At 42.2% G+C, this 144,179-nt stretch overlaps 2 protein-coding genes across 3 annotated transcripts in view; both read left to right on the top strand.

The window, feature by feature from the left end:
* The first annotated feature begins 2,461 nt into the window (after positions 1–2,461).
* adgrg6 (adhesion G protein-coupled receptor G6) lies at positions 2,462–106,336 on the top strand. 2 transcript variants are annotated; one of them, XM_085770121.1, is made up of 31 exons: positions 2,462–2,610; positions 11,712–11,833; positions 30,937–31,284; positions 33,113–33,252; positions 33,368–33,647; positions 36,332–36,505; positions 39,413–39,460; positions 46,844–46,909; positions 54,474–54,551; positions 55,200–55,283; positions 62,657–62,745; positions 63,763–63,815; positions 63,974–64,012; positions 64,102–64,244; positions 64,425–64,542; positions 66,490–66,581; positions 66,683–66,762; positions 67,627–67,760; positions 69,216–69,381; positions 69,473–69,619; positions 69,716–69,832; positions 70,990–71,035; positions 71,640–71,749; positions 72,872–72,999; positions 74,728–74,996; positions 79,125–79,227; positions 80,791–80,941; positions 81,037–81,169; positions 82,248–82,349; positions 85,001–85,156; positions 101,099–106,336. In XM_085770121.1, coding segments are annotated over exons 1-31 (3,939 nt in total). In that variant the 5' UTR covers positions 2,462–2,608; the 3' UTR covers positions 101,320–106,336. The 2 variants fall into 2 exon arrangements, with proteins under 2 accessions (XP_085626247.1, XP_085626248.1); XM_085770122.1 differs by lacking the exons at positions 39,413–39,460; positions 54,474–54,551; positions 55,200–55,283.
* A 30,921-nt stretch (positions 106,337–137,257) lies between these two features.
* Positions 137,258–144,179, top strand: part of LOC146961220 (endothelin-2) — a 21,561-nt gene continuing 14,639 nt past the window's right edge. Inside the window, exon 1 of the mRNA XM_085770466.1 lies at positions 137,258–138,036. Within this exon, the coding sequence (XP_085626592.1) occupies positions 137,976–138,036 (61 nt within the window). The 5' untranslated portion in view covers positions 137,258–137,975. The remainder of the gene's footprint in view (positions 138,037–144,179) is intronic.

The following is a 144,179-nucleotide window of genomic DNA, read 5'->3' on the forward strand; positions in this document are numbered from 1 at the left end:
CTTTTTGTCCATCTCACTCTGTCTTTCCATCTGTCTCTTTTTCTGCCTGTTTCTCTGTCTCTCTTTCTCTCTCTGTCTCTTTCTTTCTTTCTGTCTGTTTCTCTCTCTCTTTCTGTCTCTCACTCTTACTCCCACTCTCTGTCTCTCACTCATTCCCTCTCTTTCTCTCCCTCTGTCCATCTGTCTCTCTCTCTGACCTTGCTCCATATTCCTTCATCATTTTCCATCATCTGTTTTTCACATCTCTCTCTCTCTCTCTCTCTGTCCCCTTGTTTCTATTTTTAGTAGAAGACTCAACAGAGTCCAGTTCAACATGTCGCAGCCAAGCGTTTTTAGTTTTGACCTTCAACACCTGTTTTCTCTGTTTCTACCTGTGACTCTCTCTCTCTCTCCACTCCTCCGTCATAAACCAGATTTTCTCTGAGCCATCCATCTTCCAGGGACATGTCGTTCTTTTTTTTCTTTTTTTCTTTTTTTTTACAAACATTACATCACCTTCTTCTTTATTCCCCCCTTTTTTTATTGTTTCTTTTTCTCTTTCTTTCCTTTTTTTCCTTTGTAGCAGTGAGGTTGGCTCTTTGGCCCGAGGCAGAAAGTGACACCTTGTGTTATGTTCACATATAAACACTGTAGGAGACAGGAAGTGATGCAGCCACAAAATAAAACTCCCAATAAAAAGCCCAATACATTAAAGCTCCATACAGTATAAAGGTAGATATTTGTGTTAAAGGTCCATACGGTATAAAGGTAGATGTTTGTATTAAAGCTCCATACAGTATAAAGGTAGATGTTTGTATTAAAGCTCCATACAGTATAAAGGTAGATGTTTGTGTTAAAGCTCCATACAGTACAAAGGTAGATGTTTGTGTTGAAGCTCCATACAGTATAAAGGTAGATGTTTGTGTTAAAGCTCCATACAGTACAAAGGTAGATGTTTGTGTTAAAGCTCCATACAGTACAAAGGTAGATGTTTGTGTTAAAGCTCCATACAGTATAAAGGTAGATGTTTGTGTTAAAGCTCCATACAGTATAAAGGTAGATGTTTGTGTTAAAGCTCCATACAGTATAAAGGTAGATGTTTGTATTAAAGCTCCATACAGTATAAAGGTAGATGTTTGTATTAAAGCTCCATACAGTATAAAGGTAGATGTCCATGTGTAGTGTGATTATAAAGCAGCTCTAGGTTCTATATTAATACTGTGAAAGTATCAAAGCCTCAGTCCACAGAGAAATGCACACAGCCTGTATTCAGAAACTGAGCCTTAAAACCAGCCGTCAGGACTTCCTGTCACTTTGTGATGTCACAACAAAGCCCCGCCCCCTCACCACCTGGACCCACCATCCAACAACTTGCAGGATTTGGTTTCTCTGAGTAATTTATTCTGAAATCTGCTCTATTTCTATTGGATCATTCACAGCAGAGGAAGCCAACACTTCAAAATAAAAGACAGGAAAAGCGCCTTTAATTGAGAGAAAAGTCACTGTCACTGTGTCATGTTTCTCGTTGTGCTGCTTCATCACAGGAACCCTCCTCTTCCTCTTCCTCTTCCTCTCAGTGCAGATCTCTGTGTCTTTATCACACAGGAAGTTTTTATCCTCCGTGACGTTTCCAAACAAATGAGTCTCTTTGTTCCTGCTCACCTCTGCCTCATTATCACTGCTCATCACTGCACGTTCATCACACACACACACACACACACACACACACACACACACACACACACACACACACACACAGTCACTGTGTGCGACTGACAACAGGTGAGCCCTGTCACATGACTTCACTGTCCACCAGCACGATACACAACATGTGATATTACTCAGTGATCATTTTCCATTCTGATTATAAATACTTTATTTATAATTTGGTAAGTTTCCGATCAGTTAACTCAGCACAGTGGCCTTTTATTAATTCATTAACTTGTAAAAGAGCTAATAAATATCATCCGTGTGTAAACTTTTATCTGAAATCTCAGGTTTATTTCTTGACTGAAAACTGTTTTTTATTGTTTTATTATTATTCATTAAGTTTCCTGTTTTGTTTTTTTTGTCTCATTTTATTGGTTATTCATCTATTTCTTCATTTTATCATCTTATTTACATGTTGAGTGATCCTAGATTTTTCCGACCAGTGTGATTTTCCTCACTGGTTTTATTATGAAGGTTTTTACCCGGTACATTTATTTTGAAGGCCTAAACGGAAGTGTACGCTGTAGTTTTACTCATTGAACGCGTTAAAACTCTCTCCCGGCTTTTCTCAGTTGTACCATCTTCATCCTCTCACCGCCTCCTCCTCCTCCTCCTCCGGGGAGTCCGGATCAGTAGAGCCCCCCTCCCCCTCCCCCTTCCCCTCCCTCCATCCATGATCCCTCCATCCCTCCCACCACTCCTCTGTCAGGAGAGCCGCCCTCCCTCTCTCGCTCTCTCTCTCTCTGCCTCTCACTCTCTCTCCAAACTTTGGAGACTTGTGCGCCAGAGCGCGGCGCAGCGTGGATATTTCCTGGAGGAACTGTGTCAGTCCAAGTTGAAGAAATAAAAACTTTTCCTCAGACTTGTTGGAGCGGGAGAATGACCGCGCGGAGGGAGCGACCGCCGCTGCACTGACAACATGTGAGTCCGCAAAACGCTCTCGGTCCTTGGCTGGAACAAGCCGCTGTGAGCCGCTTCATGGCTCCACAGAGCCGGAGCCTCTTCTCTGGACCTGTGTGTCTGCTGCTGTTGCTTATTTCTGTGGCTGCTGTCTTTTTTCTTTTTCTTTTTCTTCTCTGACCTGTGGCTGAAACATCAGTTGTGTGAAGTTTCAGAGTTTCTCTCCTCCTGAGGAGCAGCAGCTTTTGGCTCCAGTCTGACGCGCTCCAGCGACCTTTTAAAAGACCAAACGCTCCTCATCGATTCTCTTTACTCTCTCCGAGTTTTTGACATTTGATAGAAAACTCTTTCAAACTCTTTATCTAACTGTTTATTCACTTTAAACATCCTCTGGTCCTGCGTGGCCGCGCGTTTCTGCTGCGCGCTCGGTGCCAGGACGAGTCCACACTTTGTGTCTGAACTGAAGCTTCAGTTTGATCGATCGACGAGTCGATGGTGGGGAGAAGTCAGAAAATCTGAGCAAATCTGATCAGATCAGGATCGATCAGGTTCTGTTTGTGTCTTTAACCTGAGAACTGGAAAAAAAAAACGGGACAGAGAAAAGTGTTTTCCATGATGCTGCTGCTGCTGCTGCTGCTCGGCCTATAGCTGCATATGTTGATATCTGTGTGTGTGTCCGCCATAGTGAACAGTGTATAGTCTCTGTAGTGTAACAGCTGGACAGATGTCGACCTGCTCAAACCTTTAAGTCCGGGAAAATGAAAACTTTCTGACTGAAAATCATTTTTACAGTTTTAAAAAAAAGTTTTAAAGCGAAAATCAGATTTAAAGTTTTTTTTTCTTGCGATAGATCGAGTTTAATTTTCATTCACACCATGAAACATGAGGAAGGAGATGCTACTCAGGTCTCAGTACTATAGTAATAAAGAAAATAAACAATAAATAATATCTAACAAACAAAATTACTAGGCTAATAGAGAAAACGTTTATAAAGTGAATAAAGTGTATTCATTTTTCATTTAAAATTTTGTTGATTTAAAATGGGAAGATAAAGAAAAAACAAACAGAAAGAAACCAATAGTTAGTTAGTTAGTTAGTTAGTCTTTATTGTCTCCCATAGGAGAAATTGGTCTTGGACAGACCAGAGACCAGAGACTATGTTCACAATAATGAGACATTTAAAGATCAAACAGTTCATCAGAAGTTGACCAAAGATTCATTATTGATGAAAGAAATAACAGTTTGGTGAGTTTGATTGGAAATGTAAAGCGTCACGTTGTTGTTGTTGGGATGAAACAAGTCGTTAAGAACAAGATGAAGTCTGCTGAGGTGTTGTCATGGTGACGTAAAACCATCACAGTGATGTCAGAGCTGAAATCTCCGTGGTGAGGTCAAACCACTAAACCACTACACACTTTGACCATCCAAGTAGACGTGGGTCAACAGGTCGTTGTTGTTGAACTCTGAAGACGTTTTTAAAGTCGTTTTCTGTCAAACGCCTCGACTTTGACCCCGACAACTCTCAGAAAAAAACCTCCAAACTGTGTAAGAAGAAGAGGTTTGAGTGTGTGTGCGATGTGTGTGTGCGATGTGTTTCTGCTCTCGATCGAGCTCCGACTTTATCAAAGAGAGAGTTGTTGTTGTTGAGGTGGACTGGACGCTGCCAGCTGTTACACAACCTGAGGAGGCGAGTCGCCCAGAAAACATGTAGCGAGTCCCAGAAGGTGAAGGACTGAACAAGACAGAGAGAGAGAGCGGGTGTGTGTGTGTGTGTGTGTGTTACCTGCTCAGTGACACCTGAAGTGAAGCCCTGACTAGATAGAAGATACTGAAGCCGTTTGACATATTAAAAGGGATGAAAACAAGATGGAGGCCGGAGTCAGGTGGTGCTGGGAGGAATGTGTTTTAATTAACTTGGAGAGGAAGATCTGATATGATCTGATCTGCTCTGTGCACCTGCGGCGGCCGCTTCGATGCCGACGACACCGCTCACTCTCACTCGGGGGATTTCCTCTCCTGTTGTTTGTGGAAGCTGAAACACACTGAGTCTGATCCTATAACGAAGCCGCCCGACCCGTTAAAAACGTGTTGACTCGCTGCTCAGAAGTGATTTGTTGGAAACATGAGTGCTGCTTGTGCTGCGTTCGCTGCCAGTGTTTGTTTAAATGACCGCAGGGAGTTTCTAGGAGGCAGGACGGAGCTCCAGAGTCCTGCTTCAGTCCAAGTGAAGGATGTTGTTCAATTAATTCAGCGATAACGCTGAACAAGCTGAATTATACCGGTGTTGTCACGTCTCCCAGAGCTGAGGTTTATGTTTAATACACATGAACAGGAAAACAGACATGTTGTTGTTGACACTAGATCATAAAGAAGTTGTTCCAAGGATAAATGTGGTGATATTCAGGCCTTGATCAGTAGGATTTCAGATTCAACTCATTAATGTTTAGTTCCTCGAAGGAATTTTCAGATTTTGTCATGTTTTTTTGTTTTTTTAAAGCTCCATTATTCAGAATGTTTTCAACATATATTAATTTACTGACTGGATCTAATCCAGAGAGGTTTCCACAGAGACCAGACTGAAGCTGGTGGTTCAACAGCCCAGTCAGTTAGTGAAGGTTTTCTTCTAGAGACTTTACAGAGACGTCTCTGCTCTGACGACAGCTATAACTCGTCCTGCTATCAGGACAGACTGGACGTGGAGTGTTAAACATCTGGAGCAGCAACTGATGTTTGTTTTTAGGCGAATGAACTGATGATTATTGTGTAGACTTTACAAAATGTCCAAGGTGGCGTCCTCCTCAGGGTCAGAACAGAGGAATAAATCTAAATCTGTGGCCTTCGACAGGTAAATCTGTCTCAAACCTTAAACCAAGCGGACACGGTGGTTTCAGCTGGTTTGCTTTGTTGTTCCAAACTCAGTGAGTTTCTCCAGCTCAGATGAAACATAATTAAAAGTCACTGCTACTAATTCGTCGTTATTTTAACGTCTAGTTTCTGTCTGAGCTGCGTCGCTCACTGTGACTCTCCTCTGCCCTCTAGTGGCCGCTGACGAGTGGCAGCAGCTTTAAAGCGTCTCTCCTCCACAAGGCGTCTGGATTTATTGTATTGACTCAGATCAGAGACCAACACTTTTATACAAACACCCTCAGATTTATGGCCACATGTGCGACAGGAACTTGGCAGCGCCGAGACGTTCAGAGCTCCGATGACACTGAAATTTAAAAAGGCACATTAGTCCTCCTCCTCCAGATCCGATCAGAACAGAACAGAAAACAGCAAAGTGGAGCTGTTTGGAGGAACAAATGGACATACCACGGCTCCAACGCAGGCCGATGAATATGGATGTAGAGTTTAAAGACAGATTAAGATCAACAAAATCAGATAAAGAACCCCACAGAGACAAATAACTCACAACGACCACATCACTGACGGAGCGCCAGTGATTTATTTGATTGAGCTTAATGCAAGTTTCAACAATCTGTTAATTGTTTCCATGTTTTTAATAATCAGTTTATAGACATGTTGATTATTGACTTACACACTGATTGGACTGTTCAGGACAAAGGTACAAATCATCACTCATCACAAAATTTCATAATGAACATCAACAATTCTTTTTGGAATTGTTGTTTTGTTTGTTGAACATCTGCAGAGGTTTGGCTGATCTGAGAACAGAATAAAACACTTTCTGTTGATGTTTGATTGAAGGACGTTGTTTTTAAAACTCTGCAGCAGCTAAAGAAAGAGAGAAACCCGAGGAGGAGGAGGAGGAGGAGGAAGAGGCCGTAGACGTCTGCACAGCAAAGCTCCACGTCAGAGGTTTTTTTTTTTTGTCATGTAAAGCCTGATGTGTCGGCTGTTGTGGCGTGAGCGTAACTGTGTGAACCAGGACTTCTGGGCCACAAAATGTCTGACTCGAGGCGGAGGGTGTGCAGGCTGCCGTCCAGCCCCGAAAAACACATGAATCGCTCCCTTTATGCATCTGTGTCCACGGCCTCGCTCGCTGACCTCGCTCCACTTGTCATTCACTCCCCATTTCCATACTGGAGATGGAGGCGGGGGGAGGGGAGGGGGGGTGGAGGGGGGGAGGGAGAGGAGGGAGAGGAGGCAAGGAAGCAAGACGCATGACTTGACAAAGAGGCGAGTTTTCTTTAATGTCAGGAGCTGCATGAAATTTGCAGCAAAGCTGGACGACACAAAGCCCGACGAGGAAATGAAATCCAGTTCTGTTCCCTCGCTCTTAAATATTTATGATGCACAGACGACGACGACGACGAGTCCGAGCGTCGCAGGCCGAGGAGGAGAAAGTTTTAAAAAAAAAAACATAACCAAAACTTTAAATTAAATGTTCCTCCTCCGTCTCCACCCTGAGCTGCTCTGATGTCGCTGTTTAATAATGGATCGGGGTTGATCAGGTCAATTCACGGCTGCTGTTCACACTCACTGATGATGACGATGATGATGATGAAGTCGATGAGTTTGACTCGGGCCTCGTCTCCACTCCGTCCACACGTCTGTTAAAGCAGGGGTTCTACTACTACTCAACTTTTTTTAAAGCCTTTAAAAACTAATTTTGCTCTTTATTGAACGAAGTGCATTTCAGAGCACATGAATGAAACTGAGGAGTTACCATGACAACTGCATGTACGGAAGTGAATAAAGAAATATCAAACTGCACAAAATGGAGACCAACAAAATGATATATCTGACTTCTAATGCATCTCTGCATTCAGAGCATGTTCACAAAAGTGAATAAATATCAAATTGCACAAAATAAAGACCCACAAAACAAAACAAGATTCGCTGCATTCAGGCCACATTAATAAGAAACTGATATCTTTGCATTCAGAGTAAATAATAAGAAACTGAGGAGGACCATTACAACTGCATGTGTGCCTTTCAAAATAAGTTATTTTTCAAAATAAAAGACATGTCCAACATCAGATGTGCATTAAATATTATTTACTTTTTTGACCAGCTGTCCGTGACCCATCCAGAACGGGTCCGCGACCCACTTTTGGGTCCCGACCCACCGGTTGAGAACCACTGTGTTAAAGCATCAGTTCATCTCAGATCCAGGTTTACATGTCTTACTTTTCCATTGCTGTTTTTCATGCAGCACTTTTATAAAAACAGCTGCTTCACTATTAGTCGTGAAAATGCATTAAAGTGGTAAACAAGACAACAATCCTATAAAAGGCCTACACATGTGGGTCTTTAATAGTTTCATTGTTAGAGTCTCATCTGACCTGACGGTGTCATGGACGGATTTAAATGTGTGTACTGTATCATGTTCAGATACCTGCAGAGTCCTGAACCAACAGAAAACACACAAAGAGCAGCTGAGGTTGACGTGAGTGTCAGTGGTTTAGCTCCAGACCTGATGATGGTGCTGGATGTAAAGTGAGCAATATTAGAAGTTATTATAATTATTATGATAAGTCATGACTGTTTGACGCAACATTAGTAGAAATCCAAAAGCAGCTGAGATATATCATGTTTTAGTTGTCCAACGAAATGTGGGTGAAGCCAAAAATAACTCTAAAAGTCATATAACCGACCCACCGACTGAATGTATAATAGAAAAAGTAAATCATGAACCGTCAGCCCACAATAATTCTCAGTGCAATGTAAATATGAATTATGATAATTATAATAAAAATAACACATTAAAAAAAAGATTAAGGGCCATTTTTCCAGTGAGGGGGGAAAAAATCAACCTTTTTTGTTGAACTGATGTATTAATAGATCGTTTCAGCTGCACAGTGGTAAAAAAAAACACACACACAAAAAAACAGGATAAACTTCAGTATGTCAGTGAAAAATGTAGACAACCACAAACTGAACGAAAAGTCTGTGATGTGTTTCAAATACCTTCATTAGTTGCTCTTTAATCCCCATTAGAGTGTAATTTACAGTGCGGTTCTGCCTGATGCTGTGACTGTGAATCTGAAGGAGGAGCTGACTTTATGTTCTGATTCTGATTTTATGGCTTCAACATTAAACAGTTGTCAGTTCTGTGTGTTTTACCGTCTGTTGACAGCACTGACAGATGAATATGCTAAAGTCAATGAAGCCAAAGTCGCATTGAGCCAAATAAATGTTTAGATTTGGTTCAGTGTCGGCGGTTTTGGGTGGAAATCTGTCAGTGCCGAGGTGATGGTACACAGATGAGGTCATTTTCCCCGCTGAGAAATATCCTTGTTTTCACATTGTCTGGGTCAAGTGACCTCTGACCTCTGGTCTTCTAACTGCTGCTGTGGTTGAGTTGTAGAGCTGAAGCCACATCCAGTATTACATTCACTAAAATGTCAAAAATGGAGCTACTGCTCAGATTAAAGTAGGCCTAGCACATGTGCCTTTTCCCCCACAAGCTAGCAGCTAGCATGCTAATGAGATATCACAACAGCTATTGGATGGACTGACAACCTTTACCAATTATTATTTTATTTGTGAAAGCCCTTTTCACAACAGGAAGACTCCTTAACACGTTTTTAAAGAATCAAGATTTGTGCAATGAGGGCACATCGACCAGACCTTTGTTTTGTCTTGAATGTACCTGGTGTAGTTTTGGTTGAAGCTGAAGGATGTTCGCTGTGATTTATTGTTGATTGTTGTGTAGCTTCATCTCCAGAGGAAAGTTAATTATTGAGTGACGAAGCTGCTGCTGTCTCCGGATGTTTTGGGAACATACAGCTGAGTGTCATCGGCGTAACACGACGCCACAGCCGCACAAGCAGCTCTGTGAGGCTGCGCTGAAATCGAGCTAAATGCTAACATGGTAACCCAATAACAAGATTAGCACTGGAGCTAGTCGCCTTTGAATGATATGCTAACACTCCTCAGTCAGATCAAATACTTAGGTTTTCCCTGATGTTCACATGTTGCTGTTGAGACGTTGTCGTCGGTCGTTTCTCAGATTCCTCAAACACATGAAAATGATTTTGGCTTTTTCAGACGTTTCACATTAAATCACAGTAAATGGACGTAATTGTGGCAGAACAATGGTTTCAGGATGTTTGTGATCCAGGGGACAACGTGTCTCACAGCCACGTCCTCAGCTGTGTTTGCAGACAAATGTCTTTTTTTGTGCAGTCGTGTCACTCGACTCTTGGCGTTGTTTGTTTGTTGCGGTCGTCCTTGTTGTGATCTCGTCTTCTTGACTGATGTGGAGCTGCTGACCGCTGGACTGTGGGACAGAAACATGCCTGTTACCCTACGTTACATTCCTGCAGTTGAAACAGCTGCGTCAGACCAGTCAGGGTCCGTACCTCAAGCAGGAATCAGTGTCATCACGGCCGAGTTGCACCACAGTGGGCCACCTCACCTCCTGATCCTGGACCAGCTATCTGTGCCAGACCACCAAAGTGAGATAAAGCAAAGTTTGTTATTCTACACCAAACAAAAGCGAAGTGATAAGCCAAGAACAATAAACATGTTCGGGGGATTTTTACCGCTCAGAGTGGAGGACTCAGACCAATGCTGATATTTTAAAAAGTCTAATGCAGATGTTTCTGGGTCTGACCCTGTTGTCAGCTGATGTTTCAGTTAATATGTAGGAGCTATGATTAATGGATCAGATGTATATAAACACACCTGAACCACAGGAAGAGAACATTTCACCCTCAGTCAGTTTCTCCTATAAGAAAACAACCTAAACACACACAGCCTTCCTCTGTTTTCACCATCTGTGTGTTTTGGTGAAGAAACAAGCTGTTTTATCACCTCAGCGTTTCCCCGCAGACCCGTCCTCTCTTCTGTCAGACTTCTGAGCTCTCAGATCCTCTTGGCAATGAACCGTCCAGAACTACAGACGACGGACGGGCTTCCTCCACCTTTTGTTTGTATCTGTTGGCAGACAGAAAAAAAGAACGTCAAAGAAAAAAAACAATAAGAGAGGAGCGGTGGAGCTCTCAGGTGTCAGGCTTTTCATAATGTGTGCGTGAGAAAGAGAGATGGAGTGATAGATGGGAGGAATCCAAACGGAGCTGATGTCTAAATAAAATATGAAGCGGAGGTGAAGAGCAGCGTGACCTCGACTGAGCTGCAGTCAAACACCACAGAGGAAGAGTTTGATCTGTTTATTGAAGGAAGAGAAACCGTCCACACGTCCGTTTCTCATGGGCACGATGCCTCGGTAACAACACGACACTTCTTCAGAAACATGATTTTGGCCCCGTGGACGTGATGTTTCAAGATCTCCGACAGGAAATCCCCTCGGATTTTGCAGCAACATTCAGTTGGACTCAATAATGCATTGATTACATTTTGCAGGTCAAAGGTTGTGGATGCAAAATCTCTAAGTTCTAGTTGTGGATTGGTTTCACTTCCAGACTTTATCTGAACATATTTACAGTTAAATCTGAGTTTGATTCATTTGCAAAGAGACAAACAAACACATTATAAACAATATTAAAGATTAATTTGACTTTTCAAATCTTCTATAGACATGGTTATGATGGTTATGACATCGTTGTGAAATGAAACCTGGTGGGGTCACTCAGCTTATGTTACAATAATGCTGTAATGTTAATGTAGGTGGTTGGAAATCTGAATGTGGTTTGTTTGTAAAATGAATCTGTGCATTTTTTTAAAATTATTTTTATACAATTAAACTACAAATATTGTTTGGGAAAATCACTGTAAAGTGATATATGCCGCTGTGTTCACATGTTTCCCTGAACAAAAGCATTAAACACTTATACACTGATACATTTAGATTATAGATTCATGTTCCTCATATTGTTGATAGAAAACACAACAAACCATGTTTATTGCTGCAGCACTTAATATCATTTCCAGGGTTTTACTTTGATATGAAGGTCAGAAATTTTCCTTTTTGACACAAAATCACAGAAAAAGCAGTAAAAACACAAAGATTTCCTGACTAACAACAAGTCGTCTCATCGCCTGGTTGAGTGTTGTGTGTCCGTTAACCCAGTAGCAGCCACATAGTTGCTTGTCGGAGCGTTTTGATTGGCTCCCCTGGGGCGGTGTCCTCTGAGCATGACAATCCCTGGTCACCTGTTAAATCTACATGGACACACACACACACACACACACACACACACACACTGTTGCTGTTGTTGTCCAGAGATCAATACCTCCCTCTGTGTCCTCAGGGAGTCCAGTCCAGGTGGCGGTACAGGAGCAGGAGCAGGAGGAGGAGGAGGAGGAGGAGGAAGGTGGAGGCTCCGTCACGTCGTCCCAGTCCTGCTGCTGTGGATGAGTCTGCACCGACACGGTAGGACCACGCTGCCGCCGCCATGTTGGCGCTCAGTCAAACAGGAAGTGCGATTAGTCTTAACGAGGGGCTGAGTCGCTCTCACAGCTGTTGAATAGTAATGAGCTGAAGATCTGTGGATCATAAACTAAACTAAACTTTAACCAAAGTTTCAACATGTGTTTTAATTCTGCTACAGAAACGATGCAGAATGTTGTTTTTTCCATCTTAAAGACATTAGGACATTTCCCACACCCTTTTTTCTTTGGAAACATTAAACATTTTTTCTTTGGTAGGTGAAATCTCAGAAAGTTCTGGAAAGTAGGAACTCTTTTTGAAGTTACAGTAAATGTTTTCATTTTTGAGCTGGATTTTTTTTTTTTGGACGTTAATGTGTTTTGGAAACGATAAGAAACCGAGGACAATGTGAGGATGTAGTTTAGTGAGTAAAAGACATTTTTCTTTTAAAATACTTGGAAGAAAATCTTTTGTTTTTGTAAAGTGTGGACTCAACAGGGACGAGTGCGGAGGTTTTGGAACAGGGGGGAGTTTTTAGGAAATGTGGGGACGGGGACTGGGACTGGACTGATGTGGAGAGTGAGGACATTTAATCAAAGTTTGGACAGGTTTGAGGGGAAAAAAATAACATTTTTTTTTTTTTTTAAAACATCAATATTTTATAAAAGATTTTAAGATATGAACAGGAAATGAGGATGTTGACTCTTGTGGTGCTGAGTCTCAGCCACGGTCCTCACAACTACAGTATACAAACATGTGTTTAATTAACTCATCACAACTCGTGTTAATATAATATTCCCTACAAAGTGAAACAGCTGTGAGAGCAACGACCTGCCGTTCCCTCTGATTTTGGCGTCCGCAGTAAAACAAAAAGACTTTTAATTCTCACGTTGAAATGAGAATTTGTTTTTTATTTAAAGTGACAGTGAAACTTCACTCGTTACAACATTAAATCCAATGTTTTCATGTCATTTCATTTGCTGCTGTTTTTATTTCGTTGTTTCATTTTCCTTCGTCCTCATTGTCTGTTTCCATGTTGTGTCTTTCTGCTGTCGGGTAAAAATGCTGCGTTTCCTTCTGTTTTTTTTTTTGTGGTTTTACTGATTGGCGACGTGAAAACGACCCCATTAAAAAAAACTCATTTTTTTTTAAAGCCCCATTTTGAAAGTGAATCCTCCTCCGGCAGCACTTTTCATCTGACAGCAGAGATTTATATGATTTCCATCTTTCTCATTTGTGTCTTTTCTTCTTCCCATGTTTCCACCGTCCATTCACTTGTTTCCTCTTCGCTTCATCCCACTTTTGTTTTTTGCTCACATTTTCCATCGTTGCGCCCGAGAGCATGCCCCCCCCCTCCTTTCTCCTCCTCCTCCTCCTTTAACCAAACCACTTGTCATGTTGCAGAAAAAGTCACAACTCTCAACACTTCATGAAATCTGCAGTCAAAAATCATTCCCATCTGGTTTCTGCTTTAATCATGTTAAAGTGCTTTTATTTTGAAGGGACGCATGTGAAACGTTCGCTGTCGTTCAGAAAACGCAGGAACTGGTCGGTTGCAGGATGTCTGCAAACTTTTGACCACGTCGTGTTTTTGTGTTTTCGCTGAAAAACAAATGGAGAGAGAGAGAGAGAGAGAGAGAGAGAGAGAGAGAGAGAGAGAGAGAGAGAGAGAGAGAGATGTTGGCTGTTGGTGTTTTCCACATTCAAGCCAAAAACTAAAAAAAATTAAAACTCAAACAGAAAGTAAGTCTGTGTGTGTCTGTGTGTGTGTGTGTGTGTGTGTGTGTGTCTCTAATGTATTTTCCATACCCTACCAGCAGCCTCAGGCCAAACCGAGCGGTTCACACACACTCGTAAAGTTCCCAGCAGTACTAAACCGCAACACACACACACACACACACACACACATGCAGAGCTGTATTGGTGAGTATGCAGAGCTTCTGGTGACAAGAACACGACCCATATATGCGTGTGTGTGTGTATATGTGTGTGTGTTTGTTGCTGACCAGTAGATAAACTGAAGGTTTGAACGCTACAAGACGAGGAAACTGTAAATGTTTCAGTTTGTGTGAGAGCGAGAGAGGGAGAGAGACATTGGGTTCAGCTCTTTTCCACTCTGACATCTGATGGGATTTCATTTGTGCACGTTGACACGTTGATCTATAATCAGACCACAGAATTTGCACACTCACTCACAGACACACACACACACACTTCAAACTGTAGCTCTACTGTCGGTACAAAAAGTCCAAGTGGACTTCCATGTTCAGTTTTCAATCACCGACTGCTGTTGTTCATATTTACACTTTTTAATTATCTGGTTTCTTTATTATTCATTTCTTATTATTACATGCAGTCAGTAACTCTTTCATAACCAGAATATTAGCAACAACCCGGTTGTGTCGTTGCACGGCCATGTAAACACCAATAACCCTTTTGGAAAATCTGAATGCTCATATTCCGGTTTCTAAAAACCTGAAAATGACCCCTGGGTTTCTCCTTTTGCAACCCAAATATTTGCTAGGGGTGTACAGCCAGTGCTCTATTTGTATTCAGTTTCGGATTCGGGGTTTTAAAAAAAACTTTGGATTCGGGAAGAAGAAACCGGAAGCGGGCGCACTGACTCCAGCCGAGCTAGTGCTACACCGAGCTAGCTGGCTAACTTCTGCTTTAGCTCTCGGCTAACTAGAACAGGACTAAAATTATTTAATCGTGCGGCTCTTCTAGACTTTCCAAACGTATTCGGACTGAATGGATCAAATTCTGGTAGTGAAACGAGTCGTTTCGCGGGGGTTGTGACACTCAAATAAAAATTATCCACCGTTTTATAGCCGCTTCTTTTCCCATTAATGTCTATGAGAAAAATGCTAAGTTGTTGAACGGTGACCCTGGAAGTATCGGTGAGCACTTCCTGTCTGCTGTAATGCAATGCATGCAGGGAGTTGCTGTTTCTTAGCAATCCTAACGTGAACTAGACACAAATGAAACACGTGTTATGCTTCTTCTTCTTTTTCTTTTGCATCTATGGCGGGCGCACCAACGTTAAGGTGCATTAGCGCCACCTACTGTGTTGGAGTGTGAACCAGAATCAGAATGTGCTGTTGCTGATCCAAACGTTTCTTTTTATCTAGAAAAAAGCTCCCGAATAATGAAGAGAAACTTCAGACAGCAAAACTATTCCGGATCAAAGCATTATTTGTGTACTTCCAATACTGGTTTTGGGTACACCCCTATCATGTACGCCTGTTGGGATATCCCCATGGAAAGGAACGTTACTTTGTGTTCTGCCATGTTCTATTCGCGAGGAATCTTGGTCTTTTGAGTTCAGGAACTACTTTTAAACGACGTTGTTGCCTTCCATTAATGAAGAAAGTGACAAAGAATAGTGTCACGTACTGGTGGCGGGTCAGTACCAGCAGCAGCTCCGACCAGGGAGAAGGCGGCCATGTTGAATTGACTGCAGCGTCTTGAGTCTTTTCAAGTGTTCGATCAATGATGATACCAAGAAGCTGCTGGAATCCAGCACCACATGTGTGTGTGTAGTTATGTGTGTAGCTGTGTGTAGCTGTGTATAGTTGTGTGTCTCTTAATATTCCCACACAAACAATAATGGAATTCTTGTGGTGAGCAGCTGATGAGTTGTGATTTGTTGTCTTGTTTGGAGCCCGACTGTGTCATCACTCATAACAACGCATCGTTAATGAGATTAATCTTCATTACAGCTGATTACATTTGGATCGTGGGGGAATCGATCCAGTTTCCCATGTGTTGTGTTTTTTTTTTTTTTAAAGCCAACACGTGTGTGGCTGCGCAACATCCTGCTGAAAACTGTGTTTCAACGGCACGCACACAATATTAACGACACACAGACACACACATGTGTTTTCACTGTGGCTGCGTGAAGATCAGTGAGGGAGGAGGACTTTTTATATTTTTAGAAATTAAAAATCACCTCCTAAAGTCACAGAGAGAGAGGGAGTAGATACAGGGATGGGAGGACATGTCCATTTGTTTGTCCATCTGTCTGAATTGTTTGTCCTTCTCTACTGTATGTGCGCTGATCTTTATTTATCTATTTGTACATAGATGTGATTAGTACGTCCATCTACATGTTCGTCCATCTGTATGAATGTGGCCGTCATCACTTTATTTACCAGTTTCACCACTGTCTCTTCTCTCCTCTCCTCTTGTCTTTTCTTTTCTTCTCTTTTCTCCTCTCCTCGTCTCTTCTCTCCTCTCCTCTCCTCGTCTCTTCTCTTCTCTTCTCTTCTCTTCTCTTCTCTTCTCTTCTCTTCTCTTCTCTTCTCTTCTCTTCTCTTCTCTCCTCTCCTCTTCTTTTCTCTACAGTCCTCTTTTCTTCTCTTCTTTTCTCTCCTCTCCTCTCCTCTCCTTTTCTTTTCTTCTCTCCTCTCCTCGTCTCTTCTTTTCTCTCCTCTCCTCTCTTCTCTTCTCTCCTCTTCCTTTCTCTCCTCTCCTCTTCTTTTCTCTCCTCTCCTCTTTTCTTCTCTTCTCTCCTCTCCCCTTCTCCTCACTTCTCTCCTCTCCTCTTCTCTCCTCTTCTCTTCTCTTCTCTTCTCTTCTCTTCTCTTCTCTTCTCTTCTCTTCTCTTCTCTTCTCTTCTCTCTTTCCCTTCATCATTTTTTTCCTCCCCCCTTGGGTCATCTCTGCAGTTCACCTCCTCCTCCTCGTCCTCCTCCTCCACCTGGATGCCTCTCTCAATTATCTCCTAGTGACAGACGGACGGGAGGGCGAGGAGCGGGCGGAGCTCAGACACCTGGGGGAGTGAGTCAGCGTTCACCTGCAGAGAGTTCAGTTGGGTTCAGTTCCTCCTGTCGGCCGCTCGCCAACAGATCATACATGTTGTTGTTGCTGTTGTTGTTGTTGCCGCTGCGTCGACTCGTTACACATCTGTTCAGAGTCACGTTATAACTTCTTCCTCTTCCCGTCTTTGTGCGCGAGGGCACGGTCACATCGACACGGGAAACACAGTGAAGATACAAAGTGTCTAAAATATGAGTGTGTGTGTGTGTGTGTGTGTGTGAAGTTCCTCAACCAAAAGGTCAGTTATGATAAAAACATAACAATGTCACTCTCTCGTTTTCTCCAAACGCGTCGACAACACAATATCTCAGCCTCCGTATCACAGACGTTCATCATAGAGTCATAAAAACAAACAAGATAAGATTTTTATTGTCTCGGATTTCACATGCAACAATCACTCACCCACACAGAAAGGGGTCTGACGTTACAGTAAGAGTTGTATTGTCTATTAGTGTGTGTGTGTGTTGGATGAGTGTGATCAAAGACTCCCAGGGTCTTAAGGTGGAGGGCTTTATATCTGCAGGGGGATTAATCACCTCCCAGAGTCAGAGAGTGAGGAACAAAGGAGTATTTGTGTTAGTGCGTTCGATGCCAAGTGGTTGTTGCAGAGCTGCAGAACTGTCCCACCTCACAGTACCAACACCGAGTGTTTCCATATGTTGAGATGAAGCTGAAACTTTTTTATTGTGACTGGGCGATGAAGTCGTTTTGTTCCTTTAACTGATAAAGAGAAGAACCTCTGAGTTGTCTGAGTGTTTTTGTTGAGACGTCGTTGTTGTGATGATGAAGGATCAGTTTTACACTTCTCCATGATGATCCATAAGGAGAAACATTTGCTGTAACCAAAAAACCATCTCAGTGTAGTTTTCCATCTCCTCTCTCTTTCAGCTTCTCTCTGGAGCTCTACTAACAACAGGTTGGTGTCAGCCAATCAGAAGAGAGGAAGAGGAGGAGGCTCTCAGCCTCTCTTCTGATTGGCTGACTGTTTTCTGTGTGATCCAATAAAAAATAGAGCAGATTTCAGAATAAAACACTCAGAGAAACCGAATCCTGCAAGTTGTTGGATGGATGCTGGGTCCAGTTGGTAGTGAGGGGGTGGGGCTTTGTTGTGACATCACAAAGTGACAGGAAGTCCTGACGGCTGGTTTTAAGGCTTCTGAATACAGGCTGTGTGCATTTCTCTGTGGACTGAGGCTTTGATACTTTCACAGTATTGATATAGAACCTAGAGCTGCTTTATAATCACACTACACATGGACATCTACCTTTATACTATATGGAGCTTTAACACAAACATCTACCTTTATACTGTATGGAGCTTTAACACAAACATCTACCTTTATACTGTATGGAGCTTTAATACAAACATCTACCTTTATACTGTATGGAGCTTTAATACAAACATCTACCTTTATACTGTATGGAGCTTTAACACAAACATCTACCTTTATACTGTATGGAGCTTTAACACAAACGTCTACCTTTGGGATGTTTAATGCTCAATAAATCTTCATGTTATTGAGTATTTACAATGTTTCTGTGGAGTCGGTGTCTCTGGAGAGACGTTCCCTTAAAAGTTCAGTTTGTTGAGACGATCTTCAAAGAGCCCCTTGAGGTTTTTTCCTTGTTTGTAATTTGACGTCTCCAGCAGCTCTTTTAAAGTGGCTCTAATTTTTCACAAAGCCTGGAGTGGATGTCTTTGTGCTGCAGACACACACTGACCACAGAGACGCTCTTACATTTCATCACTACCTCTGTTTGGCAGAAACAAGTGAACACAGTATGAGGATTTATTCAGCTGCTGGAGAAGGAGGGCAGGGAAGCAAAGGAAAGGAAAGGGTCGAGGCCGAAAGAGAGAGAGAGAGAGAGCGGGGAGAGATAACAACAAAGAGCTGAAGGAGAAAGAGGAATGAATGAGGGAGGAGAGAGGAATGCAAGTAAAAGAATGTGAGAGAAACGCTAGAAAGGACGGAGAGGTGAAAACGGAGAAGGGCAGGTTGATGGAAGCCGAATAATCTACAGGATTAGTGTATGAAAAAGGCCCAGAGAGGCGGACGAGGTCGATTTAAGCATCTTTACCAAGTGTCACAAACCCACAAGAGTCAGATATGATGTGTAAAAAAGGACAAAGATGAAGTTTTTCTTTTTAAAAGCTCACTCTTGTTCTCCTGATCTTTGTACTCGTCTTCACTTTATACTGGACTAACTGTCAGTGTGAGACGACTCCAACTTCCCTAAAAGCTACAGGGTGAAGATTTAATGACTGTTTGAGAAGTTTCTTTTGGAGTTAAAGGAGAAAACGTGAACTTCAGAGTAACAGATCCCGAGATAATGATCAGAACAGAAACACTGATGTTGGATGATCCTTCAAAGTAAAAGGTTCAAACTGGTTCTCAAAGAGCGACCAGATTGGTTTTACTGGGCGTGTGTTGTACTCAGAACAACTTTATTAATCTTTTTTTTAAGACTTGAACAAGCTGAAGGACGCAGGCTTCAGTCAGGGTGGTCGATCTGCTGGAAACATCACATGAAAATCGTTTTTTTGTGTAGAATCGTAAATCTAGGATGTGGATCTTCCTTCACCTCAAAGCTCTCTGTGTCGTCTCTCTACTCTGGACAGGAAGTGGCTGTTTTTTTGTCTTTCTTTCTGTTTCCATCGTGACGGCTCTCGGTTTGGACTCAGTCTGAGTGAAGTGTGTGTTTGGACAGCGGTGTGAGTTATTGATGAGGAGGGTTTATGGGGTCGGTGCTGCAGGAGAGCTGGTTCTGTGAGCTCAGCAGGGTTCGGGTCAGAAGGTTCAGATCACATGGAGGGACGGAGGTGAGATGTTGGGAGGTATCTGACACTGTGTTGGTTACAATTGGATCTGATCAGTTTGAAGGATTGACTTGTTGTTTATCTTCTTTTCCAGATGCTGTCATTTTATTGAGCAGCATGTTTGATAGATTCAAATACTTCCATGAGTACACTGTCTGTCATGTAGTACACCCTTCGTCTTGTTTTCTAGCTTTCTGCTAGCTTTCTTCTAGCTTTCTGCTACCATCTATGGTGTTCGGGTCAGTTTTGACCCGTGTTTTAAATCAGCTGTAAAATACACTAAAAACTTTTTTTTTCATCCAATTTGCTTTTCTTCTCTTGGTTACATTGTTAGGCTTCCTTATCCATGAAAATATTGGTTTTAATATTTTTTGATGTGGTTCCCTGGGCTTTTTTTGTCAGTATACCCCTTGGCTTCAATTGAACCTTCCTCTTGTCAGCTTTCTGCTACCATCTATGGTGTTAGGGTCGGTTTTGACCCGAGTCTTAAATCAGCTGTTTGTTTCTGATCTCTTGGTTACGATGTTAGGCTTCCTCATCCATGAAAATGTTGGTTTTGCACTTATTTCAGTTTTAACTCTCATTATTGTTTTTGTCGTTATAACCGGGTCTAAATTGACCCTAACACCACAAATGTCATAATTTTAATCAGAGCATTTTAGAATTTTGTGAAAAAATATTTTTTGTTTTATTTTGTCTAAATAGAGGTTCCCGACAAAGTCAAAAAGCCTTGATGCTATAAACAAATTTATGTGGTACTTGTATGTATTAAAAACCTGAAAATGGGTGAGAAGGGATACTGTACTTACTTCTGTAGTATGCAAGTTTTGACAGTTAGTGTCTCAAATCGAATACGTTGTGCACCAGAACTAAGCATCACAACGGTTGTCAATGTCTTCTTTTTTGGACCGTTATTGTCGCCCATCAACACATCTACCGGCTTGTTTTGTTTTCTGAGTTTCAAAATCAGAAACCTTGCGTCTTTAGGCTGTGAAACAACATGGAGGCTGTTGATGAAATCAGATCTATACATGATGATTCCTCACCTCATGATTTACGACTTAGTCAGACGCTGATGGTTGACAGAAGGTCGGGTCTGGTCAGTGTGGTTGGGTTTGGAGCTGGTCTAATCTCTCTACAGGGAGTTAGAGCTGACCTGCCATCAATACTTTCTTTAATCAACCGTCCCAACGAGTCTGTCCGGTTCGAACACCCCAGACCTTCTCGCTGTGAAGCCTCAGGTCTAATTAAATTAAAAAACAAACTGTGTCAGCAGCCGCACCCCCTCATCTGAACTTTATTGCTGTAAATCTGCCTCCGAGGGGTAAAACATACACGTCTGTAGAGAGCAGCAGCGGAGCCAACCTCCCCGTCTCCCACGTCAGCCGGGAAACAAAAGGCCTTTATGTCCCGGCGTCGCTGTCAGAGGAGTAAACGAACAGAAGTGGCTCTGGGTCTGTGGTTGGAGCCGTTACCCACACACGGTGCTGGTGCTGCTGGTTCGCTGACAGACGGCTGCAGCTGCAGCATCAACATCTGGCTCGGCCCGGAGTTTCATCACCGGCTCATCTCTCCCTGAGGAGAGAGGCCGAGAGCGTCATCGGTGTTGGACTGGGTCACCGTCTCTGATCCATGTTTTTAAAAAATGAAAATCCTGCTGAAAGTTTCTCTGTGTCTGGTCCGTTCATCACGTGACCTTCAGCGACTGGAACAGGCTGAAAGATTCAGTGTGAAATTAAACTGGCACTAAACATCTGACCTCTGACCTCTCCTCATCGACGACCCCTCCCAGTGGCTGATGGGAACTGTACATGCTGATGCTGAAGCTGAAACATTGTCAGTGCAGGGAAAAAGTTTCTCTGCAGTTTTGGACCTCTTCAAATGCCAAACCCTAGGAATTCTGGGTCAAAAAATAAAAATAAAAAAAGGAAGTCAAAGAGAAAGAGATGACGGATTCAAGCCTCAGTTTAATTCACTGCTGACGAGACAGGAAGTGAAAGACACGAGTCATCAGTTAATTTTTTAATAATAGAAGTACTGCCGTCGTTTCTTCTTCTTACACTGCAAAAACTCAAAATCTTATTTCTTGTCAAAATGTCTAATTTCTTGTCAAAACTAATCTCTTTCCACTTAAAACAAGACTCATCACCTAAAAATGTACTTGTTTTTAGATCATTTTAACTTGTTTCAAAGAAATTGTCACTTGAAATAAGTAGAAAAATCTGCCAGTAAATGAAAGTTTGTTGTGCTTGTAATAAGAAAGAAAAACTTGCTCCACTATCAGATTTTTCTACTTATTTCAAGTGAAAATAGGCTTGAAAGTGTCTAAAAACAAGCTACTTTTTAATGTGATGAGTCTTATTTTAGGTATAATGAGACTTGTTTTGACTAGAAATAAGACAAATATTCTTGGTAAGATTTTGAGGTTTTGCAGTGTAGTTATTTCTGATTCATCTCTTCCATAAGAATTTGCTGATTTAAACTTTAATCTGTTGTTTTTCTCGCTGTTAATGAACTTTTTTTCAAAAACATTTTCACCTCTCAGACGTCACAGTAATAACTTCTGACCATTTTATATGTGAACAAATGATGCCGTTAAAACACAGATTTATTGTGAGCGGTGGAGGTTTGTGGTTAAACAGAGTGAAGCTGCTGGTTCCAGACACAGTCAGTCAGTCTCACGTCTGTCACGGCTGCTGTGGACTCAGATGACTGGGTGTTAAAGTAAAAAAAAAAAAAAAAAAGAGGAATATTTTATATTAATTGAGTTACATAAATGTTCCTCAGTGACGGTAATAAAAGTGTCGAAGTGGTGCGAAGGATGTGATTTAGTAAAGTCTGTGATTATAGAAGACGGCGAGACGAGGTCTTCGTTTGGGAACACACCTGCAGAGCCAGTAATTACTGTCACACACACACACACACACACACACACACACACACACACACACACACACAGTACTGGTCGTTAGCCTGAGTCTGAGCTTGTTGCTGACGTGTTTCACACATTGAATAAATGCTGATAATGAAGGGACATGTTGTTTGTATAAAGCTGGTTGTGTCACTGGGTTTTTGTAGGTGTCAGGAAACACACACACAAACACACACATATGCACACACACAGGAGCTCATAAAACAGCAGGCCATCCCAGTAGCCTGGGCCCAACTTGATCTCACCTCTCACTTTATACTCAACACACACACACATACACACACACACACACACACACACACACACACACACAGTGAGTCATCAGCAGTTCTGGTCACAGTTTTATTAAAGCACAAATTACTGACGATGTTGTTTTGAGGTAAAGGTACATTGTGTAGGAATTACTCCCATCTAGCGTTGCGGTTGTATATCGCAAGCAACTCAATCGTATTTTTCATGCTGCATTCACCTGAAATTGGGCAGACGGACGACAGCCGCTGCACGCAACGGCATAAACAAGCCTTTATGTAAACATGTGGTCCGTCAGCACGAGGCAAAACAATACACGTGACAGTACGTTGTCATGGCGATGTTGTATTGTTACCGACCGACGGCCGTCTGCCCGACTGCAGGTGAATGCAGCATCAGTGTAACGCTCCATTCCTCCTCACTGCGTTACCGCGGTGACTTTTCACAGACGCCACCTCGACCTGAGCCGACAGCTCCGGTGTCTCCGCTGAGTTTCCGTGGTTTCCTACCGTCACGCTGCCACTGAATGTAAAAACATGGCGACACCACATGGCAGCAGCACCGAGCTTACCCGCTCCATGGAGATATGAATGATATGAACGGCTAATTCAGAGCTGAAAGGAACACTTCAGTTTGTTGATGGGGGGGATTACTGATTAATGAAAAACAGACTTTTGAATGAAATAATCGATTTTCGTGAACAGATAACAGGAGAAGTTACACAATGTCCCTTTAAACTTGAACACGTCTTTTCAGCGTCAGTGTGTCCTGATAAACACAATGATAGAAGTACACGCACACACACGTGTTCTCACAACAGGACTTAATTGTCGCCGTGTCTGTTCTGCATTATCACAGTTAGCGCGACCTCTGGGACTCATCCTTCTGCCCTGATTGTCTCACACACACGCACACATGCACACACACACACACACACACTTCTCTCCTCCTTTCCCTCCTCTCTTCCTTCTCTCTGGTCGTTCGTCTCCTTCACTGCTGCTGATAATCGCGTGTGAACATAAAACTTAACGTCTTCCACTTCACTCACTGATGATGGTGATGAAGACGAAGATGATGATGCTCTGCAGCTGAACTGGTAGCCAATGAGGCAGGAGAGTGAGAGACATTAGTGCAGACAGAGAGAGAGAGAGAGAGAGAGAGAGAGGCAGGAACAGGTCTGGACGAGTGAACAGGAGGAGTAATGATGTTACTGTGTGTGTGTGTGTGTGTGTGTGTAATGACTGCAGGATTACTGTTGGCACTGACACACACTCTGACTGGTTGGTTTTGGCGTCTCCTCAGAGGAAGACGACGTTTGAGATGTTAATATTTTACGACCCTGACACTATTGTGTAAAGTGTTTCCTGTCGGTATAAATTTCAGTGTGTGTGTGTGTGTGTGTGTGTGTGTGTGTGTGTGTTAATTGGATTGCTGCGAAACTCAAAGCCAAGTCAAATTGAATGAAATTGAATTTATGAACACAATGTGTGATGAAAGCTCAAATTATCAGCAAAATAAAAGTCCAGGCCAGATAGATACTGTAGTTTATTAAAGGGATAGTTCAACATTTTTAGTCATAATCCCTATAGTCATAGCAGTAGGTTTGTTACCTTTATTTGTCGGTGCAAGCTATTTTTAGAACAGCGGAGCAGAGCCGTGAGCTGCTCAGAGCTACGCTATGGAGGCAAATTAGATTTCTTGGTTTCCCTCATCAAACTCATCAAATACACAATCCAACAACTCCACAACGCTCTGGTGGACAAGTTGTGACCTGCACATTCACCACGCTATGAGATAATAACACAACATTACCAGACAGAGTTGTTTTAGAGGTAAATACAGAGACTGCTTGATGAAAAACTGCCCCTGAAGGCAACGTGCATCAGCGGTTTTGCATGAATTTACCTCTAAAACAACTCTGTCCGGTAACGTTGTGTTATTATCTCATAGCGTGGTGAATGTGCAGGTCACAACTTGTCCACCAGAGCGTTGTGGAGTTGTTGGATTGTGTATTTGATGAGTTTGATGAGGGAAACCATGAAATCCCATTAGCCTCCGTAGCGTAGCTCTGAGCAGCTCACGGCTCTGCTCCACCATTCTAAAAATAGCTTGCACTGACAATTAAAGGTAACAAACCTACTGCTGTGACCATAGCGATTATGGCAATGAGCCAATTTGCCAAAATGTTGAACTATCCCTTTAACTGTTTTTTAGACACACACACACACACACACACTGTGCGACTGGTCTATTTAAACAAACACTTCAAGCTTCTCACTGTCAACAAAGAAAAGATTCACATGTCTTCTCTTTATGTTTGTCTGATCTATATGTTTCTGTTCCCCACTGATCCACTCGCTCTGATTTCAAACAACCAATTAACACGTTTGATGTTGAGTCATTAAACTCGACAGGATCATTAAATTTTAAAGAGCAGATTAAAGCTGAAGTTGTAGCTTCTTCTTCTTCTGCGGTGTTTGATTTAAGCATGTGTTGTTTTCTCTACATGTCAGAGTGTGTGTTACACAGGGGTGAAAGTAGTTTTAAATTCTTGCCGGTACTATTAACCAAAAGTTATTTTTCTCTGCATTATTACTTTGACACAAAAAAAATAGACTGCTTGTAGTGTTTCTCTCTGTTTTTATTTAAAATATCTGTAGATAACTGACAGATATTTAAATCATGTTCAAAGTGTTTCAGCCTACCATAAGAATGTGTGGAATTTCTTTGGTGTAATTTATTGTTGTCCTGTTCCGGCGCAAATGGTGTTTCTTAACGTCTGTGGACCAGTTGTGGAAAACGTCCCAGTGCATTAAATCAAACGCACCAACCCCCATAGCAACCGTTGTGTTTCAGAAGTAGACGCGCATGCGCACTCAACATAGGAGTGAACTCTCCGGTCGTTCGCTCATAAGCAGTTAGCTGTTCTGTATCGTTAAAATTTAACAAAATAACACGCAGTAGCCTACTGGTCTCATCTTATGGCCCAAATAAATATTTTATTAATTAATGTCCAACACTTTATTACACGTATGACTGAACAACTGCAGAAAAGCTAATTAGAATACTAACGCATTCAGATAAGACCTGTTGAATCTTAGCATGTTAGCATTGTTAGCATGTGAGGAAGATGCATTAGAAAAATCAAAAGTAAGAATATGTTTGTTATAGATTTACTTTTCAAAGTAAAATTATAAACTCAGTTACAACAGAAGCAGCTTCAGTAAAAGAACATGTTCTATCTACGCTAAAGCTGACAGTGCTAATTAGCATGCTAACACATTAAGATAAGACCTGTTGAATCTTAGCATGTTAGCATTGTTAGCATGTGAGGAAGATGCATTAGAAAAATCAACAGTAATAATATGTTTGTTATAGATTTACTTTTCAAAGTAAAATGATAAACTCAGTGACAACAGAAGCAGCTTCAGTAAAAGAACAGGTTCTATCTGGGCTGACCTGGTTCTGACAGGTGTGGCCCCGCCCACCGTGAGGTCAGCAGGTGGCTCCGGCTCTGATCTCAGGTAACAGTGAGGCCGATCTCTCCTGTTATTTCCCACATGTCTTTATCAGTGCCTTCATATTTGCATAGCTGGACTTCCTCTCCGCTGTTATTGCTGCCTCTGATTTGCCGATGCCGACGTGTCACAGGTGTTTGTCTATCAGGTTCTTTCCATCAGCCGCTGTGAAGCTATCACAGAAATGTCACGACCCTGTTGTGTGTATGTGTGTGTGTGTGTGTGTGTGTGTGTGTGTGACTGGCAGTAAAAAGTGAAAGTTAGAGTCAGACTTGAATTATATTATACATTTTATGATGGAGTTTCAGCTCATTAAGTATTTGATTTAGAAACTTTATTCATTGGAATGGTCCCGTATTTTACAGTTTCCTGTGTTAGATCCATGTCAGCCAATCAGAAGAGAGAAAGCTCTGAGCCTCTGTTCTGATTGGCTGACTTTTTTTCTGAGAGAACATTTCAGAATGAAACACTCAGAGAAACCAAATCCTGCAGGTTGTTGGATGTGGGTCCAGGTGGTGAGGGGGCGGGGCTTTGTTGTGACATCACAAAGTGACAGGAAGTCCTGACGGCTGGTTTTAAGGCTCAGTTTCTGAATACAGGCTGTGTGCATTTCTCTGTGGACTGAGGCTTTGATACTTTCACAGTATTAATATAGAACCTAGAGCTGCTTTATAATCACACTACACATAGACATCTACCTTTATACTGTATGGAGATTTAACACAAACATCTACCTTTATACTGTATGGAGCTTTAACACAAACATCTACCTTTATACTATATGGAGCTTTAATACAAACATCTACCTTTATACTGTATGGAGCTTTAATTTGGTTCAGAGAGTTTTGTATATTCACCCACTTTTATTTTATTTTGAAGGACCCCTCACTTCCTCTTTCGGCCTTGATGCTTTTAATGGCCTTCTCCTCTTTGGGAGTAAAAAGCCTCTGATTGAAAAATCTAATTTGCTCCCTCTTCAACTATCAGATTTATATTCAGAACAGAGCACTAACTGTCTGAACCAATGAGATCATTTGCAATGCAAAGCAGCTTTTCACTGTGTCATGTCATAAAAACAGAGTTGGTTAGTTAGAGGCTAATGGAGGAGGCATGAAGCCGGTGACACACAATGGAGCCTGGAGACGTTTGGTTTCAACAGGTGGAGCTCAGTGTTCTCTTCTTTATATTTAATGCTTTATTCAAGCAGCTTCGTTAAAGTCACTCTTATTGTGATTATCTGACTGGCACTTCAGGTCAGAGGTCAAAGGTCACATGCAGCTTCTAGAGCCGGACTGGACATGAGGGGGATAAAGAGAGACGCGAGGTTGTGTGTGCCAGAAACTTGAGAAGGAAGCTCAGACAAAGCTACCTGCTCCAGAAGCTGAATGAAATCAGTGGATCAGGAGAAATGGAGGAGTGGGCCGAGAGAAGTCAACACTCCCCAAGAGAGAGGTGGAACACCACTGTGTCTCGTTCTGTGTGTGTGTGTGTGTGTGTGTTTTATACAGTGGTGGGAAAGACAGAGAGAGAGAGAGAGAGAGAGAGAGAGAGAGGGCTCGGTATGTGAATCGTGCGGCTGCTTCTAGTTTTTCCATTAGTGGGAAAAAAAAGGAGTTTGTTGCTTTTTGATGTCGCGTCCAAATGTTCCTGAAATTTCATGCTGAGCAACTTTAATGGCAGCAGAGTCTCTCTCTCTCACAGGGAGTGGAAGCGGGTTTGTGTGTGTGTGGGGTGTGTGTGGGTGTGTGTGTGTGTGTGTGTGTGCATCACGTTTCATTCAAACCCTGCAGCTTCAGACAAGATGAGGCTCCAAATGACAGGAATAGTTCTTTGACAACTAGTAAATCTCATGCATCATTTTAATTTCTTAGAGTTACATTTATTCTAATTTATTTTGTATTTTACTTCTCATACTTGCTGTTAAAGGGATAGTTCAAGATTTTGGCAAATTGGCCCATTGCCATAATCACTACAGTCATAGCAGTAGGTTTGTTTCCTTTATCTGTCGGTGCAAGCTATTTTTAGATTGGCGGAGCAGAGCCGTGAGCTGCTCAGTGCTACGCTACGGAGGCTAATGGGGTTTTTTTGGTTTCCCTCATCAAACTCATCAAATACACAATCCAACAACTCCAAAACACTCTGGTGGACAAGTTGTGACCTGCACATTCACCACGCTATGAGATAATAACAGAACGATACCAGACAGAGTTGTTTTAGAGGTAAATTCATGCAAAACCACAGATGGTTTTTTAGCAAGCAGTCTCTGAATTTACCTCTAAAACAACTCTGTCTGGTAACGTTCTGTTATTATCTCATAGTGTGGTGAATGTGCAGGTCACAACTTGTCCACCAGAGCATTTTGGAGTTGTTGGATTGTGTATTTGATGAGTTTGATGAGGGAAACCAAGAAATCCCATGAGCCTCCGTAGCGTAGCTCTGAGCAGCTCGCCGTTCTGCTCCGCCGTTCTAAAAATAGCTTGCACCGACAATTAAAGGTAACAAACCTACTGCTATGACTATAGGGATTATGGCAATGGGCCAATTTGCAAAAATCTTGAACTATCCCTTAAAGAGTCTAACACCACTTATAAATCTAATTTATTATTATTTACATATTTTACTTGATGAGGATGATGCAGAGATTGGAGTGACAGTGGAGCTGTTGGGGTTTGAACGTGGTAGAAGTGGATGGTGGATGTTGCTGACAAATGTGACACCAGTCAGCTTTTCTTGGAATAAGTAAGGGTTAAAACACACACACACACACACACATATACACACATGCTGCTGGTGTTTCTAGCGTTTCCAGTGCGTTGGCTGTGGTTTTGGCGGCAGCGAGGGCCGGGGCCTGAAATCAACGGAGGGCATTGTTACCCCGACTGAGAGAGACGAACCATTCTTTCCACTTTTCCATTTCAGCTCTTGTCTGTTATTATGTTTCTTTGCGAGGGCCGGCTCGTCTTTCCAGCTGTTGGTGAAAGTGATGAGGGCTGATGTGTTTTATGTCTCGAGTCGTAAATGAATCCCACTCGATCAGCGGCGTTGGGTCGGAGTCTCTGACAAACCAACACATTATGTGTTTATGATGCTTTTTAGAGAAAGATTTATTCATTCTACAGAGTCGACAAAACTCCAACCCACTCATCATTTCTCACAGCGAGAAACACAACATCTTATTAACTGGTGTTATCAAGGTAGAGGAGAGAAAAACCATGAATTTAAAGCTCCACATGAAGGTAGATGTTTGTGTTAAAGCTCCATACAGTATAAAGGTAGTTTGTGTTAAAGCTCCATACAGTATAAAGGTAGTTTGTGTTAAAGCTCCATACAGTATAAAGGTAGTTTGTGTTAAAGCTCCATACAGTATAAAGGTAGATGTTTGTATTAAAGCTCCATACAGTATAAAGGTAGATGTTTGTATTAAAGCTCCATACAGTATAAAGGTAGATGTCCATGTGTAGTGTGATTATAAAGCAGCTCTACGTTCTATATTAATACTGTGGAAGTATCAAAGACTCAGTCCGTAGAGAAATGCACACAGCCTGTATTCAGAAACTGAGCCTTAAAACCAGCTGTCAGGACTTCCTGTCACTTTGTGATGTCACAACTAGACAAATACCCAAAGCCCCGCCCCCTCACTTGGACCCACCATCCAGCAACTTGCAGGATTTGGTTTCTCTGAGTGTTTTTTATTCTGAAATCTGCTCTGTTTTTAATCGGATCACTTAAAAAAAACAGTCAGCCAATCAGAAGAGAAGATCAGAGCCTCCTCCTCCTCTCTTCTGATTGGCTGACACCGACCTGTTGTTTCTAGAGCTTCAGAGAGAAGCTGAGAGGGGAGATGGTAAGCTACACTGAGATGGTTTTTGGTTCTTAAAACTACAAATTTCAGATTTTATCATGGATCAACACTTCAGAATAAAAGACAATACACACACACACACACACACACACACACACACACACACACACACACACACACACACACACACACACAGGATCTGACTGCTCACTGTTTCCTTAAAAAGAAAAAAAAAAGTGACTTTTTCCAAATCTAACCTGCAAGATTGTCCTGCATGTGTTTGGTTTCCTGTACTAAAGTTGGTTCTTTGTAACACCTAAACCTTGCTGACTGTGGGAATGTCTCTGGCAATTGTATTGTGGAATTTGATGCAACGCTGACTCAGCAGAAGTGACTTCTGTCTCATCAATCAATTACTACTCCTCTGACTCACTGACTGATTGATTGATTAATCGACTGATTCCTCCCTCTCTGGGCTGTTGAACCTTAAGCTTCCTGCACGATGTGTCTTGTCCCGTCTCGTCTTTGTTTCCTCTTGATCCCTGGAGTGCAACCTTTTTGAGTATGATCCCTAAACTCTTCTTCTTGTCCTCTTGTCACCTTAAAAAACGAAGTGTTGGTTTTTGTTTCCTGAATCCTTGTAACCTTCTTGAAAACTTCGATCTTCGTCCTCTTCATCGTCTTGACTCTTCTGGTGTGGAGTACCTGTCAGGAATATCCTTGAATCCCTGTTACCTTCCTCTTAGCTCCCTGATTCCTAATGGTAGTTGATGTTTACCCCCTTGTCTTGTCTCCTCCCCTTTTTTTAAGGTCTCTCTCTTGTCTTCTTTTGTCCTGTTGTTCCCTTGTGTCCTTGTCTTTTGGCATCTTGTCCTCTGAGTGATATTACCCTACTTTAACTGCTTCACTGGGCGTTGTAGCTTTCTGAAAGTTGACGATCATGTATCATCCCACCATCACCTCCAGTGCTGGGCTGCAGATCTACAAACTGTAACCAGGTGCTGACGGAGGACCAGGGGAGAATCACGTCACCCTGCTACCCCCAGAAATACCCCAACTCGCAGTCTTGCAAGTGGACTCTGCAGGCCCGGGCCGGCTACATCATCCAGCTCTCCTTCCTGGACTTTGACCTGGAGGAGGCGCCGGGCTGCATCTACGACAGGGTTGTGGTGAACACGGGGAACAACGAAGTGAAATTCTGTGGTCTGACGGCCAACGGGCTGACTCTAAACTCGACGGGGAACGTGATGGAGCTGTCCTTTACCTCCGACTTCAGCGTGCAGAAGAAGGGGTTCAGTGTTAGCTACCGACACGGTAGGTCCAAACTGGGATCTGATTGGTGGTCATAGTACCATTTATCAGCTGCTAGCAGGTCAATGTTGAATACACAGTAGTGCAGCGTGAAGAATGAAGCTGTTAAACATCAGACAGGTCCAATTTGACCGCTCAGATCTCATCTGCTCAGAAAACAAACAACAAACATTTTCAGTTGGAGCGGCATGTTTTCTGTTTTCTGTTTATCTCACTGGTTTCAACATGTTTCAACAGATCAAGGGGGTTTGCTTGAGACGTAGACCAGAATATAAATCTTTTAAAAGCACCGCTGATCGATATTTTTCAAAACAACAACAGATCAAATCCCAAATCCCCCGTCCACCACCTGCTGAGCATCAAACAGCAGACAGACTCGGTCAGAGAGCAGCTGTTGTGGAGCATTTAGCAGCTAAAAGAACCAGATGTTTCCCTCAGGATCCGGTGGAGACCAAACACAGAGCTAAAAGAAAAGTGAAAACTGGACTTAGATTCATCAAGTGGAAGTTAAGAGTCTCCGAACGATTGATCCTGCTGCTCTGGTTGTGTTGAGGTTTTTGTTTTTATGCTGAAACTGACTTTTGAGCTGACCCATGTGTTTGATATAGGGTTAAACAGCATATCCCAGCATGCTTTTCACATCCACCAGAGGCCATGGGTGTAGGATATGAACAAAATCTACAGAAAAAAGGTTTTAGTTTTCATTCTACAGCTGCAGTTGTGTCACCAAATTGAGTTTGGTTAGTTTTATACATGAGAAATGGAACTTATAGATTTTTTAGCATGTAGCTGGTTTAGCTAAATGTGGCTACATGAAGAGGATGTGAGCATCGGCGGTCTTGGCCAGTTAGAGCAGCAGTAAGAGCAACTTCAAACTTGATGAAGTTTCCTGAACCGATGAAGGTCACAAAGGTGTGTTACAGTTGTGTGTGTTTAGCTCATTGATAACAAGAGACACTGCAGCTCTGAGACCAGAGGATCCACAGCAGTATCTGGTTTGGTGTTTTTTTTCAGTGAATCTGAGTGTACGTGCCCTGCTTGTGTGTGTGAATGTGTGTTACACTGCAAAACCTCAAAATCTTTCCAAGAATATTTGTCTTATTTCTTGTCAAAATGTCTCATTTCTAGTCAAAACTAATCTCTTTCCACTTAAAACAAGACTCATCGCCTAAAAATGTATTTATTTTTAGATCATTTTCACTTGTTTCAAATAAATTTTCACTTGAAATAAGTAGAAAAATCTGCCAGTGGAAGGAATTTTTTGTGCTTGTAATAAGAAAGAAAAACTTGCTCCACTATCAGATTTTTCTACTTATTTCAAGTAAAAATAGGCTTGAAAGTGTCTAAAAACAAGCTACTTTTTAATGTGATGAGTCTTATTTTAGGTATAATGAGATTTGTTTTGACTAAAAATTACATTCTGACTAGAAATAAGACAAATATTCTTGGTAAAATTTTGAGTTTTTGCAGTGCAGCTGTGTTTTTCCATTAGTTTTTTTGTGCTCAGTCAGAGTTGCTCTGTTGAGAGACCAAGACCTCTGATTCGTCGATACCTGGGGATGGTTTGTGTGTTGGTGTTGTGCTCTTAAACTGTCAATCAATGTTCACATGTTTATTCATATGTCATTTAGCTGAAATAACAATGAATAAAAACATGTGTTAATTTTTTCACTTATGTTCTCCTTTTACGCTTTTTTGCACCTTTTTTTAATTTCAACTTTACTTCCTCCTTTCCTCCCACCCCTGTATATTTTCATCTTCATCTTTCCTCCACTCCTTGCCTCCTCCTCCTCTCCTCCTCTTTCCTTCTCCTCATCCCTCCTTTCTATAGTTGCCGTTGCTCTTAGGAACCAGAAGGTCAGAATAACCAGTGGTAATGGTCAGGTCACCAAGATCTCAGAGTCCGTCTCATTCCCGGCGCTCACTCAGCTCACCCTGTGCTTCGAGCTGGAGCGTACCGGCCAGAAACAGGTACCGGACACTTAGAAATAAGTCACTAAAACGTACAGCTGGCTCATTTAAGAAGAAAATGTGCGATTTGTGAAGGGAGTTGACTAATAATTCTGTTTTCTGGGCTCCTGAACAGAAAGAGTGGGTCTTCACCTACTTCGACACGAACAGCAACGTGAGGCTGAGCGTGGGCTCCGATCAGGGCGGCATGAAGCTGATCGTTGACGGGGTGATCTGTTCGCTCAGCGGCATCCTGACCTCCTCCGACTTCACTTCCACCATGAAACGTTTCTGCGTGGTGTGGAGTTCGTCCGACGGCCAGATTATCGTTTACTTCAACGGGAGCCACCAGACCAAGACCTGCTCCACGTCCACCGGGCGCACCGTCCCAGCTGGAGGACTGCTCCGGTTAGGAGGTGAGTCTGAGTTTGAATTTTACCGTTTGGTTTGATCTCTGGACTTCGTCAGGTTCTGTTCACAAAACATTGGATTTCTTAAAGGAATAGTTCCCCAAAAAATGAAATTCGTTCGTAGTCCAACGAAAACTTGAGAGTCAATAGCGCCCGACACAAAAACGTCCATAAAACTACACAAAAACCATTTAACATTCCTCCACACTGCTCGTCCACTGCAATCCAAGTGTCCTGAAGGGAGATAGTCCAGAGTTTACTGGAAACGACGAGGATGGTTTTTGTGTAGTTTTATGGACGTTTTTGTGTTGGGCACTATTGACTGCTCCATGACAGCAGCAGAGTGACAGACAGGCTCTTGTAGTAGTATTTGTAAATATTACAAATACTACAGGAGAGGAGATAGGCCTATCCTGTATAGTATTTGTATTTGTAAATACTACAGGAGGAGGCAGAGACCAGCGGTGGTCTAGTCACGGAGGTGTCTCCAGTCACGTTTAGTCACGCTAAACGTTAGCTCATATAACGTCTCTATGTAACTTATAAATGATTGTGTGTTTGTGTTTGTTTTGGGGGGGGCAGCCATAGATATGGGGGACAGCAATGAAGAACATGCATTGCTGATTGCTGTACGTTAGCAGCAGGGGTTGGACACGGAAGTGATTCGTGTGCCGATTCTGAAGTAGGCCTACCGCTTAAGTTTTCTTGTTTTCATTGTCATACTCCGGCATTGAGTCAAAGTTAATCGGCTTTATTGTTCACTTTTATGGCGCTGCAGAGTTTGGCAGCCTGTCTGTCACTCTGCTGCTGTCATGGAGCCGACGCCGACAGTCGCTTGTCGCTTTGTTGTGGTACGTGGTCATGCCTCTGCAGTTTTTTTTTAGTTTTTTTTTGCCTGACCTTTTTTTTTTTTTTCTTGTGCCGGATTTTTTTTTTTTTACCTGACTTTTTTTTTTCTTGTGCTGGATTTTTTTTTTTTTTTGCTTACTTTTTTCCCTTGCGCTGGATTTCTTTTTTTTTTTGGCTGTTTTTTTTTTTTCTTTGGGGATGGCCCTAATACTCCTTCGTACGGGTCCCCAGATGCACTTTGAGGAATAATTAAAAATGAATTTAATTTGTTGGTGAACTATTCCTTTAAGCAAAATTAAATCCTGGTCTCTAACCAGGGGTCAACAAGTTATGCTGAACCTCTGGAAACATCTGTCTGGTGGAGGTGCTTTGGTGTGTCACACAAATGAAGAGACAACCAGTCATATTTAAGAGCTTTGTAGGTAGAATGATGTTGGTCCGGAGCCATAAATGATAAAAAAAAATGAGTGGCAAGAAAGTGGCAACAAGCCTGGGGTGATATATTTGCAGCTCAGCAGGAAATAAAAACACTTAAATCAACATATTTCTCTGCTGACGTGACAAGTATTAAGTTCACTGCTCCTTCCAACTTCAATCACATTTTCTGTTACGACTGAAATTGTGGCTACAAATCAGTCTGGACAAATGGCTCCGCCCCCAAAGATGACTTAAACACGGTGTCAAGCTGAATAATGATTTTGACGTTTAGCCACAAGGACACCATCTTAGTTCCCAGAATGAGACTGAGTGATCGGTTGATGCACAGAACTCTGAACCTGAAGCTTCGGACACTATCGATTTATCATCACCATCAGGTTGTTAAGTGAAGATGGTGAAAACCCAACTGGGTGTTACTTGATGGTTTGACCTCAGATTGCAATAAGTATGTGGCGTGATTTTTGAGAAAACCAAACAGATGAAGGTCAGTTTGGACAAAGAGACAAGAACAGGAGGATTATGATGATTATGAAGCACTAAATGATGTACTCGACACTCTGTAGAAGTCTGTGTACTTGGACGATGATGATGACGATGGCACTAGAGGACTACAGTCAAAGGAATGAGATGTGAATATCTGAACTTATATTTATTGAGGACACACGTCTCTGGTTTTATTTTAAGATTTTACTTTTTGTTTTGAAATCTATAAATGAACTTGAACCATGCTATTGACCTTTTGAAAGTCGACGCCTCAGGTTTCTTGGTTTCCCTCATCAAACTCATCAAATACACAATCCAACAACTCCAAAACGCTCTGGTGGACAAGTTGTGACCTGCACATTCACCACGCTATGAGATAATACAGTAATGTAACATTACGAGACAGTCGTTTTCGAGGTAAACACAGAGACTGCTTGATGAAAAACTGTCCCTGAAGGCAACGCGCATCAGCGGTTTTGCATGAATTTACCTCTAAAACAACTCTGTCTGGTAACGTTGTGTTATTATCTCATAGCGTGGTGAATGTGCAGGTCACAATTTGTCCACCAGAGCGTTTTGGAGTTGTTGGATTGTGTATTTGATGAGTTTGATGAGGGAAACCAAGAAATCCCATTAGCCTCCGTAGCGTATACCTCTCAGCTCGGCGGTTCTAAAAATAGCTTGCACCGACAAATGAAGGTAACGAATCTACTGCAATGACTATAGGGATTATGGCAATGGGCCAATTTTCCAAAATGTTGAACTATCCCTTTAAGACAAGGCCGAAGTTCTGGATCAATCGACTGTAAATTAATCCAGTTTTGTAATAAGACGATCTGCTGATTAATTTAATCATGAAACAACTTCAGTGTAAAAGAGCAGCAGTGATGCTAAAAACCATCCAACCTCTTTGTTTCCAGGTCAACACGCCATGGACGGGAACGTCTACAACTTCCGGCTGTGGGACTACACCATGACGCCGCCGCAGCTCCAGGCGCTGACCTGCAGCGCCGTGGGAAACGTCATCGACTGGGACAACAGCCACTGGACCATCCCGTCCAGTCTGGCCCAGACGGACGCTGCACTCAGCTGCAGTGAGTACAGCAAACACCAATACTGATAATCAACCACATGTGGATCAGTCCGCCGCTGAAAGTAGTCCCCAACATATTCAATAGGTAACGTTTGATGGACACTAGAGTGAGCAGCTGTTTTAGGGAAATGAAAAGAAATTATGTTATGTATGTGTGAGGTATTTCAATAAGGAGCAACATCATCAGAAGGAACCAATGAGCTCTGAGCTAAAACGTTGTTTTCATTGGGTTTGAAGGAAGAACTATGTTACCAATGAAACCAAAGCAACAAAAGACCCATCGATATTTAAAGGCCCAGTGTGTAACTTATTTGGCTTTTTATTGCTTTCATAAATACGTATTTCACTGAAGTCGAATCACAGTCGCATACAAATGAAAGCTTTCTCGTACTTTAGAATGAGTTGTTACAAGTCGTTACAAATACATAAGTGGGCGACGCACCAAACCGAGGCGGCCATGTTGCATCGCCATTTTTTACGTTCAGTGGCAGCGTGACCGTAGGTAACCACGGAAACTCAGCGGAGCTGTCGGCTCGGGGAGAAAGTTTTCCCGGTAGCACCTGTTAAAACTGTCACCACTGTGTAGTGTGAGGAAGGACGGAGGCACTGGTGTTGCATTCAGGTGCAGTCAGGCAGACGGCCGTCAGCAAACCAACCGGATGTCATTTTACTCCACGAGAGAAAGGCGGTAAAACATGGGTCAGGTAAACAATACGACATCACCATGACAACATATTGTTACGTGTATTGTTTTGCCTCGTGCTGGCGGACCACTTGTTTACATAGACGCTTGTTTAACCTGTTACATGCAGCGTCTGTTGTCTGTCTGACGTCTGCCCGATCAGGTGAATGCAACATCAAGAATACGTTCTGATATGCAACCGCGCCGCTGGTTATTCCTACATATTATACCTGTAACTAATAAACACAAAAGAGACAGTGGACAGTTATTTCTTGCTGCCCTGAGACACATTAGACATTGATCCTACACCACACGTCATCAACACATCAACATCGTTACATTACACTGTAAAATCAAGTCAGTGCATGAATAAAAAACATGCAGAAAACAAAAGTTTGCTCAAAATGACTGGTTTTGTTTGACATACTGTATAGCACACGCACACACACACACTGTACTGTAGTGTGTTGTTGTGTTGCTATCAGGCTGGAAAATTACAACCAGACTTGAACCAAACTCTGACAGTGGCTGGTGAAGTTAACTGACTCCAGCACCGAGTCTGGCTGCTGGTCCCTGCTCCTCTCTGAACACACACACACACATAAAGGTGCTGTGTATAAAGTGATTCAAATCGCTTATTTATTGCAAGTTTTTGAGTGGATTTAATGGTGCACTAGTATCAAAAGTGCAAACTGAGCACATGCACACGCACATAGACATGCATGCACACGTACATAGACACACACACTTGCACAAATGACCACAGACACTCAAGACACACTTAAAACCTGAAACCAAGTTTACATAATGGACCATTTTCTCACCGTATTTAAGTATTATCCATGAAAGAGAGTGTAAGAGTATACACTCTGTGTGTGTGTGCGTGTATGTGCGTGTGTGTCTGTGTGTGTAAATGCGAGTGTGTGTGTCCACAGAGTAGTACTTCTCATTTAAAAGCGCTGTAAATGAGTGTGTAGCCACAGGAGGTTAGCCACAGTGGTTTCAGTGCAATTCATGCCAGCGCTGTGGAGACCGGGCCTCTGTGTGTGTCTGTGTGTGTCTGTGTGTGTGCGCATGCTTGTATCCCTCAGAGACCTGCAGTGGTTTTCAAGAAATGCATGATTCTGCACTTAGTTTCCTGATTCTCTGGTGCGTACACACACACACACACAGTAAAAAGGGGGAGTTCACATGAGCTCTCCTTCCTCTGCATGAAACGTTATCTGCTGTGATCCACACGGAGCCAGACGCATCAGAAACCAGAGGATGAATGAATGAATCGTGTGTGTTGTGTTGTTGTTGTTGTTTTTTTTTACAGTGAGGTCGGATTGAATCTAATAACAACACGACATCAGTAAAAACTGAAGTAGGAGAAAAAGAAAAGAAAAACAGGACATGACACAAAATCCATCCTTTCTTTCTTTCTTGAAATGAAAACTGTGAAAATATGAAATAAATCCAGTCTCAAGTGTCGTGTGATGTGAAGCTTCAACAAACAAGAAGTGGCTCTGCACACACACACACACACACAGCTTTATTTTGAAAAACATCAAACTTCCACTTTTTTATTTCTCTTTTTCCAGTCTGTGGTTTTATTAATCATGTGAGTTTAGCTGCAGTCGACTGTTAAAACATTCACTGTTCCTGAAACAATCACAATAACCAGCACCAATAAAGTACCCACGTTTAGAAGAAGTATTTTACACATGGTTATGTTTCACTAAAAATTCTTTTAACTTTATTTGTCTGTTTCTAAAATATTTTTTAGATTTACACCTTTTGGAAAGATTATGACCTTCGAAGGAGGAAGAAATATATATGGGAACTGTGTTGACCTTGATTTGCGGAAAAAGAAGAACTGAAAAAATAAATAAATAATTAAAAGTAAAAGTAAAAATAAGTTAATATCCACCACAGTTGTAAAGAGTGGACTATAAAGGGTTAAAACAAGTGTGATTTTCCTTCTTAGTTCACGTATTGATTGGAGGGAAACACACACACACATACACATTCGTCTGCTACTTGACCTTTGACCTCCATGACTGCCTGATTGCTGCTGATTATTAACGATCAATGTAACTGACCTCATTGTCTCGATGTTGTTGTTTTTTTTTGTTTTTTTTAACCGATCGCTTCGTCCACTAATCGATTGATCGATGTGATGAAAACTGTGATTGATGCTGATCTGTTCTGACTGATGTCACTAATCTGTGCTTCTCTTTACAGTCTGCTACCCTCATTGCACTCACTTAACTACTGCTGCGCCAACTAGTGGTGAGTGCTGCTAACACTCTGCTCATGTATGTTGTATGTCTGTCTGTGTGTGTTTGTGTGTGTGTGTCCTGGAGGTAGGTATGATCTGGCTGCGCTAACTGAGCTGTGATGCATGCAGGAGAATGTGCAATAATCTTTCAATTCAATTCAATCTTAAAATATGTGTCTGTATTAGTAAAATCGACTTTAAAGTGACTCAGGTGTCGGCCATGTTGGCGCTCACAGCTTTGGACGTCGAGTTGTTTTGTCTGACATGTCAATCACTGTGTCGTCATGGTGAACGGGCTCTGTCCACATTTATACGACCTCACCAACAAACTTTGAATCAGAGGAAGTTACTTCCTGTCAAAGGGTCATGTGACCTCAGAGTAGCTGCTGACTGCAGGTCTGGACCGTGACGTCATATAAACGTCAGCAGTCGTGAACTGTACCTTCATCCCGCAGCTGGCAGGTTCAGTGTTTGAGCCTTTTGTCACATCTGGATCTGAAACTTTTGGATTTTCATCTCATCTGTGTTTTTCCATTTAAAAAAAAAAAAAAAAAAATCAAAGAACGTAGGTTTGTCAAAATAAATGTAAATAAAAGTGACAGTCAGAATATTTTTTTAATAATAGACTTAAAGTCAGATTTAGAAGAGTCCAACTTTAATCAGTGTCAGAGCCAAGAAGAATCATTTATCAACGACCAACCAGTGAGTAATGGTGGATGGATTTGTGAAGGGAGGGATCGTTTCCTTAGTTACCGTGTGTTTTGGCAACGTTGTTTGAACATAGATTATATATAAAGATCTCGACGACAGTTTTCTGAAGTGTGGGCTTTTCCACCGCCGCCATCTTGACCGTCCTTAACTCCGTCCCATCTTCTTCAAAAATAGGCAGAGACCACTCTGATTGGTCACTCCAGCTGTCACTCAAAGTGGCCACGCCCTCAATTATACACGAGTTCAATTCAATACAGTTACAACTTCATGAATCCTGAAGGCAGTTGGTTCAGGACATTCACATTCATATCAACAGTAAAACATATGGACAGCTGAGCTAGAAAGTAATTGCTTTGGCTACTTTTAACAGGCAGTGATATGATATTTATATGTAATAAAAACAGAAGATGAAAAATGAAGAAGTAAAATGAATTTACTGTGCAACTCTTAGCAAACTTTTAAAACTAAAGACTAATTTAAGGGTGAACATTGATTTAAAAAACACAACAACAAAAAAAATCAACTTGGCTTCAACCTTCGCCGCTATCTTGGCCGTTCTTAGCTCCGCCGCTAATGGTTCGTTCAGATTTACCTCTGAGTCACCTCTGAGTTATTGAGTTGTCCAGTTGATATAACGAATGAAAATATAACGATTTTATACTTTGTTGGATTTCAATGCAAACATTTTTTAACTTTTTTTTAAAAAGCCATACAAACTTACAACAAAGACATTTACAGAGCACCAAAACAAACGGGACGTTAGCTGTTAGCCACTGCAAGGCATCGTAAGCAACACTATTTTGATATCAACGCTCTACGAACAACTAAGAAAAATGTCCAGGGATAAGAACTTAACAGTGATATGTGCATGTCTGACTTTAATGTGAAACAATTACCAGAGATTTAAAATAAACAGTAAAGTTACACAGTGTTCAATTACGCGAGTAGCAGCCTGGCTGGTGGGATTTGTCCGACTTCCCGAGTCCGAGATCTGACGTCAGGGGGCGTGCAAGTTTAAAATTACAACTCTGAGTTTGTGAATTCTGACTTCTGAGTGCATCTTTAACGTACCATTAATCCTGAATAGTGATTTGTGGTGAGTTGTGTGAAATTACCGGTAAGCCTTAGTACAGGTGAGTCGTATGAAGGAACTCTAAATAGACGAGATGAGAATGAATTGATCCGTGCAGGGACGCTGTGATACCAGCAGCAGGAAACAGGAGCAGAGGATGAGTAATGTATTGACTCCTCACAGATTAGATATGATCCAGGTCACAGGTTTGTTTTATTGTATTTTAATCACTTTGCAGCAAGTGAAAGAGCTGAAGGTTGAAACACAGGTCACAGGATGAACTGACAGAGGAAACAAACACTTTGAGATGTTGTTTGACTCTTTGAAGCTGTTTACAGAGCTGCAGGAGGATCAGAGCAGAGAACTCACAGACTGTGACTGTTTCCATCCCTTCACTAATGGAAGTTATAAAACCGCTGACTGACTCTTTCATTTCTTTACTGTGTTTAATAACGTACGGTCGTGATCCTACATCCTGTTTGGTCGACGACGTCCTGCAGACACACGCTTCCTAATAAAGGTTTTTAATTTTGAATGTGCTGAGCTGGATGTTACAGAGAGGATGATAAAAGTTAAAGCTGGATGGAAATGAAGAACTGAGAACAGTCACTGTTCAGTAAAACACACTGTGTCTCAAGATTAGGGGCTAAAACACTTGAGTTCAGGTCAGTGAGTTGTTCTGGTGAAATACTGAGAACTAGTTAATTCTGGTTTAGTTGGTGGAACTACGACTTTATTTACTTTGCAAGTTCCAAGTTCTCTTTGATTGTTCTCTTTCTTTTTGTTGTTGTTTTTAGCCTCTGTGAAGCACTTTGTGTTGCTTTTAGCATGAAAGGTGCCATATAAATAAATAACATTTGAAATTTGAAACCCAAGTAATAAAACATTAAATATTATACAATACATTTATTTTTCTGTTTCTATCACAATCAATTTATTTGAATAAAAATAATACACAATTTTAAGAAATAAAACAAACAGGGAAAAAACTGCTGAATTTAGAAAATATAACAATGAATATAGTGATAATAATAACAAAAACAATTCAAACCATTCATCTGTTAAGTACAACGGAGTATTAGGGCCACATTGAAAAAAAAAAACCCCAGACTTCGAGAATAAAGTCATAAATTTACGAGAGTAAAGTCGTACATTTATGAGAATAAAGTCGTACATTTCCTACAAGAAAAAAGTCATAACATTACGAGAAAAAGTCGTAAATTTACGAGAAAAATTAATTTATTCTCGAAGTTTGTGATTTTTTTATTTGTCAGTGTGGCCCTAATACTCCATCGTAGTTAAGAGGGAGACTCACTAATACACATAAACATAAACCATTCAAAGCTGTATTGTCCTATCCCTACATTAGCGTTTTACTGTACACTCATCTTCCTCTGGGTTAATAACAGGTAATAACAGTAATAACAGGTTTATGTTGTGAGTTGAGCTGCTTGTTTCTCATACAGCGTCATTAGATCCAGATGTGCTAAGACTAAAATAACTAATACAGTTAAATGATATAGTTTAAAAAGAAAAGCTGTGTGGCTTCAGCCAAACAAACTTCATTCAAATAAACACAGACGAGTGTGTAGTTTAGTCTTAGCCTGAGTAGGAACATTAAATACTCCAGTGTTAATGGGAGTGTGTGTGTGTGTGTGTTTACATTACACTACGACACTCGGCCTCGTTCACGTGTATGAATCTAAATCACAGTTTAATGAATGTATTACACATTAAAGCTCTGTTCCCTCTGTGTGGACGGTTTCACTCTGACGCTGCAGCTACGACGCGTTTCCTCCAAGAGAACGTTTCACACTCATTTGCGCTTCATTTTGTTTACCTTGTAAAAGTTGTCAGCTCTTTACGAGAGCCCGGCGCCCTCTGTGTGTGTGTCTGTGTGTTTGAACCTCATGTACACACACTGTATAGTGTGTGTTATGTCGTCTTTCATCTCTTATTGGTGCCAGCAGGTAAAGACAGACACCTAAACATACACACACACACACACACTGTGATGGCGCCTGTCGGTCTGTGGCCTTAATCCTCCTTTAAAGGACAGTTCAGTTGTGTTTTATTTTGTCCGTCACTACACACTCTCATCAGCTGATGAACAGGGACACGCTGCACACACGAGGATTCACCAATGAATTCTATTTGTTCTATTCCAACTATGTGTCCCTCAGTCTGTTGTGGTGTAACCAAGGATTAACAGTTTTTATGTCGAGCCTTTGAAAGTCAGACTTGATTACCGACCTACAACACATAACATCGTGTTGTATTGCCTGTCAGCAGGGCCGCTGCTAGGAATTCTGGGCCCCCTGAAACAACACTGAAGTGGGCCCCTGCCCCCTGACTTTTCCTTGCCACTTTTTTCTTAAGACTATGTATTATTTTATCATTTATTATCATGCTTTTTTCTGTTACTCTTTGTTCTTGACAGTGCCTGATGCAATATACCCAATTATTATTATTATTAGTTTGCGGGGAGCTATACTGTTGCCCTAGCATGGACTAAATCATTTTTATAAGAAAGTAGGGGGTTATTGCGTGGAAAATAAACTGTATTTCATGAATATTACATGTTTTATGGTTTTGAGTATTAGTCGGGGTTATATGCACAATAATTTAGTCAAAAAAAGATTAGGATACTGGGGGTTGTTGGGGGCCCTGCAGGACTGTGGGCCCTTACCCTTCTCCCCTACGCAACGGCCCTGCCTGTCAGTAATCACAAAATCTAAAGTTTGGTGGACGGAAACTGCAGAATAATCCTGTAACTAGCTGTGAAGTTCAGCCTTTAGATCTGCTAGAGAGGTCCAGACGTCCAGGACGGAGACGACGTGTCCAGACCACAGAGAGACGATCTCAACCCCTCAAGCTCTTGAGACGTTTTCCCAGTCCAGCCCAGTCCAGACTGTGAGCGCTGGCCGGGAACGGAGAGTGGAAAAGCTTTAATGAAGCGACTGAGCGTCACAGTGTTTTATTATTGAACATGAGTTTATATGAAAGCGCTGCGGAGCGAGAGTCCGGTCCAACTGTAACAGCTGCAGCGTGTTGTCCCGGTAATGACAGTGAGTTATAGTGCGCTGCCTGCTGCTGCTGCTGAGTCCTTACATTAATTATAGCTCATCAGCTGCTGTCACCACGGCGACACCCTGATGGAGACACACAGGGGCAACATGCTGGACAGGAGGGGAAGGGTTATGTTGTTTTTAATTCATTTGCATTTTAAACATTCCTCGTCCTGATTGATGTTTTTTTTTCTCCGTCTTAAATTCAAACAGACTCAGAGTGTGGAAAAGTGAAAAACATGGAAACATGTGATAACAACATTTTGACAGTAAAGACCCGGCTACCTGCTGCTGTTCGATTAGATTGATTATAGCTGATTATTAGTGATGGATCTGTCTCCGTCCTGGTCGACACGCTCTGTAGTCTGGCTGCACAAAGCTGCCTTCACTTTCCACCGATCACAACATGTTGTCGAACAGATTAAGAAGTGACAGACGGAGAGAGAGGAGGAGGAGGAGGAGGAGGAGAAAACAGCACTTCAGGTTTAACAGGTAAAAAATAAAACTGTTGACAGGATCAAGTCTAGTTCTTCCTCTGCAGAGAGGAACCCAGGTCTTATTAGAGTCATTTAGCATCAAGATCTCACTTCAGAGGGTAAAACACTGAAAATAATGTGGATCAGTCTGCACCGAAGTTTCTGTCCATTTACTTTTGTCCATAAAATAAAATAAAATAAATGACACACTGTACAATGGAACTCAGTGTGGTTTCCCTCCAGGGTGAGGAATACAAAGATGGAATAGAATAAATTAAAGGGATAGTAGCATTTTTTTTAAAAGTGGGGTTGTATGATCTACAAATAGCCCCTAAGTACTTTAATTGCAGTAGAAGACTCTCTGCACTCCTCCCGTTAGCAACGCCAGCCCATAGCCCTGCCCAGAGAGTTGGCGTTGCTAACGGGAGGAGTGCAGAGAGTCTTCTACTGCAATTAAAGTACTTAGGGGCTATTTGTAGATCACACAACCTCACTTTTAAAAAATGCTACCATCCCTTTAAATAAAAGCAGAATAGGAAAATATATGAACACCCGCCGGCCCGCCCAGGACTCATTAGCATTAATTACTGTATAAGCAACACAACGCACAGCCAGGCCAGTGGGTGGTAAGAGGTTAAAACTAATTGAAATTGTGTCATGTAAATGTATGCATGTATGTGTATAAATATAAAAAATATAGGATAAGGATGTAGAGGAGAAAAGGTGAACATGTGAGAAATGTGAGAAAAGAGTCAAAGGTGAGAAGAGACGGGGAGGTATGAAGGGAAAGAGGAGGAAGATGAAAATAGAGACGGACGAAGGAGGGGGGTTATGACTGGGCACAATCCTCAGCTCTCATCAGCTCCTCTGAAGCTCCAATCAATCAGCATCACCGAATTCCTGCCGCTTCACTCCAGAGTGTGTATATGTGTGTGTGTGTGTGTGTGTGTGCTGCTGCTGGACTTCACATTTCAAAAGGCCAGAGTAAAGTGCTTGTGGTGCGTTTGAGTGTCGGCTGCTGTTTGTGCACCGTGGCTCTGATGGACTTTGTCCCTGTAGTAAATATCAGTTGGTCTGATTCCCGCGAGCCGCCACAAACTCTGTTGAAGGCAGAGTAGTAGTAGTAGTAGTAGTAGTAATTTAGTAGTAGTAATTTATTTGTCCCCACAGGGAAATTGTTGCCAATGAGGTAATGGTGTTTCTAGTGCCTGATGGGATATGACCACAGGACTGTGTCACTAGAGCCACGAGATTAAATATGATGTTAAAATGTGACATATAAAGGTTTGTTGGTTTGTTTGGTTTCCTTAAAGAAGTTTTCTTTTGTTTTTTTTAAAGGGATAGTTCAACATTTTAGCAAATTGGCCCAATTGCCATAATCCCTATAGTCATAGCAGTAGGTTCATTACCTTTAATTGTCGGTGCAAGCTATTTTTGGAACGGCGGAGCAGAGCGGCAAGCTGCTCAGAGCTACGCTACAGAGGCCAATGGGATTTCTTGGTTTCCCTCATCAAATTTATCAAATACACAATCCAACAACTCCAAAACGCTCTGGTGGACAAGTTGTTTTCAAGGCAAATTCATGCAAAACCGCTGATGCGCGGAGTTGTTGGATTGTGTATTTGATGAGTTTGATGAGGGAAACCAAGAAATCCCATGAGCCTCCATAGCGTAGCTCTGAGCAGCTCACGGCTCTGCTTCGCCGTTCTAAAAATAGCTTGCACTGACAATTAAAGGTAATGAACCTACTGCTATATGACTATAGGGATTATGGCAATGGGCCAATTTGCCAAAATGTTTAACTATCCCTTTAAGCTAAAATAATTCTAATAGCCTGATCCCAAACCACATCCCTGACCTTTATAAATCTAGTCTGATAACCAGCCTAAAAACGATCCAATCTAAAATCAACCCACTAATCTCAAATGAGCCTTTAATTTTAAAAACACATTTCACTGCTGCATTTAAACAAAATGCTTCTGTGTTTAAACCCACTCGTTTTTTTTTTTGTTTGTTTTTTACATGACTAACCTTTGTGTTTTTAATCTTCCCTCCCCTCCATTAAAGGTGTGTCCCCGCCCAGCAACACTCCACTCACTACCAGCTGTGTCTCCGTCGAACTGGGCTGCCCAGGTAGGGAAAATAAACACACCCCCCACTGTGGATATACTGACTTAAAAACAACCACTAACAACACAATCTGGGCGAGATGCAGCATTTGCTCACAACCTTGGTGTCCTGTCCCTTTAACCAGTGATCACAGGTTCAGGTTCATGTTATGTTTTGAATTGACATGGTGATGTCACGTCTAGTTGAGAATAAACTCAACGTCATCCTGGACGATGACGATGCAGTTTCCTGAAGCAGATGTTTGATGTCCAGTCACATCAGTTCCTTTGAACCAAGTCAATTGGTTTTAAAAAAAAAAAAAGCAAAGTCGTTTCTTCAGGTCGGAGATTGATTCTTCTGTGATGTAATGTTCTGTAACTCCATAACGGAGCCAACCAGAGTCTTTCAGGCAGCTTCAGGTAAAGGGAACACAGTCTGTTACTCAGAAATCACCTTCAGGTACCAGTGTAGCGCATTGTTGTCAGAGCGTGACCCTGCCGGGAATCGAACCCTGGCAGCGCTCACAGCTTGGATTATCCACAGGGTGTGAAACCCTCCACCTCCTGCCAGGAATGGTAGGTAAGTTTTTCCTTGATGACCACATGCAGCAAAGGCTCCGAGCGTTTTCAGAGAGAGAGAGAGAGAGAGAGAGAGAGGAGTAAAAGCCGGAAAAAAATTCAGACATTCAAATAATTAAATTGGCTTCTGAATTATTACGATTTTTAAAAAATAAAATTGTAAACAGATTATTAATGATTGGGCATAACAGATGTAGCTGCATGAAGGTGTCGTCTTGTGCTGTTTCTTTTTAGACTTCTTGTCAATAGACAAAGAAATTTTGACAGAATTTCCAGAAAAATGGCAAAATAAAATACAAAAGTTTCCTTCCAGCGCTGCTGCTGTGTGAATATTAACTCCATGAATTGATTGAAGCTGCAGTCAAACTTCAAACTTCAAACGCTGGAGAGTCTGTGATGAAAACCTGATGGAAATCTGACAGTTCTGTTTGTTTTATGTGTTAATGTGAGAAAGGCTCCAGCCTCCTCCTCTTCTTCTTCCTCCTCATCATTATCATCACCATCATCGCTCACTGATCTGATTTTCACTTCATTAGTTTTTCTTCATTAAGATGTTTCCATTTCATTTGTTCCTCTGTTCTTCAGCCAGGTTTCAAATCTTGTCTGAATACTTTGATATTTAAAAAAAAAAAATCATGTTTTATGCACATGCATGAAAACACATGGAATTGACCTTAAACTGAAAAAGAAAAAGTTTTTGTGAAATGTTTGTTTCCTCAGGGTCAAGTGAGTTCAGATTGCGAAGCCGTTTGATTTATAGTTTTTTGGGATCTGCAATTGAAACTGATTCGGCCTGAGACGAAACAAGAAGTCCAACGAGGGACGAGGGATCTGGGTCATGTCGGTCCAGATGAAGAAACACTTGAAAACAATGCTGTGTTTGCTTCTTCTACCACTTCAAATGAGAAAAAAGACTGAAAGCGTTCCCCCTCAGCTGCTCACTGTGACCAAACAATCTGTAACAGCCTCTCCTCAGGTTTGTTCTGCTAACGACATTTTCCTGCAATGACGCGTCTGCATTCCTGAGAGGAACATACGTGAAGGAACCAGAGTCTTAAAAAGAAAGAACACTCCAGGGTGCCGTCCGGCCGCCGAGCCAAGGCCGTTAAATCCAGACCGCTGTCCGTGCGCGATCACAGCCCTGAAGAAAAACTTCAGCTGCGGCCAATCAGCTTTGTCCCCGGAGGTCACATGATCAGGAATCCGGCCGGACTCTGTGAGAACAGTAGCTGACGACGTGACCCGACCGCACTCCCTAAATGTCAGTTCTCACACTGTCCTGCACTATGGAGGCCCCAGAGGGACATTTTTTTTCTAAAAAGCCAGTTTTTGTGAGGTTGTGCCTGCAGCTTCCAGAGAATAATGACCAGAGCAGAGCAGGCGAGGTCACCAGGCCATGGGAGAGCAGCAACACGGGTTCACCGGTAAATCCCACAACAAACAGCGGATAAGGCAGAAACTATTGATTTAATGCCACCAACCACCAGGACGTTCACCTTCACCTGAGAGAAGTCCTTCCTGTTTTACAAAAGACAAAGGGTTGAAAGTTTGACCGAGGTTTGAGCTGTTTCCTCATCGTTGTGTTAAACTTCTCCTGAGCCGAAGCACATAAAGAACATCCCTTCTACGTCTACTTCTACTTCTGACTTTTAAATGGGCCGCTGTGGTGAATAATATCATTGTTTTCGGGCTACAGCAGCTGGAGCAGGAAGGAAAAAGTCTCAGACTCTTTATCTTGATGCAGCAGGTGTAAACGTACCAGACAATCATCTTCCCATCTCATTACACAACTTTGCTGGTTTTCTATTTGACCTCTTTCCCCTCCACTCCTTTCACTATACGAACAGCCTGGGCCCAGGAGGTTTTGACTTTCATCAGTGTCTGTAATGTCCAGCAGCGCTGCCTTAAACCTCCTGAAGTCAGAAAATGTTCTAATGTAGAAATTCTTAGTGAGTTTTAGAAGCAGGTTCAGTTGTTCCAGGTTATAGGTTTTCCAGAAGTGCTGAGTCACAGTTAGTGAAGCTCTGTCTCAGCCACAGAGCTTCACACATGTTGGCTAATGACCCGTCCATGACCTTAGGGACTCTGAAGGTGAGAGACATCATGATTGGTTGTAAGAGTACAGAGGACGGAGATATTTTTGACACAATATCGAGTCCACTCGTCAACCTCAGAGTACCACAGACCGCGACCTCAAACTGTTCGAGGTTCTGAACTGACGATGATCTTCTGTGATGCAGCTTCACAACCATTCATCATCCTCTGCATCTGTTTCTCCCTCCCATCCCGACCCCCCCTCCCCTCCCCCTTGTCGCTGCCTCCAGCTGCTTCCTCTCCCGCCGCCTCATCCACTAACTCCATCCATGCTACTAATGCCAACACCGACGGTAAGCAAACCCTCAACCTCGCCCTCAACCACCAGCCTCCTCCTAAGGGCCCTCCTCCTTTTTCCATCATTTTCTGACACCTCTTGTCTTTCTCATATCACCACCCTCTGTCACCTTTACTATTACCATTACTATTCTTTTTAAAACTATGATTAAAAACAGCACACCCAATCTTAAACAACTATATTCTATACTTTCCCTTTCTCAAATATAAATCAAGTTCAAATAAAATGCAGCATATACAAATATCTAATACGTATTATATTCGATGCACACAGGAGATTGGAGCCATGTGTAGCATTCATGCAATTGTGTCTATTAGCTCTTTGGCAGTTTCACTTGTTTTCTTTTTTCTCACTACAGCTTTTTTTTGAAAACTCCATAAAAAACCATTTGAAATAAAAATATCTCAGCTGGCGCATCTTGATTGACATCACAAATTTATGGCAACCCCACGATCACGTGATTGCGGGGTCGCCAGAAATGTGTGATGTCAAAATGGGGTCACAAGCCAAGAAAGATTGGGAACCACTGCTCTACCCTGTTTTTTTTGTTTTTTTACCACTCATTCATGTTGTTCAGTGACTCTGCTGATCATTTTTGATGTTTTTCCCATTTATCTCTTTATAATTGTCAATAGCAGCCGAAGCCATGGAGCTCCTGTTAGTCCCTCTCCCTTTCACTCTGGCCGACTGATTTTTAGGGAAGTCTTTGAGAGTTCATCACCAGAAAACCAATTACCATTAATGGTTTTTAGAGAAGAGACTTCCCTCATATAGAAATCACATCCCTCTGATGCTGTGCCATGTTTAACCTTTCGAGGGTCAGTGAAAAGTTGCTTGGAGCTAATTCATTTAAAAGTAAAAACCCTCTATTATTCATTTACCCTCAATTATTCATTATCTACCTGGGAGAAAACTCGGCTAATTCTGCAATGATGAATTGATCCAGATGAACGTGCTCGACTCAAGAGGACTGAGACTAAATATTATCTAGCACTGCATTAAAGAAAATGGGTTCATCAAATCTTTGCATTAGTTAATTAACCTTTATTTGACTCTTTCTCAGAAAAAAAAGCATGTTAAAAAAGTTTTTGTGGATGAATGTTCCCAGGAATTTATGGAAAACTAGATTTTTGTTCATCGGTTTAAAAAGGATTTTTCTTTCTAACAAAGAACAGCAGCATCCTCTGTGGAAGTTTTAAGTGAAGTGGGAAATTCCCTTACTTGGCACATAGTATGATTTTTCTCCAGTACAAGCATGTGGGAGGTTTTTATCCATGAGCACATGAAGAGTTGTCAAAGTTAATGCAAATTTTATGCTGGAAAATAGAAAGATTTGCGCCCATGTAGAGCTCTGCAGCTGGCAGCATTAACACCATCTTGTTTTCCATCTGTGGTCCCTCTCATTCTGCTGTTTCCTTGGATTTGTCATCATCAGCCCCCCCCACCACCACCACCTCTCCATCCACCACCCTTACCACTAACATGCCTTTAACCCCAACCACCACTACCAGCACAACCAGCTCCTCCTCCTCTGGTAAGGCTTCATCTGCTGCACTGCTTTCTTATTTGCCATTAGCATCATCAGACTTTTCATGTAAACAAAAATAAGTCCATCTCAACCGTAGAAAACTCAAGGCGGAGCTCTGCTGCCAGCCTTAGTGACTGGTTTGGTCGACGTAGAAACTTCTATGGAACGATTTTCCAAAAGTGACCCAGTACATCCAGCTCTAATTTAGTGGCTGTTTGTCCAAACTTTTCCATAAAGCAGAGTCTTTCTAAACAAATATACCTGAGGAGGCTTTAGAATTTCTGTCCTGGTAATGAAGTCCTATAACCAATGAGAGAGATAGCCAATTCTTTCTCCACTTAGAGACAAAAAAAGAAAAGATTGATCCAGTTGGATAACTTTATTTTTCTTGGCTTCCAGACACCCAATCTTTAACTTACGTAGCAAACTTGAAAGAAATAATAACAGAATTATTATATTATAATTATAGATACTGTATTGTTGATACTTGTCTGAAAACCTAGAGCAGGGATGGGCATCTCATTCCACAAAGAGCCGCCGTGGCTGCAGGTTTTTGTTCCAACCAAGCAGCAGCAAACCAAACCTGACTTATTTAATCAACTGATCTCAGCCCTCAGACAGTTGATTGGTCAAACTGTGTGCTTTTGATTGGTTGGAACAAAAACCTGCAGCAACGGCGGCCCTTTTATTTTATTTTTGGAATGAGTTGCCCATCCCTGGTCTAGAGGGTCCAACTGGTGCTCCTCAATCACTCCCAGCCCAGCTCCCCCTGAACCTTCTGCCAGTAACGCTGCATGTGGGAGGATTTATCAATGAGCTGATAAAGAGTTTTCAGAGTTGATGGAAAATATCAGGTTTTGTTTGGCTTGTATCTAATCTGCAAATTTGCTGCATTAACACCATTTTGTTTTCCATCTGTGGTCCTTGTTGTTCTGATTTGACATCTCCAGCCCCCCCTCCCACCACTGCATCTCCATCCACAACCCCTACCACTAGCATGCCTCTAACACCAACCATCAGCACCAGCACAACCAGCTCCACTTCCTCTGGTAAGGCTACTACCGCTGCATGTGGGAGGTTTTTATTCACGGCCACGTTTATGGCCGATAGAAAGATCTTCACCCAAACAGAGCGTTGGACGTTTCAGATCTGCAGCTGGCAGCATTAACACACCATCTTGTTTTCCATCCGTGGTCCTGTGTCCTTTTGATTTGTCATTATCAGCCCCCACCACCACCACCACCACCCCAACCTCTCCATCCACCACCCCTACCACTAGCATGCCTCTAACCCCAACCATCAGCTCCACCATTACCAGCACAACCAGCTCCTCCTCCTCTGGTAAGGCTTCATCTGCTGCACTGCTTTCTTGTTTGCCATCTGACTTTTCATGCTAAAAAAAAATCAAACAAACTGACTCCGGTTCCAGAGCCAACTTTCAAAAGTTTTTTCTTGTTTTTTTTAATATCCAAGACTTTTGGCATTGGTCCTGTAACCACGTAAGGCTGACAGCTTGTCTATCGCAGTGTGGTTGTGTGCTTTGTGTAACTGACATGCTGACTCATTGTGCTAATCAGTTATGCCTACCACTACCACCACCATCACCACCAGCAGCTCTGCTACCCCCACCACTAACGCTCCTTCAACCAGCAGCACAGCACATGGTAAGGTAGCTGACAATATTTCAATATCATTACCATCTCATGGAACAAGTTGTGCATCTGATTTTGTCCTGTTCTGGTACCGGTGACTTTATGATCATTTTGTTATTGGTGTAGCTCATACAAAGCTAAAATACAGCTGCTGCTTAAGCTAGTTTCAAGGTGGATTTTTACAGTTAGCTTGAGGCTAGCTAAAGTAAAGCTACTTTTTCTACAATCTAAAGTTTGAGTTGCAAAGATAAAGCATGAATTTTCCATGCACACATGGACTAAATATCATGTTTCAGACTAATAATGAAAGAACTAAAAGAAACAATATGAAAGTACTCAAGCTCTCAACTAGTAATTACCATAATTACCATCACCCTCATTGTCATTTACATCATTATCATCATCTCCGTACATTTTATTACATTTATCATTAGTGTGAGCATGTTTAAACTGTGCAGCTGATGCTAACCACACATTTGCACATGTGTTGCACAAGTAGGAGAGACATTTCATATTATACAAGGTCTGTATGTTTGTCACTTAAGAGAAAGGATCTTCATTTCCGACTGTAAAGTGAAGGAACATTTGTGTGCATGTGCAGAGGTTTTAAGAGGCATCACCTTGGTGTGAATAGAAGTTTCCAAAGACAGGAAGTACTAGAAAATGGGTTTCGGATCAATAACAATCATTCTAACGTTTTCTCATCCCCTCATTTCACTCTCTGCAGCTCTCTGCAGCAGCACACTGTTACAATACAATGAGCATACTGTAGCCTACATATTTTCAAGGTTATTGACGTTATAGGCAATAATAGTCATACTACATTTTTATAAGTATGTCTTTTCTCTCCACCAAATTGCGAAGCTGTGATTCAGTTTCTGTAAATGCAGATTAAGAGATGATAAATAAAAAGTTGAATTTTAGCAAAAATCAGGAGATGAGAATTATTTACTGTAGGGACTCGTTTGTTTCTTTTATAAATGTTGAAACCACAGGTTTATTTTGTTATTGTCTCTTAGACTTCCGCTTTCTCTTGTGTATATGACAGAATCTGAAAATAAGGAAATAGTGTAACTAACTATAGGAAATAATGGCTTAATTTACAGTTTCTGTCTTTATTGATTGACATTTAGGGCTGACTTTTGGGGGGTTATAGTTCCCCTGGTGATATGGTTGTGTGGGTATTGTCTGCATAACTTATGTTTCATATTTAGTTGTTTTCCATAGTATGAGCTAGTGTGAGCATGTAGATATTGAACAGAAGAGGCCCCAGTATGGAGCCTTGGGGAACACCGGATGTGTAATCCTCTAAGTGGGATTCAAACCAGTCCAGACCTGTGCCAGATGTATTTATGGCAATAAATAATGGTTTACTGTCCCTACAGCATATGTCTACAAAGCTGACATGAAATTATGTGATTGTTTACTTCCCCTGTAGCCCAACAGACAACCAGCAGCACGTCAACTGTCTCACCTGCTACCACTAACAACCCAACTACTAACCTCTCAACGCATGGTAAGAGAAACGATGCTGGGCTGAAGCCTCTGCTGTGAAAAAATTAATTCTATATACAGGAGGCTTTACAATGTTATGAGTGCATGTGGTTTCAGTGTATATGGTGCACAGAACCAAGATAGAGCTGATATTATACCCGTTAATGGTTAAAAAGAAGGGATTATTTGTGAGTAAATCAGGTATAATTAGTCACTGCTTATTCTCAAAGAACATGAAACCAGCTGTTATGTTCATATGCATGATAAAAACTTTAATTCAGTGTAATGTTTCACTGGCTATATTACAAGCATGGACAGTCATACCTAAATGCTTGGGCTTTAACTAATTATAGGTTTCATTCTTGATTTATATTATGTCAATTTTTTTCTATTTCTAAACATTCACATGGCATTTTCATTTGTTAAACAACATATAATTAAAAATTACTCAAAACAGAACAGCTAATCAATGATCCGTTCACAGTTTAATCAGTAAGTATCTTAACAATGCAAAATATTTAATTTTGATAACACTGTCAGATTTTTTGCTTCTAGCACTAAAATGCTCAGCACTTGCTCATCTCCTCTTCTTTTCTTTTTCTGTTTTTGTTCTATTCTTTGGCCTCTTCTGTTTCTCGTCGGTTCTCCTGTTTGTTTCCTCCACAAACAGTTCCAGGAACGACTGCTCTGCCGTTGTTAGTAACTACTAACCAACCAACCACTAGCATAGCTGTTACTGCTGCTTCCTCTGCGGGTAAGACGATCATGCATGCCTAGTTGGCCAACGAAGGTCGGTATCATACTCCTCTCCTCTGGCCCGTCCAACCAGGTGATCTCTGTTCTTTCTCCTCGTTTTCTCAACAACAACAAAAAAATCTGTTATCGAAGTTTTTAAACATTTATTTTTTCCCGCTGCTTCCCTGAACCTTTTACTATACTGTTCTAGTAAATGTATCATTTTCTCTCATCAGCGATTTGATTTGTTCGCTGTCCAATTTAGTTAAATTGTGTTTGGCTTCTTTGCTTAATGATTTTATCATCAGTGTCTGGAGAAACTACTTCCTCTTGTGTGGTTCTATTATCTCTTTAATCTAAGAACTATCCAATCCAATGATTTTTTTTTTCTCCTACTGATCCTTTCTTGCTGTAGTTGGTCCACTTGTAGCTGATCTGACAAGCAAATAAATAAAACATAAGTCACAATCAAAACAGTTCACTAACACTAACACACGAGTCATGATCAAAGAAAATTTGAAATAGATGTGTCAGGTGCTTCTCAAGCTCCATTGTTTATTCTTTTTGTTTGCTTGAAAAAGCATTTGCAACTTTTATTTATCATCTGTAACCTGATTTTCCCCTATAATGGCATCTGGTTTAATCTCTGTCCTGCATGGCACAGCAAAGGAACCAACAGTGAAATCTCCAACCCAAGCTTCAGGTCCTGACGCTGCTGTGGTCATTCTTCAGAACTCCAGACCAGTGGCTGCTGGTCCAGCTGCTCACCACAGAAGACGGAGACATGTTTTTGGATTAACAGCAGGTGGATCTCTTCTTTCTCAAGCTCCTGGACCTCCACCCCCTCCACCCACCTTAAAACAAGCCAAGCCTGCCTTTGTTCCCGGCCCCCATGGAGTAGATTCTCATCATACATCCCTTGCATCCAGACCATCAAGTTCTCCAGTCCAAGCCCCCAGCCCCCAATATCCACCATACCAACCTCAGCTCTCACCCTCAGCTCCTGGTCACCAAGCTCCACCTTCAGCCTCCTTTTCTAGGCCTGGAGGACTTCGTAGCGCCAAGACCTCCCTGGGATTCATCTCCACCCCTTTGATCTGGCAGGGGAGGAAGAGGCCAACTGGAGGAAGGCGTCCAGTCACCACCAGAGCGCCACCCAAAGCATCGGTTCACGTCACCAAACCGTCTTCAGAGGTCAAAACCACCGTCAGGTCCACAGACTCCACACAAAGAAATGGATTCAAACACTCTGCTGGACCTGGGTTTAGAAACGCAACCCAAAGTTTTAGATACTCAACATATACAACTGGTCGCTTTCATGCATCTGCTCAACCTACATCAAGGCCGACATTTTCACACCAACCAATCACCAGCATTGAGTTTCCTACAACCGAGGAATCTTCCCCACAGGTGGAAGCAGCTCCTCTGGCGTCATCATCATCATCATCAGCATCACTGGCTCTTGGCAACAGAAAGAACAAACCTTTAGCTCCCCAGTGGTCACTGCCAAGCAGAAGTGGTGAAAGCAGCAATCAAACGGTTGCTATGGAGAACCAGACAGATCCTCTGTTGCCACTGGGTGATGATTATGTATCAGGAACTGAGCCATTTGTCTATGAATCAGCTGTGGAGGGCGGTACCTTTAGTCTATATGAATTTGTTGATGCCTTTCCTGTGGACGAACCGACCACCTCCCCTCCGCCTTTTTTCAATCCTAATGCGATAAGCGAACATACACCCATCGTATCAGAGACCCATGTTGCTTTGCATCCTGTCACACACCCGCTGACTTCTTCTGAGGGAGGAAGTGAACATTTTCTTACCCAAACACATTCACCTGATGACTCAGAGAACCCGCTGAGTGGCTCCGCAGCGGGCGGCGAACTTTCTCAAACCTTAAAAGACAGATTGATGCTGGAAACGGCCACATTCTGGAGCAGGTCTCAGACTCCTACGGTGACAGTTTCTAACACTTTGTCCAATTCCAGCATCTCAAACAGCACTAGTTCAAGCAGACAGAGGCTAGAGGAGAGTGTATACTCACAATCTGCACCTCAACATTTGGAAACTCTGACTTTTCAACCTACACAGTCTCTCCATATACGCTCCCTTTCATCCCCACTCCTCATTCAGCCAACACCTTCTTTGCCCACAGCTCACCTAAGCTCCTCTGCTTTTCCTGCAGAGGAGATTTCCACTAAACATCTTTCTTCCTCCTATGTGCCACAGAGGGAGGACCCAGCACAGATATCATATTCCTCTCTTTCTTCAAACCCTCAGGACAGAGCGTATGAGACGAACACTGCTGGAAGTGATGTCGAACTTCCGGCAGCCGAAACCAGACTGATTAACAATTTATACGCAAGTACAGACGCATTTAGACAGATACATTCGTCAGTGCACTTCACTCTCCATAGGCCTTCGCTCCCTCCTCCTCCTTCACACCCTCCTATCTTTCTAAAAACTTCTCTTTCTAACACGTCTGCTTCCCCTCTCTACTCCTTATCTCCCCTCCCACCTTTCTCCCCCACTGCCGTTACTTCACAAATTCCAGCCTCCACTCCCCTTAGCTCCTCCGACTCCCTCGCTCCTCTCTCATCCCTTCCTCCCCTCTGGTTCGCAGCCGTTTCTCCTCCCCTTCCCCCACCTCCACCTCCACCCTCTGCTCCTCCTGAGCCGCCCCCACCCTTCCTACCGTCTTCTTCCCAGCATGCCGAGGGGAGGCTTTCAGGAACAGGCGCCGTTGCTGAATCTGCTCACGTTCCAGAGTCGGATGGAGTTAGCGGGAACTTTCCGCCTTCTTTGTTGTCATCTCTGTCTCTGTCCTCAAGCCTTCAAAGGGACTTTGTAGTGACAACAGTTGACACAGCATCCTCCTTGTCACTTCCTCTCTTTTTTAAAGCCGCAACTGAATCTCTGATGCCAGTTGTTGATGATGCACTGCTCCCTGAATACCACTTAATATCTGCTGAGAGTTCCCTTGGCACTGTATCAGAACCTTTCAAAGGCGGTTTGCCCTCCCTAGAGGGAAATGCCCCGTCAGGTTCATTAGTCAGTTCAATTAATCCAACTCCCACTGGATTATCGGTGGGGAATTGGGCTTCCACCTCTGTGGCGCTCACACTTGATTTACCCCTTGAAGTCCAGACTGCTCAGTCACAGTCGGAGTTGCTTGACCCTGAGTTCGATCCGTCAGTGGTTTTATCACCTTCCTCTCATGTGGTCGGTCTGTCAGTCAGTTCACATCCGCAGAATCAATCTGACATCGCCTTGACATCCCTCCGGGCCTCTGAACGCACCCCAGCTCCACTCCTGGCAAGTTTGCACTTAGCTTCTTCGTCTGCAACTCCCTCCGCACCCTCAGATCCCTTCCGCTTTGACAACCTGTTGCTCACTGTGCCTCCAGAGACTCGTTCTACTGCGACACTGGTGCAAGTTGCTAGGGCGACAGAGCAGATGGTGGGAGGGGACGCTGCAGTGTATTTTTCCTCTGTCGCCCCTAATTCAATAAGTGAGGACTCTCCTCTCAGGGCTCAGGCCTCTTCGGACAGACTTACATCCAGCCCGACCTTTAACAGGGATCCATGGAGGCTGCAGCACATCATGTCCCATTTACGCACCGACAACCAGGTGAACACTGACTCCAGGGTCTCCCAGGCTTTCTCTGGCTATGATGATGCATTTAATCACCCAATTTCCCCTTTGTCGAATCCATCTGTCATGGCACCGACCCAGACACTGGCACTCGGCGGCAGCGTGAGTACACAGCCTGGCAGTGCCACCCCCCAGCACGCTTCAGGCCTGGATTATTCCTACCACTCATGCTTGGCACAAACTAACAGTGAGCACCCCGGCCATCTGATCCACACACACAGTTCAGCACACACACAGATGCTCACACACACAGTGAAGTTTTTAGATTCAAGTGAGAAACTAGACTTAACTCAGAGGCCCAGGCACGATGCACAAAATGAACGGCGGCAGTCGTCTCACGTCGTTTCCTTCGCCCGACTTTCACCCTCGACTGTGCCGCCTCTTCCTGCTGAAGCAACCCTCACACCTCCTTTACCCTCTCTTCACCTTTCCCCTATCTTCTCTGCAATCCCTCACTCCGTATCTGTCTCCTCCCCTCTCCTCCCCAGCTGGATGCTGTTGCCAGCTGTGTCCGCCAACATGGCAGAAGCTGAAATTGCCTCCTTATTGCCCTCCATGTCGACTGCTGGCTCCCACCAGCCCACAATCACTCAATCCCCCCTGGATAAACATTTGCAGTCCTTCCAAAGATCCACCACACACTCTGTTAGCCAGTCAACACAGGTCCAGCAGTCCACCACAGTCAGCCAATCACTTCCTGTCGACCGAGCTGCCACAACTCAAGAGCTCGCAAACGACCAACAAACAGTCAGTTTTGAGGGTGTTGTGTCCTCACTTGCGGCCTTGAATACTCAAACTACAGCTGGAGTACAGTCACACCCCTCACAAGTATTTTATCCTGCACGTGTTGTTCCAAAAATTCATATTTTGGATGGACACGTTGCTGCTTCAACAGTTCGCCCCAGTAACTCTGCAAACTCAGGGCTACAACCTAACGAAAATCTGAATCCAGAAGTTGCCCCAAACTCTCAACGATTTCCTGTTGAAACACCAACTACGTCACACCACCTCACCTCTGAACCCACTTATCAGCCCGGCTATGCACCATTAAAACGACCCACTAGTGCTCAAATTATTGAACCGCACACTCCTGACCTTAACGCCCCGTCTTCCACCCCAGCCGCTGGAACCCCCACTGGTTCCTCTATCGATGCCCCAGATCAAGGCTTCATTTCAGAGCTCCCACCTCCTGTGAGTGACAACCTCACAGCAGGCTCAAAATACATCTCCAAGTCAAATGTAACTACTGGAATAACACCCAAAGACTCTGCCTCAGTGGCAATTGAAATCACAAACACCACAAAGGATAAAAATGCTACAACTCTGATGGAAAATGGAAATACGGAGGCATCTCAGGGGAACGTGACGGGCGACAAGCCGCCGCCAAGTCTCAGTGTGAATGCAGGCACATCAGCAGAGTCGCATTTTACCCCTTTCAAGCCTGGTTTGAACTCCAGTCCAAGTGTGTCGAATCACAGTGGGAATCACAACACAGGAGAGATTGTGAACGAGGCGATGGACGTACACGGCGGCGTTGTCGTCCACCTTTCCCCTACTCTACCTACAGTCATCAGCGCTAACCGCTTAACAACCACAAAGAACTCCTCTCCGACAGCGCCGCTCAAAGCAGTCAGCGCATCAGCTGGCGGTGGCGGTGGCGGCCTCAAAAAGGCCACAGTTCGTCCGACCCGTGGATCCACATCTGCCAAACCCACGTTGCCATGCCAATGTAAACAGCGCTTTCATTTTACATGTCTGTGTGGACTGTCACCGGGGAACAGTATGTCATGCAATAACAAAAAACCTGTAGAGATAGAGAACAAAAAACACCATGATCTGCAATGACAGAAGCATGCACTTGATTATGTTCATCATAATAACTTGTATTAAGTCTTAAAGCCTTTATTTATTTAAAACGGTTGAAGAAACTTTAATGAATCAAGTGCATCATGCGCCTGTTATAATATACACTATATTACCAAAGGTATATGGACACTTAAATTACAGGACATTATAATGCTATGGTGATATTTGCGACTGTTTTGTAATAGTTAATGTTTCTTACTTTCTTGTTTCAACATTGACAGTGAACAAAGCCAGCCCCATAAAGAAAGGGCTTTTCCCAGTTTGGAACAATCTGACCAATCACAAGGCCGAATCACTCTGAATGCACCAAAGCTCTTGTGGCTGAATTGGAGAAAATCCCGGCAACAAGAGGCCAAAAATCCTTCAAGTGTTGTTTCAAAACAAACCAAATATTGATTCAAATGTTCAAATATCACGTATGGCTTCAATCATAAAGTGTCCGCAGACTTCTGGCCACATAGTTTGTTACAAAAAGCTTGTTGAGAATCTGTGGACGACGGCAGCTCATCTGAAAACAACAAGATTTTAAGACTGAATACAGGATTGAATGAGTAGTTTAAGGTGGTCGGGTTTTACAGTGCGGTTGCTGGATCGCTCCTTTTAATCATTCATTGACTCAGATCGAAGGTGTGGTACCTGTATGTAGCTGTCAATCAGGTGAATAGGCGGGATCCCCTCAGGGATCAGAGGCTGGTGATTGGTTTGCTGTGATTCTGGGTTTTGAAATGAAGTCTAGGTGTCCTGTCAGACTGTAGTGTTTACCCTGGTACTTGTAGTTCCAACACAGGAGTTGTAGTTCACTATTCTTAGTCTACATCAATGTCTCAATATCTCTGTCTTTGAATATCTTTATTTATTTCTCCTTTTCTCTCAAAACACCTCCACCTCCTCTCAGGACTTCTTTTCTTTCCCTCTTCCTATCTGAGTTTTTCAATCCACCCATGTTCCTGGTCGAGACATCCTGCTCTGCTGCTTCCTGCTCTCCCACAGTGACCGACAGAAAACTCATCTCTGACATGTAGACAAGTTGATGTTTGAAACAAGCAGCTTCTCCTCAAATCTCAGGAAAAAAATGAAAAATAAAATAAATAAAAAAACATCAGTGAACATGTGCAGCTGCAGGGTCTCCCACCAGAACTGATGGAGCAGAGCTCTCTCAAACTGCTCGGTAGTTTTTACTAACAATTGTAGATACTGGACAGACACCTAGTGGCCAAAGTGAAGCATAGCAGGAGAGTGAGAGCATTATGACTGATTGGGACATTTGATGAGTCTTACAGTAACACAGTGTGTGTGTGCTGTGGGAGAACTCACATATATGTCATGCTAAAATTAATATCGTTTTTATTATTTTTTATTATGTTTTTGTTAAATAATGACATTTTGAGAACAGGATAATTTGCATTTTCTTTCTTTATTATTTTTTTTTTATCCTTTTTAATATCAGTGTAAAATAAATATGTGAGTTGTCAGACTGCAGACACACACAGACGTACTGAAATTGTTAAGATTTGCAGAGCGACGGCTTCTTCAAGCTGCAGAGACATTTTCTCCAGCAGTTTTTTTCTAGTTCAAAATGATCCCATTCACCAAGAAAAGAAGTGGTAATGACTGCCCCCCCCTCCACCCTCCACCCCCCACCGCTTTGCTGTTGTTATCTGCCAGGCAGCAGGTTCCTCCTTGTCATTCCACACTGTAAGATTGGATTTTGCATAACTTGATTAGCTCCGACCACTCCATTCATCTCCTGCTATGTGGCACAGGCACACAAAAAAAAGCTCCATTATATATATGAAACAGCCTGAGGCAGATTGAGACTGAGGTTATATTTTCTATTTCTCTCTTCCTTCCCCCTCTCGCCTTCATCTGCAGAGAAGTTATTCTACGGGATCTCTTTTGAGGTGAACGCCACGGGCGCGACGCAGGCCCAGGGCGACGTGCAGCGAGCTGTGGACCTCTGGGTAAGAGAGTAACTGCTCTTCACAGAGATAACAGCAGAGACTGGAGGAGGTGAAGCTGACCTGGGGCTTTTTAAAATCACTAGGGGCCCTTAAGAATAAAAAGAGGTCCGGAGGGGCCCCTATCGACCCCTCGTTTACAGCATAATTTAAAGAGATTTTGGCAAATTGGCCCTTTGCCATAATCCCCCTTAGGAGTAGGTTTGTTACCTTTAATTGTCGGTGCAAGCTGTTTTTAGAATGGCAGAGCAGAGCCGCGAGCTGCTCAGAGCTAAGCTATGGAGGCTAATGGGATTTCTTGGTTTCCCTCATCAAATTCATCAAATACACAATCCAACAACTCCAAAATGCTCTGGTGGACAAGTTGTGACCTGCACATTCACCACGCTATGAGATAATAACAGAACGTTACCAGACAGAGTTGTTTTAGAGGTAAATGCAGATACTGCTTGATGAAAAACTGTCCCTGGCGGGAACATGCATCACCTGTTTTGCATGAATTTCCCTCTAAAACAACTCTGTCTGGTAACGTTCTGTTATTATCTCATAGCGTGGTGAATGTGCAGGTCACAACTTGTCCACCAGAGCGTTTTGGAGGAACCAATAAATCCCATTAGCCTCCGTAGCGTAGCTCTGAGCAGCTCACGGCTCTGCTCTGCCGTTCTAAAAATAGCTTGCACCGACAATTAAAGGTAACCTACTGCTATGACTATAGGGATTATGGCAATGGGCCAATTTGTTGAACTATCCCTTTAAATAGAATAGTACAGGATCTGATCGCCTGATGCTGCATTTAAGTGCAGATTTACTAATTAATTGAAAATAACCAGACAACACATTTCTGGTGTTTGGGGCCTGGAGCCGTCTCATTGGTTACAGGACTAAGGAAGCAACAGTCGTGATTGGCGAATCAGCTGATTCTGTCGATAAGTCGTTGGTGGTAACAAGAGCGGAGTTTAACTCAGGTGGTTCTCATCTCACTGATCAGAGTTGTTGATCTGATGTGTTTTGTTCTTGCAGATGAATCAGACGTTTCAGAACTGGACTCACACGGTTTACGTCAACAACATCAGGTAAATCTGCTTCTCTTGTTTCCGCCTGTTCAGAGAGTAACTGTCACAGCTTCGTCACTCTAATGGTTCAGTCCTGGTATTTACCAACTATCTGTGATTTTGGATGCAGCTGCTGCATCCAAGCTGTCGTCTCTTTAACCTTTTCTCTCTCTCCTCAGTCTGGTGCTTCAAGAGTTGGTGGAAGGTCACCACACAAGGTAACAACAGCTGGTTGTGTCTCGTTGTTTGGTTCCTCTCATTCGTTTGAGGCTGCTGCTGCTTATTCACAGCTCTGCTCCGTCTCCAGGTTCTCAGGTCAGGCCCTGCTGGTGTACAACTACATCTCCAATGAGAGTCTGAGTGAAGCCGCTGTGTCGACCAGGCTGCGCGGCAGAGCTCAGGCGATGGACGCCGGCCTGCAGCTCGCCGTCGGAAACGTCGGCCTAGTTGGTGAGAAACCGGACAGGTCACATCAGAGGCAGAATTTATATTTCTACATATCATGCACCAATGACAACACATACCTGATCTCCAGTTTTGACCACATTAGCAGCATTAGCACATTAGCCGGTCTCAGTCCGTCTTGAACAGATCGTTGTAGCTTCTCTGTTCTGTTTCCTGCACAAACAGGAAACTGTCTGAAGGAGAATCTGGCCTCAGGCCGCTACCCCTGGCCTGAGACCAGACCCATGGTCACCCAGTACCTGCCCTGCTTCCCCAACAAGGACCAGAGTGTGTCGAGAACATGGTAACACACACACACACACACACTTCTAGATTTTCTCCTGGTTTTTACTCTCAACCTATCAGACTCTATCTGTCAGATATAGACGCATACCAAGTTATCAGTTAGTTATCGTTGAAGTTAGTTGGAATCATTTGATCATTAAAGCAGAAGTAAGCAGAATGTTTGTGTTAATATAAGTCTTAAATAGTTCTATCTTCAGACAGCAATCACTTACATAGAGTGTTTGGTCTGAAACACGGGTCTGTCAGTCACTCTGCTCTGGTGTAAGCCGAGGAGAAAACTTTCCTTGTATCCTACAACCTTTATCCAATGAGGAGAGAGAACGGCATAAAGGGGCGGTCCTCTCTGTGTGTGCAGCCAAGGGATGCGCGTGAATGTGGTGACGTAGGGACGAGGGCGGGGACTGCTAACTCCATCGGCTAACAAGAAGTTGCTTACTTCTGCTTTAAATACATCTCTAAAAGCTTAAAGGGATATTTAAACATTTTTGCAAATAATGCCATAATCAATCCAACAACTCCAAAATGCTCTGGTGGACAAGTTGTGACCTGCACATTTACCACGCTATGAGATAATCATAGATAATTATGTAACAACACGTCACATAAAGCAAATACTCAGAACTACGCCCCTCAGCAGCCGTGTCTGGGATGTAGTTCCGGCTGCATTTCCCTCTAAAACAACTCTGTCTGGCAATGTTCTGTTATTATCTCATAGCGTGGTGAATGTGCAGGTCACAACTTGTCCACCAGAGCGTTGTGGAGTTGTTGAATTGTGTATTTGATGAGTTTGATGAGGGAAACCAAGAAATCCCATTAGCCTCTGTAGCTTAGCTCTGAGCAGCTCCCTTCTCTGCCCCGCTGCTTGCACCAACAATTAAAGGTAACAAACCTACTGCTAAAACTATAGGGATTATGGCAATGGGCCCATTTGCTAAAATGTTGAACTATCCCTTTAAGGTAAAAATCCTGCTGTTGTGACCTGCACATCCGTGAGACTTTGTATTCCAGCTCCGTTTACAAACGTGTCAGCTTTCTTGAAGTAAACAAACCCCTCAGTGTATGTTTGAAGACATCCGACGTCGTCTGTGGAGAAAAAAATAGTTGTTTTGTGGGATGTAAACAGCCTAAGATCGGTCTGCTCCCATTACACGCTGCCGTGGCGATGCGGGGACAGACAGAACTACTGCAGAACAGGAGACATTAGAAAGAAAACCTTCAGATTCATTCTGTTAGACCTAAAATATTAGGAAATAGAGCCCCAGGTTGAATTTGCCTGGACTTGTCCTTTAAAGTGTCTAAAAGCTGGTTCATAAGGAGATGAGCTGGAGATCGTAGGTTTGGATTGGATTGGATTGGATTGTACTTTATTGTCCCAAGGGGAAATTTGTTTTGGGCTCGGAGCCACTGCATACACAAGACAATACATACGAGACATCCATACAAAATACTTTCACACCTTTAACACGCATTCAAAACAGTGAAGGGTGCTTCCACTCTATTACAAATAGGTCAGTAAAAACAGTCTGTAGAACTGATCAAATCAGCAGCTCTTTAAGTTAAAGTGCTATGTGCGCTGTGGTTCAACAGAGAAAAACTAAACCAATAGAATAAAACCAACAATACATAAATAAACTAGAGTGCTACATTGCATATAAAAAAGAGTTATATGATCAAGAGTGAAATAATAAAAGTAATAAAACTATATTATATATATTAACTATACAAAAAAAAAAAAAGAACAGATACAGACGTTCAGACACAGACGTTGAGTCCTACCTGGGTCACCTCAGGTGTTTCACAACAACGTTCTGCAGGTTGAACACTGTGGATCCATCACAGTCAACAGCCGGGTCTTTCTTCTCAGAGACTTTCAGAGGGACATGAAGGAAAGACAGAAAATGTGACAGTTTCTCCGTCTGTCTGTCTGTCTGTCTCTCCTCTGCAGTTTGATCAGTCCACAGAACTACTCCCACTCCTTCTGGTCCCATCCAAACAACGGGAGCTGCACCAACATCGAGGACATCAAGGTGTCTGCAGGTTCGTTACAGGCTGATATATGATACAGAACCAGACGTGAAGGATGAAGAGGTCAAAGGTCACGTGGATGTGTTTCTGTTTTTGCGTGTTTTATTGTGCAGAAAATGCAGCGGACGTTGCCGTGGAGCTCGCCGGCTTCACCGACACCGACAACACCAACTTTAACCTGAGCAAAGAGGAGGTGAGAGTCTGAACGTCTCCGTCCTCACTGAGCAGACTGGAGATCAGAATAAACAACCTCCTCTTTCTCCTCCTATTCCTCCTTCCCTTCTTCCTCCTCCTCCTCCTCCTCCTCTTCATCCTCCTCCTCCTCATCTTCCTCCTCCTCATCTTCCTCTTTCTCCTCCTATTCCTCCTTCCCTTCTTCTTCCTCCTCCTATTCCTCCTCCTTCTCCTCCTCTTCCTCTTCCCCCTCCTCCTCCTCTTCACCCTTCTCTACTTCTTCCTCCTCATCTTCCTCTTCCTCCTCCTCCTTCTCCTCCCTCTCCTTCTCTACCTCCTCTTCCTCCTCCTCTTCCTCCTCCTTCTCCTCCTCATCCTCCTATTCCTCCATCTCCTCTTCCTCCTCCTCCTCCTCCTCGTCCTTCTCCTCCTCATCCTCCTCATCCTCCTCCTCCCTCTCCTCATCTTCCTCTTCCCTCTCCTCCTCCTCCTCCTTCTCCTCTTCCTCCTTCCCTTCTTCTTCCTCCTCCCATTCCTCCTCCTCCCTCTCCTCCATCTCCTCCTCGTCCTTCTCCCCCTCCTCCTCCTCTTCCTCCTTCTCTACTTCTTCCTCCTCATTTTCCTCTTCCTCCTCCTCCTTCTCCTCCCTCTCCTTCTCTACCTCCTCTTCCTCCTTATCCTCCTCCTTCTCCTATTCCTCCCTCTCCTCCTCTTCCTCCTCCTCCTCCTCCTTCTCCTATTCCTCCCTCTCCTCCTCTTCCTCCCTCTCCTCTTCCTCCTCCTCCTCCTCTTCCTCCTCCCTCTCCTCTTCCTCCTCCTCCCTCTCCTCCTCCTCCTCCTCCTCCTCCTCCTCCTCCTCCTCCTCCTCCTCCTCCTCTTCCAGGTGACCATAGTGGTGTCGAAGGTGCAGGAGCTGGTGAACGTGGCGAAGATCAACAGCTCGTTGGCCAAGACGGTGGTGACCATCATGTCCAACGTGATGACCAGCTCAGACTCGGTGCTGCCCGCGTCGAAGGAGTAAGATCAGACCTTCTCTTGCTCCTCACTGCTCTTTGATCCGGTCATCTGGTCCTCGGGTTCTTCTGTTCCTCTTCCTCTACTCTACTCTACTCTACTCTACTCTACTCTACTCTACTCTACTCTACTCTACTCTACTCTACTCTACTCTACTCTACTCTACTCTACTCTACTCTACTGTCTTTGGTGTTTCTGCTTCTAGCATCATAAACTCCACAGAGCTCTACTGCCCTCTGCTGCACTCCACTGTTTTCTATTGGACCATCCTGTCCTCTGTTGTACAGTATTTTAATACCTTCTACTGTCCTCTACTACTCTCTACTGTGTTGTAATCCCTCTTTATGTTAAAGGGATAGTTCAACATTTTGGCAAATTGGCCCATTGCCATAATCCCTATAGTCATAGCAGTAGGTTCGTTACCTTTAATTGACGGTGCAAGCTGTTTTTAGAACGGCGGAGCAGAGCCATGAGCTGCTCAGAGCTACACAACGCTCTGGTGGACAAGTTGTGACCTGCACATTCACCACGCTATGAGATAATAACAGAACGTTACCAGACAGAGTTGTTTTAGAGGTAAATGCAGAGACTGCTTGATGAAAAACTGTCCCTGAAGGCAACGCGCATCAGCGGTTTTGGATGAATTTCCCTCTAAAACAACTCTGTCTGGTAACGTTCTGTTATTATCTCATAGCGTGGTGAATGTGCAGGTCACAACTTGTCCACCAGAGCGTTGTGGAGTTGTTGGATTGTGTATTTGATGAGTTTGATGAGGGAAACCAAGAAATCCCATGAGCCTCCGTAGTGTAGCTCTGAGCAGCTCACGGCTCTGCTCTGCCGTTCTAAAAATAGCTTGCACCGACAATTAAAGGTAACGAACTACTGCTATGACTACTGTGTTGTAATCCCTCTTCATGTTAATCTCCTGTACAGTTTTCCTCCACAGTGAAGTTTCATTCTCTGCCTTTATTGCACTTTACTTTACTCTTTGTTTCTGTACCCCGATCAGTCCTACCTCTCTACAACTTTATCTCTTCATTGTGTAAACTGTTCACACACATCAAGCACATGTGTGTTTGTGGTCATTTGACCTTTGCGCTGCACGTCATTTTATAATCCGTGCTGCGTTCAAAGAGCCAACCGTCAACGGAGTGAACACAGACTTCAGTGTTTGCATGTTTTATGTCACATCTGTTACACTGAGACTTTATCAGCCATTAAACTGTCCAGCAGTGAAGCCTTTAGATTGATGATGCATGCTGGGACATGTAGTTTGGATTTAACGTGTCTTAAGGAAATGTTACATGAGATTTTATGATTTTAACTCAGAATCTTTGAACTGTTTCCAGCTGCTCTTGTATTTCCTAGTTGTTCACCGTCCTCTCAGATCATTTAGTATCAGTTCTTCAGTGGAGAGTTTTATAATCCAGCCCTGACGTTTCTCTCCTTCTCCCTCAGAGCTCTGAAAACGATGGACGAGCTGGTGCAGAAGATCGAGTTTGACGGCCCGTCCCTCAGAATCACCTCCAAAAACCTGGCGTTGGGGATCTTGGCCAACAACATGAGCATGTTCAAAGGGACGACGTTCAGCGCCTTCATCCCTCCCAACTCCACCGACCCGCAGGTGACGGCCCGAACCCGAACCCGACCGGACCAAACTACAAACCATTCTAAACAGCTCCACAGCTGATCGTCTCCTCTCCTTACCTCCTCAGATTGATTTTGGATCGGACCCTGATCACCCTCTGGCCCAGGTCACCCTCCCGGCCTCACTGCTGTCCAACGTCTCTCTGAGCGAGTCGGACAGGTCGTCTCTGTCCAGGATCAACTTCATGTTCTTCAGCAGCAACAACCTCTTCCAGGTCGGTCTCCTCGTCTCCTGTTTTAACGCTGATGATGAACTCGTCCAACAGGCTGCTCACTGACTGTTTTGTCTTTTTGTGGGATGTTATTTTCAGAAAGAGCAAGGTGACAAGTCTCTGAACAGCTACGTCGTGGCCAGCAGCGTGGGGAACTTCTCCATCACTGGCCTCACCGAAAAAGTGAAGATTGAGATCGCTCACCTCCCCAACCGGGTACAGAGAACATTCACCTGCACTCGTTAGAACAGGACTGTTTGTCTAAACTGGAGGTTTGAGGGTCTGCTGTGCTTTATTCTGGATTCTTAATTATCTCTTTGAAGTGACACCTGCTGGGTGTCATGTTGCTGTTGGTTACAGAAACATCTTACTAAAATACATAGTTCAACATTTTGGCAAATTGGCCCATCGCCATAATCCTATATAGTCCTAGCAGAAGGTTTGTTACCTTTAATTGTCGGTGCAAGTTATTTTTAGAACGGTGGAGCAGAGCCGTGAGCTGCTCAGAGCTACGCTACGGAGGCTCATGGGATTTCTTGGTTTCCCTCATCAAACTCATCAAATACACAATCCAACAACTCCAAAACGCTCTGGTGGACAAGTTGTGACCTGCACATTCACCACGCTATGAGATAATAACACAACGTTACCAGACAGAGTTGTTTTAGAGGTAAATACAGAGACTGCTTGATGAAAAACTGCCCCTGACGGGAACGCACATCAGCGGTTTTGCATGAATTTACCTCTAAAACCAAGAAACCAAGAAATCCCATGAGCCTCCATAGCATAGCTCTGAGCAGCTCACGGCTCTGCTCCGCCGTTCTAAAAATAGCTTGCACCGACAATTAAAGGTAACAAACCTACTGCTATGACTATAGGGATTATGGCAATGGGCCAATTTGCCAAAATGTTGAACTATCCCTCTAAAATATTAAAAAGTCTTTCTTGTAACAGCATCATATAAGACCTTCAAAACAAACAAATTCAGTATCAAGCATCAGGCAAACAACAACAGGCCTTTTATTACAGTCTTCCATCAACAGGAATCTTGGCCTACAGAGGGTGTGGACATATAAATACTCCAGCAGGTGGCAACAGTGGATTTAGAAAGTAATATTGAACAAACAGTCATGTCACTGGTGACAGAGAACAGCCAAGAGAAAGCAGTAAAATCTCAGTCCTCATTGACACATGGAGGTTGAGGCTTCCTGCTGGTTTGACCATCAGCTTTTCTCATTGAAGAAGGAATGTGATCAGTCTTCTCCTTCTACATGATCTTATGGAGAAAAGAGGAATGTGGCTGTAAATGAAGCCAGTTTTCATGTGAACCTGATGCTATTTTTCACTCCTTCCCCTCCTTCTTTTCCTGGCAGACCTCCTCCAATCCAGTTTGCGTGTTCTGGGACTTCGGCATGAACAGTAAGTCTGTCGTCACGTCACCCTAAACATTTCAGGTTCGGTCCAGGTTCTCGGGTCTGCAGGGAGACATTCACCTTTTCAAATGAAACTATATACCCCGAGTTGTTCGGAGAGGAAAACATCCCATCTGTAAAAGCTTGGTCCAAGTCGCTCTATATCAACTAGGCCTGGTCCCGCTGGGATTCCCCCGGTCCTATTCTCACATACTTACCGCCTGTTCTTATGTTACCTTCCTTCTCGCTCGGTGTATTTGTCTGTCGTTCGGCCATGTGTACATGCAGATAAATCTCTCTGTCTCTGCTCAGCACCGAATCAAGTTCCCAGGGTTTGTTTTTTTTTTGTAACAGTGAGATAACAAATCAGAGGTGATGGATTCCCCCGTCCAAAGTGTTTCCATCCTGTATGAGCAGAATAATTCAAACATTCTTCATCAGGACAAAAATAAATGATGGTTGTGGGGCTGAAATACAAAAGTTGAGGCTGACCTATTTATGCTGCTGGAGGAAAGATACATTACACCCAGGCACCGCTGTCGTCAAAGCCCCTTTTGCATGTAGATGTGCTGTAATGTGACTGTGGTGTAATACCTGTGTCCCGCCACCAGATGGAACCGGAGGTTGGAACGACAGAGGCTGCACGGTGAACCAAAGTGAGTCCAGCAGCAACAAGACCGTCTGTGAGTGTGACCACCTCACACACTTCGGCATCCTCATGGTGAGTCTCGGTCACTGTCGGTCACATGACACCAGAAAGCTGCCGGTGCGTTCAATGAAAACTAATGATTTGCAGTTCCTTTTACACACGTATCACACTAGAAAACATGAGTTCAGAGGAAATAAACTTTATTCGTAGAGCCCGTTTCTAACCTGGTTTTAAAGTGGAAACATTTAAGGAACTCTAATTGCTAAATGTGAGTTTTAGCAGCTTCTTAAACTTTGTCTACTTCTTGGCCGTGCTCTTTTCAAATAACAAGCAGCTCCCATCCAACATTCCCAGGTTGTCGACTGTCCAAGGAGCGGAAATTGAATTGGTCGCCTCTTATGAATACTTAGGCATATTGATTGATGACAACCTGACTTCAAAGCCCCATATTGATGATCTTGTTTCTAAGATGAAACTTAAATTAGGTTTCTTCTTTAGAAATAAATATTGTCTTTCACTTCAGGTAAGGGAACGGTTCATCTCAGTGACCTTTTTACCTTTACTGGATTATGAGAATCTGCTTTTTATGAATGCTCCTGTCCTGTCCAGTCTCTAGAGAAATTGGACACAGTTTATCACTTCTCTTTGTGGCTCATCACTGGAAATGATCACCGTGTACAGTACTCTTTATCTGTTCCCAGGTTCTCCCACTGGATGACCTTTATATATAAATCTATACTTGGGCTTCTCCCCCCATATTTGTGCCTGTACATGTGTAGAACCTGCAACCGTTACAGCCTGACATCCCAGAACATCACACAGATGCAAGGCCCAATAGTCAGGACTGAGTTGGGAAAAATGTCTTGAACGACTTGGAGAAGGATTCAGATCAGTTTTGAAGGATTGAGAAAGGAGATCTACTGTATCGCCTATTGTTGTAGTTTGTAGATTTCTATGTTGTTTGTATAATTCTATGTGGAGTTGTGTGTGCGCTGCTTTCAGGTCGCTCTTGTAAAAGAGGTTTTTAAATCTTAATGAGTTTTACCTAGTTAAATAATGGATAGATAAAATAATAAAAATTGGACTGGTCACTTTTGCTTCTTGTTCTTTTTCCCTTTCTTTGATGCTCAGATTGACTTTGACATTAATGTTTCCTGCTCGGGCGTCTCTTTGTCTCTTTGTCTCTGCCTCTAGGACATTTCTGGATACACGTCTCAGATCGATGCAAAGAACAACCGGATCCTGACCTTCATCACCTACATCGGCTGCGGCATCTCCGCCATCTTCTCTGCTGCCACGCTGCTCACCTACATCGCCTTCGAGTGAGTCTGGTTACAAGTCAAATAACCTTTTAGGTCCAAATAACTTCGTGCATTTTGGGACGAGAGAAGAAATAGTTAGAAAATGTGAAAATTTAAGTCGACTTGCCTTAAAGTTGCACAAATGGAAACTGGAAACCAATGAAAGCGATTCTTTAACACTTGTCATCAGTTTGGTCTCAGAGCGTCTCCAAACATCCAGGAATAAAAAGTATGATCAAGTAAGAAAATACTAAATCCCTCTATTTCAGTTTATTGTTTGGACTTAAAACTGTCAAATTCAAGAGGGTTGTTTCTAAAAAAAATGTCTGAATTAGCCCTGACAAAGAAAAGTAATGTTTGAAATAGTTAAGTATAAACTCCTCAAATATTCAAATAAAAAGTATTTGTGAGGATGAAACATTGGAGATTTGACCTTTGACCTCTAGGAATCTTCAGTGATGTTCAACAAATAACCATAGTGATGTCAGTGCTGTGTTTAAAGCTTGTTTGTTCCTACTGACAAGACGCTCAGCTTCCCATGGGGGCTTGTAAAAGAATGGCATTGGGTTGTTGCCACGGCAGCAGAAGCTGATGAAAGAGGGTTTATAAGGGACTAAAGGTACATTTGTTACAATCATTTTATCTCCGGTCTTTAGCTAAACACAATCATTTAACTCATCTGTATACAGTGGTGGACAGTAATGGAGTAAATTTACTTGAGTACTGTACTTAAGTACATATCCAGAGGATTTGTACTTTCCTTAAGTATTAGATTTCTTTGGTACTTATTACTCTTACTTTAACACATTTCCAAGACAAATATTTTTACTTTTACTCAAGTTTTTTTTTTTCTAAAATACTATTGGACACAAGCTGTGTTTGTCAAAGAAGGAAACCCTAACCCATGGTTTCAAATAGTTCATTCTCAGAAACAAGAGTTAAAAGGTCCTTAAATTAATTTAGAAAAAATTATAGTAATTCATTGACTCTTACTCTTATTTTTACTTAAAGTAAATTTAAAAGCATGTACTTTTGGATACTTAAGTACCTTTAAAAGCAAGTACTTTTTTACTCTTACTGAAGTAACATGTCGACTGAGCTACTTTTACTTGTAACGGAGTCAATTTTGACCAGTAGTATTTGTACGGTGGCACAGTGGTTAGCACTGTTGCCTCACAGCAAGAAGGTCCTGGGTTCGAATCCCCGGCCGCCCAGGTCCTTTCTGTGTGGAGTTTGCATGTTCTCCCCGTGTCTGCGTGGGTTTCCTCCGGGTGCTCCGGTTTCCCCCACCACTAAAAACATGGCGGCTAGCCTGATCCTCCAGTCAGTGCCCCTGACCAAAGGCACTGGCTCATAATCTGGAGTTGGTCCCCGGGCGCTGCACCACGGCTGCCCACTGCTCCTCAGGGATGGGTTAAGTGCAGAGAAAGAATTTCACTGTACTAGCTGTATATGTGCAAATAAAGTACCTTTACCTTTACCTTTACTCTTACTCAAGTACTGGGGTTGAGTACTCTGTCCATCTCTGTCTGTATATGTATGTTTAATAGCTATATTTTAACTTCCCTCTCTAAGCTCCTGATGAAGCCTTCAGCTCTGAGCTCCACTGCCCTCAGGTCGCCGTGCTGCAGCCTGGGTGGCGTTGGTCGGTTGGTTGGTGGATGTGACCGCAGTCAACAACATCAGATTTCAACCACTGACCACATCCTTTCTCTCTTTCTCTCTCTCTCATTCATTTCATAATGGCAGGAAGCTTCGCCGTGACTACCCGTCTAAGATCCTGATGAACCTCAGCGCCTCGTTGCTCTTCCTGAACATGGTCTTCCTGTTGGACGGCTGGCTGGCCACTCTGGAGGCCGACTGGGTGTGTCTGTCCGTGGCCGTGCTGCTGCACTACTTCCTGCTCACCTCCTTCACCTGGATGGGGCTGGAGTCCATCCACATGTACATCGCCCTGGTCAAGGTCTTCAACACCTACATCCGCAGATACATCCTCAAGTTCTGCATCGTCGGATGGGGTGAGGGGTTTCAACTCAGTAATCTACTCTAATCTAATCCAATCCAATCTAATCTGATTTTATCTAATGCTGAGGTTGTTTCTGCCATTATGAAAAAAAAAACATTTTATCTACCGTAATTTCCGGACTATAAGCCGCTACTTTTTTCACACGCTTTGAACCCTGCGGCCTATACAACAATGCGGATAATTTATAGATTTTTACTGGCAAACGGGCTCCGGGGGGCACTCTAGCAGGAAGCGCAAGTGAGACAGACGTGGGGAAAGATTATGCGCCGAAGAAGACACTACTTTTGAGTGTTGGTGCAGTGTTTTATCAGAGACGCTCTAACCAGGCATGTTACTGTCTGTTGGTGCCGTGTTGGTGCCGTTCAGGCACAGTTTGAAAAAAAAAAAAAAAAAAGCAAGCGAAACTAAGCAGGATTTCTCCCGTGGCTGTGCTATATTTTTTAGACAGACTGTGGAGGAGACACGCACATCAGGCAGGCCCGGTTGGGATGGGTGCTGGATAAAAAGGAAGAGATACTAGAAAATTTTTTTTTTTAAATGTAAAAAATGTAAAAAAAAATCTGCACACCATGATGGTGTGCAGATTTTTTACATTTTTCTAGTATGCTACATTTTTTGCCTTAATTAAAAAGCTCTGGAGTAATTGTGATCGTTAACTACATGACTTGTGACTTGTTACGAGTGACAACGGAGGCTCTCTGTCTTCACCTGGCGTCTCACGGCTGAAAACCAACCTTGTAACATCAGTGTAGTAGCCTACCTGGCCGCTGCCCCGGTGTCCCAGCTCTCGTCTCTGCACAAACACACGCCGTAACATCATATATGTTATGTAACGTTATCCACTGCTCCATTTATTTATTTTTCGCCGGCTTCGTTGTAAACAAATGCACATGGCTGAGAGGAGCGTATCCAAAACAGCGGAAAAGCGAGCGGACTTGCATTGTTCCCCACATCTTCTGTGCACTGTCTTTCTGTGTAAATATCTCATGTTACAACATGAAAAACCTGCGGCTTATATTCAAGTGTGGCCTATATATGTACAAAATCTATTTTCTTTTCAAATTTAGCTGGTGCGGCTTATATTCAGTAGAGTGCCTAGAGAGAGAGAGTGGCGACAACGGAAGTTCAAAATGCTGGCCGATCACGTGGTCCATGTAGCCTCAGAAAGTTCCCGGAAGTGCTTGGCGGGCAATTGAAAGCAATAGGAAAACCCCGATAATTGCTAAATAACGGTCAATAAATGCTTTGTTTTGCGGTATTTATATGCTTGTGTTAATTACTTTTAACTCTGTTAAGTTTACTAAACCTGTACAGTCATCGACAGCAATAAAATCGTAGCATTTTCTCTGTTTTTATCAAACTTTCAGACTTGAATGAGGCAAACTGACAGGTCACTCACATGTCTGGACTCAGTTCTGCATAATGATGACAACCGTGTTCAAATAGGAAATCCATGCAAATGCTAAAATTTGATTTGAATTCATTGTAAATACACGTAATTCTATCACTATTTGTTAACTATTCTTCTTATTAGGCTATGCTTGTGTTGCTTTGAACTCTGTTAACTTTACTAAACCCGTACAGTTGTTGATAGCAATAAAACTGTAATATTTCCTCTTTTTTTTTTTACTTTCAGACTTGGTTGAGGCAGAGTAACAAGTGACTATGATTTGACAATTGACTACACAACAGCATTATGATGATAACTCTAATAGAAAATCCATGGCAAATAAATTAAAGTTTAATTTTAATTCATTGCAAATATATGGAATTTTATCACTATTTGTTAACTGTATACTTATCCCAAACTTACTGTACTCAGTGATGCATAATAAAACACAGAGTCATGTTTTACCCAGTGCACTTAATATCACAATAAATTCCTTAAAAACAGATCTACAGAAGTCAAACAGATCAGCATGTCAAGCTGTTTGCGTCCTTTCCGCTGTGTTGTCCTTGAATATAGTCTTCACCATGGTATGCTGTGCTGCACGGGGATGCTCCAGTCGCTTGGAGAAAGGCCTGCACATGTATGGCTTCCCCAAACACAGGGACAGGAGAAAAGCATGGCTGGCTAAAGTCAGAAGGAGCAATTTAAACACCTAGATTTCAACAACAAAAAAATATGCGAGGTAATCATATTCAAACAATTTGCTCTTTCACACACTTTCAAATACCACACCACTGGGAAGTTTAATACTTTTTTAATTAACAGAGCAGAACAGGAAAAACAATGCAAGAAGAATCACAGAATCACAGCTCCTAAAACAGTAGCAACAAGCAACAATAGCAACAATAGCAACAAGAGAGGGCAGAATCCATTGGGCTACATGTAATAAATGTCACCACCGACATGGGTAGCCCTAAGCAGGCCATGTGGAAATCCTTTGGGGTTGAATAAAACATAGGTGACACATCCAGCAACACCAGGCAGGCATTTCTTCTTCATGGCTGTTGTCCCACATCTGGTGAAACAGTTAACACATAAGAGACATGTTACATCCTTGTCATCATCACTCCTATAAGATCTTTGGTCCTCTTCAGTTCTCCTGATGTAGCTACAGCATCAATGTCTATGATTATTGATTAACTATTTTGCTCTGGCCCATACATTCTTCATTTATAAAATATATATATATATATATTTCTAGTTATAGCTGACATAGTCAAAAAGGTGATCACTCTCTGGCGAGCGAGACTATAGTAGATGCTGCTGTGCTGGGGTGCATTACATTCAACAGTGTTCCTCTCCATTAAAATACTTGAAGGCAAAATATGAGCAACAATTGTTGAGATAATGCAGTCCAACACACAATGATCTCAACAAATAACATAAAGTACAATGAACACCTCTCTGATGTCAACAAAAACTGAACATGTATAAAATTTATGAAAGCAGAATTTATGGCACAGCTGGTATACTGCACTGCATGATGTTGCACAGGTGTATCAAATAATATGACCAATAGTTTACTAATGTTTAGTATGATTACTTGAGAACATGTCATGGCTAGATGTGTATTTTAATCAGTCAGTGGTTTAAAAAATAAATTAGCAAATCAGAACATTTTCCCATGTTTGAGACAGCAGTCCAGAATGTCCTCATATCATAAACTTCACCCATCTTTCCGCAGCCTCAATGATATTAATTTTATGTTTAACTGCAATCACACTCCCTATACATTAACCTCGCTACTAGTCTGACAATTGACAGCGTTGGATTAAGTTATATTTAGAGAACAGAATTACATTTAGCAGCCTGTTGCATGTGTTGCTATCGTTAGCCAGAGTGCTAGCCTAAACTTTTATCTGTTAATATTCTCTAAATATTCAAATCTAGACGGGGATAATCCGCCAACATACTTAATTACTCATGTCGATTTAATTCAGATGCACTACTGATATGAAAATGCCATTGTTTAAACATTTTACCTTGAACAAGTGCTGCTCCGACCAGCTGCTCCATTGGAATACATTGAGCGGCGGTTAGCTTATGCTAACTTCCGGGAACTTTTGAGGGGCTCCATGCGCCGCCATTGCTGTGAAAAAACTGAACCATTGCAGTGAACGGAGGTGGCGCCACTCTCTCTCTATAGGCACTCTAATATTCAGGTGCACTTAATAGTCCGGAATTTACGGTATGTGTATTTAATCCAACCAGTCTGATGTATGTTCAGAGTTTAAACACTCTGAGATGTATTTATTCATTTACCACAGTTTTCACCAAATAAAATCTGTCAAAACCGACATGGAACAGCTCTGTTTAGGTAGCCCCGCTCTCTGGCGCCCTCCTGTGGCGGCCGTATTAACTGCACGCTCCCAGGAGAGCACGTATTATCAAATTACGTTGGTTGGTTGATTGATTGATTTTGACCAGTAGAAGTGGGTTTGTTAGGAACTGTTAGAGTTGTGTGTTATGTTCCCGCTGCCTGTGGCGTGGAGCTTTGGTCGGCGGCCAGACTTCACCAAGGCTCCTGCGCCGCTGCCAGTTTGTAAAAATGAAGTGATTTTGTTCTGATTCACATGACAGTGTCCATAAATGGTTTGGCAGCAACAAATAATCAGAAAGGACGACATGGGAATTCAGATACTGAGCTGTTGACTGTGTGATTCGTTCCAGGACTCCCTGCAGTGTTGGTGGGAATTGTTCTTGCAGTTAATAAAAACTCTTACGGGCGGTCGGAGTACGGCAGAGGATCGTCAGAAGTGGAATCCTCCAAGTTGTGAGTCTCCACAGTTTTACAATAATAAGTCAAACTCGAAGAATTTGCAGCATACTGTATATACGTTTCAATGGGAAACATATTTGTCTTAACCCAGAACAATAAACGGTCATAATACAGATGTTGTGGATTTAGGAGGGATTTAACGTGCAGTCAACACCATCACAGGATGAAATTGTATCCATCGTAATGAGAGAAACTGATTATTCTGGCCTCAGTGTACATGCATCATGATCCAGTAATGCAGCGTATTGTTACAGTAGAACGGCGCTGAGCCGCCAAGGCCAGGAATGTTTCCTCCCTCACATCCTGATCATTATCTGCATGAGCCTCAAATTGGACAAAATCTTAGATCCCAACACCATAAATATGTCCGACTTTATTTCTTACAAGGTCCAGACGTTTCCTGGGATATAAAAAATGATCGGATCCGCCCACTTTACTGGATCAGCACCAAAATGTAATGGGTTCTTCCCAGACCCACGATCCACCTCTCCACCAAGACTGGGTCGTGGGTCATCGGTTTAGTACTGTTGTGTAGCGATTTATAGCTTAATTTTTTACAACGGAGTATTAGGGCCACATTGACAAATAAAAAAATCACAAACTTCGAGAATAATGTCGTAAATTTACGACTTTATTCTTGTAATGTTATGACTTTTTTCTCGTAGGAAATGTGCGACTTTATTCTCGTAAATTTATGACTTTATTCTCGTAAATGTACGACTTTATTCTCGTAGGAAATGTACGACTTTATTCTCGTAATGTTATGACTTTTTCTTGTAGGAAATGTACGACTTTATTCTCGTAAATTTACAACTTTATTCTCGTAATGTTATGACTTTTTTCTCGTATGAAATGTACGACTTTATTCTCGTAAATGTATGACTTTATTCTCGAAGTCTGTTTTTTTTTTCTCTCTCAATGTGGCCGTAATTTTTGGTAATTTTGGTCACAAAATATCTCGTACAATTATTCAATTATCAAAACAGTTTTGGTTAATTAGTCAGACAGTGGGATGGGCTGGCTGCGCTAACTTAAATAGTTAATTCCATAAGTCAAATAACCTTTTAGGTCCAAATAACTTGAGACGAGAGGAGAGAGAGTTGTAAAATTGGAAAATTGAAGTCAACTTGCCTTAAATTGAAGTTGCATTAATGGAAACTGGAAACCAATGGAGACGGTTCTTAACATCGGTCCAGCACTTGTCGTCAGTTTGGTCTCCAAACATCCAGGAATAAAAAGTAGGATCAAGTAAGAAAATACTAAATCCCTTTATTTCAGTTTATTGTTTGGACTTAAAACTGTCAAATTCAAGAGCGTTGTTGATAAAAACGTCTGAATTAGTCCTGACAAAGAAAAGTAATCTGTTGGAAATAGTAAAGTATACACTTCTCAAATGTTCCCAAAGTATTTCTGAGGATGTAACATTGGAGACTTGACCTTTGACCTTTAGGAGCGTGTTTCTTCAGTGATGTTTCCGTAACATCGACTGATTTGAGATGAGTGGCTTTGGTTTTAATGGTGATATGTCTGTGTGTGTGTGTGTGTGTGTGTCTCCAGCTGTTGGATCCAGAACCAGATCGTCTTCTACACCACCTGTGTGGTTTACTTCTGCCTGGTGTTTCTGCTCAACGTGGCCATGTTCGTGGTGGTGATGATGCAGATCTGCGGCCGCAACGGCAAACGCAGCAACCGCACGCTGCGAGAGGAGGTGAGTCTGCAACCGCTCCTAGACAACCTCATGAGAAAATTTATGTGTGTGAGTGAATGAATTAATGACCACACTCGGGTCCCGTCCCGGTCCAGGTCCTGAGGAACCTGCGGAGCGTGGTCAGCCTCACCTTCCTGCTGGGGATGACGTGGGGCTTCGCGCTGTTCGCCTGGGGCCCCGTGGCTCTGGCCTTCATATACCTCTTCTCCATCTTCAACTCACTTCAAGGTACATAACAATAACAACGCTGCGATTGTTCCTCTGTGTCCAGCGTGGGTGATTTAAGAGACAACGGGAGGTTCCTGCAGCCTGAACAAGTGATTCAGCTCAGTGTGAAACAGACGCAGCTGCCTCTCTCTGCAGGGGCAAAACACTTAACCGAGGCTCGACAACTGCTTTTATGTTTTATTTCATTGGCAGGATTTTTTTTTTTCCTTGACAGCTTTTACACTTCAGTATTTCTTAGGGGGGGGAATTCTTGCCCGGGTGACGGTTTATCTGCTCCCGCTGTGAAGCTGGCAAACAGGAGTTCCTCTGGTTTTCAGGAGCTTCTCTTTTATTTAGCAGCAGGTTCAACACTGAGAAGGTTTCAGAATGAAATTAAGTATTGATGATATTTAGGAGGAGATGATATGTACGTAGGGTTGCAAAGGGGCGGAAAATTTCCAGAAACTTTCCATGGGAATTTAAGGTGGGGAATTTTGGAAATATTCCAAATTGGAAATTTTCCATGGGACTTTATGGGAATTTATGGGAATTATTGGGAATTCATGGGAATTAACTGGAAACTGGGGGTAATTTAAACAAACTGTATCATATCCAAACATAAATGTAAATATTTTGTTTTGTCATAAGCAGACATCCATGCAAAATAATACAATTTAAAAAAACATGACATTTCAACAGATTTATTTCTGAGTAGAACTTTATCAAGTTTCAATTCTTGTATGAACAATCAATTATTTTACTCAACAACAAAAACATGAATGTTGAGTAAAATATTACTACCCCCCCCCAAATAAAAAAAGTAAGCAGTGTGCTGTGTGCATGTGATCGAGGAATAGCATAGATATTGCATTAAATCTGGTTGTTTTAGCCAAGATTATGCTACAGTATGTTTTCCCCAACTATATTTAAGTTCCCTGTTAAGGGCCAACCTTCAATTTCGGATTTATTCCCATTTATTCCCATATATTACCGTTAATCCCCATGGAAAGTTTCCAACTTTGAAAATTCCCGGAATTTTGCAACCCTATATGCACGTAACCATGGATACTTGACCATCTCACCATCCATCTCTCTCCAGGTCTCTTCATTTTCATCTTCCACTGCGCCTTGAAAGAAAACGTCCAGAAGCAGTGGAGGAGATACCTCTGCTGCGGCCGGTTCAAGCTGTCAGACAACTCAGGTATCTGTCCACTGTCCACCATCCCTCTGTTTGTTGTTGTTGTTTGTCTCTTGTCTCTTGAGGGTTCACAACAGGACAATGAAGCTAATTCACGTCTCTCCACAGGGGTCCAGTCAAATCTTTGTGCTGGACTCCTGCCAGATTCCCACAGAAGGAGAAAAAAAAAGGAAAAGGGCATTTTATTAAAATATAAAACCTAAGTCTTCGGCTTTGCAGCTAATAAAAAAAAGATAAAAACCGAGTCATGTCCGGAAGACCAGGAGGTCCTCCAGGTGGACTTAGTCTGTGGACGTCCTGTACTGCTGCCATTTCATTTGTAGGGTGGTGGATGAGTCTGTGCAGCTCCGTTAAAGTATTTGACTGTTTTCATACCAAAGATTCCGAGTTAATTGTTGTGTGAAACCCTGTGAAATGGTATTTAGCCTCAGAATTCCTCCTTTAGACCGGGATCAGAAGAGGAAAACACAAAGTCCATGTGCGTGCTTTCATTGATGCAGAGTTTTACTGAAGCTGATAAATGTGGCATCAAAGAACCAGTGGCCAATTCATTTATTTATGAAATATCTTTATTCTAATCTATGGACGGCAGTGTTGGTCCATCAGTCTGTCCAGCTGCTCCAGATGTTTCATAGATTCACAGACATTCATGGTTCCCGCAGGATGAATCGTTCTTATTGCACTGACACCATCGTCCATCAGTCATATCAATAACTCGGCATTAGAGTTGAGTTCAGACATCTATGTTCCCTCTGGATGAACTGATACAAGAAAATGACAATTCCCATCAGCCCCAGCTGCTCTTTGACTTTCAGAATCAGACTCAGGATGATTATAAGATACTTCATTGATCCCCAGCGAGGAATTAGGTACATTAACAGTTAATATCTCAGAAAAGAATAGAAAATATATGGTGGATAAAGAAAAAAATACATACAAATAAACAAAGTAGCTTATAGCTACGATCTGGTGTATTTACAACAGGTTATTTTGCATGTTCATGAATATGCAGAGTCTCATTACTGATAGACAAATAAATGAAAAATAAGTACCGTAGATGACCAAATAATCGCCCGCGTGCAAATACGCGCCTGTGCTCTAATAGCCGCCGGGGTCCGACCTCATTTGGCATAATAAACGCCGGTTCAAATAAACGCCCGGGCGATTAAGTGTTTACCATAGTCTTGCACAGAAAACAAAAGGTTTTTTTTAACAGCGCTTCACCGGCTCTCACCTCTGTCAGTTAGCCCCTCCTCTCGCTCTCTCTCTCTCGCATGCAGGCGCACACACACACACAGACACACAAACACAGGCGCGCTAGACTGAGGGATATAGGGATATAGATAAATGCGCTAATGTACAGTGTTGAAATTACCGCGATCGACCCCCCCTTCCGTTATCATTCATAACACTGCTCTGATCAGCTCCCTGTGTCGCGGTTACACAGACAAACTGTCTTTTTATTTGTTGTCTGATGTCAATAAAGATGCGTCGGGGAAAAAAGTTTTGTTCCAGTGTTCTTATGGTGACCTCTTCCTTCTTTGCATGATGGTTTGGTGCTGCTCATTGCAAAAATAAATTGTAGCCTGTTGCAAATACGCGCCTGGTTCTTATAAACGCCTGGACTCCAAGTCGATTTAGCATATTAAACGCCCGGGCTAATAAATGGTCATCTACGGTAGATATATCAGCCAGTTGGCAAATGTTAGCTTAAATGCTAAAGTAAGAAAACGTACATTACATCTGCTGAACGTCAGCGTCATGGCATGTTAGCATATAGCTAACAACCACTGTATCTAAATACAGTCTCACAGAGCTGTTAGCATGGCTGCAGATTCAGATCAACGTTCTTAAAGGGATAGTTCAACATTTTGGCAAATTCTCTTTACCTTTAATTATTGTTGCATGTTGTTTTGAGATCGGCGGGGCAGAGACGTGAGCTGCTCAGTGAACACAATGGAGGTGAACGGTACAGGTCCCCTGTCCCTCATCAAACTCATCAAATAGCCTACACAATCCAACAACTCCACAACGCTCTGGTGGACAAGTTGTGACCTGCACATTCACCACACTATGAAATAATCATGTTTTTTTTTTTTTTTTTTAGTTTAAGTTTTTATTTGTCCCCATGGGGAAATTTGTTTTCACAGACTGCACAATGAGAGACAATACATCACAAGACAGACACTTGTACTTGTACTGCTAATTTGCCAAAATGTTGAAACCTTTAAATGCTAATGTTTAGTTTCTTGCTATAAGGTTGCACAACGGTAATGAAGCAGCACGATTTCCAGAATAATTTTAGCTGCCACATCCAAAAGAATACAATCGTCTGATTCACGATGTAAACTAACACAAAAGTCCTGAACCTGCAGCATCTGCACACGTGCATATTTCTCAGAGACATCAGGTTGCAGACACCAGCAGCAAAATAAATGGATGCACATCTGGTGTGTGTTACTGATGACTGTTATAATTATCCATAACAACATCCCATGGTGAGGAGGCAGGAAAGCAGGAAGAGAGGAGGGAGGGGAGACGACTGGAGGAAAGTCAGAGAAATATTAGGCCGAGGGTGGAATGACAGAATGACAAGTGATGGATCAGACCGGGAGGGAACTGATCGATTATCGTGTTTGTTTGTCTCGGTGCAGACTGGAGTAAGACGGCCACCAACAACACCAAGAAGGTGAGCTCAGACAACCTGGGCAAGTCTCTGTCGTCCAGCTCCTTCGGCTCCAGCACGGCCAACTGGACGTCCAAAGCTAAAGCTACACTCAACCCCTTCACCAAGAGACACAGCAACACAGGTGAGACACACACACACAGGAAGTAATCCTTTAAAAAGACTAATCTGAGTGAAATGGAGAAAACATCAAGAGATTACAAAAAAAAACATCCAGTGTGGGAAATCTGATTAATCTTAAAAGAAAAACATGGAGCTTGATTTATAGCGGAGGTGTTCCCCGCAGCAGCAGGTCCCACCTCGTTCGGGCTGCTCCTCTCACATTCATTTCTCTCTGAGAAAACATGGCAGCACATGGTCTTTAAGCTTCATTATCGCTGTAATAATACATCCTCCTCACAGAAAACCTCGCTCTGGTTCGACCTTGAGCAGATAAATCACAGAGTTTCTGCGGTCGGCCTCCAGCGAGATTAGAAACTTTAAAACGTAGATTTCAAAAACAGAGAAAAAGAATTTAAAAAACCCCTCTGGTGTGTAATAATCAAGATTAAATGCAGACTCAATGTGTTGTATCCTGAAACAAACGCATCAATGACAGCGAGAGACTTATATTTTGTTTTCGTACAGTAGTGATAACACCGAGACGTTAATAGGCCTCTAACCTAAATTTAATCCAGGTAAACGGACTCAGCTGTACTCTCAATGTAAATCGCAATAAATAGATACCTACATAAAAGTCATACAGAGCCTTTACGTTATGGTTAAGCTGCACTCTGCAATGAATTAACTTTATTACTTATATAAAACATCCCAGAGCTGAGCTGAACGGCTGCAGCTGAGAGTGAAATGCAAACTCTGGCTGCACTATGGGAGGACGTATCGTGTTTTTTTTTTTTTTTAATAGATTTAACAAGTTCTATAAACTTAACAAGATCTCTGGTTTCTTATTGGCCTGAGAAATGTAAGCACTCTCTGATTCGCCCCCCCTCCTCAACAGGAACTTTGGGCTGATCCATTAATCTGCCTACAGTACATTTCCTCAATAGATGAACCGGTGAACTGTGAAAACGTCTCGGAGCCAAAGGTTCTATCTAAATGTTGAATGTCAATGTTTTGTCTGGCCCCTGCTCGGAAATACAAAAGGCTGCATTTTTACCATAATGTAAGACCAGGGAAAACATTAGACGCTGCCCAGGAGAGGAGGAGGAGGGGGAACTTTAGGCATTTTAGCCCCAAAAAGTTATGAAAATAGTTGTTAAATAACAGACTGAACGTTGCAGCTGTAAAGTTAAAGTGTTGCAATGTAACACAAATGTTATTGCAACACCGAAGTAATTCAGACATTCAGAATCTCACCATAATCTTCTCTGCATCTTCTAACAGACAATCTATTTTTTCTAAACTTGGTGATGGTGAATGTTTGTTAAAGTTTGGTTGAAAAACTAGAGTCAAACTACCTACCTCTGCTCAAAGGCCCCTTACTTTACTCTTTCCCAGTGTTGGTCATTAATATGATGTATTTGTAGTTTAAAGAATCAAAACCCACCTCAGTGTAGTTTCATGTCTCTGCTTAAATCAGTGGAGCCAGTCGGAAAGAGTGGGTTCAGAGCCTCCCTTCGCTTGTGCTTGACTGCTTTGTTGTGACATCACAAAGTGACAGGAAGTCCTGACGGCTGGCTTTAAAGGGATACGCCAACTTTTTTTTCGTGTCTTGCCTCACTCCCGAGTCCATGACCAGCAGATAGACACCATCCTTTTGACTGTGCGTGCAGTAACAAGGGAGATAGAGCCGCATCGCCCATAATTAGCTTAGCTCAAACACTGGAAGTGTATAGCTAGTGTTAGCCTGCCTCCACCTAAAGTCATCAGAGACACTCTTCAGCAACTCTAAACCGACCGATCTTCGTCTCAGAGCTGACAAAACTCTCCGGTGGTCAAATGCCGCTAACGGGACGAGATCGGTCAAAACGGAGGGTTCAAGCAATGACGGTTGATTTTGGTTCAAGCTAGCTACATCGAGGGTAGGTTAGCTTCCTATTTCAAAGTAAAAGCACGAATTCTATCGTCATGGTTTTCTGTATGTAAAAGGCAACTGATGTTTTATTTTGTGAAAGTAACCAGAAGTGCGTTGGTCACAACGGCTAGCTTGAGTAGCGCCGAATTCGTCCGAACAAAATTGTAAACAGCTGGTGTTTAGACAAATTAATGACACACTGCTGATCTAAACGGCTACTTTCTCACCTAAAAATGTTTGAAATGTCGATAAAGTGATATATTTACAGAGTTCAGAGCTAAAATGAAATCAGCTTCTGACTGCTGATTTCGGCTTGGGTATGACACAATGAGTCTGCATGTAAACATGATTATTGTATTTCCTGTGATGAGGTTTGTGTGTGTTGCTCTGGAGGCTGAGTGTTTATTGATGTATCTACCTCTGTGTCTGGTGTGTAGAAACCTCTTCCCAACAATAGCAGGAGTGGACGAATCGACGGAGGTAAAGCTAAAGCTGGTTTGTTGATTGACTCCCCGCTTCCAGCATCGTGTGATCCGCTCCGTGTTTCCCAAAACGCCTGTGGACAAAGTGGATGGGGGTGTTAGGATTTGAACATTTGATGCTTTCAATTTCGATTGGACAAAAAAAAAAAAAAAAGAAAAAGAAAAGGAAAAAAAAAAAAAGAAAACCTTTCAATACTTTGCGTATAGCAGACGTTTTGGGAAAGCAGCCACTGTGTGTTGTGATTGGCCGGTCACTGTGACGTCGTACACATTCACGCCATCTTGTTCCCAGCCTGAGACACACCAAGTGGGAGGAGGTTGCACAACTGCACCCACCCAGAGTGCCCCAGGGTGTGGAAAACAAGCACACCCCACCAGGCTGCATCCAAGCTAACATCTGCCTCACTTAACTGTGATTTGTCTAGAGTGTTAATATGAGCCGAGTAACAACAGGCTAGCGCTGCGGCTCTCCTTACAGCCAGCCACTCATGTAATCATTTGGGTTCCTCTTTACAATGAACACCAAATGTGGAGGACGATGTTGGCATGACGTCAGACATTGTGTTCAGGGTCCAAATATTACACGATGTAATAAACTCCCAATGAGACTAACTCAACACCCCTCACTCTATCTGGTTGTAGTTAGATGTAACATCTGTTCTCCAAACTACAGAAACAACATCCAGCTCTTTTTGAAACGTTGATTCCTTTAAAGGACTTTTAGTGCTTTGTGTTTAGTGCTCACGAGAATATAACTCTTACACACAGACGAGTACAAAACCAGTTCAAGCTTGAAGACGCCCCTACAGTATTTCTCCACTTTTTACAACTATGAATTGTAAACTGCCATAATCAGATGTTCACAAACAACCAAGTCCTGCAAGTGTTGGATGGTGGGACCAGTGAGAGAAGGTGACATCACAAAGTGACAGGAAGTCCTGACGGCTGGTTTTAAGGCTCAGTTTCTGAATACAGGCTGTGTGCATTTCTCTGTGGACTGAGGCTTTGATACTTTCATAGTATTAATATAGAACCTAGAGCTGCTTTATAATCACACTACACATAGACATCTACCTTTATACTATATGGAGCTTTAAAGGGGAATTGCCGTTTTTTACAATCTGGACCTTATTTCTAGCATAAAATATGATAATTTCCTCACCCAGATAACTTTGGTGTCATTACAAGTCGTTCCGACGAAATTAGCTCCAGCCGAGAGCTGCGTATATCCGTATAATGTGAGTCTGCAGGGCAGCTGAATGCAGCCTCTAAATAACACATTATCTGCAGAGAAACTCATTCATTTCACCATTTCATTTTGTTATGATATACTAGTGCTATTCCCCTCTGAGTCCGGAGTCTGTAGGTTGACCTACTAACTCTGACCTGGATGATGTCATCTCTGAACGTGGCTTGTTGCTAACGCTAATGCTACGGTTCGTTTCTGCGTGTTTCCGACTTGTCCGACAAAATGAGCAGCTGGATGAAGTTCAGCTTCCACAGGCTTCCTCTCCTCAACCTGGACTCACTAAAGCTCCGGCTAGTTGAGATAAAAATGGACCCAAATGCCGAAGCAGAATCATTATTATCAGAATGAGCCGGGCAGCGCTCAGAGATGACATCATCCAGGTCAGTAGGTCAACCTACAGACCCCGAATGTTGATAGCAGCTAACCCCGAACTCAGAGGGGAAAAGCACTAGCGTATCATAACAAAATATTGGTGAAATGAACGAGTTTCACTGCAATAATGTGTTATTTAGAGGCTGCATTCTGCTGCCCTGTAGACTCCATTATACGAATATACGCGGCTCTCAGCTGGATTTAATTTGTAATGACACCAAAGTTATCTGGGTGAGTAAATGATCGTATTTTATGCTAGAAATAAGGTCCAGATTGTAAAAAACGGCAATTCCCCTTTAATACAAACATCTACCTTTATACTGTATGGAGCTTTAACACAAACATCTACCTTTATACTGTATGGAGCTTTAACACAAACATCTACCTTTATACTGTATGGAGCTATAATTCAGAGAGTCTCCAGTAGTTTCTTTCTTCAGAAACACTAAGGCATTGAACAATGTCAATTTAGCAGCTGGAAAAATGTCTGTGTTCTGAAACTTTTGACTGGTTGTGTATCTAAATTTGAAAAGCCAAGAATTTATATTCTTTTTTTTTTTCCACGCCAAAGAGAACAATTTCAAACAGCAGATCTGCTCAGTAAATCACAACCTGTCTTCCTCTGAGAAAAAATCAAAAGGAAGACATTTATAGTTTATGCCCTTTCCTCCATTAGCTAATAATAGTCATCGTCTTCTGACTGCATGAGTAATTATTCAGAGACACTCATCTCTCCATGTATGGACACATAAAGCCTTCATAAAGGTTTGCCAGTTAAGTTTAATACATCTTTAGGCGCCTGACACAGGAATTTAAGTGATGCTTTTGATTTAACACTACAGGTGTTTCCCAGCATTCGATTCACACATTGCTTCATGATTTCCTTTATTCCACAGTGACACTTATATAGCTGCACACAACGAGGAGCCAAAAAAATAAATAATAATGCAATCTACAAATGAGCGAACAAACTAAAGCAACTACATTAAATAAGCTACAAAGAAAGTCTTTCTTAGTCTTTAAATCTTTGTGTCTATAGCCTCTGCATCGGCCCCCATCGATTTGAAGTCGCCATCTTGGCGGCACCTGACTCCGCCCCCTAATATCTGGCTTATCCAAAAATGAGCAAAGATGTTTGATGCTGTCACTCAAAAGTGGCCACGCCCACAATTATATGAAACTTCAGTCGTAAATAAAAACGTAAAGTGGTGATTTATATGAAGGAGGAAATTATCTGTGGGGACCAAAACTGTTTTTGTGGCAGGCTGTTCATTTAACATGGGAGTCAATGGGGAGTGACTCACAGTTGGAACTGCAGGTTTTCAAACTCTTAGGATTTAAAGTCATTTTTAATAATCTTAGGAATGACTCTCACTATAGATGACTTGTGGATTTACCAAAAAACTTGCACGTCAAACATTTGCACTTTATCTTGATGAGAAGTGAGTCTGTGGGACGGATGAATCAGCTGCAGCACATTCAAAGGTAATTTTTTCTGGATTAGATGCAAAAAATGGTTTTAATGATCTCTCTTGATTCAGCTGTCAATCAAATCCATGCACTAGTCACTCACTGGGAGGATTAAAGCATGAGGCAGTGCCTCAGATATTTTAAAACCTTCCTTCATTTGCTTTTTAAACAATATTAAAAGTCCCTCTGACATGATTTTGACAGAAAGGAATGACTAATTGTGATTTCAGCTGGACGTCAATGATGCCGACCTATTATCTGTGTTTAGTTTGAGAGGAAAATCCATCTTGATCTAATTTTCTGAGGGTGAGTGTTTCCGCACGAGAGAGAAGAAAGAGAGAGAGAGAAGCGAAATAACACTTAATCCACCCGAGCGGTGATTTGTCAATGACACATTTAAAAGCAGATTTATTTTTTTTTATTTTTTTTTTGTTCTTACTGCCAAATAGGTCACTTCAAAACTTGATTTTTTTTATTGGCAAATTATAAAAGTGAAAGAGGTTATATGATTTTTGTTTTCTGCCAGTGCTGAATAATTATCCATCACAGTCCACAGCTGCAAAGGATCTGCTGTGTGTGAGTGCTGCTCACTCGCTGACTTGGCAGTCCGCAGTGCTGGACTTCCCCGACTCACACACACACACACACACAAATATTTACAGTGTTATGGTAAATTAGGAATAATTTCAGGGGCTGTTCTGATGCTCAGGCCAATCTGTTGAGCAGAGTTATGAACAAATGTCTTCGATTTCCTTCATATTCTTACTAACAAGTACACAAACAGACAAGTGGAAGTGTGTGTGCTGAGGGGTCGTGTCACCAGGTGAGGAGAGAGAGAGAGTCTTCAGCGTCTCATTAGGAGTTTGGTGATTTTCCCTCAAAATGTTGAAACGTCCTGTTGTTGCTGTTGTTTAACTAAAGAGACAGAAGGTGTAAACACACAGTAGTCGCCACAGACGACGGGTCAGGACTCCGTCTCCCTATGTCTTTTTATTTCCAACTGCAGAGACGCCCTGTGTACAAAGAAATCTTGGAAGCTTCACGTGTTATTTTTTTTACTTTGTATGTTGCGACTGAAAACACCATCACACCCTGAACTGGGACTGAACAGCAAATAACAGACAGAGAGTCTGATAGATTACTGACAGGACTGACTGATCTGATTATATAAGATATTATAAATTACAATTACATAAAATTATACTTTTTTTTCTCTACAGAATACAACATACATTTTCCTTATTGTCAGACTTCGCCACAATAAAAGCGGCCGACAGGACCACATGATAGACTTATTTCAGACCAGTGGGAAGAGTTAATCCATATGATCTCTTCCCTGTCACAACAAAACAAGAGAATTCAGCTTATTCTGCTCTCAGTTCAGTGATAAAAGTTAGAAGACATATTAAGATCATTTAGCCTCAAGGGACATTGTGTAGGAATTACTCCCATCTAGCGTTGAGGTTGTATATCGCAAGCTAATCGTATTTTTCATACTGCATTCACCTGAAATTGGGCAGACGGCAGACGGTCCGTCAGCACGAGGCAGAACAATACATGTCACAATATGTTGTCATGGCGATGTCGTATTGTTTATCTGACCCACGTTTTACCGGCTTTCTCTGGACTTCTGTGACTAAAATGACATCTGGTTTGTTACCGACGGCCGTCTGCCCGACTGCAGGTGAATGCAGCATCAGTGTAACGCTCCATTCCTCCTCACTACGTTACTGCGGTGACGTTTCACAGACGCCACCTCGACCCGAGCCGACAGCTCCGGTGTCTCCGCTGAGTTTCCGTGGTTTCCTACCGTCACGCTGCCACTGAACGTAAAAACATGTCGACACCACATGGCAGCAGCACCGAGCTTACCCGCTCCATGGAGATATGAATGATATGAACGGAGCTGAAAGGAACACTTCAGTTTGTTGATGGGGGGGATTACTGGTTAATGAAAAACAGACTTTTGAACGAAATAATCGATTTTTGTGAATAGATAACAGAAGAAGTTACATAATACGTAGTTACTATAACAGAAAGTGCTGAGAGAAGGCATCACTGGGCCTCCGTACTGTTAAAGGCTGTGGGCTGAGTCTTTTAAAAAAGTCGATGAGTGTGAGAGAGAGAAAGAGTGAACAGTCAAATATCACTACGTTTAAGTTTGAAGAATCACAACCATCATTTATTCATTCCACCACTGACACTTCTTTTATTTATTCTTTCATTTTGGTAGAATTGTGATCCATTGCAGCATCAGATGAAGGATCTTTACGTCTTTTAGCACCTCTAGGGAAACAAGAAGAGCCTGAGGTGATTGAGTGGAGGCAGAACAGCTGAACATGATTCATTTGTGAAGATGCTTCGTGAGCGAAAGTGTTTTCTCCCACGTTGTCAGAGGGACGGTCAACAAATTGTTTTCATCACCGAGGCTTCTGAGGGGAAACCGCTGATCGGTTTACGTTGAGTGTTGCTGTAAATCTTAACATGCGGTCGCCGTGGCGCTTCAGGACCACACACATACTTGCCGGCTTCCATTGCACCATATCACTGTAATGATCTGGTTGTAATGTTATTGCATGTGAGTCCCAGACACACAGGAATGGGCGCACTTGTCACTTTTGAACATTTTATTGTTCTTATCATTTCGCAGAACAAGCAGGACATTTTTCCAACTGCCTGATGTTTATTTGCACGTTCTGCTCTGTAAATGAACACATGATTAAACACAGGTCACATGCACACACAGATATTAATTTTTCAGACACACAGCGACAGGACGAGGTTTAAGCTCTGTAAGATCTGTTTGTGATTTTAAGAACCAAAAACCATCCCAGTGTAGTTTTCCATCTCCTCTCTCAGCTTCTCTCTGGTGCTCTAGTGACAACAGGTCGGTGTCAGCCAATCAGAAGAGAGGAGGAGGCTCTGAGCCTCTCTTCTGATTGGCTGACTGTTTTCTGACTGATCCAATTAAAAACAGAGCAGATTACAGAATAAAACACTCAATGAAACCAAAGCCTGCAAGTTTTTTGGATGGATGGTGGTGGGCGGGTCTTAGTGACTGTTTTGTTGTGACATCACAAAGTGACAGGAAGTCCTGACGGCTGGTTTCAAGGCTCAGTTTCTGAATACAGGCTGTGTGCATTTCTCTGTGGACTGAGGCTTTGATACTTTCAGGATTGCTGAAGTTTTTGTATTTTTGTTTATTGTGTTGAGACATCTGGGCCACCGTAGCTTCAAAAAACATTCAACAATGTGGGAACTTAAAGGGCATTGTTGTTTTATCATTCTACATAATAGAGGAGTCTAAAATCTAGTTTCAGTGTGTGTGGTAAAGGCCTACTACACCCACAGGAAGGAAAAACTATGTAGGAATATGCAGTTTTTCCATAATCACATAAACACTGAGCCTTTTTCCTGCTGCTTCAGTCTTTTCAGCACCAGTGTCTCTGCATATAAACAGATCGTGCTGCTGGTTGCTGGAGCGTGCTCCACGCTTGACTGCACAGATAATTTGTTGGATTGTAAAAAATAAACACATCACAAACACCTTATTTTGTGAAGATACTCTTTCCCTCTGGACCTGGTTCCTGTTACTCGTGCAGCAGTCCTTCAGCCAACACTGATGTGCTTCTTCTCTGATGGACTTTCCTATTTAACAGTAAAAAAAAAAAAAAAAAGTCCTGTTATCTCCTTGAGGGAAGTTTCTGGCTTTCCTGGCACGTTAGTCCAGATCCTCACCTCATGTCAACCTGTTTCTGAAATCTACTGTCAAGTTGGATGAAGGATCAGAGTCCCGACACTTCATCCTTTGCATGTGGAAGCACCATTGCCCAGTGAAGTTGAGTCTTTAAACATTTTGGTTTGAAGGCTGCAGCGTTGTGTTCGGAAACCTTGGAATTCTTTGCTTTATCTCCTTTTTGCCAGGCAAACAGACAGAAAGCTATCTGGTCTCAGCCAAAGCACCAAAACATAAACGCTGGCTGGTTTCTTCTGTGTCATTCTTTGTTTCTCAATTGTTATCACCGTGGCCACGGAAATAGCTCAGCCAAATACTGAACATGTACGTAGCTCTGCTGAATGATACATGCATCCTGCCTCAGCTGAGAGGTGGCTGTGAACCGGAGGTGACTGGTTCCAGACAGGTTTGACCTATAGGAAACCTCCACCGTATAGAGACTCTCGCAGTCGGTTCAATCAGCTCGTAGCGGTTACGAGCAGAGTCCCGGTCCAGGCTCATATTGGGAAATCACCTGATTTGTTTCCAAACATGACACAAGGACCTTTTCAAGAACTGTCTTTGTCATTTTGTTGGCAGAGTCCTCAACTCATTCCTGCCCAAGACTTGTTAGAATCTCTTCGATGTCCAGCCCGGTGAAGACTTACAGAGTCCATACTCCTCATTCTGGACAATAATGAATCCATTGTCCTCCTAGTAATCAGGGGGTTTCTTTCTCTTTTTTTTTTTTTTTTTTTTTGTTAACCTTTTGCCCTGTTCAAGGCGAAACCTTTGATTTCTGGTGCACCTTCTGATGCACTCCCCTGAGCAGACGAACAGGGAGGAAATATATGTGTTTTTTCTTGGCTAGCTGTTTGTAAAACGTACAGTAACGCATATAAATTCACATATTTTTTGGTTACCAGTGCTGCCAGACAAGCTGTTGACACTGATATTGTACAGGCTTAATGTCAACATTTGGCTGAAACTAACAAACAAATCATGACTGAACAGGAGAAAAATCATGTCTTTGCATCCAGATTTTCTTACTTTATACACTTCATCACGATCAGTGGAAATAAGTCAGGGCTTAGGACAGAGGAGGGACAGACGAGGATGTTTTACAGTGTGTAAACCAGGACAAACCGGTTTGGGTTCAGGTTCAAGTTCAGTTTGGCTTCACTGTGTTCCCAGAGGAAACCGAGGTCTTCTTCATCTATGTTCAGCCTTAACCTTCCTGATGTCCTTGTGGGTCAAGGAAGGAAGGAAGGACGAAGGGAAAGAAGGAAGGAAGGAAGGAAGGGGAAAAGGAAGGTGGAGGGAGTAAACAGATTGGGTCAATTGGGTAAAAAAGGAAGGAATAAGTAAGGACGAAGGGAAGGAAGGAAGGGAAAAACGTAATGTGGAAAGAAGGAAGGGAAAAGGAAGGAAAGAAAGATGGAGGGAGGGAACAGATTGGGTCAATTGGATCAAAAGAGGAAAGGAAAGAAGGAAGGGAGGCAGGCAGGAAGGACGAAGGGAAAGATGGGAGAAAAGAAGGAAGGGGAAAAGGAAGGTGGAGGGAGTGAACAGATTGGGCCAACTGGGTCAAAAAGGAAGGAAGAAGTAAGGACGAAGGGAAGGAAGGAAGGAAGGAAGGAAGGAAGGAAGGAAGGAAGGAAGGAAGGAAGGAAGGAGGAAGGAAGGAAGGAAGGAAGGAAGGAAGGAAGGAAGGAAGGAAGGAAGGAAGGAAGGGAAAAAGGAATGTGGAAAGAAGGAAGCGAAAAAGGAATGTGGAAAGAAGGAAGCGAAAAAGGAAGCAAAGAAAGATGGAGGGAGAGAACAGATTGGGTCAATTGGACCAAAAGGTAAGAATGAAGGGAACGAAGGAAGGATGGAAGGAAGAAAGGGAAAAAGGAGGGAAAGAAAAATGGAGGGAAGGAACAGATTACATCAAATTGAGGAGGGTTAACTATTAATTCATGTAGACAACCAGCTGCATCATGAACGCAACTGTTCTCTTCAAGTCAGTCTGTTGGGCCTCTAAGCCAATCACATCCTCATAATGGTGAGTCTGTTTCCCTAATTTTGCCGATGCAAGACAAACACCACCAATAGTTTTGAACGACGGTCCAGATGTTTGGTGATTTGCTCCGTTGTTACACGACAGAGTCCAGATCCCCGTCCTGCCTCCACACCGCCCCTAGTGTTCATGTGCATGTGTGTTTAGCGTTAATATCTGAGGTCTGAGCCCAGGTTGATGAGGTGCAACCGCTCCCTCATGATGGCCCAATAAAAGAAGCCAACCCTTCAGTCATGGTTAGGAGGCATTGTTGTTCACTAAAACACTGTCATCTGGACTCCAGGACCTGAGAGTTTCAATCAGGAAATGATTTCAACATGGAAAATAATATTTTTGTAGATGGACTCGTTGGCTATAATCTACAATTCGAATAACACAGAGTCGGAAGAAAGTATTTTGATTTCTTTGACTTGAGGTCTGAATCAAAGACAGAAAACATCAACATATCTTTACCTCAACACAGATCGCCATAGAAACGGTACCATTTATGGTTTTGCTTGTCTTCATCCCACAAAGTAACACCATTCCCAGACATAAAAATGTACACGCAGACTGTCATGATACAGAAAGTACAACATTATTCATAGAGTTGAAGCTGAAATTAAACTAATATATGTAGATTGGCACGTTTGGAAACTCTGAGGTGTAATTTAAAGAGTTCCTAAAGTAACCACATCATAGTTTCCAATGGAAAAAGATAAGTATAATCCCAGATCAGGATCTGTAATCTTATGTGCTGTAGGCAGGACTCTCTCTCTCTCTCTCTGTCTGAGCATCTCACAGCGTCTGTACCGGCATTAATCTCTCATCGTATAGTTTCCAGATGTTTGAGGTAAAAGCCTTCAGCCATAACGACTGGAGTTCATGACCAGGGGTTTCCAGAGGTCTTTACTGTGACCCTGGTTCAACCAGAACCCCCCTCCCCTCAGTTTCCATCTTCGTCCTGAAGTGCACTCTGGAGCGTATTTGAGGCAACACGGGGGGAAAATGCAGGATGCAGGAACAAAAACAAACATCCCTGTGGGATATAATAGGGCATTTGAAAAGTCAGAATTAGTGGACAGGACCAGTTTCAACATAACTGCGTGGAGCCAGGGGTATAATCAGTGCTGACATAATGCACAGTGAATGTCAGGATGCGTGAATTAAGGAAGTCGTGACTGTAGCCGACGCCAGCAGGCAACTATCTCCTGACCCCGGAGCTTCATGCAGCGCAGGGACAGCAGCTGGAAGAGGAGCGGGGAATCACATCTGTATGTTGAGCAACAACGACATGACAACTTCATCCCTGTTCTGTTTAATTAGGCAGCAGATAGAGCCGTGATTCAGTCATGTCTCTGTCATGCCAAGGAAGACTTTGGCCGTGCAGAATGATTCAGATGCGAGCTAAATTATTGCTTTACAGCCGTCACACTTCACGTTTTGATGGTACCGGAGGGCCAGAGCACCGACAGTATGTGCTTGATTTGGCTACAAATTGTATACGTTGCTCCATGGCCTGGCCCAGTTTCCAAAAGAATGTTCCAATGTATAAAACTCTAGAGGCTGTGAACACTGGTCCAAATAACATCAATAGCTTCATTGAAGTGACGTGACTATAAATTTAGGATGACATTCACAACAAGTAGACAAAGTTATGGCCGTAAACCTGATTACCTTCAAATTGAAGCTGTAAAGAGCCTGAAGTTGACATTCTTACACTCATGGCAATGCATGGGCATTGGGTTGGTGTTCTTCTGCTGTTGAGACCCATGGTCATTGGTCTACAGAGGCTAATGGGATTTCTTGGTTTCCCTCATTTCCCTCAATTTCTGGTGGACAAGTGGTGACCTGCACATTCACCACACTATGAGATAATAATGGAACGTTATGAAACAGAGCCGTTTTCGAAGTAAATAAAGAGACTGCTTGCTGAAAAACGGTCCCTGAAGGCAACGCGCATCAGTGGTTTTGCAAGAATGTACCTCTAAAACAACTCTGTCTGGTAACGTTGTGTTATTATCTCATAGTGTGGTGAATGTGCAGGTCACAACTTGTCCACCAGAGCGTTTTGGAGTTGTTGGATTGTGTATTTGATGAGTTTGATGAGGGAAACCAAGAAATCCCATGAGCCTCCGTAGCGTAGCTCTGAGCAGCTCACGGCTCTGCTCCACCATTCTTGAAAATAGCTTGCACTGACAAACAAAGGTAAAGAACCTACTGCTATGACTATAGCGATTATGGCAATGGGCCAATTTGCCAAAATGTTGAACTATCCCTTTAAGCGAAATAAGATGTGACAGACTCTGTACTTTACATACTCGTACCAACATGTTGGAACACAACACGAGCCTGTTTCTCTTCACACGCTGCACGAGTTACCACGATGTGGCTTCACCACTCTCTCACCACTTTAAATGGGATGCAGATTACTCCAGCCAATTATAGTTTTCACAGCAGTTGGAGAGTCGATCTCAAAACAGAGCTGTTCAGCCTCTTGGTGTTTTCATTGGCGGCCTCAGCAGAACAATGGAGCTGAGTCCGAAGCTTTGTACCTCAGTTGCATGTTGATTGTGTACCACCCGTATTTCCATATGCTTCCCATCCCGCTCTCTGAAGTTGAACCAAAACATTTCTAAACCCATCACAAAAGCACAGAGCCTCCAAGGTCCAAATAACACAGCAGCATGATGATATCCAAACATACCACTGGTTGTAGGTGTCCTTCTACGTCAGGTATGCACACATTTTGAAAAGTGATCTTGGGATCAAGTGGAAAATTAAATCCAAATATGCTTTTATGGACGAGGCTGCGAGTGTGAAGCCCCCACAGTCTTCGTGTGGCTTCACTCTGCCTGGTTGTATTAACCTTTAGCTGAGATAGCAATTCTCTGCGAAGGAAGAACGCCAAACCAACCAACCCCATTTGGGACAGAAAAAAGGAACGAACAAAAGCACCAGACAACAACCAGATTTCTTGGCACTGTGACGATATAAATAAGGAAATAGAGAATAAAAGGCTTGGTAGGCCTACACATGGTCAGCTCATCCGCTTTACACCCATTAAGACCACTTTTCCTTTGGAGCATGCATGGCAGCCTCCAACGGAAAACAACATGAGGGAACCATTGTACATCATCAAGGGAAGTGTTTGTTCTAAAAACTAGTAAGTGTGGAGAATAAAGTCATCGTCTCCATTTAACCTAAAGCATTCTGGTAGACCTTGTACCATTACCTAAAAACATAATAGAGCAAAGAAACAAAACCTCCCTCAGTTCTTAGTGAGTTGAAAGACCCTTGAGACGTAAGCTCTTCATAGGTGTTGAGGCAAGAAGTGAGCCGGTTCAAAGCCCAGAACATGGCTCACATAATGCTCAAAACATCTCTGACATCAGATCATGGATCATTCATCAGTCGGTCAGGACAGTGACAGGTTGTTGTCAGAGTTGATATTATTCTATTCATAAAAGTATATTAAATCTTATTGGACTTATTTTATGTGAATCTCCTCTGTTATTAAGATAAATCTGATCCACCCTTCTTATATGTCATAAACCCTGTTTGGTGCAAGTGGTTACTTTTGGCCCCGGGCCATTACAGTATGAACATATACTTAGGATTGTTTGGATTGAAATGGATGGTGCCAAATATTATTGCACTTCTCTCTTCATATCCATGTGTAGTGAATGTAAAACAATATATTTTGATTCCTCCCTCACTTTTTGCCCTCACCCACCTCCCTGTCCTTGCTTTTGTTCTCTTTTGTCAAGTTCATTTAAACTGTGCATTTGGAACTGTGTAATAGAAACCATGTGGGTTTTTTTTTTTTTTACTGTTGAATAATGAATAATGACATGAAGAATATATTTAATTACATCTGCAATACTGTCCATGAAATAATACTTTTAAACTTGTAATAGACCGAATCGCCTTGTTGTTTACAACTACTTTCGGGTAGAAAACGTAGCACGTAATTTGAATGGTAACAGTAGTAACAAACGAGAGTTTAGCTATATATATCATATTTTTCACGCCCTGTCACCGTTTAGACAAATCTGAAATGATTGAAGAAACATTACTATTTCTGTGTGTGTGTTTTGTGTTGCTATGTGTTGTATTTATTCAGTTTGGAGGAATCACAATGTCTAGAAAGCATCAGTGGCTCAGCTGACAGGGACAGCTAACGGTAGCTAAGCTGACGGTGGTAGCTAAGCTAACACCAGGACGTCAGCTGTTAAAACCCTCCCGTTGTCGGACACAACATGAAACTACTCCAGTTAGCTCAATCATGTTGTAACTCAGATATCCACTGGAAAAAATATTTTTTCATGGACCGTTTATTGAGTCACTTAGTTATTAAAGTTAAACAGGTAGGCTAACGGTTAGCCCGGCTAATCTATGATAACCATGACTAATTACAATGTGCACACATAAATAGTAATGTTTGTCCAATCATTGGTTTTATAAACTTTACAAACAACAGATTAGTCTAAATGGTGATATAGTGACATGAAAAATGAGATATAGGCTATATAGCGAAACTCTCGTCCGTCACTATTGTTCTCATGCTGGTTTTCTAACCGGAAGTAGTTGTAAACAACAAGGAGATTCATTCTATAGTAATAATACCAGAGTGTCATCGATTCTCACACTTGTGACAATGGTTGCATTTTCATATCCTAATCCGTGTGTGTATCCGTGTTTCTCTCCCCCCTGGATGCAGATAAACCTTACTCCAACCAGACCAGCCCCAAGTGCGTCTCCTCGTCCTCGTCCTCCTCAGAGATGGAGCCCAACTCTTCATCCTCCTCTTCCTCCTCCTCCTCCATCCTCCCTGTCAGCCAGATGATTGATAAGGTGAAAGATTACTGCACAACACGCACCGACAACTTCTACAAGAACATCATCATGTCTGACAGCTTCGCCCACAGCACCAGGTTCTAGAACTGTCCTCGGTGTTCCGGGGCGGACTTTCTAGAACTTTCTTCCTGTAGCGTCTTGGAACTACTAAATTGTTCTAAAAAAAAAATTTTAAAAAGAAGAAAGAAAAAAAAGCCTGTGACAGCTCCAGTGACAGGGGGGGGCTGGAATCAGACTTGTCATTATGAAACTTCCTACTATAATATTTAAGGCTCCACTTTTTCTCTGAAACCACCACCTGCTGTCACAGAAACGTCTGTGTTCTGGAACAGCTCCTCACATTCTAGAACCCTCCAGCAGCTGCCATCACATATGCACGCTCCAGAATTCCGTGACTGAGGCCTGTCCAACATTCTAGAATCCTGCGCGTTGTGGAACTGCTCCCGACATGTTGGAACTCTCTGAGAGTCTCAGAACCTCCAAGAATTCTCAAACTCTTTTGTCGCCCCAAGTTGGAAGGAACCCTCCAATCAGAACGACCGAGACAGACACTGTAGAAGCAGCCATGGAACATGTTATAGAACGGTTGTTTCTCTTCAGTCTCTGCATGCTTCCTGCCGTCTTCCCTTACTCCTGTTTTCTTTTTGAATTTGATTTGTATTTGTATATTATAAATTATAATATTTGGACTGAAAGAAAAAAAAATGGGTGACACACACAGTGCTTGTATCATGGGGCCAAAGTTTTCCTCTGTACCAAAGCAGCATGTAAAGTGTGTTATGGAGGATCTACAACAATCAACCACCAACAGAACCTCTGCACTGTAGCAGCTTTACATGAAAGCACTGTTCAGTCAGATTTGAGGAGGCAGCCTGAGAACTCAGCTGCAACAAACTGCTAAAAAGCCAGAGATCAGGTCAAGACGATCACAGACAGAGTCGCACGTCAGGCTTTGAAATCCCCGGGTCTCCTGGATAATAGAGTGTTTAAGGGTGTTTAAGGGCTACAGGGCGGTCAGAGACCCTCGCTGCGATTCTACTGTATCATATCAAATTACAGAATCGGCTGACCTGGCTGCCAGACTGTGTAACTAAGAGGAAATGAAAAGGAGCAGTGGGTAGGAAAGGATAAACACAAGGTGGGACGGGAGAGAAGAGAAAAAAAAGGATCTGGTAGAAAAAAAGTAGGCTGTTATGTTTTGGTGTTTTTTTTAATACTGTGATGTTTGTTAAAACTGTTTGTGCATGTGTGTGGAGCCATATTCTATGTAAATATTGATGATCTATCTATTCTACGTGCCTTATTCTTTAGTGTTACAATGTGTCCGGGTGGTTGCTTTTGTTCGTGCCTTGGTGGGGTCCTGCAAGGGTCGCCATGACTGTGCATACAAACCATACATTCTCCAGCTCCCCTTGCTGTGTAGGCACACACTCTGTCAGTTTCAGCCCTGTGAGAAGAGTCACGGAGAAAGACAGGGCAGAAATCACAGAACAGAATCTAATCAATCAGTTTGTCAGCCGAGCTGGAGAGAGATCATTTGAACCCATGTACATCGTGTTCCCCACAGCTGGTATCTCTAACAGTCAAACGCCAAAGCATGTTGATGCACATTTTAAAATCCGCATTGGAAATATTTCAACTAGGAAAAAAGCACCTAAATCTTTGAGGTGTCCTTTTCTCTTCGACCAATGTTCTGGACCAACCAGTGTTGTCGGATTTGAAGCATTTTTTTTAATGATTATATTATTTATCTCTCTCAGTTTGCACTTTTTAAAACGTTTTTCTACGTGGCGAATCGGACAATCCCGCTGTGATTCACTGGTGAGTCGATGTCTTGTGGTTTGAGGATAAGCGATAAAGATGATGCCGGTGGCCAGTGAAGCTCAGCTCCTCGTGCACGTCAGCCAAAGTTTAGCAATCTTAGAAGGCATCATTTGTGGAGAGGAAACATGTTCAAATAACACTTTAAAAAAAATCATAATAGCTTTGTTTTTATGATAACAAGACGAATTCCCAGCGTGAAGACAACGCTCACGGTGCAGATGCCAGCATGATATTTTCACCACCTTTAGGGCCTGTTCATGTTTTCCCATGGGGTGTCCAGCCATACGCATAGTTTTGGTTTTATCCAGCTGGGTTCAGCTACCACCCAGATACAACGGAGGTGAATAGAATTTCACTTGCGGTGCTTAAATGATCACAAAATGACACTTGAAAAGCTTTGATTCTGGATGTTCCACAGGCCTCTCCGTAGACATTTCACAAGCTCACAAGTTTTTTGGCGAGAGAATAATCCTCGCTGGAGTCTGCTGACAGTGAAGTCTGTGGATTATCCAGAGCAATCAGGGTGTTGTTTCTGGAAGGACAGCTTTCTGTTGAGTTTGTCAAGTGTCATTATGCCCCCGCACTTGTGACAGCCCCGGCCAGAGGCATTATGTGTATGTGTTGGGCTTGTCCGTCCATCAAGTTCTCATGATGGGCTTCTCAATAGCTTAACAACGCCTCAAGGGGATCCCTTCAAATTCAGCGCAAACATTCACTTGGAATTAGGAATGAACTGATTAGACTTCGGTGGTCAGATGCCAAAGGTCAAGATCATGGTGATATGACTAAACATGTTTTTTGGCTTCTTGAATGTTATAGTTCAAGGTTGCCCTGAGGGAATTTCTTCAAATTTTCACAAACATTCACTTGGAGTCAAAGAAACTGATTAGAAATTGGTGGTCGAAGGTCAAAGGCCGAGGTCACAGTGACATAACATTTTTAAGGGGTAATTTTGTTTTTTTTAATGATTTTAGTCCAAAGGGGGGAATTCTGTTCATGCCACTCACACTGGGATGGCATGGTTTGATTTGGGAGACTGAGCCCACCAGCCCACAAGGTTGTGTGCCTGTTAGAAACGGCTATTTCAGTTCATCACTTACCAAAGATCATCCCATTTGTTCTGTCAAACACTGCAAAAGATTCAATGATTGACTTCAAAATGTTTCATATATGGCATAACAAGGGGCACATATCATACGACACTGATGCTACAGCAGTTTTACATTTGTTTTATTGTTTAACAGGCTTCAGATCTTGCTCCTGTCAACAAGCCTTAAAACACAAAGTCAATACGTTGCTGCTGAACGAATCCTCTTCCATACGTTTGCAGCTGCAGATAGTGGCGTGCCTCCTCATAAAACAATGATTGGTCTATGGAGTGCTGCGTGTAGCCATCTCCCTCACATATGCTCTCCAACTGTGAAACTTGAATTGATGTTTAAACAGTAATTTCCTCCAGTCGTTAGCTGTGACTGTTTGGCTAGCGGACAACATTTAGTCAACAGTGAAGAAGTTTGGAAACAGACACTGTCTATGCCTATTAAGGCTGCAGTTTGGCAGTTATCTCCCACTAACTGAAGAGGGACAGTCTGTTCAGTTGCATTTGTATTGTGGATACCACGAGATGTTTGGTTGTTATATCACCGAATCTGGCTTGATGCGGGGCTGTGGTCACTTTAGGGCTTTTCTCGGACCTTGATTAGGGTTTAAAAGTTATGGATTGTAAAAACCCTAGATCTAACCAGTTTTACACAGCCTCGTTAAAAACTTTCATTTCAGCCTCGGTTTGATATATGGGCTATTTTTCCAGCAGTAATGAGAACAGTTGTGGGTATAACGCTGTATTTTATGGGATTGTTACTTGCTAATGATTTCTTTGAAATTTCTTGGACAAAGCCTTTTAATTTGATACTGATTATACTGAAAGTAGACACTAAGGCTATTGTTTTATTTGGTTAGTTAATTTGAGTTGAGTTCACAAGCAAGAAAAGTTCAATCAAACGCAATTGTAAATGTATGTCATCCTAGAAACTATTCGTTGTCACTTGCTATATGCCCTGACTAAAGGTCTAAATAAGTACTGCTTATTTAGCATATGATTGACATTAATTAATAAGCAAAATACCAGATGACCCCTGTCATTATTTCACCTATGATTGACCCATGGTTGACCCTTAATTAGCACCCAACCCTAACCCATAAATAAATCAATTTAACAGCAAAGCAATCTACATGTTTCTTTTGAAACGAAAGCACAAAAGCTGGAAATAGTTTTTTACTAATTGACTTTTTATTGGCTGATGTGGCGTCAGAAATAACAAAATACTGGGATTATTTCTGTTTTCCTCCCACTCCGTGTTTGTTATGGTAAATGGTGAATTCAAGTAGATCTTTGCTTGTGGACTGTTTGGATCTTGTGACACTTTAACTTCTGTCTGCACGGTTATTAATGGAAGTTTTGCGGTTTGACACTTTGTTAGTTTTATCAGGCTGCGGCCATAAAAGAGAACTGTTTAATAACTAGTGTCAATCTGGGTTATTATACGCTGGTGATTTGTCCCTGCCATAAAAACATTGAATAAATTCTCTATGAAACTCATGTGCACATTTGGAAAAAAAAAAAGAAAAGAAAAAGGGAAACACAGCATTCCTGAAGTTCAATATGGTTAATGTGTGTTTTGCTGAAAATATGTCTTGTTTTGTGAAACACGTGTATAAATAATCTTTCCCTATTGGTCCTTCTGTGTTTTTGTTCGCCCACTGTTGCTAAAACAGTCAAACATGTCTTGCTCGTTGTGAATTCTGTGTGTTTTTGTTTCTTTGAGATCTTCCGTAAAGCTTTAGAGCAAAACCGACATGTTTACTGTGTGGTATATATACTTTTATTTATTTTCAGGATGTACACTTTCTCTGCACCTGTAGCTCATCCCAGCCTCTGTTTCACTCACTTTCTTCTCTGGTTAGGCTGACAGTCATCTGTAGTGAGAGGTGAAACCTGGCGGACGAACACACAGACCTGTCTGACAGTTTTTAGGCATTCAGGCGTGAGGTTTTAGACTCTGGATCTTTGGACTTCGACTCGTCAACTGTTGGCTCAAACAGACTTCCACTGTCCACGCCGAGCCAACAGTGTTCAACACCAAAGCATGACTGTGTAGTGAAGCACGCATTGTACCGACCGTCAGGCACCCTGGCCCACGTTTCTCTTTTCTTTTGCCCAGAGTGGTGGAAGAATGTATTATTCAGCCCTCTGAAACAAACCCCCAGAGATAGTAAAGAAGAGATGAGGCCCCTTTGGCAGCCCCAGTGGCATAGCTCAGTGCTTCTTTCAGTCACTGGTCTGGGTTCAGCCTGAGGGTGGAAAAGATAGTTCCTCTTTTTTTTCCTCGTGGCCTTAAAACGTAGCCAAAGACTGTTATAAATACAGTACTGAATGAAGGACAAGAGGAGATGAAGTCTCCTACATGTAAATCAGAAGGACCATTGTCACTGTGTCCAGTCTCAAACATCCCAAACCTGGAGAAACATCCTGGAACTGATGCAAAGTGAATATTTAGGCTTTATAGAAGAGTTTTCTAATTAATCTCTTATTATTAGTGCCTGAGTCTCAAAGGCCTCTGGCAGCTCAACAGAAACTAACATCGGCATCACTGCTCACTCAGATCTATGAACAGATATCAGCTTCAAATTAAACTCCTTTGTCTGTTTCTGTTTAAAAGGCTGAGGTCAGGCCTCAGTAATAAACCTGTGCAATCTCACAGTGACATCGCTGCACTTCCCATGAGCCACATGGTTACACAACATGCCCTAACACCACAAATCATGACAAGAGTGTAATTTATAAAATGGTTTATTTCAGCTCGACTTAATAGTAAAGGAAACAGCATTTTTTGATAGATTGTCTTCTAACCCAACAAATATCTGTGCGTCTGTCTCTTGTTTTCTCTTACATGTCATATGTACAGTTCCAATTAATTTAAATATTTCTCTAGTAACTCTGAACTCTGTCTGGTTGATGGATATTGTACCAAATGCAGATTTCCGATGAGGATTGTAATTGATCTTGGCTTTCATTGTTGTTTTGTATTTGTACTATTATTATTATTATTGTTGTTGTTATTATTATTATTATTGTTGTGATTATTATTGTTATGTAAACACTTTTCTGCACCCATTGATGTTGTCATTGTCGTATGGTTTGTCACTTCAGCATCTCAACATTAAAGGGAATTTAAGGTCATGAAAGTTGCACAGACGTTGATTTAAACTTTAGTTTCACAGTTTGTTGTCTGACACTATGAAGGGTACAGGTGGGCGGAGTTATGTTGTGACATCACAAGGTGACAGGAAGTCCTGGCGGCTGGTTTTAAGGTTTAGTTTCTGAATACAGCTGTGTGCATTTCTCTGTGGACTGAGGCTTCGATACTTTCACAGTATAGAACTGAGCATAAGGAGCTATTTGTACTGTTAGCATTAACAGCTGTACTAATCTTATGGGTAGAGGAAATGTTACAATGTAGCGGTGTCAGCAATAGAATTTATTGTACCATTTTTTTCTATATCTATACTCAGTAGTATTCAGTAAGTCAGTAAGGTTGGTGGGTGAATGTATGATGTATGAGATGGTGTTAGAGGGCTTAAACACACTAAACAGAAAAGAAACAAGAAAGAAAACTTAAAAAGAAACGTAGTGCATGAATGCATTAAGGAGATACAATGATGTAGTGAGATAGAGACGGGTCGGAATTGATGGACCAAGTGGCAATGCTCCATGACTTCACCCATTGGTTTATAGCCCAGAGTTTTGGGATTTGGCCGTCGCCATCTTGTTTTACAGGTAATTTTCGGAATATTTTGCCTTTTATAGGACAGGTATAACAGGAAACTGATAGAGAGAGTATAAACTGATAACAATCACAGTCAAGACTCAATGTTTCCCGGCAAAAGGGTTAGAGCCCAAATGGGACATAATCTCTGAACAGTCACCGCCATTTTGGGGGTTTTTTTTTGCAACCAACGTCCTTTTTTATATACAGACAATGGAATATGTCAAAGCCAAGGCCCACGGACAGGAAAGGTTGAAAAGCATTTGAATTAAAGGTACAACGAGGAGTTTTGGAAAGCGAAGCGTTCTCATACTACATTTACCATGAGCCTCCACGCGCACGGTGAAATTCTTGGATCGGCGCAAGACGGATGTCTTGCCAAGAATGTTTTCATTCATCAACAATGAAAGTCGGAGGTTCAAAGACGATCACATACTGTCATAGTTCCGACCATAAAGGGCAATTCTGCTGCGTTATTCTGATGACGTCCGCGAAACCGAAAGTAAGGGAACGCTGGTCCGCTTGCCCAGCGTTTCCGCCACTAATTAAAATAACAAAATAACGATAGAGACAAAACGATATATTTATCAAAAATGGAGTCATTAACAAGTGTGGGTAGCGTAGATTCATCTACATTAACGTGAGACTTTTTTATAACCAAATAGAAACTCCTCGTTGTCCCTTTAAAATAAAAGTTGCTGTTTTGCAAACGTCAGTGAGTGATAAACTACATCTCCCACAATTCATTATTGGTGCAAATCCGCCCATCATTGACCTGAGGGAAAACTGAACAGAACAAGCAGGAACAAAACAATGCAGAGGCCACGGCAGAGCCAGAGGGCCATCGTGGATGTTTTCATCAGAGGAGTGGATGTGACACAACTGCTGCTTCACACAGACACTGGGAGATACAGTAGAACAGTTGCGCTATTGTACTACGGATGCAACAACCCACATAACATGGCACCAGTGTGTGTTGCCCTGAATACGTCACTGTAAAAAAACTAGTGATATAATCCAGTGTTGCAAGCTGCTGCCCAAGGCATGAAAACTGACTAAGATTATTGGAATGTGTTCTTAACAGTTGATGAATGGAATTTACATAAATGTAAGTAATATACCCACTGAGAGTGTCTGTGCAGGATTGTGTTTCAGTGATTATGACAACAGATCAAACTTTTTTCTTTCTTCCTAACAATTGTTTTACCCTTAAGTGCAGTCAAATTGTTTCTTGCAAAACAGAGCTGGCCGCGCAGCATAAATCTGAGCCCAGTCTGGACTGCTCCCCTACAGTAGGTGACAATAGTACTGTGTAACGCTTGTGAACGCAGCCTTGGGTCTGACTCCTCCTCCTCCTCCTCCATCCAGCACCTTCATCAGGGCCAGGTTATATAAGGCATAGATATATATAAGAAGACTAGATGACTCACCCACCGCTGCTGCCCAATGACAAAGCGTAGCCAGTACGGCGGCCATCGTGGGACGGGCAACTCTCTCCCTCAGAGCATTAAGCCTACGGTGCATGTTCTGCTATAATGACCAGAACTTGCTCAGTTTTTGTCCGATTTCAAAACGGTTAGATTTTTTATGAATGTCTATGCAGTTATGATGCAGCATACTCAAAATCACGGATCAGTTTAATCATGTACTTTTTTTTGTAAAAGTAACATTATAGTGACATTATGCAAATAGTTAAAGTAATAGCTACATACTGACTGTTATGAATCGTTTTTTTTGGTGAAGATGACTGGATCACCTATCTACTGCACTGTAACTGCAGCCAGAGTCAGAGCAAGTTGCCCGTTCAAATATGGCCGACTGTGAGCTACGCCTGCGCGTAGTCCGATCCACCTCCTTGATATAAGGCACCTGTTGGCCTTGGTTCACCCTCTCTGTTTCCTGTCCTTGTTGCAGCTGCTGCTGTTTGGTGATCCAGGATCATTAAATGTGCATGAGTCAGTCAGACTTCACTCTCTTAGCTCTGATCTGAACCCTGCGTCTATGCTGTAAATGCTCCATAGAAGGTGAGTGAAAAAAATACATCCTGATATTATGACCACATAATATCAGGATGTATTTTTTTGAGAGGCGTAGTGAGCCTGGCTAATTCTTGTTCTTTCTTTTGTAGGTGTTTCTGCTCCTGTTTCATCACTATACGTCTTGCTTTTGCCTCATGGTTTATTTTGCTTACATTCCTGTTCTTCGGATTATATCTTTCTGGTTGACTATTTGTTTGCACTAGTCATTTTTCTTTCAGTGCAGTTGAGTGTCACGTTGCCGGGAGGTCACACAGAATACATGTGAGTAAAAGCACTGGGACACACATGCTGTCAATTACACTTCAGCTGTGATGTTAACTGTGCTGTTTCTGAGGCGACTGAGCTCAGTATAGTCCAACAAAGGCCCCACAACAGTATTTAGTTTTTGTTGGAATGCCATTTTAACACATGCAGCTTTAGGACTCTGTACAATGACCTTTTCTTACACCATGAATCTCGTGTCTTATGATTTTTACCTGCTTGGACCACAATTGTGAATTAGCATTTTTACAACAATCCAGTATTTCTGTTTTTATACTGAACATGCATGCTCCCTACAAAGGAATCGGTAATTAATCCCCTGTGGTGGTTTTGATCTGACTTGATTTTCTTTTCTTTCTGGCAGCTCCCGCCTCTGCAGTTTAATTGCTTTGGATTATTATAGTAAAACATTTTGTGATTGCAAAAACACACTTGTATTGTGTCAGTACGAATCTCTATGCTGCACATCAATTTCAAAAACGATGTAGAAGATTGTTCAGAGTATTTCCTGAGGTGTAATTCCCTAGCTGGGATTTGCATTCAGTCCAAATACACCTTCAGAGGTAGGTTAGGTTGAATAAAGGACTCTTAAAGTTGTACATTGACCTTAAACTTTATTTTTTGTTGTAACACATGGAACCAATCCTCTGTTTGACCCCAGCTGTGGTTTCCCACCTTTCTCTTGACCTCAACACGCATCTTCACGTAAATCCCACTGTTGTGATTGGCTATTTATCCTTTAGATTGTGGTATAGTGGTTAATCCACTAAACGGAGTGCGATCTGAGAGGACTCGGTCACTACATCTGCCAGGGGTCAGGAGAGAAACCAGAACCGGCTCCCAGATCATTTATCATGCAGCGTATGGAGATGAGTTGGTTTTTTGACACATTATATTCAATCTGTTACAAAGAGGGTATACACTGACAAACAAGATTCCTCTGGTTACACTCTTGACTCCTGAAATAGATTGTAATGCCACAGTCTCTGGATAAAATCTGTGGTTTGGAAGCAGAGGAGTTGATTTGAGCAGTTGTGTTTGAGGTCAGGAGGCTGCTGCCGGGGGATTTTCAGGGGGTCTGCAGCTGAAACAAAGCCCTTCAAGGAGAGGAGGTGAGACTCAACTAGCTACAACACTTCAGCGTGGGGGTCCCTGAGTCAGATTTTGTTACACTTTGGGGACCTTTCAACCCAGTCCATATAAATACTTGCATTCCTTGAGGCACCGGCCGACAGAGTTCGACCAGCTTCCCAGATTTTCAACGGTAACGAGAAACTGAACCACGTTCGTCATTTTTCACTTGAAGGATGTTGTGCCCTGCTGACATTGACATTAAAATGAATAAAAAGTGTTACAGTCAATCAGTGCACTGTTTTACTGTCTTTATTTTGGAATTTGTATGACTAAGCATTGGAGGAAAAAGGTAAACTCGCTGTATGCCAGGCCAGCCCATCGATCATGATTATATCCGTTTCGTTCAGGACGACAGACCTGACAGCCCAGTTGTTATGGCTGTTATACTGGATAACTGTGGTTTGGCAACAACAAAAGTCTGAAATTCCCACAAATGCATCCCAGTGAAACCAATACAAACAAATGAGGGCGATTAATATGACTGACAGTAAGATTCATATTGTCCCCTCAACCTGGGCCCAGAACAAACCAGTCACATTGGCTACTGGTGAATTACTATCCCACTTCATCAACTCTCATGACGACAAGGCTGTGAAAGACGAATGCCAGGTCGCTCAGTTGTGTTGCCATCATCAGAAACTGACAGATCATGGTCCCACTCCAGTCTGGTCCCTACACGCCTGTAACTGTAGAGACATTCATGGCTGTGTAATTAGAGTATAAAACAGTGACATCCTTTTGGACTCAGACATTGTAACTAAATAGCCCAAAGCATTGACAAACATGGGCAATAACATGGCACATTCATGGCATAACAAGCTTGTGGAAGGAAAATCATTAAGTGAATAAGGGAAACTCACACCCATGCTCCTTTGGCTGCATTTGAGCAATTTTTTTTTATTTGCCATCTTAATTTGATTAGACCCTTGGTTTATTTCCATAGTTCCTGGATGGAGCACAAGCAGCTGTTTTCTTAGGTACACAACAGCACGTTTGTTCCAAAATACAATGTCACATCTAATTAGTCTGTCAAGTGTTTATTTGAGGTGGGGTCACTTAGGAAGATCCCTTGGAAATAACTGCACAGAACTTACAGTACAATTGTAGATAACTGGCATTCAATACATCCTGGACTCGAAGCGGTGCTGCTGCAGTTCTCTGGGAGTGTCCGACTTCCAGAGTGTTGGTGGGATTTATAACTTACTCCTACTTAAGGGTGATTAGTTAGTAGAGATGGACCTCCATGAAAACCTGGAAATGCTGTGAGGAAAGGTGAGAGCGGCTGTAAGGGCCTGTGTTTTCCTTATTTCTCTTTCCTCAACGGTTTATACGTTATACCACAGTCAACCTTTCAGTGTAGACTGTAGTATCTGATTCAGGACAGCCAGCAGAGCTAAAATTAGACTGCAGGCCCACACTTCCCGTAACCTGAATTATGGTTTGCTGAACAGGTTTTGGCCTGTTGTGCGACACAGATATCCACCACAATCAGTGGGTTCCAGCCATTTCAGACATCAATATCTCTGGTTTGAAAAAGTCAGGGAATCGCAGCTCAAGAGTTGAGAGTCAAATCTCACTTTTCTGGTTTCTACTGTCAAAAACTGTGAATGTTTTCTGACGGGGGGAAAAATGGGCCCATGGTTACAGAGACACTGTGTACCTCAGTCTCAGTCATCCTGGGACAGAGCTATAATTGTGGTTCAGCTGCTGCGTGATCAACAGTACTTTTGGAACCGAAGCCCCCCCCCCCCCCCAATCATTTACTTCCTCTCCCCTCTCTGTTGACCTGTCCCCCTCTGTATCTCACGGGTCTTTCTGTCTCCCCCGTTTCTGCTCTTCTTACAAAATATCTTCTTTCTCTATGAAATGATCAGTGCTCAAGATCCTTTTTTTTGGTATAACAATCTTGTTTTTTAATCAAACCCCTGTGAATTATGGAACAAAGAACGACAAATGATACTTTCTCACTGTCCCATGGGAATTCTATTTTTCCTTTGAGATGAAAGGCCAAAAAAAAAAAAAAAAAGAGTGAGGGAGCAGTGGCTTAGTTGGAAATATTTTCTACATTTGTCAAAACTTGATGTCACTTGTAGGATTAGAGGCGTTTTCCTCAGGAAAGTATGTTTCAGTTCATTTTTCATTGAAATGCCATGTGTTTTGTTAGTGTGCAGCTGTGCCACATTAAAGAATCTGCATCATAATAATAACAGGCTGAAAATGAGACCATGCGTGAGATTTAATGCAATATCCCTTAGACCAGCCAGCTTTCTTTGTTTTCCTAAACGAGTGAAACAGCGCCCCCCTGTAATTGTAACAGGTGGCAATGGTCGGCCTGTGTGGTCAGAGGCGGTAATGCAGCCACACACAGTCAGGATTGTAGTGATGGAGAGGACAGGTGAGGCTGCAGCAAGTTGATAGAAAAAAGAAAAAAAACTGCGTCATGTTTGTAAAAACTGTTAAGTGAAATTAACTTAAGTAAAGATAAGTAATGTTAAATTAACCAAAGTAAAGTAAAGTGAAGTGAAGACTCTTCTAACCTACATAAAAACAAGTCATAACATTGTTTAGACTGGTCACGCCAGGTTTTCACGGACGTGCAGAGAACTCGGACGCCATTTTGCCTCGTAATAAATGGAGGGAAAAGTTGGAGCTCGGTTTTCAGCAACACAACTGTCACAGCAACAGGTGCAGTGGGACACTACGAGGACTTTGGCTTCATGAAGACACCAGAAAACGTGAGTTGGACACATTTTGTCTCTTTGTCTGGTTAAATGATGGGTTTGTGTGTGTAGGGGGCTTGGTCTGTTGCTATGGAGGTTATATTGTAGCTACTTAGTTGGAGACGAGGCGTTTGTGTTGCCCAAGCAAATTCCTCGTGTTGCTTCTGTTGTTGGTTTTTCATTCACTTGCTGATTGTGAGTAATTAGTTTCTTGCCCATTATTTATGCTGGTTTGCAGCAATTTATGACTTGAGTTAGTTTTAGTGTGCAGATCACTGGTTGTGGCTATTTTTACATGTGAATCATTGCAATGAGAGTGTTTATTCTGTCATAAACACAAACCTTGAATGCCTTTAATGGTCAAGCCCTTTGATGTTGTTGTCATGATTTGTATGTGATGAAGTTATTTGGCAAAGAAGACACAAGGAATGTACCTATTGCATGGTCAGGGCTGGAAGAACTGAGCCATTATCCTTTTGAAGTTTTAAGGAAAAGACAAGAAGAGAAAAAATTGTGTTATTTTTGGAAGATTGAATATTTATTCTTTAGGCCTACTTCTCAAACATTTAAAAAAGATAAATAATGTTCCATAAAGCTTTTTGTGCAGGTTGATACTGAGGCCTTAATGCTGTCTTTGCCCTCATGTAGCCAACTCAAATATTTGTCTCAGATATCTTGAAGATCTAAAGATAATGTAATGTGTTCGTCTGCCCAGTAAGTTACAGGTTACATTCAAACACTCTTGTGGTATCCCACCATGCTGTGTGACCATCAGGTGCATGTTGAGTCTGGCTAAATGCTAAATGCTGAAACACTGGTAGATTTGCAATAGTTTGTACTGAGGAGAGCATTAAATACGGCTCGCAGGATTTAGTTTGCTGTGAATTAATAATGAAATAATATTCTTATATTCTGCTGTAAAATCTGTAGGAAGTGGGAATTCATTTTAATGTTGCTATTAAAGTCTATGTAAAGCTTCAGTGGTGTTGTAACAGTGGTTGCTTGTTCTTGCCAAGGAACAGTATGTGTATTTTCCTGTTTGCTTAAACATGCTCTGCAATTTAATAAGTCTACCACATATATTTCTGTAAATAGCTATTGAAAAGAACCAGTTATGAACAGTGGCCAGCTCTGTTGATAGATCCGTCATCACTCAGCGTGGATTTGACATGAATGCAGACTTGGTTTGAGGTTATGGTCAATTTTTTTTGTTGTTTTTTTTTCACTGCAGTCAGAGCTGATTGTTTGTGAGCTACATGCTTGTGTTGTGTCCTGTGGTTGTGCTTTAAAACCAAAATGTTCCAAACTTTAATTCAAGTTGCGCTGAGCAACATTTGTTACAAGCGTGATGGTGATTGGTGGTGAGTGCTGCGGTGAAGTTTACACTGCTGCTTTAGATTTATGGTTATGGAACTTTTCATCTCTGTTATCATTCATCAGATTTATTTTTAACGTTAGCTTCTTTGCCGCTCTCATACTGGATGTGAGGGCATCAGATTAGGATGGTTTATTGTTTGGAAACAAGCTGACAACAGGTAGACAGTGTATGTATATGTAGCCTAGGCCTATGTGTGTATGTATTGGATAACAGGCTAGAGCACATACTGTTATAAGCTCCAGGAGCCGTCTGAATCCAGAACAACACCATAAATCACACTTTCACTTCCCGTGTGCTGCTTTCCCCTCACATCACCTCATCGTCTCTCCTCTCCTATCAACACCTAACTTTCACTCTCATCTCCTTCTCCTCTCATGTTTGGTTTGCTAGAAGGAAAAAAAGAAACGGTCTGAACTCCTGATGGAAAACAGGCGCGGCCCGCCACCGAGCTGTCGAGAACAATACATTAAATTTTCTGTTTTCAATTCAGGGTTCGAAACAACAAACCGAGCCGCCGTCTCACTCACTCCCCACTAAACGGGGGGGCGGTGGGTTGACCAAACATCAGACCTCATAAACCAGTATGTATACTGTTGATGTAAAGTGTGGTAGGAAGGAAGTGGAGACAGAGGAGGGAGGGGCTGGAGGGGGCCGGGAGCAGGATTTCATATAGAGGCCATTTGAGTATAGTGAGTCAGTTACTGAGATGAAGTGAAACTGAATGTAGGAGAGTGTGTGGTGCTCAGTAGAAGACAGCAAGCAATGTTTTATTCTTCCTGTCCTCAAAAGACAGGAAGAAGAGAGGGACAGGAGGAAGGCAAAGGTGAAAGGTCAGGAAACGGATACAGAGACTTGACATGACTTCAATGGTGAAATAGATGAATAGGAGGTGGTTTTAAACAGATGTGATGTTGAATTTTACAGCTGCTTTATTTGACACATGCTTTTAGATTAGATTTTATTTTTGTTATTGTTTTGGCTTTCTTTTTTTGAGAAGCTGAACAGAAACAAAAAAACAATGTAAAATGTTTTTAGCATATGGCAGTAATATAATAAATAATGTGAAAATGATCGTGAATGCCTTCCTTCCTTCCTTCCTGAAAGGAACTTGGGGCAGGATCAAGAAATGAGACTGAATAGCGACAAGATGGCCGTTGCAACCGTAAGGGTAAATGCAGCCAGAGCATGGGAGCGCGCATGAACTCCTCACAGCAGTGCAGCTGATGCTGTAACTGTCACAGGGTGTAGTAGTCCAGTCATTTTATGAAAAAAGGTTGAACAAATTGCAACAGAAGCAAACTCAACTGATTTTGTGTCCTCAACATGTCCTGAGTGAGGGGAAAAAAGCCCAGAAGAATGCCATTAGGGGAATGTTTCGAAAAAGGCCAAAATATAGCACATTCATACGCCTATTCATTATTTTTCTCACGTGAATAGGGTAAAAATTTTAACCTTTAGATATCTCCATAAAAAAAAAATGTATTGCAAGTTATTCGAAAATCTTTATCAACATGAGCAAACGAGGCATAATCTAATTACTGTACAACAATCCCCGACATGAAAGAGCAGTGAACTGAGACACTGGGAGCTTCTGCTGCAAACAAGCTTAAAATATAGACTTATTTAATTTTTTTTTAATGTTTTTTGGTGTGTTCTCCCAGCCCTTAGTCGACATGAGTGTGAGTAGATAATGAGTGAAATTTGAATTTTGGCTGAACTATCCCTTTAAAAGGGTTTTCTATGGAGTTTTTCCTCAGTCGATGTGAGGGTCTAAGGGCAGAGGATGTTGTTATGATGCCATGTAAAGCCCTTTGAGACAAACTGTTTGTAAAAACAGGCTATACAAATAAAATTGCCTTGCCTTGCCTTGCCTAAAAAAACTTAAAATAAAATTGAATGTAGACTGATTTACTGATGTAATGTGGTGGTAGTGGTGGAGCAGGTCTGTGAGGTAGGGATTTGTAGGTGAGAGCAGGAGGATTTTGAATTGTTTGTGGTGTGAGATGGGGAGCCAGTGCAGTTTTTGGAGGACGGGGGTGATGTGTTTACACACCCCGAGTGATGCAAAAGGAAAGATGGTGACTCTGAATATACGTAGGAGGGGGGGCTCTGAGCCTGACCTTCCTCTGGGAGGTTGGGATGGCCCAGCCGGGCCGGGGGGAGAGAGGGGTCAGACATCAGTCACTATCCCTGTCCCTCTGACCCTGATGTGTGAGGGAGGAGAGTTGATGTCATTTTTCTTTATAGGGCAGGTCACTCAACCATACATATACCATGTATATGATCTCACTTAACGACCATACAAACAGTATTTATGAGCCTATCAGGTTACCAGTATGTGATACTTTTCATGGTATCACATCATGGCTGTTTGTTTATTTTCTACATATGGTCACATGACGACATCAGGATTGATGTTCGACTGAACACGACCTTCAGCCACTTCCCCTTCCACTGTCATAAAAGAAACAAATTGGCAGCAAATTACATGTACATATTTCCTCCTCCTCACTGCCGACGCTTGTTATTATTTTTAATAAGTCCCTCATGTGCACCTGGTGAGCCTCGTGTTCACAGCTTTTCCCAATTACCAATCCCTGAAGCTCCATGAAACTGGACCACCAAGCGTAACGAATGAAATTTTTACATCTTAATGTAAGTTTGTGGTGTGCTTTTGTGTTTCGGCACTTTGTTGTGTTTGGTGTGTTTTGTTGCATTTGGATTCCTCGCCCTGTTAAGATTTCAGCTCAGTCTTTTATCCCTCACTGATCTGATTGTTCATCCTTTGCCGCTGAGTATTAAACAATTTTCCTCCTAATGGGTCTAAAGTGCTGCATCAAACAAAACCAAACACATAGAACCAAACTAAATAAAAAATGGATCTCGGTCATGTCTTGGCTCTGGCGCTAATACGAGCTCAGAAATCATTGGATGCCTGTCTGTTTTTGTTGGAGCTGCCTGCTTTTCTACAATTGGCAGATACTAACCCTAAACAGCTCTAACTTCACTATCATAAAAAATAAATAAATCATAAAACAAGTGGTCAAATGACTAACAACATCAGCCGCCAAAAAAAGAAAACCCCTGTCACATTAAATTAAGTTATCCTCATTCAAACAAAGTGGGAAAAAACAACAACTTTCCACAAATTTTCTTAAAAGGTTTTCACAGACACATTTTTTTTTTTTTTGGTCAAGATTAGACAACCGTGACTCTAACCCATAATGGTGTTAAGACAAATGACTATTCTCAAAAGAATATTGTACAAAATAGATTTAAAAATATAATCTACTGGTTTTTCTTAGATTTAAGTAATGTACAAAACTTTAATAAAATGTGCAGACTCAGAACAATGAAGACAAAGGTAAATCTATTCCTTTAATGAGATCAATTAAGTACTTAAAATACTTCAACTGTATAATCACAATATAACTGAATTAAATATGATGATATCCTGGTCCTATTTCCTACTGCAGCCAGTACTGACTGTTGTTGGCCTCTCTGTTTGATGCCTCCTCTGTCCTGTAAACCTTGTTCCAATGTTTCATCAACAAATAAAAGTAGGTTTTTATCGTTATCAGGGAAGGAAAACGTTAGTCAGAAACTAACGGGCAGCCAAATATTACGTCTCTCTAACAACATCTCTCTGAGGCAAGCACAAGCTGTATTATGTAAAAAGAAAAATTGTAAAACAAACCATAAAAATCATCTCATTAACATTGGTAGACTTGACAATGAACTGTCTCCATCATACGTTACAGACACGACGACCATCCTTAAAGTTTAAAGGTACATTGTGTAGGAATTACTCCCATCCAGCGTTGCGGTTGTATATCGCAAGCAACTCAATCGTATTTTTCATACTGCATTCACCTGAAATTGGGCAGACGGCAGACGGACAACAGCCTCTATGTAAACAAGTGGTCCGTCAGCATGTGAGTTTCCGTGGTTTCCTACCGTCACGCTGCCACTGAAGGTAAAAACATGGCGACACCACATGGCAGCAGCACCGAGCTTACCCGCTCCATGTAGATATGAATGATATGAACGGCTCATTCAGAGCTGAAAGGAACACTTCAGTTTGTTGATGGGGGGGATTACTGATTAATGAAAAACATACTTTTGAATAAAATAATCATTTTTCGGGAATAGATAACAGGAGAAGTTACACAATGCCCCTTTTAATAATCTTTTTTATCAAGTCTAACCACCACCGCCATCAGCTGATATTAAAACCTACATGGAAATCATCATAGAAAACATGGCTTCATGTTTATTGTGTGTTTGAGGAACATTTTAGAGAGGAGAGGTTCAGCACTTGTTTAGATTTGGCACCTCTGGACTCATACAGATGTGTCAGGATGGGCGTCCTACGACTGTACAACTAGACAGATGAATAAATAATGTATGAGGGCTTTGATCCTGACTGGTACCTTGTTCTTGTTAGGTCTATTTGTTTTCCCATGTGCACAATAACGTGACAGTAATACTGTTACTAATGTGCATGATGTCCTTTCATTGTCTTTATGTCCGGATGACATGATCACTCACCGCCTTTGAAGATTTTGTGGCGGGAGACTTTTCAATCCCAAAACATCTCGACCATGACGGGAAACCAATATAAACCTCTGGCGCGCTGACAGAGACACGAGCGCGCACGCTACCAAATGAAAAGGCATGTGCACTCACTAGTTAGTCATTACTCACAAATCCCTGGGTTGTCATCTGAAACATGGGCGAAGAATGAGGAGCCGGGTGATGTGTGATGAGGGAAGCGATGAGTGAACTAACAGGCCGGCCAGAGGCAGCGGTCCAGAGGAAGTGAGAGCTGAGTGAGACACTTCAACTCTTCATGGAGTCCAAGCAGAGTTTCCTGGTTCTCTCCATCTAACAAGTGTCAGTGACGCCTTTATATCTCATGTTGAGTTAAAAACAGCAACATTAACCACTACCTCGTTGAAATATGTGCTAATATGACTTGTGTGTTAACGTGCTAACTATTAGAATCTCATGTTAATTCACTTCATCTTGATAAAGCAGTAGGAATACAGATAGTGTTCGTTAGATGGTACTTGTACCAACGTCTGTTAACTGTTAGAACTTGGCCAAAGAACTTAGACGATGCGTTTCAAATCTAGAAACAATCAATAAATCAGTCAATCAATTTGACAAAGACATCACAACGCAATCAAGAAACATCCCACCACTCCACTCAGTCAACAACTACTGAAATTCATTCATCCTACTCTTTAGGATTGAGTTAAGAGTCAGCCACACTACTCTGATGTACAGTTAACCAACTATTTGAATAGTTTATTCAATAGATTTATGAAAACAATGACAAATATTTTATTATTCAAGTATATCTTCAATGAACCATATTAAATGTATTTTTCTGATTTTTGATGGAATACATATTTACTGTCAAGTTGTTATGTTGTTTGTTCTCTGTTAACTCAAATTAGTACAAACTACTGTAAGAGTTTGGCAGTCACCTGTAAAATAACCCAGGTAACGTCCATTACTAGTGGATCGATCAAGCAGCAGAAACAGATGTGTTTTCAAACGTATGATGTTTTTGTTGCTGTGTCTGATGAAAAATTTAATAATGCATGATTAGGTTTTATTAATACCAGTTGATGCTGTAAAACACAATAAAATACATTTCCACATGTAATAAGTGTTTAATGTCCACTGGGACGGGTGACAGTCGGTCATTTCATTCCTATGGAGGCGTGATGTGGTGTTTTTGTTGCTGGCTCTTCTGTTGGGTCTATAACACCCTGGTAACCACATTGTTCATGTGTTAGCAACCACCTGGAAACGGCAATCACCAAATACTTGACACCTTGGCAATTACTCAATAAACACCCTCTCACCTCCTTATTAAACGGTCTGCTCCAGCTCCTACCACTTCCTGCTGGGACCATAGAGTCATACACTGCTGTCCTGACTTTTCCTTTACTCATCTTGTTTTTGTCCCATTCACTGGCATGTGCTTTTACTCGCCGTGACATCGCTGACCGGGTGCTGCCAGATGCCTGATTGGGTCACTCAGTTTGTTAAATGAATGTAATTGTGAATGTAAACATCTTAAAAACTAGTATTAAATCATGATAAATCAGTAAATAATAAGAGTTACCCGTAAAATTACATTACTTTATCAGTAAGATACATGTTTATACTGATTATTGTTTAACATGTTTACAGCTGTTGTTTTGTACTTTACTGATAGAACTGCACTGAACAATAGTGTTGTTACCCTAAGTACAGCAGGCAGATATGAGCATTGAATATTCAATCAGAAAAATCAAAATGAATAAATAAAAAGTCTGCACTGTAGTTTAGCAGATGTTGTCTATTTGGACGAGCGGACTGTGTTTGTTGGCGAGCGCTCTTTCCTGCCGCTCTGCTCCGTGAAGCAGCTTAAAACACTCAACAACACAAAACAGCAACTCAGCCACGTGGAAAGACGGTAGGTAGAGTTTATTCAGGTGATTGAAAGGAAGGCGTATCACGGCAAGGTCTTCTTAACAGCTGTTGTGGAGACCAGAGTCTGTGTAGTCATGGTTAAATTATAGGTGATTTTATAGGTAGTTAAGTTTTTAAGATGCACCAGAACTAGGGATGCACATTTAGAATTTTTTTATGCCCGATAACCAACGCTCGTTAACCGACTATTAACCGTTAACCGATAAGATTAAAACGCTTGCGATTGATTTTTTTTTTTTTGCCGTCATAAAACACACACACGCGCTGCAACAGCTGATCAGCACCAGATCCACTCTGCTCTGTCTCAGATGGAAGTTAGATCGTCCAATGTTGAACTGTTTTTATACAAAGTGCAGCCAAACACCAGGCTGAAGAGAGAGGAACAGCAGAGGCTCCTCTGACAGCTCCAGGCAGTGATGTCTTTTTTTTTTTTTAAGCAGAGGTGTTGTTACAGATGATGCACATGTGTCCATGTGGGCTACATTTAGTGTCTGACCTTCCCTCACGGGGACTGCACTGCATAACTGGCACATGTCAGTCCTCCTGCGTAACTTTTTGCTGCGAAATATGACTGAAGGCAGGTGGACGTCTGCACATGTGAACACGCCCCAATGACATAACGAGCTAATAAAAATAAAAAAAAGTATTAAAGCTCCGACCAAGTTGCAGACTTTACTTTCACTTTCGTCGGCTTACTACAACGTGTACGAGCTGCGATTGGCTGCTCCTCCTGCTCCATCTACCTGACTGGTGGAGAATCTTCGGTCGCGGTGGATTTTGGCAAATACGATTACAGGCTGTAGGTGGAGCCAGAAGACTATCAGAATATAATGACAGTTTCAGCAAATATGGCTGAATAAGTGTTACCAGCTTTAATTGGTCATCATGTGCATCCCTAACCAGAACCATATCAAATGTAAGTTTCTTTGTTAATGTCATTATAAAATCTAGTGTTTATCATTCTCACATCTATACTTGCAGCAGTTGAGCTCATGTTGTTTCACACACTGAAGTGCACAGACAAAAAGGAAGCTCTAACATCAGATCAGTTCTCTTCTTCTGAATCTGAAAATATAAATGTGTATACGAGTATCCATCCAGCCTGTGCTTGCTGCAACCTTGAGGAAGATTTTTACTCTTTAAATTCTTTACAGTAGTATGTGCAAGTACCTCTCCAATCGACTTATTTATATGGCCACGGGATCTGGCTCAGACTGATAACAGGTGTAGTCTACTGACCTGGCTCGTCTGCTCCTTCAGCAGCCACTTCATCCAAATAGGTCACGGCTCAACACTGTTAAACTGATCATCTTAAATTCTTGATACGACATGAATGAAGCTTCAGCAGAGGAATGTGCTGTTACAGAGTGGAGCTCCTTCCCTCCCAAAGGGTTTGTTGGGCCACCAGGCTGTGTCCTGTTACCTTTAGGACCCTCTGACTGGTTGACGACTCGTGGTTTGTGCCAGCCAATGAAACTAATTGTTGATTTTACAATCGAAAATTTACCGGATGATGGATTGATGCGTGATGGCTGTGTGATCCGGCAAAAATAGAACTGCTGCTTAGGGGTGGGAATCTTTTACTATCTCACGATTAGATTAGATTCTGAGTTTTGGGGCTACAATTCGATTCAAAATAGATTTTTCGATTCAAGATGATTTGATTCATAATGATAGCCTTCGGTGTGCAAAGGATCCTCATGATCTACTCCAGTCTGTAGTGTCTTTTTCACATTTATTGAGTTGTAAACATTTATCCATGCTTAGATGGAATTGTTGAAACTGTTGCATAAAAGTAATATCACTTATCGTTTAAGTAACAAAATTAAAAGTGCCTCTTTATTTAAAAAAATGCAGTTAAACATGCTGTTCTCAAATTCTAATGAAATGAAGGCCGACAGCCAGCAGATTTGTTTCATATTTTCATTTTTTGAAATCAATTTTGGGACATTTTATATCGATTCTGAATTGTATTAAATGAGAATTGCAATTCTTATGTGAATCGATTTTTTTGGCACACCCCTAAAGCTGCTTATTTCTGCTGGACTGCCGGACCTGAGACCAAACGCCTATGGAAGCAAATTGCTCCGGGATGCGCAATGGAGACAGAACGGAGCGGAGACTGAGCATGTGGAAATTAAGGGGGTAATGCCTCCAGTGTGATACTGATGGAGGCCTGACTGTAGCTGGGGTAAGACCAGCATAACCCAGGCTCTGGTGGCGATGTCGCCTTTGATATACTCAGAGGGGAGTCGAAGGAAAAGTCCGGGGCCGGGGTTGTGGGTTGAGGGTTTAGGTGGGCGTTTGGTGTTCAGAGGGCAGGGGATGCGTAGGCGGCGTGTCTTCAGACCAGAAGCGTCTGCTCCCAGGCTCAGACTGTATGATGTGGTGTGTCCTCCAGCAGGAATCCCACCGTCTCACCCATGAAACGCTGCAAACAACAAAGCTCGAAAACAGGCAGAAGCACTTCCTGGATCGACGCAACCTCACTAAAACACCGAGAGGTAATTATACAAGTCCAGATGGAGCCGTCGGCCCGGCCAGACGACCACAGATCTGTTTTGAACACAGTGGCATGTGTTTTGTGTGCACGCCTGTGTAAATCTGTGCTTCCAATTATTCAGATTAAGAGATAAGATCAGTAAGTTCAGTAGCGGAGAAACAGAGGTTTTTCCACCGTTGGCTGTCACTTTGAGCCTCTGAGGGGAGCTCCATCACACTGAGTCAGTGCGGAAGAATTATTAGTATTAACAAACAGTAATATATCTCTCTGATCTGGACCATATGGAGAGAGACTGTGAGAAAAGAGAGATCGCACTTTGAAAAGAAAACCTGAGCAGATGGTGAGCGGCAGTCAAACAAACGGATGGAAACTTCTACAGATCATCAGATCAAAAATAGCAGATAGAAACAGCTGCTAACACCAAGACTGCAAAAAGTGTCACATACCGTCTTGAAAATGTTTTAGTTGATCACATCCCTGTGATCATCTAAAGGAAATGTATAAAATCTAGCTCACAGTTGTAGTTTTCTTTTGATTGTGGACAGAAATACCTTTGTTGAATATTGTATCACATTATACTTATTTTCACCTAATATCCTGTGGTTTTATTGATACACAAAGGGAATAAATTAGTATCTATTTGATTCCCATCGACCACATTGAACCCTGTGCATCCATGGATTGTTTCATCTCAACCACAAAGATTTGGAGATAACTCCCTGAAAGAATTCATCATCATTCTTGTGTATGACAAAGCGTCAGACCGCAGACAGCGCCGTTAGTCACCTGAGTTTATCAGTGTTGACTTGTGGGAAAAGCTCTGAGGGCTCGTTCAGAGTAATGATGGACATTTCTACACTCCAGAGCTTCAGATCCTGTTTGCTGTTTTTTTTTTTGTCACCACTCTATCAAGACACTGGTGGAGAGAAGATCCAAGGTCGAGTGCTAATATTCCTGTAGCAGTAAGATGAGCGTGTGTTTTTACCTGAGTTGATGTGAAAGACTGTGGTTTGATTGTCTCGGTCTCTTCTCTTACGGTTTGTTTTACTGGAGATCAAACCAGCCCCACCTCCTCCCACCTCTCTCAGGAATGTTGATCCGACATTTGCCCAGTGGACATATGGGAAATATGAGGAGGATTTGCGGATGGAATTAGATGGTTTTCATCCTCAGACCGGCCAGGACATACTGTAACATACATGGGAGCTCATCTATCTCCCGTCCACTCAAACCAACACCGTGTGCAGGTGCTGCACCTGCCTGTCCGTCCGTCCGTCTGTCTGCGAGACTCCTCGTACTAATGATGACGTACATTTTTCTACGGGAGCTGCCAGCAGGTTGGACAGCATGGGTTGATCCCTGTGAGAACTTGATCATCCACCATCCAGCTGTATATCATTTTATTACCATGAAAAAAAGATTTGGTGTACCCAATAAAAAGATCTCACTGTTAGTAACACAAAGTTCCCACATTGCCATCTGTTTATGTAATCACAGCTCGCGTGGAACATCGGTAGGTCTTATCTTGGCAATCCAATTGTTAAAATACTGAACCCACTGGTGTCTGTCTGTGGACACTGGTTGATTTAGAGTTATTTAACTTTATATATCATGATGTGGGATAATTTTGTTTTTCTGTTCATTCAATGTTAGTGAAAAAAGGGCCCAAAAAGTTGTATTTAATAATTTTGAACTGTTCTACAACAGTATTTTGATCAGCTATGCTATGACTAAACATATGAACAGTTTCATAGGACAGATAAAAAGGTGCTACACAAAGATGGTGGGTTTCTGAGGAAACGTCCAAGAGGAAGGATATCAGTTTATTGTTTAATTAACAGAAGCAGCGACAGATGTTTAAAGCCCCTGTACTACAGACTTTCATTTAGTGTTGATTTTGGCGGCCCCTGTGGACGAAAGTGGCCGAATGAAGACTGCATTTCCCACTGTCATAAAGACGTTTGTCTGGTCGGCATGTGTAGATTTATTTAGGAAACGTCGGAAAGAAGACGGGACTTGTTTTTTTTTTTGTTTTTTTTTGCAGCGTAATGTATCTATTCGTATCGTTTCGTAAGTGGTCCGACCGACCATGCCTTCCAGAGGTATAGAATTAGACTACTTAGAAATAGCATATCTTCACACTGATGGGCTCATTTGCTGTTGTAGGTAACAGAGACACATCAGCAGAAACCAGAGACTTTTGCGTATCCAGTTAAAAGCTCCGATAATGAAAGAAGAGTTGAATTAACTGAGCAGCAGAGGAACCTCTGAGCTGCTGCTGCCAGGGAAAACCATGGTTGCCCAACATGCTGGACAAGTGCAGGACTCTTGAAATGAAACAGACTGTGGACTGAGTTATTTTCTCTGCCTCACCGGGTCGGTGGATGTTTCGTGAAAATTCCTCGGTGTGTGTTGATCAGCTGCTCTGGTTTGTTGGTGGAGTTCAGTGCTCCGCTCCACTGATGCTTTACCTTCGCTTTGCCAAATGAATTATGAACTGGTTCAATCCAAACACTTGACGGTTTAATCTGTTTCACAAACATCACATCACAGAAGTCACAGGAGCTTCTCTGGTGTCTAAACCAACCAGAGAAAAGTTTATCATTTCATCACGCTTTGTTAAAATTGTGGTAAAATCTCACAATTCCTCGTCCAGTCGATGTTTCAGGACGACTCCCCAACAAAAACTGCAGAAAATACGCGTGAAGGAAAAATATATCGAGTCTGTTTTTGAAGTAACTAACAGCGATTGACACTGTAGAAACCTTACACTGTTTATGATACCGCCTTGGATTAAACTGTAACTATTGATTATATTCTCCAATAATTGAGTGTTTGTTTCGTCTCTGCAGCAGCAGAGGAGGGTCTGTTACAGTTACCAACCGCCCATCACCACCTCACCGGTTTGGTTTCATCTGACCCAGAGGCAGAGGCATTAACTTCACTGTCAGAGTTTGAAACAGCAAATGTTTGACATTTTTGACATTTACTGTAGCTTGGAACAATTAATTGAATAATTGTTGTGGACACTGGTGTGATTATGGGCCATGTTTCTGTCTTCAGAAACAATTGTCTTTTTGGAAACTTTGTTTGTTCAGGGTAGTTTATCTGATCACCTGATCACTTTCACACAGAGTTACATTCACACCTGAAAACTGCCAGGTGCAGCCACAGTACGACCTGTCGGTCACAGGTGGGGGGTTTAGGGCCTTGCTCTAGGGCAACGCAGTGTTGTTGACGAGGGCGGTGTAAGTGCTTCTCTCCCAGTGCTCCCACCCACACATTCCAGTCATTTGTGCTCTCTGAGTTAGCAGATCGTGGATACAGACAGGAGCCTGACTGTACAAGGCTGCAATAACAAACAATACAATCTGACAATCGGTTCTAAATCTCCCAGGAGGTCAGTGGAGGGCAGCAGGCTGTGGTTTAATGTTGTCATTCCTCTCATTTCGTATCAACTCCAGTTTTTGGACGTTTCACCTGCTCATACCAGAACACAGGGCGTTGGAAGAGCCAGGTCTGGAAGTCTTTTAGTGCAGGGATGCAGTGATCAGGTTTTATGCAGCTGATACTGATCATCCATGGGTGCTGAGATTTGCTGATCCACAGATAATCCAATCATTGTTGGCATGCATTGGCATCTTCTGTTGTTTTGATGGCCTGTTGGATGCTGATGGCAGTTCTCTCTACTGCAAACCACAGGTGAAGCATTGATGCCAATCCACTGATAAAGATTTTAAAGGGACATTGTGTAACTTCTCCTGTTATCTATTCATGTAAAAATCGATTATTTCGTTCAAAAGTATGTTTTTCATTAATCAGTAATCCCCCCCATCAACAAACTGAAGTGTTCCTTTAAGCTCTGAATTAGCCGTTCATATCATTCATATCTCCATGGAGCGGGTAAGCTCGGTGCTGCTGCCATGTCGTGTCGCCATGTTTTTACGTTCAGTGGCAGCGTGACGGTAGGAAACCACGGAAACTCAGCGGAGCTGTCGGCTCAGGTCGAGGTGGCGTCTGTGAAAAGTCACCGCGGTAACGCAGTGAGGAGGAATGGAGCGTTACACTGATGCTGCATTCACCTGCAGTCGGGCAGACGGCCGTCGGTAACAAACCAGGGGCCTCATTTATCAAAGAGGGTGTAACACTGCTACTAAATTTTTGCATACGGCGAAAAGACGAAAATGGCGTACACCCAAAATATTTACACCTTTTTCAGATCTATCAAACTGTGCGTACGCACAACTCTCCGCAATTTCTCTTTGATAAATCACACCGGACCCAAGAATGGTGCACACGTGAACACACCTCATACTCCGCCCCCGGAACGCCTATATACAACTATATATGATCAGCACGTGCATATTTAATTAGCCATGGGCGCTCTGTGGAGCGGCTACAAAGTGACAACAAAGTGACAACAAAGTGACAACGGGCGGAGGACGGGGGAAAGAAGCGGAACTTCTCCGAAAGCAGATACACGGCGACATCGAGCAATAAATCAGTCAGAAAAATGATCTTGCATTTTAATAAGCTACAATAAAAACAAAAACCTCCCAAATCTCAACAAAAGGGAGCAGAAAGAAGAAGAATCTTATGTTAAAACAATGTAAAGCAGGACGATAGTTACCATTACTTTGCACGCCTTTCCACTACACAGTTACAGCTCTACTGGACTCGGTTTAGGTCATTTTCCATTACAGCTGAGTCTTTCACAGTTCTTCCTCAGGGCCGCGTTGTCTCATTCTTTATTCTCTTCTCTCGTCAGCTCCAAACTCACGTGCACCTTGTTAACTCAGGTGACAGATTAATAACAGTCTCAGTAGGCTGCAGATCAGTGTGCGCTGCTGCCGATGTGTTTTTAAACTTGGAGGGTTTGATCCTTGTCGGACGTCACACATAGCCTAATCAAAAAAGCAAAATCCTCAATCCGCTCTGTTTATCAGTTAACATACATATATAGGCTAGTGTTATTATAGAGCGGGTTGGATTGCCAGCATCAACGGTCCACCACTACCACTAACCTACTTACTTAAAAAAATCCTACTGTGCTCTTCTAAATGTACTCCGCGCTCCTCTCTCCCTCTCACACTGCAGTTCTCTGACTCAGCAACGGTGTCGCCAATTCCTCCTGTTCCTCAAAAAAGGTGTAAATGCCGGTACGCCAGGGTCAAAATGGGTGTAAATGTCCGCACTTTTCCCCGTCAGGTTTTGGCTTGATAGATCCCACATTTGGCGGAGAAAAGTGCGTACGCACAAAACGAGGGGAAAATGGTGTAAAAAAAGGTGTATCCACAATGATAAATGAGGCCCCTGATATAATTTAGTCCCAGAAGTCGAGAGAAAGCCGGTAAAACATGGGTCAGGTAAACAATACGACATCGCCATGACAACATATTGTCACGTGTATTGTTCTGCCTCATGCTGACGGACCACTTGTTTAGATAGAGGCTTGTTTATGCTGTTACGTGCAGCGGCTGCCGTCCATCTGCCGTCTGCCCAATTTCGCGTGAATGCAGCATGAAAAATACGATTGAGTTGCTTGTGATATACAACCACAACGCTAGATGGGAGTAATTCCTACACAGTGTACCTTTTATTGAAAGTTGGCCAGTTTAGATATATGAGGGCATTCCTGCTGCAGAGGAAAGAGGAGAGGTCCTTAACGCTGCTGGTGCTGGGTCCACAGGGAGCGATTAGAATGACCCCAGGTTAGGAGTTATTCAGCTGCAGGAAGTTTTTGGACACATTGGGAATTTCACATGTGAAAGGTCTACCAAGGCAGATAGGCGGGGCATCAGCAGAGGCTAGCAACAAACTATTGCCCCAGGGGTCTCATCAGAGGTCAAACAGCCTGGTGTCACGTCCCTGAGCTCTAGTTACAGGTGTAATTTCTTCAGTGTGGTTATAGCTGACTGCCGTTACAGCCAAAACACAACCTGCTATTGTCCGGAAGAGGGTTAATCATTTCCCTCCCTCCTCTCCTGGCTGGTGGCAGAAGATGACCCCGCAGTAAATGTGAGGTAGGGACCTGTTTAATTGTAGGTCTTAACTGAGCCGATGGGTCCGTGTAACAGGAGACAATGATGAGGGGGTAATTATTCCACCCCTCAGCCCCGTTAGCCCCTCAGGGAACAAAGAGACAGCTGATCAATCAGGCATTCCTACACAGTCCACGGCATCGCACCGTCATACCAGGGCTGGATGGGAATGTTGAATTAAAAACAGCAGGGAGGGGTTATCTGGAGTCAGTTTGGCGGACGGGAAGGTGAAGGAAATCTGAGAGTAATTGCTCAAACCAGTCTGAATAAATCATATGGTTGCACTGTAAAGTCTTATTAAATAGAATCAGCTGAACAATGTGATGGTCAAGGTCAAATTTTGACCCGTTTTAGAGAATTGATTACAAGGACATCAGAAAGCATTCAGGATTAGAGGAGATGATTCACTTAAAACCAGAGGGAAGGTCAGAGGACCACCAGAGTCAACAGACTGAACCCGCTGGGGACCATAAATGTCTGGAGCAACAATTCCTCTGCTCAGATAGTTTAGTCTGGACCAGAGTGCTTGACCCACTGACAGACAGACCCACATTCCCTCTAACCATACAGCTAATACTTAAAACCACATAAACCACGATGATCACTACTTGATAAGATCTGCGTTCTCTAACTATAAATCTTAACCACAAATAGTAAACCCTCTGTTCTAGGAGCTCAATATTTAAGATGAAGTAATTTCATGTGAATTTATTGATGATTTTGATAATAATAATAATAGATAATTCTTTCACTCTTGACTTATTGGTTTGCCTCCTAACTGTAAGGAAGTGGAGCTTTGTTGATCTTCCCACAGTCCACACAGATACATTCACATCACTGGGTTTCTTCAACCAAAGGCTGAAAACCCAAAGATCTTCACTTTATTATTATCACTTATGATAAAAAAACAAAAATGATTCTAAGATTTCAGAAGCTGGAACCAACAAATGTTATTGACTTCTTAAAAATGATTATCAAAATAGAAGCTTCTCTTTCTGGTGTATTTTATTATGTCAATTGAGTTGTTGCAGTAGTTTGAATATTAAGATGAATGTTTTGCACAAGGAAAGTTTTGTTACTGGTTGTGATTGATCCTTGGGAAAACTTTCCCTTTGTGCTACTCATCAAGTTGGAGGTCAGAGGTCGTAGCTGTCTCACTCTTTCAAGGGACTTGTCAGTAGCACGAGTCCAGCCATCAAACCAGCTTCAGAGCTCCTGCTCTCAGGAGGAAATGTGACGACATCCATCCAGTATGTGAAGTAAAAATACCAGGAGATGTGTTTTTGTGACTCAACACCACAACTTGCCTGAATTAATAAAACTAGCCTCATCCGTCTGTCCATCCATCCATCCATCCATCCATCCATCCATCCATCTGTCCGTCCATGCTGCTTCTATATTCGTCAAACTGGCTCTCTACAAGTCTCTAACTTCAACAACAGTTTGTCGTTGGTCATTGGCCTTTACAATGTCACTTAAAACCATTTTTTGATCTTCAGAGGTCATTGTTAAAAGAAGACATCAAGAGAAACCATCTCATCTACCATGTTAAAGTCAGACGTCTTCTTCAACCAGACCTCCTGACCTCGTCACCTTTTGACCTCTGTTGCTCTATAACAACGTCTCCTGGCTTCCTATTTATTCCCAACAGAGAGGAGTTTATTTCCGACATCCAGCACTGGACTTAATCACTAGAAAATAAATGTGTTTTCTGCTGTCAGTGTTTTCTTGGGAGGATAGTCATCCATTTTCTGTATTTTCTGCTGCTTATCCAGATCAGGGTCAGAAAGGCACCTGCTTTGCTTCACTGATCTAAACCTGGCTGTATTTACGGCCCGCAGAGCAAACACCAAAACCAGCTGTTCTCTAGCTGCGTTTTTATGACTGTATTGACCCGTTTTTTTTCTACTTCTTCTTTTACTGGATCAAAACTGAATATCTGATGTTGTTCACAACACCAGTTATTCTTTTTAGCAGAAACACACAGGAGGCGCGATGAAGAGCAGTAACAACCTGACAAACGTCTGCAGAAAGATTTAATCCAAAGTTATTTCAGATTAAAGTAAAAAAAACAAACTGAAGTTGAGTTAAATTGAAGTCTCCTTGTTTCCAGACAACCACAACCACAGACTGAATTAGATTCTACCTAAAAACATTAAGATACGATCCATCAGTCACAAAGAGCAGTTCAGGACCGTCTGAAGGTTGGTTGAACCTGCAACATCATGACGAGTGAGAAATGTTCACTGCTGATATAAACCAGAGTGAAAATCTGTCTGAAGAGAATTACAACTGTCACAGATGATGAGCTCCGAAAGACTGAAGACTGAAAACTGTCAAATGTCAGAGAAACTGATTCTGACATGAGTCTGATTGATGGACAATGAAACTAATGTGACTATTACTGTGAAAAGACTGCCGATATCAAACATTGAATATATGTAGCAAATATAGTCAACACATGAAATCGGATTCTTGGAGTCAAACATGCCCACACTATTGGCTCTGCAGACCAATCAGCTTCTGGCTGGAGTTCAGACTGACCAAGGAGGAAATGGAAACCACTCAATTTGCAGGTCAGCACAAAAGTAAAAAACGACTTCAGCACTGCATTTGATCAACTCTATTTGATACTTGCATTTTCCAGAGCATTTTTATGCAGCCCATACGTTCAGCTGTTTTTGATGTGGCCGTGCTCTGATACACTTCAGTTGAATCTGAATCCTCTGTCTTTTCTCTGAGACATGTTGATGTAACAGAGGTGTGCACTCACCCATAAAGGACGTGCAAACCGGCTGCCAAGCGCTCATCGAGCTCTTGACAAAACGGTTTGCATCGTCGCCTGCCGTGCAGGAGACTGGGGTTGGAACCCCAACACAACCCAAAGGGCCAGATTTAACATCGGCTACAGTGGTGCTGTGACCCGGATGCCCTGGGTGGAGTGAGTTCAGCGGAGGTGAGTATAACGGAGGTACACTCACCCATAAAGGATGTTCAAAGCAGCCGCCAAGCGCTCATTGAGCTCTTAGCAAAATGGTTTGCATCGTTGCCTGCCGTGCAGGAGACCGGGGTTCGAACCCCTCCTGGGGCAGTCCGTACCGAGAAACACAACGCAGAGGGCCAGATTGACATCGGCTACATTGACATAGTAGGTTGAACTGTCTGCCATCGCTTCTTCTTCCACAGGTAAGGCTCTTAATTTACATACACTATTTTCTCTTTCACTCACTTACCTCCTTTTCCTCCTTCACCACCTCTCCTCATTACCCTCCCCTCTCCTCCCCTCCTCCTCCACCCCATCCCCATTATCTCACCTCCGCCTCTATAATTGCGCTGTGTCTCGGGGCAATGGGAGCGACAGGCTGTTGTTTCCAGTTTCCCTCTGCTCTCTAATTATTCCACCTGAAGACCTGATGAGGAGTCAGAATGTCGGCCAAATGACAAGCACATACTCGCACAAACACACAAACACTGACATTTTAAATTGTGTATTTGCAGCCACTGAAAGAAATGAATAAATATGGCAGATAATTAACAGTAAATTATGCACGTACGTCTGTCTCGACGGTAAGGAGCAACTCAACACAGACAGTGTGGAGGTGTCATTGTGGCAAATTCACTACTGTGTTTTTCTTGTCCACATTTAAGACTCTCCAACAGTGTTGCAAAAGTAGAATTGTTTACATTTTTTAGGGTTTCTTACGTAGTGTGTAGATGTTGTAAAAAGTCAGATTTTGAAAACTATTAGCTACACCAACTCAAACGCTGAAGACACTGCAGAGATGGACCATACAAATCAATACGCTTTTGCATCCTGTAGGTAATGTTTCAATTCATTTTTAAATGAGATATGATGGTAGATTTCAGTGGTGTGAGATTACAGAGCCAGGCTAGTTAGTCTTGATGCTAAGCGAAGCTAAGCTAACCACATCCTGAAGCCCACTCTGTACTTAACACACAGACATGAGATTGATAAACATCTCTTTCTCAGAAAGAAAGCAAATTGGAGCATTTCCCGAAAGGTGTTGGTAATAGATGAGATTAAAAAAAAAATTCCACTTCCTTACAAGCTGGGAACTCAACCCTGGTCATAAAAATCCATGTCATATGGAATTAAAGGTAAAATGCAGTCCCAGTATAAATTACAGTCGGTTTGTGCTGCGCCTCGTCTTTTCATGGCGGTTAAACTCACTTCCTCCGCACAGAGTTTGCTATTTGCATTTCAGGACACCATGCTCATTTCAGGAAATTTCACGAGATCTGGTGGAGCAATTTTGGGGAAACCCAACCAAAAGGGTTGTTTTCTGTAGCTCGCCATAGAATCTGCCTCCCAGATGTTTGGGTTGTCCTTGTTAATTTCTTCATGAATGGTTTACCGCAACGGCCTCTCCATGGTTAGGCTGGCAGAGAGACAGCGAGACAGCTTCCCCTAAACTGAGCCCAGAGAGAGATAAAAAAGACAGACAGAAACAGTGGGCCACCTTTTGTGGCTGTGTCATTTCCATGCTCAGTGTACAGTATGTTCCAGATGACCTAAGACTAGTCTTTTAAACGCTGCAGGCAACTCCTCCGCGATGCAATCCAAAACAAATACTCTGAGAGTCTAATCTGCCAAAGTAGTAGAGGAGCTGAAAACTGCACACGTTTGATAGATGATAGATTGAGGACAGAAATATTGTAACACTGTAACACTCTTAACTGACCTCAGTATCCTCTCCTTAACTTCTCCAGTTACAGCTGAATGAGTAAAGGCAGATTTCACATTTGCACCTGGACACCTCTACAGTCATGTGAAGTCAGCCCGTAGCTCTAAATCACTACTCGTACTGTATTTGAAACTACAGCTTTCACATCACTCTCCGGCTAGCTGCCACCAAGGGTTTCTGTAACTCAATACCATCTCTCGTTGAGCCGGGACGTGAAAAGTGTTCTTGGGTTTAACGTCCATATTCCAAGACAAACAGCAATATTAGCAGTCAAATCTTTGGGGATTTTAACAAAGTGTAGCAACGATTTTTTTTTTTTCGCGGCTCCAGCTCCTGTCAAGTTTCATCTGTGCAACCTCGGGTGGAAATCAAAATTTGTAGCTATTGATTTCTCTGTCATCAATGACACCCACATTTCCATTTTTCTGCACAGTCTAGTCCATTTTCATAGCTCACCACCTAGTCCAGAGGTCGACAACCTCTGCAGCTCCCGTGGTTTAGAGAGTGAGCTCATTTTGGAAAAAAAAAATAATGTGAAGAAATAATGGTCATTTAGGTTGTGGAGATTGAAGTGCTCTTGTGACATTAAAATAAAACTTGTTTTAATATTTTGTCGATCAAAATATGCGCTGCGTCAGGGATTTTTCCACCATGAACTTCATAAAACGTCAACATTGCTCGCAATCGAGAAAATCAAAGTGACGTCTTACAACCCTGATGTGGATACGCTGTGCAATGAAGTTCAGGTGCAGATATCACATTAAACAGATGAGAGAAATAATATAAGGAGCTATTATTTTGAAGATATATATTTCTATATCAGACTCTCAACTGATGCATTTGTGTTTAATATTCAGCTGCTGTAGCCTACGCCACGGAAAGTCAGGAATGACGGCACATGAAAATAGACATTATATGAACTGGCATTTTTTTTAGGGTTGCCCTTATTAATGAAAAAGAATACACTGCAGCTGACCCTACAATGCAGGGGCTTCTCTGCCTATCTGAGCCACCCCGCCTGGGTGATTTTGGCCACCTCCTTGGTGAAAGCATGTGCATGGGGGGGGCGTTCAGATGTAGCGTCTTGTGTGCTGACAAACCCAATACTTTCAATGTAGACGCGCATCATGTACGCTCACAACCCGGTGCAACGGTGGGTTTTAATATGGTGGGAAAGGGCCCAAATGACTCTTAATGCTAAAGGTTGCCAACCTCTGACCTAGTCAAAGTCAAAGATATACAGTATCTTTATTATCCCCTGGGGGATGATAGTCTTTGGCAAAATAAGAAAATCAGGGGTTGGTTAACTTTAGCAGCCAGTCAGAGACCATAAACCAAAAAAAAAGTGGCTACTGAAAATACCTGGAAGCACTGAAATCAATGGACTTCTTTGAATTTACTTGTTATTGTATTTTGCATACGTGTTTGCATGAATGCATCTTTAATTACACTGTAAACTGTAAACTCACCGTAAGTGCATGTTTGCTTACACTGCCTCACTGTTGATGTAAAACTGAGATCATCTGGATTTATCAGACAAGACAAACACTACACAGAAAAAATGTGTTCATTAAAATGTCATTAAAATGAAACATTTAACTATCGTTAGGCTCAAAATGCTAAATTCATCCAGATTTTGGTGCTTGGTGGATGATCTTTTGAACCTTTTGATACGACAAATCCTTCACTCAGACTGCTCCAATTTGATATAATTTCTTATAAAGTGAACATCTAGAGGCAAGTGTGCAGCAGCAGTAGTGTTTGTTTGTTGTTGCTTTTTAATCTCCAGAATTAATCTTCCCTCCATCAATGAGCTCATAGAAACCAGCGCTCTGTTTCTCCTTAAGCTGAATCATATGTGCAGCAGAAATATTGTTACAGAAGCATAAACAGCAAACGAATCCCTCCAAGATCACGCCCTCAGTTCTTCCTGTGGTTACTGAACTCAGCAGAGAATATCACTGCAGCTAATGGCAGCGTCTGTGAGTCATTTGCGCTGTGGCAATATTTTCTGCAATGGCAGGATAACACATTCGTTGCCTCACTGACACACATGGATAAAGATGTGTAGTGCACACAGAGAGAGAGAGAGAGAGCGCACTGGGCTGCTGCTCCACGTCTGCTGGACGGTGCGAAGAGGAAAAGAGAGTGAGGAGTGATTAGAAAGGAGTCCGGGGGAAAGAAGTGAGACATGATGAGGGAGAACACAGCGAGACGGAGCAAAGCACGAGAGCATGACACAGGTCAACCACGTGCAGAGGAGGCTGTGATTAATGACGCCCATGCAGGCTGTGGAGGTGTCTCACTGCAGATCCAGCCTCCCCCCGGTGTCCTCCTCCTCCTCCTCCTCCTCCTCCTCCTCCTGCCCTTCACTCCTCTCCATCTGTTGTGATGCAGCTCAATACAACCTTGCTCCCAATCCATCACATTGTCCTCCCTCCCTCCGTCTGGAGAGCGCAGCAGCGTCGGAGCCCCTCAGGATACAGCTCCACTCTGTGAACCGGGGGTTATCCAGAGCTGCACCTGGGTGGCAACTGCTGTTAATTCCAACGCCGACCTGACTGGATCAAACTGAATCTTTTTTCTTCTCTTCACTGTTGACTGGGAACATTTAAAAGCTCAGGTGTCTGATTCACCAGGACCCTTTTTTTTGTTCCTGCTTTGTGATTGAACGATTTTATATATTTCTTGCGGGGTTTTTCTCTGCTGTTTTTTTTTGTTGTTTTTTTTTACAACTGGAAGCTGGGAGGAATTTTACGTGAACACAAAGGTACTTTGGGCAGAGTTCTCACCTGGACACCGACGAGCCAAGCAGGATGGACTTCACTTACTTTTGGCTCCTCGCCACGACTCTGATGTTGTGCCAGCAGTATCATGGTAAGTCCACCTTTTAATATCTGTCTCCATACTGTAGCTCCATGCTAATAAGAAATAAGAGTTAACTGTTGGATGGATGAGGTGCTGTTTTCTGGCAAAATAGATCCTGTATGTTTGTTGTTGCACACTGTTTTAGAACATCTGGGGTAACATCTTGTTGAAATAGTTTAATTATAAAATATCACGTTTATGTTGTTATAAATTAATGGTCATTAATAAGTGAACATGTGAGCACCATGTTCTTGACTGGAAAACAAGGCATTTATGGTACAGTATTATTAATTGAAGGAATTTGATGAGTCCTTTTCCCCAAATACTATATATTACAGTTTAGAGACGGTTTACACTTACCGACTCGTCCTTCAGGTTTTTTCCCTCAGCACAAGTTTACATTGCCAGTTTATGCTGCAGCCAGGGTTCATAGTTGTGTAGTTTTTTCTGAAAACTACCAGTCTAGCCGATAAGAGAATGCTGCAGTAAATAACGTGGTTCAATAAAAACTGTGGTGTAATAGAAATGCCAAGCTTTCCTTTTGAACTTCTAATATGTTGATTTAAAAAAAAGAGAAGACTCGTATTTGACGTGCTCGCTTTATTTTCCAACTCCTTTGTTTTTTGTTTTCTTGTTGTTTTTTTTCTTTTTAGTTGTATCACTTGTGTAATCATTTTTCCTATCCCTTGTTTCCACCATGACAATGAAATGGGTGTGTCCATGTATCTCCAGGGCCAGGATTGGCCCCGTCTGTGTGTGTTGTTACATTTTAATTAGCTAATTAACTGTGAACTAACTGTTGATGTTCCAGTCACATTTTTGACTTCTCTGATAATCTCTTTACTGCCTTTTGTTGGTTTTAAAGCTCCACACACATAGCACAGTCCCTGGTGAAGCACCACCGTCTAGGTCTGCAGCAGTGAGTCATCTTTCATGAACAATTGTAACTCCTAAATGTAAAAAAGAACTCAAACTCTACAAGCACAGAATTGCTTCTGAGTGAATGCAACTGCGTGTGCACTATGGTGGTCTCACATGTACATCCAGGAATGCCATCCTGTACATCACAGAGATTTTAAGGTTTTATTGCATATGGAAAATCTGGAATGTGTTTGCGGGATCTGCGCCAAGGATTTTGAGATTCCTTGCTACACCTGTGTGAACCCGTGGGATAACAAAGGCATTGTTGGATTACCTGGAACCTTTTTGAAGGTTTCGCTCTGGCACCAGGCCAGAGTGAATGTCACCACTGAGTATTGTATCTTCACTTTTGGGTCCACTGAGCTGAACTTATAGTACACCATTCACGTTTAAATGTTAGCTAAGACAGCTCATATTAATTGCACATGGACACATGGTAGTGGGGCAAGTAGCCAACAATGAACACATAATAACTTGGTGTAGCCTCTGGCCATCAGACTCAAAGGTCTAAGACCCGGATAATGTGGTATAGTTTGTTTTTTATGTGCCAAATACTGGGCGGTAAAACCCCTTTCATTAACAATAGATCCTTTAAGAGCATCAGGCGAGTTACGTAACACCATGGTTGTAGAGAACAATACGTAATTTAAGCTTTAGATGATCTTAGTTGCCACTCCCAGATTTATGTGTCTTTCAGATTCGAACCAAAGCCAATCTGCAGATGTTTTTTTTTGAAGAAGAAGAGGAAGAAAACAAAATGATTTGTCCATACACCATCATGGTGCTTTCTTAGCAGATAATGGAAAACCTCTCTTCCTTATAGCAGCACCCCAGTGATATAGTTTCACACTTCCATGGAGCTGGGGAGCTCAGAGGAGATAAAAACAAAAAAAAAACAACGTGAGACTTGAAACATGCTGATTTATAGTTGGTCGTTTACTTCAAAAATCCTGGAGCCACAGTGTAACTCGAAATCACCTTTCACCTGACCCTCCCTACCTGGTACACCACCATGTCTTTTCAATTTAAGAACTGAACTGAAGTTAAAGTCAATAAATTTCCCCCAAGAGTCACAGATGACAGATGGGTGTCGTCTCTCGTCTCTGCTGTTTAATGGCAGTGGTCATAGCTCACGCTTTCTTCATAGTATTTGGATATTAAGTTTGTAGCCAATTTCCATAGTCTCATGGCCCATTGAGCTTTCTTCCAGCATGTATGCCTGTTCAGTGTGTAGATTTGGCCAGATTTGCTTTTAATTAAATCGCTGGATTCTTATTCATGCATGTTCCCTCCACTTGTGAAGCAGTGTGTTCATCTTATTTAGGCTAGAAGACTACCTGCATCCAGTACAGGTTGGCTTTATGCTTATTTGTGTGAGAACACAAATTAAAATGGGAATGTGCAAAATTGTGCAAGAAAATCTCAAATATAAGGTTCCCATCTTAGGACTTTTATGACTTAAAACACTATGCTTTTGTGGTGAGTAGCCTAAATCCAAACAACACAACAACAAGCCTGAGGTTTTGGTATTGGGGCCCAAGGGTTGTCAACAGTTGCGCACTCTGCCTGGTTAGTAATTCAGTCTTAACAAGAACACAATATAGGAGGAACAAGGAGTAGGAGTCTTTGCAACAATAATTGGATCCCTTCCCAGTGTCCCACTTACCAAAGTTGGAGTCACTCTACAGTGGTGTATGTGTTTTCATCCTCATCATGTCCAAGTCAATAGAGAAAAGCTCAGAATAAGATCTTGGTGACATATTATGTAAATCAACCAAAATGTGGCTAGGCTTAAGTTGGTCTGCAGTCTTAGGAGGTGACGCTGAACCACAGTGGCACAGTCCTTTGCTTGCCTCTCAGTAATTTGTGGCAGGCTTAAGTATTCCCAATAGTCTTGTTGAGCAATGCCCCTGAAGAACTTCTTGGAGGGATGTTCAGATTTAATGCTTTAGTCAGAAATATAGAGAGAATCAATGAAACTTGATCCTTTAATGACTCATGAAAGCTCAAAATTGCACATTGTTGAATATCGTACAAAACTACTGTTTCTTGCTACACAAGAAGATTGCCATAAATAAAAAGTATAGTGTAGTTTTTGAGAGTTCAGTAGATATGAGAATAAAATCCTGATGCAGACTTGTGTGTCGCCTGAGGAGAGGTGTGTTGCTACTTAACTTGACCTTGACATTATGAAATAGGGCTTGTGGTTTAAGAGTCCCAAGCAGCCCTGGATCCACTCATTTCCTCATGTTCAACTCTATGCGTGCTCATTACTGACACAGGGAACTACACATCACTGAGGTGAAGGCTTTTATGCAACACAGAGCATTTTAAATTCCTGAGCAGATGCCACCCCATAAGTTAAATATTTTTCGTGCTGAGTCTTCGATAGTGTAAGGACCTCAGAGGAATATCTCCGCACCCCTCTGTCAACATCTTGTCTCTCCTTTTCTTCTACTTTCTAAACTGTGACTTTTTCCACTGTCCATACATTTCCATTCCCATTCCTTTCTGACTTTCTATCACCACCATCTCTTTATTTTTCTTTTTTGCTATCTTCACCTCTCCTTTGGTCTTAATTTGTGCTGTCTGTGTCCATCAAATGTCACAGCCAGACATCTGAAGCCTATTAAGGTTGCTGCAGAAATCACAAGACAACACCAGAATATGTCTATAACCACCTAGGGACTAAATAAAACCTAATAGCCCATATAACTACAGGAATGGCTGACTGAGCTAGTTAAAGTGGAAAAGTGGCACAAAACACAATCCATGTGTTCCTGTGCCATCACTTTTTGGCTGGACCACAGTGGGCCAGCCCTGTAAACAGAAATGTCACTGACTGACTGACTGATCAAGTTGTACCGGCGGTAAACCCAATGCAGTGTAACTAAGTAATGAGGTTACACCATTGGACAAACATCTTCCAGAAATTATTGGACATTACCATACAGTGTTGACAATTCAGCTTTCCTTTGTTTCTAGATTTACTGACTTTGCGCACCCAATTAACTAACTAACTAACAATTAGCGTTTTCTAAAATGTATCCAGAGACTTTTTAGACAAATAGCCATAAAGGAGTCTGACAGTCTCAGTAAAGGGTGACCTTTACCTAAGAACACAGAAGAACAAGTGTAAGGGATGGATCACACAGTTTTGTACAATCAGAGATAGCCTAGCATACAGGTTATATTAAGAGCCACCAATATACATTTTAGTCACAATGCCTGAAACATTTTATCTTAATCTTTAATATTCCCCATAAAACACAGGACTATATAAGAAAAAAACATCTGCCTGTAGTTAATCACTTGATATTTGTTATATCAAGGCTCTGTCCTCTGTAAATATGTTATCTTTGCACAAGCAGGAGTTATACTAGGAACCATCCATCAGAAAGCACTGTAATGAGTTCACATTAGCTGCTAAAAAACATTTATAAAGTGCAGCTGTCAGGTTCCCATCTCATTTCATCCAGCCTCGGAAGTTTCTCTTACACAGGGTCCCAGGAGCTCAGTAACCATCACGTCCTTGGTCACCTCTGACCAGCACCATTGGCCCTTGATTCTTCAGCTTGGCCAGACAACTAGCTCTAGGAAGAATCCTGGTTGTTCCAAACTTGCAAACCTTGAATGCATTTTTTTGGTATACTTTTCACATCTGTGCTTTGACACAATCCTTTCTCTGAGCTCTGCAGGCAGTTTGATCTTAGCTTTTGCTTGGATACGGCAAGACTTCCGAAATTAAACAGCATTTCCTCATGACCACAGGCACATGTCCCAAGTCCCAAGTTATTTTAGTCAAAACTACACATGAAGATGATAAAACCACACACAAAAATGTTTCCTCAGACTTCCATTACTGGACTGGTCCAACAGTTGGATTAGGAGATTGAAATACCATCATTAGATTATTATGAGGTCTGATTAATTCTTTAAAAGGGAAATGCAGAGACAAATTAGTAATTTGTCCTTTGTAATTAGTGTCAAGTTACTGAAACAGAGCTCAAGTTACAGGTCAGTTGGGGACAGATGACTTTAACTTGACTTCACACTTGACATGACACGGTCTAAAAAGATGTGACACTGGTTTTTATTTTTACCCTGAACAGAAATGATTTCACTTAGACTTCTGGCTTTTGACTTGAGCGGCTTAATATCATCCCTGAGGCCAAATCTTATGAAATGTAAACAACGGGGAAAAACCCCAATAAACCCCAAATCTTTAAAGGCGTTTTACAGCACCCAAGAGTCAGAGTCCTTTGTAGATGTCGTGACCCTTGACTCCACAGAGCACATTTGCTGCTTCTCTTTGCAGTTTGCTGTTTGTTCATAAAGCGAAGACACACCTCATTATTCCCCTCCTTGGATTATAAAATATACTGAATGAACCTAACGGCAGCCAATCACATTGTGCAAGCAGGATGGAACAGCACTTGGCACTGCACACCAACAGACACACAAATACTGAATAATGATGGACTTCTTGGGACTTGTATTTCTTGACTTGGAACTTGACCGGAACTCAAGCCAAGACCTGACTCACTTGTGACAGGAACAAAAATCAATATCACATGGATATCACACTCATTACTTTTGTCTATTGTTCTTTTGACAATCTTTTTTTTTTGTACATTTGGGATGTTGCTTTATGATCAGAGCTTTAGCTGTGAATAAAACATTGTGTATCCTAATACAGTGTAGAGGAAAATGTGAAAGTTGTGAGGACAACAGCATCTAATCTAAATTAAATAAGGTGTGTGAGTTAATGCAGATTTGTTTTGAGTTTGGACGGGATTAAAGCATTAGTTTGTGCACAAGAATTTGTCAGTACTTATCCTGAGCAGGGTGGGAACCAGTTGCTGTTATAGGCCTGAGGAGCCCATCGAGACATTTATCCGGTTACGCAAATAAAAAATTATTTGAGTTAACTTGAAAAAACAAACATTTATATAGCAGAAATATGTTTTGTGTTCCATTATCATCATCTCACGATGTTTTAAACAAACCATGCAGCCCCACGGGTGGGTCCTGACCCCTGTCAGCAACAGGTGCCGCACCTGAGCATGATCCTTACCTGCTAACCCCAGACATGCTTCTTAATGTCCTCACTTTACAAACTATGCTTCAGCTTTGAAGGTCAGCGAAAGTGGTGGGTGACTGTTGTCAGTGGCTCATTTTCGACAGTTTCTGGAGAGGAGAGCCAGTTTAACTCCCATCAGCCCAATAAG

This window comes from Trachurus japonicus, chromosome 24 (genome assembly GCF_045865225.1).
Source record: "Trachurus japonicus isolate A0001 chromosome 24, Traja_1.0".
Lineage (NCBI taxonomy): Eukaryota > Metazoa > Chordata > Actinopteri > Carangiformes > Carangidae > Trachurus > Trachurus japonicus.

What these genes read in the sequence shown, in the direction of transcription:
- adgrg6 (XM_085770121.1), top strand. An exon ending in GTGGAAGGTCACCACACAAG is followed by an intron (nt 64,013 to 64,101) that starts GTAACAACAGCT and finishes CTCCGTCTCCAG; the next exon opens with GTTCTCAGGTCAGGCCCTGC. An exon ending in TCGCTCACCTCCCCAACCGG is followed by an intron (nt 69,833 to 70,989) that starts GTACAGAGAACA and finishes TTTTCCTGGCAG; the next exon opens with ACCTCCTCCAATCCAGTTTG.